This window comes from Mirounga angustirostris, unplaced genomic scaffold (genome assembly GCF_029215605.1).
Source record: "Mirounga angustirostris isolate CCGP_5_RB_7025 unplaced genomic scaffold, mMirAng1.0.hap1 SCAF_10, whole genome shotgun sequence".
NCBI lineage: Eukaryota > Metazoa > Chordata > Mammalia > Carnivora > Phocidae > Mirounga > Mirounga angustirostris.
In genome coordinates this window covers 137,206,863-137,345,441 of record NW_026991718.1, presented here as the reverse complement: position 1 = coordinate 137,345,441, position 138,579 = coordinate 137,206,863, and the positions used below count along the sequence as shown (strand labels likewise).

Below are 138,579 nucleotides of genomic sequence, written 5' to 3'. Positions count from 1 at the left end.
GAGGGGAGTGGAGTGGGCTGGTGAGCTGTCGTCGCTCCATATCCGTCCCAGAGAAATCAAGAGAAGGTGTGAGGCTGGGCTTCAGCTGGTGGAGAATGGGCCCAGGAAAGACAGCTGGTAAACCAGGGAAGAGCCTTCCCCCTCTCCAGTGCAGGGAGACCCTACGGCACCGTTCAGTCACCTGGGGGGCAGCTGTGATGACCGGCAGATGGCCTGAACCAGGAGCAGGGGGCTGGGGTAGGTGCCGTCCCCAAGTCCAGGACTGGCCAGGCCCCCGTGGAAGGGGAATGGGCACCAGGGGGTGCGGTCCCTTCTCAACCACCAGCCCTGGAGAAGGGGGGACAGAGGATCCCCTCCAAGGAGGCTCAGGCTGGGGGTGGCTGGCCCCCCAGTTTCTCTTGGTGCGTACTTGCTGGGAGTGGTGTTGCCGGGTCCTAAGGAAGGATCTTGGCTTTGGCCGCCTGCACCTGGCCTGCTGATTCCCCAGTGAAACTGGCCTTGCTTCCCCTCTGAGGACTGGGAGTGGGACCCCTGCACGGCCCTGGGGACACTTGGCCTCCGATCTCGCTGCAGCCAACCCTGTGAGTGTTGGGCGTGGGCTCTGGCGGCTGTTCCCCCGCGTCCCCCTGAGGGACGGGCTGGGCACCGACCCTGCCCCACACCGCCTGCCCTCGGGACGAGCGCAGTTTCTTTGAGGGCCGCTCGCTCTGGCTGAACTGGGGTTCTGCATCTTGTTAGGGGGTCGGGCCGAGCAGGGCTAGCGCCTGAGTGCTGGTTACACACGCGACTCTACCTGGCCGTTAAACGTCATGAGGGGCACAGAACAAACTGTCCTTACAGGGTGCTGAAGGGAGCGAGCGGAGCTGAGTGGAAAACATACAAAAATTGCAGCCACGGGGGGTCTGGCAGTAAAGACGCTCAGCCTTCGTGGGGCAGCCCGTTGCCCCACACGCGAGGCTCTGGCCGCCTGCACATCCGATTCCCTGCGCCGTCCCCAGCCGTCCCGCCGCGGGCAGCAGGTGCCTGGACTAGCTTGTCCCCGGCCCTGGGGCTGGTGAGGGAGGTGGGCTGGGGGCAGAGTTTTCCCTGGAGCCCCAGGTCCTGGCAGGAAGGACCCTCCCTCTCCTGCACTATGAAAAAGCAGATCCCGGCCATAAAGGACCACCGTCCGCCGGCCGCTGGGGGCGGCTCGGAGTAGCCCTCCTGGGCTGAAATTCTCGGGTCTGCAGCTCAGAGCTGTTCTATAACTGAACAGGTGCCCCTGCCGTCCTCGGGAGCCCCGCACCCAGCTTCCACGGGCGCCGCTGGTCATCCCCACGCCAGCTGGCGGGTCGCAGCTGCAAACACCTTCACACTCAAATGCTCTTCCTTCTCAGGACACCGGCCGGCAACAAACTGGATTTTGAAACGTCGGAACGTGCAATGCAGCCATAATTAGCCTCTGCACCGGGACCTCGAGCTGGCGGCCGGGAGGGAGCTACGGACAGACCCTCCCCTCGGCTCGGGCGTCTCAGCCGGGGGGCGCTCAGACTCACCGCAGGTGCCATTCCCCACCCTGGTTCTCAGCAAAATTGACTTTCAGGCTTGAAGACTGAAAACAATTCTCTTTGGTTCGGTACTTGAGTCCCACGTCCAGGAAGTGAAGGAGCCGCCCCCAGCGTGGGCGCCGGCGGGCAGGGGCTCGGCTGTGCTCTGCACCTGCCCCTCCCCCGGACCTCCTCTGTCGGGCTCTCAGGTGTGGGGATGCCCTGGGCCTGGCTGGTCGCCTCCCTGGGCCCTGCTCTGACCCGCCCAGGCTTTGGGGCACTCGGCTAGGCTCGGAGAGGGGGCCACCCTCACCTGTGGTGTGCAGACTTCCGTGTTTCTTAATCCCAGACTGTAGGATGCTCTGCTAAGATCCTTGTGTTGAATTTGCTCAGAGAACTAGTTGTGATGGTAATGAGGTCATGCGCTCCAGGATTTCTTACCAGCAACTGATTTGGGGAACTAAGCCTGGGCACAAACCTCCCCGCGGCCACTGTCCCCTGACATGCTGGGGCCCTAGCGTTGTGTGCAGGGGATGGAGGTTCTGCTCCAGCTCAGGGCAGCTCCACCGTGGGTGCTGGAGAAGCTCCTGGACCCCTGGCCAGCGCGGCCCTGGGCCAGCTCAGCCTGCTCTGGGGGCACCCTCAAGAGCGGGCAGCTCTTGGTGGTATCACAGGAAGTGGGAAGCAGGAGAACAGAGCCCTAAATGGGTCCGGGGCCATCCACCCCTCCACCCTTAGCATGACAGCCATTTCCTCTGCATGAGGGAAGCAAAGCAGCGGACAGTGGACGGCACGGGGCCTTCCCCCGAGGCCACCTTTGACCCTGATCCCCCTTCACCTCCCCATGGCGAAGAAAGACAACGGGGACTCATTCCCACCACTAACAGCCCCCGGCCCCAGGAGGCCCGTGAAACACAGCCATTCCTGGGCTCAGGCCCCAGGCTCCCGGAGGGGCAGGTGGGTGCTCAGTGAGGCCAAGGAGCCGGGTTGGTGACCCTCCATGGGAGAGGTCCCCTGTGGAGTGCCTGGTCCCGTGAAGAGGGGTGCTGGGCAGCCAGGAGCCGCCCTGGTCCCGTTTCTCTGAGACCAGAGCAGGCAAGGGATCTTTTCATCCCGATGGTGTGTGAAGACCACAAAGCCAGGTCAGGTCACACACAAAGAGAAAGAGGGGAGCACAGAAGGAGGGGCTGGTGCAGGGCTGTGAGGGCAGCGAGCCGGAGACCGTCCTGCTCCCCCCAGGGTCCCTGCTCCCAGGGTCCTCAGCCACCTCGAGGCACAGAGGGCGCTCGAGCCCAGAGTCCATGCCAGTGTCACCTTAGTGGAATGGTCAGAGGACACAGAGTGAGGAGCTGGAGCCCTGGCCCCCACTGGGGCCAGCCCTCCGCAGCTCCAGCCCCAGAGGGCTCTAGCCACTGCGCCTTAGTCTCTCAGTTTTGGGGCGAGACCTGGCGTGCACTGGGCCACGGGGGAGGTTTAGGAGCTGTGCGCTGGCCACGTGGCCCTGGAGGGGTCACATGGACTCTCCTAGCCTGGGGTCAAGATCCAGGATGCGTGGGACCCCCAAGGACCTTCAGGACACAGGGACACAGGCGAGAGGCGCACACCACCCCCCATAAGGTCCTTACAGAGGCAGATCTCTGATGGTTTTCCCGAAGTCGGGGTTGCTGGCCGCCTTGTGACCACCGTCCTTCAGCTGGTGTGTTTCAGACACTCTCATGACCACGTAGCGCTGGGAGCCTGGAAGGCCGCAGATGTCAGCGGGAGCCAGGGACCGGGGGCTCTGCCTGAGGCCCCTCCCTGTTCCCAGGTCTGGGGAGGTGCCCTGGATGGAGGGCACGGGGACAGGTGGGGTATGGGGCTGCAGCATGGTGACCACTGGCCGATGACAGAGAGGAGGGGGGTGGAGAGCCCGCGGCAGGACGCACGTGGGACCAGGAGAAACGGAAGGAGGCAGAAGGGGCACGTGCTCCGGCTGCCACAAGCCCGTCCTGCGTGCCTCAGACGGGGAGAAGCCACAGGGGTGGACGGTGCCCGTGGTCAGCAGGACGGGGGCCCCGCCCAGCCCAAGTGAGGAGAGAGTGACGCACCCACCTGGCAGCTGCCGGGGGTACCCGAGGATGGGGATGGCGATGAGGAAGGCAGCAGCCCCCGCGCCCAGGAAGCCCACCCACCAGGCGCCGACCCATAGCGGGCTCTCGGTGGTCAGCTCCGTCCTGTGGGGAGAGGCGTGGGGGGTCAGCGTCCTGTCCACGTGCATTCAGGGCACCCACGCCGGGCATCCATCTGCACGCTGGTCCATGAAAACCTTAGCCGGGGGGTTGGAGAGCCTCCAGGCGGGGGTGGGGGTGACTCGCTGCACAGCACGGAAGCCCGCACCCCCTCCCACACCTGCCCTCCGCGTGTCTTCCAGCTGGTGGCTCCGGGCTCATAATCTGCTTAATAAACTGGTAATCTGGTGAGTGAGGTGCCTTCCCGAGTTCTGTGAGCCGTTCTAGCGGCTTATCACGCCCAAGGACGAGGTCGCGGAACCACCGATTTGTAGCCGGGCTGGACGGAAGCTGGGGGTACCCAGCATCTGAGGCTGGCATCTGACACGGGGGGGGGTCTCCTGGGGCTGAGCCTTAGCCTGCGGGGTCTGCACCGACTCCGGGAAGTCTGTCAGAACTGGGTTGAATTAAGGACACCTGGCTGGAAAACCCCACACAGATGAATCGCAACGGCAGCTTGAAAATCTGCCGTCTGTTCCGCAAAGGGCATCAGAGAAACGGTGACCTGCTGCCGCCTGGTCCGGGAAGCTGCCGACCCGCCAGGCTGTCCCCGCCCCCAGGCCTGCACTCAGGGATACCACCCCCCCACCGGCCCCGGCCCCGCCAGAGCAGGCCCAGCCCCGGGCTGCCTCCCGCTTGAGGCCGGGGAGACCCCCCCCCCCGGCCTCACTGTGGGGTGCTGTCCCCCAGGGGCAGGGGGAGCCCAGGGCACTCACCGGCGGCCGATTTCTGTGTAAACGTTCAGCAGGGCGCCTCCGATCAGGTAGCCAGCGGCGGGGCCGAGGATGGCTGCCGTGTAGAAGGTCGCTGCGGAGAGAGGCAGAGCTGTGGAGGGGCCACCTGACAGGAGCCCCCCAGTCCGCACCTCTGCGCCCTCTGCCCCCACGGCACTGACCCTTCAGACCAGGGTTTGCATCCGTGCAGCCTCCACTGTGTCCGAGATCTAGCTGCACTTTTTATTTTTACTTATTTATTTTATTTTGTTTTTTTAAGCAGGCTCCACCCCCAGTGGGGAGCCCAACGCAGGGCTTGAACTCACAACCTGAGATCAAGACCCGAGCCGAGATCAAGAGCCGGACGCCCAACCACCGAGCCACCCAGGTGCCCCTGCTGCTAACTTTTAAAAGGGCTTCTACAGTTTCTCTGTCAAAGCCAAACGCACGCGGCATCTGGACTCCCTCTCCCTTGAGAGAGCAAAGAACCCGAGGGCCTCGTTTTGCGGGATGAGGGTGCCTCCGCTCAGCACCACAGGCCCACCAGCGCCTCACTGGAGTGACGGGGCCCCAGCGTCCCTGGGTCGGCAGCGCTCAGCGACTCAGAGCGACAGAGCCCAAGGTGCAAACGAGCAGGCCGGAGTCAGCAGACAGGGTGTGGCCAGGCCCCGGGGATGCCTGGCCTGGCAGGAGGGACTCGGGGAAGCGGGCGGCCCGAGGTTGAAACCCAGGGATCTCACTCTAAGGAAACGTGGGGATCTCAGCGGGAGCGTGAGGCTCGAGCGCGGCCCCTGCGGGCCGTGGGTGGCTGGCTGACCCCAGCACCCGAGGGAGGCCCGCGCTCCCCCGCGGCCTCCCCCGGGACCTCCCCCGGGACCACCGGTGCGGCCAACGAGGAAAGGCACGTCAGCGGCGTGGACGCGCCCGCCCCCTGGCCTCGGCGGCCCACTCACCGATGTAGACAGGAGAGTAGCTGGACTTGACGTTCTCGTCCAGGTAGGTGACGCCCAGCGTGTAGAGCGGTGTGGCGCCCACGCCGTGCAGGAACTGGCTCAGCATGAAGACCAGCCGGTAGCCGGCCAGGCCCGAGGCGCTGTCCCCGCACGCCACGCTGCGGTTGGCCCGGCACGTCCCGACGCCCTCGGCCGCCTCTGCCTCGTAGGCGCCCGCGGTGAAGTGGGGCAGTGCGAACAGCAGCGAGCCGGCGCCCATGACCAGCACGCCCCAGCCCAGCCAGCGGGGCTTGTGCCCGTTGCCCCCGAAGTAGCTGACGAAGGTGAGGCACAGGCAGGCGGCCGCGTCGTAGGAGCTGGCGATGAGGCCGCTCTGGTAGCTGGGCAGGTCGTAGCGGCGCTCGATGGACGTGATGACCGTGCTGACGAGGCCGTTCACCGTCATGCCCTGCAGGAAGGCCGCCACACACAGGAAGAGCAGGAAGCCCCTGGGCGTGTTGAAGGCCTGCAGGCACTTGGGCGCGAAGGCCCACCAGCCGCACGCCACGCTCTGTGGCCCGGCGGCCATGTAGCGCATCTCGGGGGGCGCCCGGCAGCCGTGCTTCTCGGCCAGCGGCGGGCACAGCGGCTGGCTGCAGGAGTCCGGGGGGCTGTGCGCGGCGGGACAGGGGGTGCCGTGGCCCGGGGGCGAGCCGAGGGACGCCCGCCTGCTGGGGGGGCTGTGGCCGCACTCGCTGTCCGTGGCCGAGGGCGGGCTTGGGAAGACCAGCTGCGGCACGGAGACCAAGGGCTTGTCCCCCATCAAGTGCTGAGGCATCTCTGTCCAGGGGGCACTGGGGGCAGCTGTGGGAGGCGCCGAACGGTATTCCGGTGTTTGGTTTGTTCTGTGAGAAGAGCTTCTGGTTACAAAGCTTACACAGACCCTTGAACACACGGACATCTCGGCGGGAACACCCCCGCCCCCCGGCCCGCTCCCTTGGGCGCCGATGGCTCTGCTGCCTGCTCCCCAGTCTGATGGCGCTGACCTTCCCCGACCAGCCCCTCCTGCATCCAGGGCCACACCTCCTGGACCCACACACCTGAACAGGCCACAGTCGATGCCCGTGTGGGCCCCTGGACCACCCTGACCCACCCTGTCCCCCGCGGCCTCTGCTCGGCCGGCGTGAGCCGTGCTCTCTGCCCCGTGTGGACACAGTCCCCACACTGTCCAGCCTCACACCCTTCCAGCGTTCATTTTAGTCCAGCGTCTGGAGGGCAACGAGGGAGGGGGTAGAAGCAGGGTCTCGCCCCGCAGGAGGGTCACTGGGCTCGCTGCCCACGGCAGGTTTTCAAGACGTCACAAGACACGTGTGCAGCCACGTGGACAAGTTAGGAAGAAAGGGCACCAACACTCCCTCTGTCTGCGGCTCCCAGCCCGGCCCTGTGCCCGGAGCCCCACCTGGGCCCTCGCTTCCCCCGACCCAAAGGAACTGGGCTGGGGTCAGGTAATCCTGCCTCCCGAGGCTCCCAGGGCCCCCTGCACACCCCCAACCCCCAGCCACCTCAGCTGTGAGGGTGTTGGGACACGGTGCCCTTAGAGAGCTGACTAAGGTCGTCAGCGAGGGCCCCAGTTGGCTGTGACTGGGGTCGTAGAGAAAGGGGGGACCTGGACACGGGTGGACAGCACATGAGAACACGGTCCACCTGCAAGGAAGGAGGCCTGGAGCAGGTCGCGGCCACACCTCCCTCTCAGGCATCGCTCCCAGAACTAGGACAGTCAAGGCCTGGTGTTTCAGCCGAGGGTCTGTGGTCCTTCGTGTGGCAGCCCCAGGACACTGACACACCCTTCACCCTTTGGGTTGGGCCACTTCATAGTCAGAGGTTCCCGGCGGGTCTGAAGCCTGGCTGTTTCCGGGAGCCGGGAGCCTCAGGCCGTGGGGGGCACAGAAACACCCCCGGCTCGTGCTCTGAGGCTTGGGGAGCTGCCTGCTGGCCTCGCCCAGGGCTGGGGCCCCGTTAGTGGTGACTCGGGACCCCCAAGTGTCCTCAGATCCAGGTTCACCAGGCCACGGGGACTACCTGCCCCCCACCATGCACAGCGCCCATGGTGTCGGGTGGACGCTGGGAGAGGCTCCTGCCATCCGATTCTGTCGGCAGCCGCCGAGTATGGAGTACGGCTTTGTTGGGCCCAGCACGGGGGGCCTGGAGGGGGTTGAATGGGGGTCTCCCCAAAAAGACGGGTACACCCAGACACTGAGTGTGACCGTATTCGGAAGAAGTGTCTTTGCTGATGTGATTAATGGTTTGAGATGAGGTCATCTGTTGAGGTGGGTCCTAATCCAGTGACAAGTGTCCTTAGAAGACAAGACACAGGGAAGTTATGTGAAGCCACCAGGAAGCGCGGGCGGGGGTTGGGGGGCAAGGAGCTGGAAGAGGTGGGAAGGGCCCTCACTGGAGCCTCCAGAGGGAGCACAGACCCGCGGACACCTGATTTCAGACTCTGGCCTGCAGAGCTGGGAGAGAATAAAGTTCTGTGGCTTTAAGCCCCCGGTTTACGGAGCTTTGTTAAGGTAGCCGTGGGAAAGTCACCAGCCCCTGGGGATGCCAAGAGCTGTCACGTGCGGCCTGGTTTTCAGGGGGCCACAGGCCTGAGGGGAGGTGGCCACCGAGCTTAATAGACACCTCGGAGCCCGCGTGTGCGTCACGGCTGTCCTCACCAACACCGTAGTGAAAGAACCGTGACTGGTCACGTGGCATTCATGTCCGGAGCTGGCTGCTCACCGTGGGCACGGGTGCCCCCAGGCTCTCTGCGGCCGAGCGCCAAGGCTGTGCATGTCTGGCAAAATTCCACGGCAGTCAGCCCCGTGTGGCCGTGGCGCGTTATTTCTAGAGCCGCAAGGCCCGGCTCGCATACGAGCAGAGCTGGGAGGGCCAGCTCCTGCAAGAAGCCCTAGCGGACAGGCAGCTCCTCACGCACGCGGCCCAGCGCTGGAGCTGGCAGTCACCGAGGCCGCCTCCTGCACACGCCGACGCCCGCGCCCGGTGGAGCCTCGCAGAACACAGCCACCAGCGCGAGCCCTGGCACCTCCCAGCCCCACAGCTCAGACGGGCTGCCGAAAGAGCACACCGAGAAACACCACAAAGCCTCGACATCCCCCCACATTCCAAGGTCCAGAGGCTACCCCGTGCTGACTGGCGTCACGGCGTGTTTTCCTCTAGACGCGTGCACACATGTACACACACGTGTGCGTGCAGATCAACATGCGCACACATAGCTATCTGCATCTTTGCATACATAGACACCTGCTCACACATAAACCACACACACGATGCAGGACCATTGGCTGGGACAGGCCCTAAAGCACAGGACCCTCAACCGGGCCAGGGGCCACAGGGGTCACGGGGGCCACGGGGAGCTCAGGGAGGCCCCCAGCAGCCTGCGGGGCACGGAAGGTCAGTACCGGGCCCTCGGGAATGCTTCCTGGGTCAGTATCCCCCGTAAGTGATCTCGACACCAGCCGCCATCAGACACCTGCTCCCTCCGCTCTGGGCTTGCCTCGCACGCTGGGCTGTGACCCTTGGCCCCACCTCTGCAGGAGAGATGCAGGGGCAGGTGACGGAGGGTGGGGCCCACGGCAGGGCTCGGGAGGTGGCCGGATAGCTAGCATTTGTGATTAGGGACGGCCACGAGGGAAGAGCTCTCCCTTTTGAAACCGAAAGCCACAGGAGAACACCAACGTGCAGCTCCAGGTCAGTGGCGAAGTTTTCCCTGAACCGACAGCTACGGATCTTGGACATGAATATATAAAGCTCAAGCCAAGTCATACGCATCACATTATTTAAATTAGCAAATTGAAAATCCAATCTGGGGTATTATTAGCCAGATGACCCACTGGTGGCCGCTGCCTGCACATAAGAATCGAATGGCAGCACTCAGAGCCGTGGGGCCGCGAGCCTCCTCCAGGGAGGCCTCCTCCAGGGAGGCCTCCTCCAGCGGCTCCCGTCAGGAGCCTGACTGCTCCCGCCCCCAGGCAGGTCAGCACGCTCTGACAGAGCCTCTGCAAACTTTTCTTACGCCTGGAGTTCTGCCCCAGTTTTCCTGCACTGTCTGGAAGGCTCTCACCCTCACCAAGGCTCTTGATCAGACATGGGGAGGCTGGCCCTCCCGGGGCTACCCTGTAGGGAAGCAGGGTGCTGTGCCTGGAATCGTCCCCTCCGTCCGCAGGCCGGCGGCTGGGGCCTGAGTGAGTCTAGGGACCTGTGACACCTGGAGTCTCCCAGCCACCAGGATGGTCCTGAGTATCGTGGGACTTCCAGAGGACATTTCCGAGTTTGCACCAGGATCTGGGCAGATCTGGGCACCAGTATGTGCGTGGAGTGCCAGAGACGGCTCTGGACGTGGATGCGCAGATGGTTGTGCCGAGCTGGGTCTGAAGTGAAAGGACGCTGTGTGTGCCCGAGGATCGCCACCTCACCATAGAGGCCTGCGGTGGGACCCGCCTGTGGGGGAACCAGCAACAATGCAGGGGAGCATTGTGACCGGCCTGGCCGAGCCCAGCAGAGCAGGTTGGATGGGCACAGAGCTGCCCTGTCTCAGTCTCCTGCTCATCAGCTTCCTTGTGGGCAAGGGATCCCTGCTGGGATATGGGGGTGTGACCCAGGTCACTGACGGACAGTTTCTTTCCAGGATCTGCTCCCAAGATGGGCAGAGCTGACACCCAGTGTGGTCAGTGTGGTCAGCCGGGAGGAGGTGACTTCCCGGCTGCCCTTCCTGCCGGCCGCCCAGGCAGCATTGGCTGACCCACATTAAGGCCAGGCCACCGGCTCTGTGGCCACTGCCTTTAGTTTGTATCTTAGGCCCCCACGGGCAAGCCGGGGAGAAGGTGGCAGGGGCTGGAGGACCCAGTGGCGCACCATGTGGAGGGGAACTAGCCCCCCCGAGGAGGACCGGGCACCATGGTCCTTCCTCCTGGAGCCCTGTGAGCATGTCCACCAGGAACTGGTCTGAACAAAATGTGTCTGCTTTCTACCTGCTGAGGAGGCCGGACTGCAGAGCGGAGGCACGGGCACTTTCCGTGGGGGCCGACATCCCGTTCAGCTGATGCTGAGGTGCTGAGCGGTGCTGGAGCAGGGGGGCCGGCAACACAGCCAGACAGCAGAGGACAGGAGCTCCTGGGAGGCGGGAGGCGGGCCAATGGGGAGCCGAGGAGCAGAGAGAGCGCTTGGCAGGAGGGACAGGCCGAGAGGCCGCCCCCACCCCTTGGGGGCTCCAGGTGCCATCCACAGGTATCCTCACCCAAGAGACCCCCAGGGCCTCTCACTCCTGGCGGCCCCTCCCCCTCCTCCACCCAGAGCTACGGTCTGATGCAGCATGATGGCGGACTCCCCCTGTCAGTCTGGTGGGCCAGGAGGTGCCCCATCGGCCAAGCATTCCATGTGCGTCTGCAAGGGTGTTTCTAGAGAAGATTAGTATTTGGATTCGTGGACTCGATGCAGGTGGGCCTCATCCGATCAGTTGAATGCCTGAATAGAGCAAAAGGGCTAACCCTTCGCTGAATTTCTCTGCCTGGCTACCTTTGAACTAGGACGTCATTCTTCCCAGTTCTTGAGCCCCACCCTGCCAGTGGAACCACACCCTTACCTCTCCTCTCCCAGGTTTCCAGCTCGACGACTGCAGACTTGGGAACTTGCCAAGCTCCATAATTGCATGGGCTGAGTTCCTAATAATAAATCTTTATCTTATATATAATATATAATATATAAATATGCATATTTATATATAACATATAAGTAATATATATAAAGATACACATAAAGATATAAAATATGTATAAAGCTATTAATATATATATTTCCTCTTGACTGTTTCTCTGGAGAACCCTGAGTCATGCAGCAGGTAATTCCACACAACACCTGCCGTCTGCAAGGCCCGTGACCGGGCACTGGGGTTTGGGGACCTCCAGGACACGGTCCTATCCGGGAGGAGCGCCCAGCCCCCTGTGCCTGGGGAGGTCACGTTAGCATCAGCTGCAAACGGCCCCAGCTCCAAATGAGAACTGCAGAGGTGAGAGGCGTGCAGCTTGGAACTGGCCTGCAGGGGCCCCAGGAGGGCTTCGGGGCCGGGGCACCTGGCAGGCGCCTGCCACCATCACCGTTCGTAAGCATTCTGTGGGCCTGGTCGTGGCTGAGCCCTCAGCCATGCACACGTGTCAGGGGCCGGGGCCTCCCACCACGGAGCCAGGGGTGCGGGAGTGCCAGCAGCAGGAACGAGCCCCCTCCCCCGTGATTAGAGTGGACTGGGGGCTCTGCCTGGGGTGCCCGCTCACACGCTGGGCGGCCCCTCCCTGCTGCTTTGTGGCCTTCGCCCTCGTGGGGGAACAATGAGGCTGTGAGCTCCTCTGCGGAGGGCCTGGATGGCTTCCCAGGCCCGAGGGACGCAGACCGCACATCCTCCTGCCCAGGGAGCCCGCTGTTGCGGGGACCTTGTCCCACCCTCCAGGCCTGTTCCCGGTCCTTGGGAGTCTCCCCACCACGGCCAGGAGTCCTCCGTCTGTTCCCGCGGGGAGAGGAGCCCTTCAGGATTAGCGGGGAGGTTAATATGTACCCTGGAGTCTCCAGCCAGACGCTCTGCACCTGGGGCTGTGGTGGGAGGGGCAAGGGCGTGCGTGTGCACGTGTGTGTGTGGTGTGTGTGTGTGTGTGCATGTGTGGGCTCACTCAGGAGGAGACCACAGGTCTACTGGCCTGGCCGTCAGCCGCGCTTCTCGGAGTCTGAGCCACTAGGCTGCAAGAAATCCAGGGCCCACTTCCTCCTCCCCCACCCCACCAGAGGCCCCCAACAGCTGCGGCGTGAGAAGCCAGCGGCCCCCGTGAGTGGCTCACCATAGCCCCGTCCCCGAGAGCTGGGCCCTAGTCTCAGTCCAGGGCTGCCCACCTCTGTACCCCTTAGGTGCTCGCGCAGGGCTGTCTGCAGACCGAGTGGGGGGGGGGCACGGGGTCACCCAGCACCACGACGTCTGGTCCTCCTCTGCCTGGCTCCCGGGACACTCTGGCTCTGGCCCAGCAAACGCCCCCGGGGGGCCCGAGGGTGACTAGTGCCCTTCCACGTTAGGGCCGGGGTGCTCCCAGGCTCCATCCTGAACCTCGCTCGCTGGGGATGTGGCAGCTGGGGGCACATACAGGTTTCGTTTCTGCTTCCTCTCTATGCTCCAGCCGGTAGGTTCCCCTCTTCCTGCACCTGGTTGCTCTGAGGTTGACAGCCAAGCCCATGTCACCATGATGTGCCAGACACCACATGGCAGCCCTGCCTGAGCTCCCGCTCCATGGGTCCCCACCCTGTCCTCTGCCCTTCTCCCGCCCTTGCCCCCTCACACCCTGGATGCTTCCTCTACCCCGCCTGTGACCCTGGGTCCTTCCCCAACCCCTCCCCGTGACCCCAGGTCCTCCTCCCGCCCCGTGACCCTGGGTCCTTCCCTCCGTGACCCATGGAGGTCTTTCAGACAGCCCTCTTCTCTTGCCTCCTAGGTCCATGGTGGTGTCTCTTCCTCTGACTGAGGGAGTGGAGGGAGCTTTCACTTGTTGAAGATGGGGCTCAAAGCTATTTATAGAGCAGACACCGGGTGGCAGGATCTGGGGTGGCCGCAGCAGTGCCTGCCCCCCACCGAATTTGCATACCTGGTGACCGTGCACAAAGTGGGCAGGAAGCTGGCCACTTTGCATGGAGGCCAACAATGCACTGTCTGATAGAGAGCCGGAGGACCCGTCCCTTGGGGGGTACTCTGCTGGGACTCTCTGCTCCCCATCCGGCTCCACCAGCAGGCAGACATGTGGGGAGGGCAGGATGGACACAGAGAGGCGAGTACAAGTTTCCTTGTCTTCCCAACCCGTAACATTTGATCCATGGAGGGGACAGAGAGAGGCTCTTGCAGCCAGGCGCTGTTCCCACCTCGGGCAGGTGGTGGGCCTCTCTGCATTTCTCCCCTCCAACAAAAGTGTGCCATCATGGGGCGGAGAGAGTGAGCCCCTCTCCTCCTAGTGGGTTCATGAAAAATGAAGACCTGCAGCAGGGCCCTCACAGGGTTTGGAGGTGCTGGGGCATTGGCTCTGTCCCATAATGGGCCTGTCTGGGCACAGGTGGGGTCAGCCAGGTCCAGGTGGCCTCGTAGGCCCGTGGGTTCAAGCACCAGCCCCAGGGCATCTGCTGAGAGGCAGACCACCATGACGAAATGCACGGACCGCACATAAGCTTGGGGTGGGAATGGGGTGCCACTCAGCCCAGCTGATCCCAAGCCCTAAAAGGCACTGGGCCAAGGAGCAACACCTTGGGTACCCCCAAGGCTTCCTGGAGAAGAAGGTGGCCCCCTTGGTGGAGAGGATGTGTGAGATATTCCCCGGCCCAGGAGCCTGTGATTCTCCGGACCCTGTGCTTGGTCCTCAGTGGGCCTCGCCTGGTTGCGCTGTGAGCAGCTGTTGCAAAAGGCACGTGGTTTGTGAAAAGTGTCCACCCGCCCCCAGAAACGTGGTTCGAGAGGCTAATTCTGTGTCATCCTGGTGGGAGGGGGCTGCATCATGGCCACCAAGGGGCAATGAGGGGTGTCTGAGGACAGCAGGCTAAGGGCTGCAGCAGGAAGAGTCCCCATGACCAGCCAAGGAGGGGAGGTGGCCCAGGGCCCAGCAGGCCAGTTTCTTCCCCTGCTAACAGGACCCAGGGTCCACCCACAACACAAGAGCCCTGGTCCCCAGAGACGGAGCTGGTGCCTCCTTCCCACTTACAGGGGTGGGGTCCTGATGGGCCTGTTGATTACCTGCCATGGTGGAGACTGGGTCCTGCCCTAAAGTGGGCTCCCACATGCCACCCTCATGCTGAAGCCAGACAAGCAGCTCAATGTCCCAGAACAAAAGCAGCTGGGAGGTTCTGAGGATTATTGTATATCCCCTTCCAAAAGCAGACAATGGGCTCTTTGCCACGCCTGAAAAGAGGAGGCCACGTGGCTCAGGAGGGAATATTTCTGTGGTCTCTGTCCACGACGGAGAAAGCAGAAGTATGGCCGGGCGAGCCCTCTGGGTACCTGCTGGGCTAGCCGCCCCACTCCCTTCTGACCATGAGCACCAGGCCGGGCTCCACGACCTGCCCATGACCCACGGGGAGGCCTCGGGGACCAAAACTGCCACAGTCAGCGTGAGTGCACAAAGCTATGAATTGATACTTGTTCAGCAATGCTGACCTGGGAACTGGATTAACACTCTCGGAGACTTCTAGATCATTTGGAAGCGAGACCGAGACCCGGAGGTCAGGCTGCAGAGGCGGCTTGTCAAGGCAAGGGTCCATTGGAGACCAGGGAGAGCCAGACTCTGAGCGGAGTTACTCAGAATTGGGTGCTCTGACAAGGACAGAACATCAGCCCCAAGACCTCCATTCACTGGGCCATCATCAAGCCCAACCCCCAGGCTCCCAGCTCCCTCACCACGGAGGTGGGAGGGACTTGGTTGGGACTTGCTCAGGGACTGGCTTGAGGGGCCACACCCAGGGCAGACTAGGCCATGGCCACCCAGGAGGGAAGCAGCCCCATAAAAAATGTCCGGGTAGTGTCCACTAGCCCTGCCCAGCAGGAAGCAGGACTGAGGCGGGGCAGCCATAGGGGTCTGACCCAGAGGACCTTCTGTGCTCTCCCTGCGCAACCTGGGAAAGCGGGCTCGCTCTGTGAGAGGCCCCCTCCCCGCATCCCGTGGGCATTGGCTCCCCCCGCCAACTGCCCCAGTCCCCTTAGCCGTGGGCCCATCTGTTGCGACACTGCTCTGTGTCAGGCCTGGCTCACCTGGGTTGTCTTCTCCCCACCAGGAACAGAGCTGCAAAATGTCTGCAGTCACCCAAAGCTCCACCACATACTAGCTGTGTGCCCACAGGCAAGTCACCAAACCGCCTAGTGCCTTGGTTTACTCCCCTGTAACTTGGGAGACACAGCAGCGACCTCACACGTTGTTGCCAGGCTTGTCTGAGATAATGCTCAAAGCACTTAGCTTGGGGCGGGGGCGTTCTACCTGCTCCGTGAGCAGTTCCTCCTCTGCTCCTACTATTGGTACCCTCGGGGTCCCACACTGACCCGCTAACACCAGAGGCTTCCTCTCCTCTGAACCCTGCGAGGCCCCATTCTGCACTGAAAGAAATCTCACGGCAGGACCTGTTCTGGGTTCACTGAGTAGGGCCAGTTTCTGATTAGGCAGAGGGCACTCAGGCCCCAAATATCACAGGGAGACACAGTGACTGGGAAGCTGGTTCCTTCAGGTGGAAAACTACTGAGGCTCCCCCACGCCTCCGCCTCCGGAGAGGAACAGGCCCCGCCACCAAGTCCCCCTGCGCACGAGGGAGCGCGTGCGCTCTGCCTGTCTCTGCCCTCGTGGCGCTGACCCCCGCAGGGCCCCAGCGGGCCTCTCTCCACTCCGGTCGCGCTGCCGGCTTCCGTGTCAAAGGTGGAAGCCCGGCGTCTGCCTCCGGTGTCCAGGTCTGGGGCCAAGCGTGCCCACCGGGCGCTGAAAGCGGGTCCGCATCCTCGTTTCCATCCTCCCCGGCCCTCTGCCCTCACCAGGGCGCTGGGGTCCCCCAGTCCCGCTCCGCACCGGCTGCCTGCGGTGGCGCTGGGAGAGGGGCCAGCCGGCGTGGGTCCGGCCGGGGACCAGCCCCACGCGCCCGCCCCAAAGCCCCGCGAGCGGGGAAGTCTCCGCCCGGACCCTGCCCCCAGGTGTCCGAAGCACAGGGGCGTGAACAAAGCCCGGCTGCCCGCGAGAAACTTCTGTGCTTGACTATTTCCTCCTGGCCTCCGCCGCAGCCGGATCCGCCACAGGTGGAGGGCCGGCCGCCACTCCGCACCCCGGGGGGGCGCGTCTGTCCCTGCCCTGACCAGCGGGGCCTGCGCCGGCGTGCGCGCCTAGCCACCTGCCCTGGACACCAGCCCCGCCGCTCCGTCCCTGCCCTCCCCTCCCGGTCGCCCGCCTCCTCCTGGGCAGCTGGCAGCGACGGGCGCGTCTGCCTCGGATTTCCCAGAGGCAGCCGGGCCGTGGGGCGCACCGCCCGTGCCCGGCGTCCGCCCTGCCGGCGCCACCCGGAGCCCGCCGGCCGCAGCCCGGCGTCCCTGGGCACCTGCCGCGCTCCTGACGTCAGCAGCCCGGGGCCGGCGCCCCACGATGGCGCCCCGAGCTCCGCGCCCGCGCCCCCCGAGCACTCACCTTCCCGACACCCGACCGTCGCGCTGCGCCCCGCGCTCTAGCGGCTGCTCGCGGCCGGCCCCAGCTCCATTCATCCCCTCCCGGGCCCGCCCGGCCCCAGAGCGACCGCCGGCCCCACCTACCCCGGCCAATGGCTGCGCCGCGCTGGCTGCGCCCGCCCCGCGCCCCGGGCCCGCCCCCTGAAGTGACAGCCGCGGGAGCGCGCGGCGGGGGCGGGGGGAGCGGGGAGCGCGGGGCCTCTGCCGCCCCGGGTCGCCGGGGCCCCCCAGCCCAGCGCGCCTGCCCCTGACGGATCCCTCCCCAGCCCCGAGAGACTCGGCATCCCAGAGCTGCAGGCCAGAAACCATCCCAGAGCTGCAGGCCAGAAACCGGAGCGGGGCGGTGAAGTCCCCAGGCCCTGTGGCGGCTGGTCTCTGACTCAGAAGGCCGCTGGCGTGTGGGACGGGGGCTGTGGCAGAGGCCCTGAGAGGAAGTGAAGTCTCCTGCCCAACCCTTCGGAAAGGCCACCCGTGGCTGGTGGGAGCCGGGCCGGGGCGCTGGTAGGCTGGCGTTGGCCTGGGCTGCGGGCGGGTGTGGGCCTCCTTGGTGCCTCCTGGGGCCCCGGGGGAATTGGGGAGGATGCCGGTTAGGGGCTCACCCTGGCTCATGGCGAGGCCAGCACCCTCACCTGGGGAATCCAGCCTTCTCTCTAGAATGATTCTCTTTCTGCCGCGGGCACGGTCAGGAAGGAGGGAGGGGCTCTTCTGCCATATGGCCACCAAACGGAGGGCCTGTTGGCATTCCACCACTGTTCTCCCCTGTGTGACCCCGAACACATTGCTTAATCTCTCTGAGTCTAGTTACATCATCTGTAAAACGGGGCTGATGACAACACTTCCTCAGAGGTCCCTGAACGCCGTAGGGATGAGGCAGGGGATGGGGATGAGACCGAAGGGTTGCCAAGTTAGTACAGTAACAGCAGATCACACTGACACCCCACAGTTTTTCCTTTTTAGTTTTCACAAAATGAATTCATTTTAAAAGAATGGGGCACCATTAAAAAAGGGGGTGCCTGGGGGGCTCCGTCGGTTAAGCAACCAGTTCTTGATTTCGGCTCAAGGTCATGATCTCAGGGTCATGAGATCAAGCCCTGCATTGGGCTCCTCACTGAGCATGGAGCCTGCTTGGGATTCTCTTTCCCTCTCTCTCTGCCCCTCCACCCTGCTCGTGCAAGTGCGTGCGCTCTCTCTCTCAAAATAAAGAAAGAAAAGGAAAGGAAAGAAAAGAAGTCTACAAATGTCAACCATGTGTGTTTAAGTCCTGACGTCCGTTGGGTAAGGGAGAAATGACCAAAGCATGACCTGGGACTGGTGGGGGAGCACACACAGAGCCTTAGGCCCACACAGCCACCGAGGAGGCGTGGGACTGACCTCTTCCTGTGGGGGCTGGGGAGGGGCGGTGCTGGGGCTCATGGACGAACCCACATTTGCACAGTTATTTACGAAATGCTCTGCCTTCAGAGGGCCGGCTTCTGCCCACTCGTGCCAGGCCCCGGGGGTCCCTGGTCTTGTCCTTGCCTCCATGCAAACATCCACACCTGGAAGCTGGGGCGAGGTCTGGCCACTCCTGGAATATCAGCCTCCACTCCTGGCCCCACCGCGTAAGAGGAGAAACTACCAACAGTGTTCCCAGGAGGAGAAGTTCTCTCTGAGGATGAGGAACTAGCGGGAGGACCTCACTGGTCTGCCTGGGAAAGGAGGCTGCTGGAGGGAGAGCATGCTCTTCTGAAGAGAGGCTGGTGAGCTGCTCTGCAGACCTGGCCTCGGGGTGGAGCCCGCTGGGAGCAGCATTTCTCAGTGGACCTGACTGGAGATGCCTTTGGAAGGTAGTGAGCTCCCCGTCATGGGAAGTGTGTGAACAGAGTTGGCTGATCTGATAGTGATGGCATGAGAGCATTTCAAGTGTCAGAAGCAGCATTGGACTTACTGTTTCCAAACTTCATTTTGGATTTTATTCCTGGAGACTGTTATTTACACAATGTTTTTCCTTCGGACAATTCATGTATTTTACTAAAACAGTACATTTCTTTTTAAAAAGGTAAATCCGTGTCTTTATCCTAGAGAGGCTAGCATCAACATGGAAAAAGGAAAACGGAAAGCGGTGTTCACTTCTAGCCAAAGACTACTGCCTGCAGAGAGCTCTGGGCCTCGGACCTGCTCCCTCTTTGTTTGCCAAAGGGCTGCCGTCAGTCGCTAAGGGGCAGGAGACCATCTCCGGACCCGACCGGCAGGTGGGAGGAGGAGGGAGGAAAGGCCTGGCTCCCGCCGTGATTCCCTGCTGTTTGCCATTTTGCCTGGGCCCTGTCTCCATCCATGGCCCACTCGACGGAGCCTTCGTCCACCTCTGGGAGGCGCTGGCCCCCAGCGAGCCTGGGCTCACGGCCCTTCCCTGTCCGTACCACCAGACTGAGGGCTCTCCACCGGGGATCCTCTCGAGGCTCTTGTCCACAGGCACAATTTAAAAGGTAAATCAGGAGCAAACATTTCAGGCATATTAATGCAAGATGCAGGCCTTGGTTCTCAAAAGCTAACCAGTGTCTAGGCACCTCCAGAGGCCCCTGGGAGCACCTGTGTGCCCGAGACCCCACCCCGTGCAGCTTGCCCATAGGGACGGGGTGGTGCCTTGGGGTGGCTGCTGGCCCAGACTCCAGGCCCCTAGCGCTGTGGGCGCGGCTGTCACCCGGGTAGCCACCCCACCCTTTGTCCTGCGGTGGAGGGATTCGGAGAGGTAGTGGGGAGGCTGGCAAGAGGTCACCCACAGAGCCCAGCAGCCTATGAGAACAAGGGCAACCTGATAAAGTGCCCTGGAACATTCTGAACTCAATAACGTCTATCCTGGCAGGGTTTTGTCTGGGGCAGAAATAATTAAAAGGAAAAGAAAGAAAGAGCTCAAGTTCCGCCGGCTCCCCTGCGGTCCTGCGGGGGATGCCCAGCTGCATGTCAGGGCACCTCCAGAAGACTCTGAACGGGCCAGGTGCATGTTTATGGCCAATCATTCTCCTCTGATATCATCTCTGGAGGCACCCCAAAGCACTGAAATGTGCAGGCTTTTGCTGTCACACCGTCTCTCTGTGGACGTCTGCTGGCTTTCTGCACATCTCACGTCCAGGAGAGACGTCTCCTCCTGAGATCAGAAGCAAAGAGAGAGAAACTCTCTCCAGGTCTTGGGACAAGTTAATGGCCAAACTGGAAGTACCCCCGACACTCCACAGGTGGACAGATGAGGCGCCATGTTCTTTCTAGAGGCCACCAACAAACCGGTCACTGCTTAGAGATACTGGTGATAGAGACGAGGGTCTGGGTGGAGAAAGATGGACCACACAGCCCTGAGCTCTGAGGACCTCATCTGAGGACACGTGGGGCACCCTAAGTTCCAGGAAAGGCAGGCCCAACAGAGTGGGGGGCCCCCTCTGTGCCGGCGGCTCTGTAGCTCAGGAGCTTCAGAAGCTGCAGGGAGACAGGGGCCGGCCCCCAGTGCCCACGGAGCCCAGCCCTCGTCCAGACCCAGGGCCCGGCTGCCCAGCAGCTCCCTAGAAGGATCATTTGACTTTCATCAGGATCCACTTTCTGCACTCGCTTCTATAAGGAGACAACTATGTTTGCCAGCTGGAGGGCACCCAGAACTGCCCGGGCCTGCCCAGCTGCCCCGCTGGGCTGGGGTGGAGGTGGGGTCAGAAGGTCCATTTGGCAGAGCCCTCCCGTTCCGGAATGGGAATTGCTGGGAGCTTCACAGGTATGCACGCAGGGCCGTCCGACGTGGCCCGAGAGGGTCAGGCCTTCCAGCTTGCTCTTACCCCGACCCACGGAAGACCCGTCACTCCTGAATCCTGTCCCTGCCTTGACTAGCAAGACTAGTTTGCATCGAAGGGGTTTTGTGTCACACACATTAAAAGCAAACATTCAAATTATCAGCAATTATTTGTAGGCCTGCTTGGGCGTTCCTTCGTGTTTTGTTTTGTTGGGAACTGCCGCAAACCGAGCGGGCTGGAGGTTTCCCCGCCACCGAGGCCCTGCCCTCGGCATCCTTGTCCCACTAAGCCAAGGCTGCTCCTCAGGACAATCAACAAAAAGGAGCAAAAGACCCTAGGAAGGGAAAAACACACAACGCAGGGCGGCAGGGGCCTCCGAGTCTGCCGTGGAGCTGGGGGGGTCTGTCCGCATCCCTCCGGAGACCCCCATGCCCTCTCGGCTCAGCTCCCCCCTTGCCCAGTGTCCTTGTCCTGTGTCTCCCACTGGCCTGGGGCTGGAGCTCAGAGCTCATACCTCCTGCCTGGCGCCCGGCTCCCTGCCCTCCCGCCTGATCTGGTTGCCCTCTCCCAGCCAGTGGGACCTGCCTGCCCCACAGGCACCCTGCAGTACACACTGTACTGTCCTTTTTCCCGAAAACTTCCTTCTTTGCCGACTATGGACATCTCCATCCCACCTCCTCCAGGAAATCCTCAAGGACCTCGTCTCTCTCTCCGCCCCTGGAAGCTGGCTCTCTGAGCTCTGTAGGTCTTTGTCTGTGGGCATAGACCTCGCCCAGGTGCTGCCAGGTTGCATGCTCCCTGGAGAACCTTCCAGCAATCTGGCCATCCAGCGTTTGACACCCCAGCTGTGAGCAAGGCACTGGGGGTGAAAAAGAGGGGACGCACGCACGTTCATGAGACATGATTGCAAGGGGCTGCCTCAGTTTCCCCAGCCCCGGGAGACATCCTGGACATCCACAGCCTGTTGCCAGCCCAGGGTCCCCTCTGCTGGCAATGGCCTCGTCATGGTCCTGGAACTGCTTCCGGCCAGGTGGTTCTGTTCACTGAGTCACCAGCACACTGGTCTGCCTGAGCCCTTGGGCTACCTTCCTCCCCCCACCCAGGACCTTTTCGACCTTCATGCTGGACGACACGGCTCCATCCCAGAGAGGAGCTGCAGGGGCCCGAGAGGCCCCTTCCCCGGAGTAAGCCGTGAGGTCACCGGCAAACTCCCAACGGAGAAGCCGACCTCCAGGGCCTCTAACTTAGCGATGGAGCGGCGACCAGGTGGCTGCCAGCTACCCACAGAGGTTCTCACACATGCCTCAGGGTGGGTCGGAGGGGGATGCTGTGTCAGGGAGGCCGGCTGCCCCGCTCTGGAATGGCTCTGGGGTAGTTAGGGAGGGCAAAGTGGGCAGGGGCAGGTGGGAGAGCCAGGCTGACCTCAGGCGGCCAACTGCACGCAGCTGTCCATGGGAACCGGGTGGTCCTGGTGGAGGAAGGGCAGAGGGTCCGTGGTCACACAGAGGAGGGACCGAGCTTTGCAGGGAGACAGGACTGCGGAGTCTGGAGCTGGCTGGGGTGAGTCTGGGAGAGCAAGTGCCGCAGGCAGAGACAAGACCCCGAGGCGCGTCCTCCAGTCCAGAGAGACCCTCAGCCCTCGGCCCTCATGGGACGAGCTGACTGTGGGACTTCGCCTGAGGGGGCATGTGTCCCTGGAGAGCCTGGCTTGGGGGCAGATGGACCAGTGGCCCTCTCTCAGCACCCTGGCTATGAGCAGAGAGCTGCTCACGGAGGCCCCTGGAAGGACCCCTGGGGGAGGGGGGAGGGAGATTCCTCCCTCAGCGCCCTGGCGGCCACCAGGACCCGGACAGCTCGTGTCTTCTTGCCCCGACCCGGGACAGGCCGGACCAGCGGGCTGGGGGGGCTCAGGTGGGTTCTCAGGGAAGGTGAGCGACAAAACCTGAGCCCACTTAGTGGTGAGGCGATCCTTCCCAAAGTCTCCGGGATTCGAGACTCGGTGGCCGGTGGCCAGCGCCTGGCAGAGCCGCTGAGCATTTTCCCCATCCCAGGGTACAAACGCGAGTCCCTGGCTCGCCAAGAGGCCTGGATGTTCTCTTAAACCCCAGGAACACAGAGACCCCAAGGGGATTTGAAGAGCTGCCTTGATATCTGGATCCCAGATGGCCTGTCCCATCACAGGAAGTGGGTGGCTTGAGGCTCTGCAGGGCCCGCAGGGGCGCCTTGCCTCCCTCACCATCCCCGCCCCTCCCCTGGTGGCTCCTCCTTCCTCCCAGCACCCCCCCCAGGCCAGGCCTGCAGGACCCCTCTCTGCAGGCACACCGGCTGCCTCCCCCCAAGATGCTTCCCACAAACCCTCCCACGGTCTCCAGGCTGGGCCAGCGGACCCACTGAGGTCACCTCTGAACCTGGGCCCCACATCCTCCTGTGCAGCCCCCACCCCTCATGCTCCTCCCCAACCGCGAGCTGACTCCTGCCCCTCCTGGGAACACGGACCCCCTGCCCTCCGAGACCTGACACGTCTGATGTCCTTCTCCACTCCCTCCATCCCCTCAGCCTGTGGCCTTGGCTCCAAAGCTGGGTCTGCACCGGGCGTCCCCCAAGCTCTGCCTTCCAAGACCCACGATTGACCTCCCCATGTTCTCCCGGGAGGCATCCATGTGGGTCTTTCCGGCTGAACCCCAACCACAGCCATGGCCCAGGGCCTCCTCCTTGGACCCCAACGTGCTCCCTCCCGGTGTCCCCGTCTTATGCAGTGACCCATGGGTCCACCTGTTCATGTCCCCCAGTCTCCTGTCACCCCTGCCTGCTGCTGTCCCCGCTGGTCCCCTGGTGGACCTTTGTGTATTTGCGAAATGCCCACCTCCCCGATGTCGGTCCAGAGGCCGAGCTGGGCACCAGTGCAGACAGCCCCCTGTGCACCTCAGCACGTCAGGAAGCGTGATCAAAACTGCTCTCTGCACCCTGTCCCCACCTTGTGCACGGTCGTGTCTGTGTCCCCTCCCCGTGTCCCACCTCCACGGCTCCCTGGAGACCCCAGACCCCTTGGCCAGGATGTCCCACAGACTCCTTAGGGTCAGCCCTCTTTGTCCCCTTCCAGGTCCCACCACCCTTGCTCCCTGCCAAGCTTTCTTCTCCCCTTCCTCTGTGACTCCCTCTCTGTCTCCGTCTCTCTGTCTCTCCTGTTTCTGACTTTCTGTCTCTGTCTCTCTCACTGTTTCATTTCTCTCTCTCTCTCTGCCTCCTCCTTTTGTCTCAGGAATTTTATTTATTGCAAAAGCAACATTACAACAACATGACAGGAAATGTTTAATGGAGAAAAGTTTGCTCCCGGCCCCACAACCCGAGCCCAGTGGCTGCCTTCCCTGTTTTTCTTGTTTTCTCCTGGCCTTGGCCAGCAACGTCACGGGGACACACAGCTCCCGAGGGGGCCTCTCAACACTGTGCCCACGTCTTCCATGCTGACCACTCCTCGTCAGCAGTGCCATCACCATCCTCCCGAGGACGGCCACACGCCGTTGTCCCAGGCTGGTCGATGCAGACACCGCACATCTGTCCCTGAAGGAGCCGGCACGGGGGCCACGGCCGTGGGGGGAGCAGCTCAGTGGAGCTCACTTCCTGAGGCCTGGACGGATGCAGCACAGAGGAGCGTAGGGAGAGCACCGGAGAGCTGCTTGCAGCCGTCACAGGGGAGCCAGGTCTTTGTCACCCGAGTGTCCGTGAGAGAGCACGGTGCGTGGCAGCCACGTCCCTCCGACGTGGCACCTGCTTCAGCGAGAGGTGGGGAGGGCGCCTGCTACCAGCACTGGGGGCTACAGGTGGAGGGGAGCGGGGAAAGTGATGACTTTTCCTGGACACTCCTGCCTTGGCCCACGGAGCACGTATTCCTGTGCCTTAAGAAATGCGCTGGGGGCCCAGGCACCCCAGAAGCCCACTGCCCCCAATCTGGCGCACTGGAAGCAGCCAGGAGAAGGAACCTGGTGAACAGCCGAGCTCAGGAGGGCGCCCAGCCCGGGCCCATGACACTGCGCTTCTGAGGATGGGCTCCGTCCTCCACCTTGGCGCCCGCTCCCTGGGTGGCCCCTTGCACCCAGCAATTACCACCTCAGTCCCTCCCACACACATCCGTCCTGAGCCAGGCCAGCCACCGTCCTCAGTCAACACACCACCCACAAGGAAGGGGGTCTGGCTTCCTCCTTCTAGGCCCCTCCTCAAACTGGCTCCTCCTCCCTCCTGCCTTCTCTTTCCCTCCTCCTCCCTCCTCCCTCCTCCTCCCTCCCTCCTCCACCTTTCTTCTTCTCTCCATCCTCTCTCCTCCCTTTTTTCTCTCCTCCTTCCTCTTCTCTCCCTCCTCCCTTCTCTTTCCCTCCTCCTCCCTCCTCCTCTTCCCTCCTCCTCCTCCCTCCCTCTCTCCCTCCTGCACCTTTCCTCTTCTCTCCATCCTCCCTCCTCCTTCCTCTTTCCTCTTCCTCCCTCCTCCACCCTTCCTCTTCTCTCCCTCCTCCCCCCTCCCTCCTCTCTCTCTCTACCGGGTTCCTCACCCTGATCACTTGAGCTCTGCCCCAGGTATGCTGGCGCCCCGCCCCCACCCCCACCTTATCTCCCAGCTCAGGTCTCCTGATCTCCTGTGATGACAGCCTCCAACATGTTCCTGCCATCTCAACACCAACACAGGCTGCACTATGTCCCCCTTTGCATCCACAGGAGGATGCTCCCTCCTCCCTGAATCCCAGGCCAAGAACCCCCAAGGAAAGTGCCCACTTTACCCCATCCCCTATGGGAGGCCCCGGCAGCTTCTGGATGGGTAAAGGTGTAACTCCCAGGAGAGGGGCTGCCCCAGGTGGGCAGTCAGGCTCAACTCACACAGAGCATGGTTGCAGGTAGGAAGCCAGCTGCCGGGCTGGGAGCCACAGTGTTGAGAGTGCAGAGAGGCTGGTGTCTGCCAACCAGGCGTCCTGGGCTCGGCTCTTCGTGGACAAGCCCCCTTCTCCTGGCTGCTCCCAGTGTGCTAGGAGTCAGCCCCTTCACCTGGAAGCCCCTCCCCTGGTTTATTCTTTGCCTCTTGCTCTTATGGGGTGTTCTCTCCATAATAGCAGGTGCCATGGGGCCTGGTTCCTGCAGCAGCCAGAGCCGCTTGGGGGGCTGTCTTTGCTCGGACTTGGTTTTTCAGGCCACATGTCAGCATTTCTCAGGAGCACAGCCACCCACCTCTGACCTCCAGGGGCTTCTGAAAAATACACCAGCAAGCACTGTTAGTAAGACTGTAAAATCGCACAGCTGCTATAGAAAACAGTACGGCGGCTGCTCAGAAAACTAGAAATGGAATTACCATATGACCTTGCAATTCCATCTGTGGGCGTGTCCCCCAAAGAACTGAAAGCGGGGACTCCGAGAGACGTTTGCACACCCACGTTCACAGCAGCACCGTTCACAACAGCCAACAGGTGCAATCAGCCCCAGGGTCCATCCACAGACGGATGGATGAACAAGATGTGTATGTCCATGTGGTGGGATATTCAGGCTTGGGAGCTGGTTATGGGGCAGTTGCACTGGGTGCGGTTCCACAGGGTAGGCTGCATGCTTGGCTGAGCGAGGTTGGGGTTGGCCCAGCCTACTTAACCTAACTCCTAGTGGTGAGTGACTCACAGCTGGTTGCCTCAGATCAGGGAAATGGAAAAACCCCAAGAGTGTTAATAAATATTTTCCTTATACACTTCATTGTGTCTCTACATGGCCTGGAGGATGTTAATTTCCTTCTGTCCAGGTCTCACTCACAGTGACAGAAACACTGTCTGGGGATGTCTCTTCTTCTTGGGTCCCACTTGTAGGGAGATGCTCCCTTGTTTTATAGACAAACTATGATGATAAGAGTGGTGGTGGTGATGGTGATGATGGTGGTGGTGATGAAGGTGATGATGGTGGTGATGGTGATGATGATGATGGTGATGGTGATGGTGAAGATTGTGATGGTGATGATGGTGGTGATGATGATGGTGATGATGGTGGTGATGGTGATGATGGTGATGGTGATGATGAAGATTGTGATTGTGATGATGATGGTGATGATGGTGGTGATGGTGATGATGATGGTGATGGCGATGGTGAAGATAGTGATGGTGATGATAATGGTGATGATGGTGGTGATGGTGATGATGATGATGGTGATGATGGTGGTGATGGTGGTGGTGATGATGGTGATGATGAAGGTGATGAGAATGGTGGTGGTGGTGATGGTGGTGATGATGGTGATGATGGTGATGAAGATGATGGTGATGGCAATGATGTTGGTGGTGGTAGTGATGGTGATGATGGTGGTGATGGTGGTGGTGATGATGGTGATGGTGATGATGATGATGATGATGGTGGTGATGATGATGATGGTGATGGTGATGATGGTGGTGATGGTGATGATGATGGTGGTGATGGTGATGATGAAGATTGTGATGGTGATGATGATGGTGATGATGGTGGTGATGGTGATGATGGTGATGGTGGTGATGGTGATGATGGTGATGATGGTGATGATGGTGATGGTGATGGTGATGGTGGTGGTGGTGATGGTGATGGTGGTGGTGATGATGATGGTGATGGTGGTGGTGGTGATGGTGATGATGGTGGTGATGAAGGTGATGATGGTGGGGATGATGATGATGATGGTAGGTCAGAAGCTGGACATACAGCTCTGGGTTTGGGGGATAGTCAGGCTTGGAGGTGAAAAATGGTATTTTATCTGTGACAATTAGGTGGCATTTATCTGAGACAGGGGCTGGGGGGCCACTGTGTGGGGTTGGCAGGGAGGAGACTGGGAAAGATGGGATGTCTGGCAAATGGTCTTTCTAGTCTCTTGTGACATCCCACTCGTGATCCTGTGTCTCAAGCCTGGATTGTCCTTGGCCGCATGCATGCCTGGTCACAGCAGGGTGGCCGGCCTCCTCCTTTCCTTCCTTGGCACTGCTTTCCCGCACCAACCACACCCTTGGCAGGACCAGACCCCACAAAGAAATGCATTCCAGTAGCTGTTGTCCTGGGCACGGCAGCTGCATGGGTAGGAAGGTGGCCCGCCCAGGACGGGCTTTTCACTGTTGTGTTTTGTTCTGTCTTGGTTTAGGGCAACATTAAGCTCTAAATCAAAGGATGAGAACAGTGGAATTCCATTGTGCATGGTGAAGCAGAAAATGCTCACTGGCCCCAGTCACTGCCCCTCAGTGACTGGTTTGATCTCCCTCACTGGTCCCAGACAATGGCCTGGCTCTGCTCCATACGCAGACTAGGGCACACACCACAAATGCGCTTTCTGTATTTCCGCTCTGGATCACGGGCAGTTACCTGGAAATGGGAAAACTGAGCTCATACAATGGGATTTGCATTAAATGTTCTTTGACCTCATTTCTGGGGAGGAAGTAAAGGCTGAGGCCTCTCCATGCGTGGTTCCAAAGGCATGTGCCTGGCACGGCTGACCCGTGTGGACCCCGCAGAATTCTACGCAGACCGACTGGTAACTTTCAGCGGTTGGCAGGACGCAGTCTGCGCTGTCCTCACGTGTTTCGGCGGCAGAGCCATCCCGTCCATCTCTGGGAGGCAGGAGGACAGGCTCTTCCCATATCTGGGGTGAGGGCTTGCTGTGCCCTTCCCCGCCCCAGTCCTGGCACCATCTGCTCTTTCTGGTCAAACCATAAACAGTGTGGTTTGGATGGGCATTTCCCTTTTTTGATAGTGACATATTCAGATAATAATAAAGAACTTCCCTTAAAAATATCCAAATGCAAAAAAAATACATATCCAAAAGCAGAATTGCCTGGAGGTTTCATAGAAGAGGAAGCTCGCTTCGGGGTGGGGCGCTCGGCACAGGCACGAACGCCCAGGTGCGAGGGCCCCGGCTTTGTCCCGGGCAGCCCCCGTGGGTGCCCTGCGGAGGCTGAGCTTGTCGGCTGCCAGGCCAGCGGAAGAGGAGACAATGAGGTACACGCCGAGTCCTGAGGTCTGCCCCCTGACAGTCACTTCCTGTCCCTCTCCCCGTGGGCCCTCCCAACCCAGGCAGGAGGAGACCGCCTGCCGTGAACCTGAAGGTAGCGAAGGATGACCTCACTTAGCACCGCATCTTTGTTCTGGTCTGGTTCAGGGAAGTGGGGCAGAGCTCGGCCACAAGGCCGCCGCCGCGGTGCACAGTAGGTTGGAGCCCTGAGACCTTCGGGCTGAAAGGAGCCTGCATCCTCCAACACTTGTCTCCCCTGGATCTTCCCACCAGATGGGAACTGGGAACGAGTACGTCTAGCTGTCCTCACACCTTCGACCAGGGTCCTAAGTCCTTGGCAGCTTGGGCCTCCTCCCTGGAATGTTCCGTCCCCGGTCAGTGACGCTCACGTGTGGCCTGGGATGCACGTGGTCTGAAGGTGGGGGACGGCCAGGCCGCCCAGCACCCCGCCCACCACAGCTCTGGACGCATCCTGGGCCGGCGGCCCTCCCAGCAGCCGGTGCCCCCACCTTGCATCAAGAGCTGCCCCGCCCCTGCTCTGCCGGCTTCCCTTAGGCTGCTGAGTCATGTCCCGGATCCCGCTCTGGGCAGCTGTGACTTCTGGTTGGGCAGAAATGTTTCTGGTTGAGCTGTCCGTGGCTGAACGTCCTTCCTGCCCCTTGATAGGAAAGTTTCAGCTTTGGAAAATTACCAGGCCAGGAAACAAGGGAAGTTTCTGCCCTGGGCAGTCTGAACGAGAAGTTTCCTGGGCTGGTCTCAGCCTGTGAGGAGAAGGATTGACTCCTGGTAGCCTTTATTAGAACCAATTTCCTAAAAAAAAAGAAAGAAAGAAAGAAAGAGAAAGAAAGAAAGAAAAGAAAGAAAGAAAGAAAGAAAGAAAGAAAGAAAGAAAGAAAGAAAGAAAGAAAAAGAAAGAAAGAAAGAAAGAAAAAGAAAGAAAAAAAAAAGAATTTCCTGATTCTCTGGCAGCCATGAAATCTGTGTCCCAGACCGTCTTCACGGGCACCACCAGTTTGTTCAGGAGAAACTCCGTCCTTTGTGAGAGGTGGAGACTCAGCGTGTATTCAGAGCTACGTGGACTTCTTCCAGAAAGCTCGGGAAACCCCAGTGATTGCCTGAAATGACTAAAACACGCACCGAGCCCCAGCCCTGCCCCAGCCCTTCCTAGGTAAACTTCTCTTTGGAAGCACCTGACAGCCCGGTACACACCGGTGACAGGTGAGATAGGAGGTAAATCATTCCAACAGAAGTCCCGGTCGCCGGGCAGCCCGGGTCAGGCTGGTTCCGGGAGGGGCAGGCCCAGAACCGCCCCAGGGCGCCGCCCTCCGCGTCTCTAGGGACCTCTGATCTGGATGCGCGGCCCCGCAGCCAGCTCCCGCTGTCGCCGGTTGCGGTGTCGCCGACCCGACCCGCGGTGCCAGGGAGGGCTCCAGACGCCACCGAGGAGTCACGCTCCGCTCTGACGGAGCACGTGGCCTCGAGCGGAGCGCGCGCACCCCGACCTACCCGCCGGCCCAGGTCGATCCTGGACGAGACCGCCTGCCGACGGAGGCCCGCGGGTGGTTGCGCGGCGCCGCGCCACGACCCGCCCCCGGCCCGGGGGTCTCGGTCCGCCCGGCTGTGAGATGGGGCCCGCCGCGCGCAGGAGAGCGGTGCCACCGCCACGTGCTGGGGCCACCGTCCCAGCGCGGGCTCACAGTGAGGGGGCGCCAATCAGACTGTCATCCCCTCCTGCTTCAAACCCTCCGCAGCCCGGCGACCTCACCGCGCCCAGCACCCGCACTCCGTCCCGCCGAGGCCGTGCCAGCTTCCCGTCACTGCTGTGACGGATCACCGCGGGCCCAGGGCTGAAAATGACCACACTCCGCATCTGAGTCCCAGGCCGACGTCCAGTCCGGGCGCACTGGCTGCAGGCGTCCACAGGATGGGGCTCCTTCTGGAGGCTCCGGGGACAATCCAGGTCCTTGTCTGTCATGGCTCCGGGGGTCTGCTTTCCTTGCCTGGGGGCAGAGGCCTGGGGTGGGGGGCATGCAGCCTGCACAGAGCAGAGGAGATGAACAAAGAAGGGCAGAATCTGGGCTCCCGGGCCAGGTGGGGCTTGGAACTGCCACGCCCCTCACTGCGGGAGGGAGTTCTCGGGTCCTTTGGCACCCCACCGAGTGGGTCTCCTAGGGCGGCTGGCCCCGCCTGGTTCCCCAGCCCGGATGGCCTTGGGGTCCTTGCTTGTCCCTCAGAACACCAGTAGTGCCTCCCTCATGGCTGTTAACCCAGGTGGGCTGCCTGTAGGCGGGGGTTGGCAACATGGCCTTTGACACCAGGTCCCATTCAGCAGCCACAGGGGCTTTAATTCGACCTTAATTAAATTAGATTTAAAAATTTTTAATGACACTCCGTTCAGTTACTGAAAACTTCTAAGCATCTTTGGAACAAGGGATCTCGTTTTTGGACTCTTAAGTTTTATGAAGTTTAAGTACAATCAGTGATTTCTGATAAAATTTCAGCGGGTCGGTTGAGGCGTGCTGCGCGTGTAACCCGCGGGGGTTTGAAGACAGTAGAGAAAAGGAAAGGATCTCATCAGTGATTCCTCGTATCAACCTGTGGAAGGGATACATTTTGGCTACATTGGATGAAATAGAACATACTGTTGAGATTAATTTCGCCTATTTCATTTAAAATTACGCGCGTGCCTCCATTTTATTTTTATTGGCTTGGGCTGCTCCAGACGCACAAAGTGTGGGAACCAAGCTGGACCCTGGAGGCGTTCCCGCGCCACCTGGTGGAAGCCTTCGCCCTCGCGGGCCGGTCTCGCGGGCCAGTCTGCGCGTCTGCGTGGGAGTGCGGCTGGCCTCGGGTTCCGCGGGGGCTGCAGGACTTTCCTTGAAACCCCGACGAGAATTCCAGGTAAACAGCAAGGCTGGTACGACCAGGACCAGCCGGCGTGCAGGGGACTCCTGCCAACCCCTCCTTTGTGGCCCCTGGTGGCCCCCAGCCTGCGGAGTGCAGGGAGGCAGGAGGGCCAGTGTGCGTGGGGGGCCACCCCTGCGGGGCCAGCAGCGCCCCCCCCATGTGGGGCACTTCTGGGGGGGTGTCCATGCCACGCGGGCCCTCAGGGAAGGGGCTGGGCTTGGCCCCGTCACCCTCACATCAAGGCCACTTCCGGGGGCACCGTGACCCCAGCATGATTCAGAGTCCATGCCTCCGTGCTCAGGAAACAGCAGGTCATGTGGGGTCACTGTGGTTTCTCCGTGACTGTCACCGGGAGGTGGAGTGGAAACATTTGATAAGCCATAAATCTTTCCCTGGGAAACTCCCCAGTCTTTGCGGGGCTGCCATGCAGCCAGACCTCTGGCCTCTGCCCCATTTGCCTGTGGCCAGGCGGGGGCAGATGGGGAGACTGAGGCACGGACAGGCTGCAAGAGGACCGGGGGTGAGGACTGAGCCACGTACAGAGAGCAGCCGGGACGTGCTGGTGCAGGACGTGGTGCTGGTGTCCCCGGTCCACTGAGGCGCCCCGGCCCTCCCGTGTCCCCCTGGAGGCCAGCCGGCCCGCGGAAGCCCCAGGGAGGCACCGGCAGCCTTTCCCACAGCCCCGACGCCGGGTAAATGAGAGAGAAGGCGGCTCTCACTCACCTTTCCCGGCCCCTCCATCTGGAACGCGCGTGGGAACCCCGGTGGGCAGAGGCCCGCCTTGTTCACAAGCTCGCCCATGGGGCTGCTCGCTGGGGTGGTTTCTGTCACCGCTGCTCCGCAACCTGTGCTTCCCTTTCCATGTCCTGCACTGGCTCAGACCACGAGATCGAGATGCGCAGACTAGCGACGTGCAGTTGTGAGCAAGGCTGGGGCGAGCGTGTCTGGAATCCCTCCCGCCTTCCGCAGGCCCAGCCTGACCCGGCCTCCCGTCCTGCTCGCCTCCTGCTCGCCTCCGCGCCTGCCCTGCTCTCGGGAAAATGTGAACATGCACAAACATAGAGGGAAGAGCACGATGTGCCTGGCGTGCCCGTGACCGGCTTTGGCTGCTGCCAACGCTGACCCCACCCGCCCAGGTGCAGGCCCCCCCGGCCCCACAGCCCATACAGGAGCCTCATTCTTTTTTTTAAAATTTTTTATTGTTATGTTAATCCCCATACATTACATCATTAGTTTTTGATGTGGGGTTCCATGATTCACTGTTTGTGCATAACACCCAGTGCTCCATGCAGAATGTGCCCTTTACTACCCATCACCAGGCTAACCCATCCCCCCCAAGCCCCCATCCCCCTCCCCTCTAGAACCCTCAGTTTGTTTCTCAAAGTCCATCGTCTCTCCTGGTTCGTCTCCCCCTCTGATTTCCCCCCCTTCATTCTTCTCCTCCTGCGGGTCTCCAGGCAGGGGACGGGGGTTGACCGTGGTGGCCCTCACCCTCACTGCGGCTCACTTCCCGCCCTTCCGTGGGCTCCTGACCCAGACCAGCCGAGGTGCCCCCGCCCCCCCCGGGTGACATAGCGCTCCTGGCTCAGGGAGGCACGGCATGGGGGTCTTGCCTGGGTGCCCACGTCCGCTCCCTCCCTGGCTCAAGCCCCTCTCTGCTGGGCTCATCACAGGGATGCTTGCAACTCCCGCATTCGGTGTGAGTATTCTTCTCTACATAAAAGCACTATCTTTCTGACGGGCTAAGAAAGAGTCAGAGGAAAGGCAGATGGTCAGCTGGTCCTGGCCGGTGTCACGGGCTCTTTCCAGGGCCGCTCACGTGATGCACATCCCGGCTGCAGGGGGCAGGGGCCGGGAGGAGCAAGAGGGACCTGCTGCCCCATGCAGATCACCACTGTGGTCCAAGCAGGGTGGGGAGGCCCCTGGACCGCTGGCCACGGAGCCAGCTGAGGAATGGCCCCAGGAGCATGGCGGCCGCCTCGCCACTGTGGAGGGAAGGTCCTGTGCAGGCCTGGCCCCATGGCCGGTGTCTCGGCAACTGGGTCTGATTGGGATCCACTGAAACAGAGCATTTCTCTTAGAGCACAGTCCCGGTTCCTGGAAGGGAGCCCGTCGCCCGGTGGGTCGCTCGGCTGCAGCTGAGAAGCTGGCGTCTCGAGAGCGGGAAGCACCGGATTCTACCGGGCGCTCTACCCGGCGAATCGGGCCAGACCAGGCCCGGCCCGCGCACCAGATGCTGTCCACGTGGATGGCTGCGCTGCCCCATTTGACCCAGAGCTGTGTGGACGTCCTGGTCAAGCTGAGGTCTGGCCCTAGCTCCTTAGTGATGCCGTGAGACTGACGGTCCGGGTGGGGTTGGTGTGCATGCTGCTCAGCAGGTCAGGAGCGAGTGGAGGCTCTGGGGGCGGTATCGACGGGTGACCGCTGCAGACCCACGTGTCTCCCTCTACCTGCCACCTGCCATGGTCACACTGTCACTGGGCCTGGGACCCTGGCAGTGTGCACGTCCTGGAGGCTTCCATGGTGGAGACCCCCAGGGCTGTGGCCGGTCATGTCCCGGGCAGTGACGCCCAGCGCAGTCCTGACCCTTGGCCGCTGACCCATGTCCACAGTGCCCTTGGGCCCTGAGCCAACACCTCGTTTTCTCTCCTGGCTCCGCCTGTCCTGAGCCAGCATCAGAACCTTCCACCAGCCCTGGAGGGAGGCGCCTTGCTCTTCCCAGCCTTGGTTTCCCTATGTTGAAAACGAGGCAGTTGGACGCTGACGTCCCATTGTCTTTTTTTTTTTTTTTTTTAAGATTTTATTTATTTATTTGACAGAGAGACACAGCGAGAGAGGGAACACAAGCAGGGGGAGTGGGAGAGGGAGAAGCAGGCATCCCCCAGAGCAGGGAGCCCGATGCAGGGCTCGATCCCAGGACACTGGGATCAGGACCTGAGCCAAAGGCAGACACTTAACGACTGAGCCACCCAGGCGCCCCCGTCCCATTGTCTTTTTAAAGTTTGCTGTTCTGTCATAACAACACAGGGTCCCGGTGGCACAGAGAACCCAACAGAGCCACCCTGAGCGCGGGCTAGGAGCCTGCCCGGGACTCCCCTGGCAGCCAGCATCTCTCGGGAGGGGGAGCAGGAGGTCTTGGATTCGCTGTGGCCCCCACAGCCCTGGACGCACCCCTGGTGGACACATGGGCACAGGGACCTGCCGCCTCCAGGCGGGCTCTCCTTCTCTCTCAGCACAGGCCAGCGGGGCCCCTGAGATGCCGCATCCCTGTGCGGCTGACGAGGAGCAGGTACCTGTAGATGACACGGCTGAGGTCTGAGAAAACAGATGAGATAGGAAGGTGAGGAAAGCGGCTGGCCGCCCACGGTGGGGCCACCCAAAGCAGCCAAGGACATGGGGCAGGCTGCGCAGCGTCGAGCGCGGGACCACTCCTCTCCCTCTGTCACCACCTTCTCCTTCCTTCCTTCCTGTCCCAGACGATGTTCCAGGGAGGTGTGGCCGAGAAGGCAGCTGCCCCGGTGAAGGGGCTCGTGTACATGGGGTGCAGGACCCAGCTTCCCTGTGCTCTTGGCTCAAGGGCACACTGGCGACCCTGGGCCTCGGGGCTCGTTGAGAAAGGCTGCCCAGCCCGGGGTCCTGCCCGGGACCCCTCTGGCTCCGGCAGCCACAGGATACTGGTGTAATTTGCTGGTGTCTGTGGGCGTACCGTGGGGGGCAGGTCAGCAAGGGGAGGGCAGGGCCTCTGGTCAGGGCCCTGGGACCCAGAGCGCAGGCCCCGAGCAGAAGCCCAGAGGTGTCTGGCTGGCCGCTGGTCTGCACTCTGCCGAGCTCAGGAACCTCAGCTTCACCCGAGTGCTGTGGACGGAGGGTGACCTTGCTCTGTAACCTTGGGAGCACTGGAATCATACATTTGTCCTTTTGTGTTTGGCTAACTCCAAAACTTACGAGAATGTCTTCAAGCTCCATCCATGTTGCAGCATGTCATTCGTTTTAAGGGGAAATTATATTCCGTTGTGTGGACAGACCACATTGGATCTATTCCTGTGTCGAGGGGCATCTGGGCTGCCTCCACCCCTTGGGTCCTGTGAATGGCACTGCTGTACACTCGGGGTGCAGCCCTTCCAGACCCGCTTCCATCCTGCTGGGGGTGTTTCATCAGTCAGACAGCTGGATCAGACGGTAATTCTGCAGTTGACCCTATGAGGAACTGCCGCCCTGTTTCCCAGCTTCGCCTGTCTGGACTTGTTCGGTGTTCGCGCTGCATGTCTGGCTTCTTGCGGTAACACTATGTTCTGAAGGTTCATGTGGGTCGTTGCACACAACTGAGGCCTGTTTATTTGCTTTGCTGTATTGTATGTCCTTGTACAAACACACAACCATTTACTCGTGCAGTTGTTCACGGGCAGGTGCTTCGGTGAGCCCACGTGTGCACGTCCGATGGGTACAAGGTGCAGGCTCCAGGATATGCACACGCCTGAGCTGTATAATCCACGCCAAGCAAGATTCCCTGGGAAAGAGGTTGTGTTGTTCTTGAACGAACGCAACAACAATACCAAGGTTAAGCGTAGTGCAGGTCTTTACCGAGTGCTTCCAAAGCGGACCCTCACGCTGGGAAGTGCATCCACGAAGCAGACATGATTATTTCTCCGATGTTACAGGTCAGGATAAAACAAGGAAGTTAGGTGGCTTGCCCTGAGTCCACGTGGTGGGTACGGAGCCCGGGGCCCAACCCGGGGAGTGGGGTGGGGATAGTGCCACGGTGTGCAGTCTTCATCCATTTTAAAAATCAGTTTTAATGGCAAGGGAAATATTGTGACTGTCGTCCCGCCCCAGCTCCCCGGCTCATTCCTCCTGTGTTACGACAATAACTGGCTTGCTAGGAGGATGGTGCCCGTCTTCCCCATCCATGTTTGCGACCTCGTGTTTGTTCAAATGCATGCCTCTTTGCATCATGATCCCAAATAACTCAACTCAAAGTGATTTATAGAACAAAATCAATGGGAACAGAAAAGAGTAATCAGCGGGAGAGCGAGGACACTGACCAGCTTGTCTTGTCATTTCTTTGGATTTGCAGTAAGTTTATGAGGCCCCTTGGTCACCTGAGAGCACTTGCAGGGATAACCAGTGTCCACGTGCCCTTGACCATCTGCTTATCTCACTCTCCACTCCTCTCTTCTTCAACAGCGTCTGCATCTGTCCACTGTTTCCATAACTCTCGGCAGCGCTCATGGTCACATTCCCTGTCAATAAATGTTCTTCCACAGCATTTTCAGTGGCTGCACAAGGTTCTCCCATGATCTGATCACGTATGTAGACTGTTTCCAGCTTTACCTGCTACGTGTCATGACTATTCTTGCATGCAAATCCTCACACAGGAACGTATGTTTTTAGGACATATTTCTATGAATTTCATTGGGCTCTTGGTTCATTGTCTCCAAATACACCGCATTGCCCGTCTTCCCACCCTCCAGAAAAGGCATGCCAGTTTATACTTCTACCAGCGGGCATGAGGGGTCTTTTCTCTGTTCTTTGGCCAGAATTGGTTTTACGATTTAAAACATTATTTGCCAGTTTGACAGAAGATAAATTGGGTGCCATTGATGCTTTGGTAGTGTTTCTTTGGTTCCAGTGAAGCGAAGCGTTGCTCATCCGCTCGCTGGCTGACAGGGCAGTTTGTAAAATGCCTGTGCAGGTCTTTTGCCCATTTTTCTGTGGGCGTGCTTGTCCTTTAAAATGTATTGCTTTACGAGATCATTATTAACCACTTGTAATACATATGGAAACACTTTCTCCTGGTTTGCCATTTGCTTTTAATTTTGGTTCATGGTGTCTTTAACCATCAGCTGTTTTAAATTGTTCTGTGGTCAGATATACCAATCTTTCCTTCTGTGCTGCTTGGGAAGGACTCACCATCCCAGAGCAATAATGCAATTCATCTATATTCCCCTATTTTCTCTGTCTGGTGGATTTGGGTATACAGTGGCGTGACACTTCCAAGCTTTGGCTCAAATTGCTTATTTAAATAATTAGCTGAGGGTCTGGCACTAGCGACCAGAGAGTGCAGATGGAATATAATTACATGGTTGAAAATGGATAGGGGCTTATGTTTTCTACAGATCTTCATCAACCGCCCAGAATAAACTTGTTTGTCCTCAGTCCGTGGGGTTGGAGGGAGGTGATCTCTCACCTACTGGACAGTGACCCCTGGGGCTGGGGTCCCTCTTGGGGCCACTGCCGATCCCCACGTGCACACGGAAGGTCTCTGACGAAAGCAAAGAGCCTGAAGCAGCATCCCCTTACACCCGCCAGGTGTGGTATGGCCGGGGCTGCGTGGCTGTGTCTGGAGGTCAGCCCCCGGCAGGCAGGGGTGGGCGGGTGCCCGGGAGGGTCTTGGGCCGGACAGAGGGCCGCCTTGCACCAGGCACACCTGCCTGCGAGGACACCCCTGCTCACAATGCTGGGCGGCGTGGAAAAGACCTGACTCGGGGGATTTCGTAAATCAAGACCATTTTCGTTTCAAGGGTTGAAAATTGATTAACGTCTGAGCTGTCACGTGTCGTATGGATCCCTGAGGCCGGTCTCCCTCAAGCTCTCCTTGCCGGAGTCCCGAGTATCAGCAGTTTGCCTGGAAAGCAGTCTCTTTATGTTTAGTGTTGGTGCTGATTCCTGTGAGGCTGGCGGTGGTGGGCCTGGCAGGCAGGGGACGGCACAGGGCACTCCGTGACTGGAGTTTGCGCTGCTCCCGGGCTCTGCTCCGCTCCTAAAAATCTTGGCTGATGGGGAATCTGGGTCCTTTTATGACCCCTTGGGCAGACGCTGAGGCCTCTCGGCTGGAGGTCTCATGGCCGCCCTGTTTTCCACGTGAACAGCCCCCGGACGGCTGGGGACTCCCACCACCAGCAGCTCCCGGCGCCCAGGTTTGTGCTGGCCTTTGACATACTGACAGGCAGGAGGCCTCTTAGCTGATTTTCCTAATGAACATTTCCACCACAGAATGGTTCCACCTTTGTGAAACGCTTCCTTTCGCCTCAGAACGGTTCCACCTTTGTGAAACGCTTCCTTTCGCCTATGATGAAAGTACCGCGGCATCCTAACCCGCACCCTAGAGTGGGGGCCTGGAGGTGGGAGGCGTTTCCTTCCTCGTCCACTAGCCCGTGGGATTTTGGTGAACATGACCCAAGCCAAGGCCTGATTTGTGTGTAGGTGTCGGGCTCGAGTTCTTGTGTGTTTGCCGTCACCCCGACAAGGACTGGCAGGGGCACCTGCTGGTCACAGAAGAATAGGCACCGCGGTGGTAGAGCTGAGCCCCACCCACAGCCCAGAGCCAGCGGGTCTGCCCTGCCCCGCTGACCTCAGACTCCAACGAGAAGGAGATGCTCCTTGCCACCTGCCGGGGGCGGGGGGGTGCCTGTTCTGCAGAAGTGACTGGTGCAGGGACAGCTGGGAGGTCTCTGGTGCTCATCTTACTGATTTAGCTCCTAAACGTTTGGGTGTCTGTTCACCTCTCGTCCCCCCCTTCCTCCCGCCACCGCGCAAGCTGGGTGACAGCCACGCCCCCTCCAGTGCAGAGCGCACTGACGGCTGTCTTTTGCTCTTAGAAGCAGACCCCCACAGCGGCCTGGCCGGTGCCCCTCGGGCGGGACCACACTGCCTCGGGCGCTGAGCTCGCCCCTCCCGCCCCGCATCTGCCCCGTCTTCCGTCCCCAGCCCTCGTGTCCCCGGAGGAGCCACTCAGGCCCCTGGGCCGTCGGTGAGCCTGCCTGCAGGTCCTGGTACAGCAGCCGGGGCTGGGCGCCCACCGGTTGGGGCCACAGCGGGCGGGGCTGCTGGCCTTTGCCTGAGCCCCTCCTCCCGACGGGGACTTCACAGCACCTCCTCCTGTGTTTCTGCCTACGCTGCCATCTTCCCAGGTGTCCTGAGCCATGAGGGGCAGTGGCTCTGGTCCCCACAGGCCCGGGGCACCCGGTCCTGCCCGCATGGCCCGGCCCCACGGCAGCTCAGGGGAGCACCGAGCTGGGAGGGGCATGTGGGCCCAGCTCTTGTTTGCCTGGTGGGGCTGCCAGATGCCATCCGGCCCAGGCAGCAAGGGGTGCCCTTCTCAGCAGGATGCTCCCACCCCACCCCGGCGGCTCCAGTCCAACCCACTGGAGGGTCCCTGACCTCACCCACCTCCTCCTCCCCAGCTGTTCTCTGCACAACAGCCAGGAACTGAAACTCATCTTCCTCATGGCCAACGGCTCTCAACCCCTGCCGAAAACGTCTGCCTAAAACCCAGCGTGCGCCCACCCACCCCACCGGCCCCGGGCATCTGTATGTTTCCTGCTGCGGGATTTTGTGGTTTCGTGGACCACTCGCACCCACAACAAAGCGCCAGACCCACGTGTGTCCCTTCTTCTAGAGCTGAGGTAGAAACGCTACACTGATGCTCCGTGGTCTCTGCAAAACCGGCTTTTCTTCAGTGAACGTTCAAATTGTGATTCATTTTTCTCCTTCCTTTTCCAAATACACATTGAGATTTCAGAGGAGTTTTAGATTTACAGAAAGGTTGCAAAGAGAGTGGGGGGGTCCCCACATGCTGCCCAGCGCCCCCATCTCACACTGTGGTGGTCCACTTGTCACGAGGAAGGAGCATGGGATGGGAACCCAGCTTCACTACTATCCTCATGTCCTCTTTCCACCCCAGGACCCATGTGACACTGGGTCAGCATGTCTCCTTGGGCTCCTCTCAGCTGGGACAGTCTCTCTCAGACTTTCCTTGTTTTGGTGACCCAGCAGTTGTGAGGACGACTGGTCCAGTGTTTTGTACAATACCCCACAATTTGGATTTGTCTGAGGCTTTTCTCATGATGGGCTCATCGCATCTTCTCTGCTGCCGGATGCAGGTCAAGTGAGACCAGAGCCAGACCACTCCTTCAGCCTGAACACGGGCCCCGGCCTCCTTCAGTTGCAGGTGACAGAAGACACAACCTGGAATGTCAGGGCATTCTTGTTTCAGGTATGGCTTGATCAAGGGTTTAAAAGGTGTTGCTAAGATGAGATTTCTCTACTCTGTGTCCCATCCACATTGGCTCTGTCCTCATGAGTCCACCTCACCAACATGGAAGCAGCCCCAAAATCCCAGCTCCTGGAACTGACTCATGCTGATCTTCCCAGGGTCGCGTGCCCAAGCCTGGACTGCAGCCGGCCACCATGCCTGGAATGCATGGGCTGGAACAGAGCAGTGGTGGATGCCCAAGGCCAAACCAGTCCACCGCCGTAGGAAGCGGGGAGAGGGGCCCCCCACAAATGTCTTCTGCAACAGGGAAGGGATTCCCAGCAGACACGGGCCCTGCCAGTCCTGGAGCCCCGAGGAGGCAGGATTAGGGTTAGGAGGCATGTCCTCAGCCCCAGCTCGAATCATCACACAGTGTGAGAGGTAGTGACCGTGACCCCATGATAATTTTCCAGGTGAGTGACAATGGAGCAATGAGGGCATCATTGCCTTGGTTTGAAGCAGGCCCAGCATTTGGGGCCAAGTGACACAGGGCCCATGAAGAGTCGAATCTGCGGTATGAGCAAGGAGCGTGCTGCAGACGAGGCCCGTTTCAGCCATCAGGAGCTCGTCTGGGGAGGCGAGTTTGCTAGTTTCCTTGAATGGTATTTAAGGAGTAAATTCACTTTTACAACGACCCAAATGAGCATGGCCCATGATGGACACACAGCGGCCCCGGCCTTCCTTAGAGGGGGATGAGCGGGGACTCGGGCTGGCGCACTGCTTAGAGGGTCTGCTCCAGTGGTGACGTGAACAGGAGAGTCCCAGGGCCGAAGCCTGCAGAGCAGCTTTGCTGGGGTGTCGGTCACCTGTGGTAGGGGACACGCAACGGACACGTGGGGGTTTTTGACATTTGCGGCAAATGCCATGTAGCCACCCTTGGACCCCACCCCTGTCCAGGGCTCCAAACTCTCAGAAAGTGGGAGCTGTGGCCAGCTTCTGCGTGGTGCCCTTCCGTGGGCAGGCCCGGGGTGTGGCATCCCCCAGGAAGGCCCCCTGAGCACAGAGAGGAAGATGCGGCGTGGGGCCCCCTTCCCACCCCGAGTCCTGCATCCCTGCGGCCGGGAGGCAGCCGGCAGCTGAGCTGGGGCTCTGCCAGCCAGCTGAGTAACACTGCTAAGGAGTAACACAGTTACAAATGGGCCTGCTTGCAACTCCGAGAGTGCTTTGCTGGCGTCCCGCCCAGCGCTTCCCAGCTCAGGGTCCACGTGAGGGTCCTCGGGGAACAGAGAGAGCCAGGGAGAGCCAGGCCTCGCCCACCGCCCCCCGCCCCTTGCTCTGCCTGCAGTACGGTCCTTTTCGCTGCGCTCTTGCTGGCTGTGTCCATTTGTGCGCTCCAGCCGGGCGCTCTCCTCGATGGCGGGAGCTTCCCCAGCTCAGTGTCTCTCTCTCTGGCTCTCTCCGGCTCTCTCCGGCTCTCTCCGACCCAGCCGTGTCTTCCGCTCCCCGCGGGACGTGAGGTCATGTCTTCCATTGGTGTGAAAGCAAAGGGTTCGTCATCCCACCGAAGAACGGGCGTCACCTGTGAGTGCTCTGATCCCCGCTAAGGAAACCATGGTGACCAGGCATGAGCCTCCACGTGCATCTTACAGAGCTGCTCATACAGGGGTGAGGAAGAACCTTTGGGAGGATGGTGCTTTCACTGCAATTCTCCAAAGTGGCAAAGCTGAAATTTCCCTGGGATGCCGGGCCCAATTATTAATCAAGCCACGGTGCACCTCAGAGAAGAGTTTATAATAAACACAGGTCATGTCATTCCTAATGGCCACTGTGGGCTCCGCCAGCGGCTCATTCATATTCACGACCACTCACACCTGCAGGCCTGCCGCTTATGAAGCTGGGAGCTGCCCTGCGCCCCCGAGGACAAGGACCGGGCTGCAGGGCACCTTCCTGCCCCTGCCCCAGACAGGCACATGCCAACTCCAGCAGCGAAGGACAGGCCGCCTCCCCGAGACGCTGAGGTGCAGAGGAACCTGGGGGGGCATGGTACCCCAAAGGGGTCCCAGGTGGGGGCCTGACGGGAGCTGTCGGATGTCTGGAGCCGAAGGGTCCTGGCAGCCCCATCTTCCCTCTCAGGACCCGCCCGCTCCGCCTCTGCTGGTCCCACCTCGCCACTCCCCTGCCGGCCCCCCCACCACAGCTCAGCAGCCCCAGGCCCCTCCCGAAACTCTTACCTTCTCCAAACACGGTTGTGATGCAGTGCCTGGAGCTGGCTGCACGGTTCACGCAGGTGCCGTGGCTCTGGAGACAGGACAGGTGTGTGCACTGAGCATAAAGCCTGCTGAAGGGTGAGGAGCCAGGGGCTCCCGCGGCCAGCTGGGCACAGGGGGCGTGGCCAGGGGGGGTGCAGCTCCCTGGAGGCCCCGCCCCTTGCCTGTCCTAAACCATGTCAGGGCCGGGGTCCCCAGGGGCCAAGGCAGCAGGCTTTCCCCGTGCCCTCCCCGCCCCCCCCGGCCAGCCGCTCCCCCTGCTTTCGGCTGCCCTGTGGGGAGGGACTGGTATCCCTGGAGAGGCCCTGCCCTCAGAGCCCAGCCTGGGCCAAGACCCTGCCCTGCATGCACCTGCCGCATCTCTGGGCCAGGACCGGAGGGAGGTCAGTGGCCTGCCGTGACCTGCCAGTCTGCCTGGGCGGGTGGGGCAGGGCCTCCTCCCTGGGAGAGCCGCCTGGGGGGCAGCAGGAGCAGGGGGCTGGAACAGCAGCTGAGTCTGAGGCCAGCAGTGTGCATGCTTCCCGCCTCCGGGTTCTGAGCAGGGAGTCCCTGCTCCCAATCTCGTCCTGGGCAAACCTCAGAGGTGGGGGGTGCATGTTCCCCAGGGGCCCCAGCTGGGAAATGGAGCAGAGAGCCCCCCCAGCTGGTGGGACTGTGGCAGAACTTTGGGTTTTAGTGGCCCGACGCCCACCCCACCGAGGAAGGAGGTCCCTGTGTGGCTTGTCTGAGTCCTGGCCCACAGCCTCCGAGAGCAACACACGGGGTCATCTTATGACCTGAGTCTGAGTGCTCGTGATGTAGCAGTAACTGGAACAACGTTTGAGGTCCAGGGGCAGGACGTTTGGGGGCTGATCCCAGGGGGCCACCGCTGGAGGCCCTGAGGGTTTACTGTGGCACTTGCTAGACAAGCATCTCCTGCAGCAGCTCAGCTGATGCCCTTGGGTTGAAGCAAACGTTAGCTTCTCAGGCTCACCTCCCTCACACACGCTCTCGGTGCCTGGGGCTTCTCCTGCCACAGGGCCTTTGCACATGTGGGTCTGGCCGCGGGGAAAGCTCCCCTGACCCCGAATGACATGTCTGTGCCTACTGTTTCCTGCTAGGGACATTATCTGGCACATAGTAGGAGCTTGATCTGTATTTATAAAGAAACAGTGAATGCAGGAGTGAAGGGCATGCAGCCTGAGTGTCCAGTCCCTCCCCATCTGTGGCTGAATGATGTGCCTGGCGCCTGCAGGCCCCACCCTCCCACTTGTGCCCGGGGCCTCACACCCCCTCACCACACTATGAGCCCCTCAATCAACTGGGGACCTCTTGAAATCCCAAGTCCTTAACCTGCTGGCAAGTCTCCTGACACTGCCTTCTCGCCTAAAACAGTTAACCACTGGGACAAGAACTTCCTGCTAGATCCCAAAGAAGAGCTGGGTTTATAGGCTTCTCTTAAGTAAGAAATTACTGTTCACGTTGAAAGCACACTCTGGGAAGCTCACCTTTAGGGCACACTTCGCGCTCTACTGTTCAAACTTTCAAGTCTGCACACGTGGGCTGTGGGTCCCCCAGACCCTGAAGGGAATTGGTTTGTCAGAACAGGGGCCGCCTCAGACATGCACACGGATGTGCCTGGGACCCTGTGGGAGGCGGTGGGGGGGGGGTGTCCCCACGGCAACGACCTGATCACCAGTCACTGCAAATATAAGAACAGAACCACCCGCAAGCAGACCCACACCACGCAGCAGACCTGGCCCAGAGTCCCTGCAGAGGGGCCGTGAGGGCTAAGGCAGAGGACTCTCGGGGAGCTGCAGGGGGAAGCTGGGGGTGGCAGGGGGAGGGGGACTCAGACGCACTTGAGGGGCCTGGGCAGTCCGTGACCTCATCTGAGCAGCCCCAGAGGGCTCCAACCAGAGCTGGGGCGGTGTGATGGGTGTCCGTGAGAAGAGGCGGCCCCCACTGCCATGAGGAGAGGGAAGGGGGGCAGGGGGCCTGGGGGTGCCTTTGCCTGCAGGAGATCCAGGCGGGCAGATATCTCAGAGACAGGAGGGGGCCCCAAGAGGGAGCCCAGGAGCCCCGGGTCTGGCTGAGGGAGGGGAGCCGGCTGGGGCACAGGTTTAGGGGTGCCCCTGCTGTCGCTAGCGGGCAGGTCGGTGGGAGCTGGATGCTCAGGTGTGGAGTTCAGAGGCAGGAGCGACGGGGAGAACCGGTGGGCAGATGGAGCTGACGGGGCCACGGCTGCAGAGAAGGGCCTACCCTGTCTCCAAGTGAGCTCTCGCTGCCCAGGGCAGCTGGCCTGGGGCTCTGGTCTTATTCTAGGCTCTTTGGGGGACATGCCCAGGTCCCTCTAACCTCACCATTCTTCCCAAACAAGGGACACCTGATCTGGAAGGACCCAGGTGTGTGCGCCGGGCTGCAGCACCTGGGTGGCAAGTGTGTGGTCTGGGGCCCTGGGGCCCTGGCTGCCCCCCACCTCCCAGCTCCTGTGGGCGGGCCCTGGGAGGCTCCCCCAGGGCAGGTGGGCGTCCCAGGGAACAGGCAGGGAGGGGCCCGGGTTCATCCCCACCTGGGTGTGGCCGGGGGTACGCAGGCCTGCACATGCCCTCCTTCCCGCCCACTGTCCTTCTGAGCTGGGGGGCCTGCTGCACCAGGTGCCCCCGGAACGTGTGAGACGCGCCCCTCCCAGCCCGGCCGGCTGGTGACAGCCCCTGTCCTGGGCCTCAGCCCGGAGCCCCGCCCCGCGCCTGCACACTCAGCAGACGTTCTGGCCAAAGGCCGTTGAGCTGCCGTGGTGCTTACGCCTTGTGTCCCCGTTCCTGCCCCGTGCTGAAGGGCGCCAGGGGTGCGTGAGACGCCTCTGCTCCCTGTCCCCTCCCTTCTACTGAGTCACGGCTGTCCAGCCAGACTGCCCCCTGCCCCCAGGCTCTGAGCTCATCAGCTCTGCCATCAGTGGTCTGTCCCCGGAGCTGTGGAGTGGGGCCAAGGAAACTTGGGTCCCGCGAGGGCTCTGCTGCCCCAAGCGGCAGGAGTAACTCAGAGGAGGCCGGGGCAGGGCCTCCGTGGGATGGGGGAACGTGGTCCCGAGGCCCCGGCTCTCCCGCTCTGTCCCCAAGGCTGCGGGTGTGTAGACAGGCCGGCTGCTCCAGCTGTTACCCGGGTCTGAGCAGGTTGGTCCGACTTTGACGCAGGAAAGGAAGATGTTGTGTCCACACGATATTGCCATCCCCCCATCGCCTGACCTGGCTCTGGCCACAGCCGCCCCTGCCAGAAACAGGACAGTTCCGGCCAGGGCCCCAGAAAAGAGCCCCCCGCAGAGTCCTCACCACCTGCCTGAGCTACGGGCTCCGCCCAGGTGCCCGGCACACAGCGGGGGCCCACACTCACCCCCAAGGCGCATGACCGTCTCTCCGCCAAGCTTTGCTGTCAGGAAAACCTTGAGGGAGCACGGAGGGGTCGTCTCAAACACAGCCCAGGTACTGACTGGCTGGCCCACCCCTCCACTAATTGTGACTAAAATCTGGACGAAATGTGAACAAGAACTGCTGCTGAGGACTCGTCGAAGTGAGCGGAACGCAGAGAAACAACCTGAGCGGAGTTTCTGGGTTTTCCCTGTGGCTCTGTCCAGAAGGCAAGCCTGTCTCGAATCAGCACAGCCACACAAGAGACTCCGACTCTGATAGAAACCCCATCTTCCCAGTGAGAGAAACCGGGAAAGGGGGCCCCGCAGGCAAGGGAGTGGGGGGACTCCTGGAAGGGAGAGAGCCAGACAAGAGGGTCTACTCTTGTGCGCACAGCCCTGCACACACCTCAGAACGACCCTGGAGGGCTCGTATGTGAAGCCCTCCCACAGAAGGTGAGACGGACCTGTGTGCTGCACTGGTCAGCATCTCCAGAGGATGAAAACAGGACCTAGAGTTGGTACCACACAGCATTCCACTGCTCAGGATGTAAAACAAAATCATTCAACAGAAACCAGGAAAATGACCATCCCCTGGATGACTAGGTGCTTACAGTGGACATCCCGACTAGGTTTTGTAAGGACTCCCTCCCCGCCACAAACACAGAATATGATATGAAATGAATGATAAGAAGTCTCAGCAGAGAAGTAGGAAATAAATAAACAAATGAGTATTTCCAAATCCCAAAATACAGAATCTGAGATTAAAAATTGACTGATGGACTCATAGCAGAACAGAGATGAAGGAGAAAGTCAGTGAACTTGAAGGTAAATAGAAAATATCCAATCTACGGAAGAGAGATAGGAAGAGAAAGCGGAGGCTCAGGGACCGGGGGGGACGACATCAGAGAGTCCGGTACACATTTGGAGTTCCAGGAAGAGAGGAGAAAGATGGGGAAGGTATTTGAAGGAAAAATGATGGAAACACCCTAAATTTGGTGAGAGAAATAAATGAACACATTCAAGAAGCTCAGAGAATCCCAAAGAGGATAAACTTAAAGAAAACCACACTGAGAAACATAATAACCAAATTCCTGAAAACCAAAGAAAACATCTTGGAAGCAGCTAGAGAAAAACAACACATTACACCCACGAAACGATGATTCAGAGGCTTGACGTTTGCTGTCGGAAACCTTGAGGACCAGACGCTGCGGAGCAGCGTCTCTAAGTACTGAGAGAAAAGCACTGTCAGCCCAGAGCTCCATTTCCCGTGACTATTTCTTTCTGGAATGAAGGAAAACGAAGATAATCGCAGGTGAAGGAAAACTAAGAGGGTATACCACCTGCAGACCTTCCCACCAGAAATGGTGCAGGAGCGCCAGGCTGATGGGAGGTGGCACCAGGAGAAGGCAGAGTGTGATTCCCGGAGTAAATATCCAGGTTTGCTTTTCTTCCCCTTTAAAACGAAAAATGGTAATGCTGTGGGGGGATTTTCAACACATGGAGGTGTCATAATATGAGTGGCAAAGGCCAGTGAGGCTGGGGAAATGGACCTAAATTTGCAAGCTTGCTTTATTTTATGGGAAGGGGGAAAATACGAACTCTAAGGGGACTGTAAAATAAAGGATCCTGACATCCCTAGGGCAACCACTAAAAAAAGTATATAAGAAGAGACAGCCAAAAGCCAGTGTATACATTAAAATGGAATAGTAAAAAATAATATATTCATTAGAACAAACAAACTCAGAGGAGACAAACAGAAAACAAAAAATAAAATGACAGACCTAAATCCAACCATATGGATAATTTCATCAAATGTTAACGGTTTAAACATTTTAATTAAAAGGCAGAGATTGAGAGGGCACCTGGGTGGCTTAGTTGGTTAAGCATCCGGCTCTTGATCTCAGCTCAGGTCTTGATCTCAGGGTCTTGGGCTCTGCATTGGGCACGGAGCCTACTTAAAAAAAAAAAAGGGCAGAGATTGACATAGTGAATATAAAGAAGCCAGATCCCACTATATACTGGCTACAGGAGACACACTTTATATACAGACACAGGTAGATAAAGTCATCTGAAGGGACAACATATTCAACTATTCCCCCCCACCGATGCTCTCTCTCAAATAAATAAAATCTTAAAAAAAAAAAAACACTAGGCCATTTATTACTGGGTTTTGAGAACTCTATATATTCTGAATTCAAGTTCTCTATCAGGTAAGAGGACGGGCAAATGTTTCCTCCCAGTCTGTAGCTCCTCTGTTCATTCATTCTCTTAACTGCCATAGAAAGAGCTGAAGTTCTTAATTTTTATTAAATTCAATTTACAAATTCATTTTTTTGTGGATCAATGCTTGTATGTGTCAGATCTAAGGTCTTTGACTAACCCAAGGTCACAAGAATTTCTTTTTCTATCTTCTAGAAGTTTTATGGTTGCAGATTTTCTATTTAGGTCTATGAGCCATTTTGAATTAATTTTTGTATATGCTACAATGCATGGGTCAAGATTCTTTTCTTTTTCTCTCTCTCTCTCTCTCTTTTGTGGCGGGGGGGGGGGGGGGCACATGAATATCCAATTGTTCCAGCGCCATTTGTTAAAAAGACTGTCTTTCCCCCATTTATTATCTTTGAACCTTCACTGAAATCAATTGACTATATATGTGGCCCTAATTCTAGAGTCTATTTTGTTCTATGTGTCTATCAGATCGTAAATACCACACTCTCTTAATCTCTGTAGCTTTATAGTAAGACTTGAAATCAGTTAGTGTGAATCTGCCAGCTTTGTTCTTTTTCAAACACTTCTTTTGGTGATTCTAGCTCCTTTTCTTTTTCCCGTGTAAGTTTTAAAAACAGGTTTTCCAACCTCTACAAAAACATTCCCCTGTTTTTGCTTTTGTTTGTTTGGGTTTTTTTCTTTTGTTTGGATTTGCATTGGATCTATAGGCCAGTTTGGGGGAAATGAACATGCTAACAATCCATGAACATGGTTCATCTCTCCATTTATGTGCATCTTAGCTGGCTTCTGTAATCAGTGTTTTGTGGTCCTCAGCTTACAAAATTTACACTCATTTCATTAGATTTATATCTAAGTATTTCGTATGTGTTTGGTGCCATTGTAAATGGTACTGTTTTTAAATCTCAGTTTGCAATTGTTCATTGCTAGTAAATAAACATCGGACTGATTTTTGTATAGTGACTTTGTATCTGAGGAACTTGCAAAGCTCACTTATTACTTCTTGCAGTTTTTTGTCAATTCTTTGAGACTGTCATATAGACTCCTGGTATGTGTGGATAGAGACAGCTCTGTTGATCTCCCAAGCCAGTAGGCACACCAACTTGTTCATTGTCTTATTACACTGTTTAGGGCTTTCCCCATCAAAAATGATGTTAGGTATGGGTTTCTTGTTTATCATTATTATCATTATTTTTTTATAGATGCCTTTAATCAGGTTGAGGAGGTCTCTTCATGATGAGGGTTTTCATCATGAATAGAAGTTAAGTATTTTCAAATATTTTTACAGCATCTATTGAGATGTCCACATGGTTTCTGTTCTTTAAACTGTCGATACGGTGACTCGAATATTGAATATCGAACCAGCCATGCATCGTAGGGATAACTCCACTTGGTCATGAGATAATTTATTTTTATTTTTGCTGGATTCAATTTCCCAGTATTTGTTGAGGAATTTTGTATCTGTTATGGACTGAATGTTTTTGTCCCCCACCCCAAATTCCCTCAAAATTCAGATGTTGAAACCCTAACTCCAATGTGACAGTATTTGGAGGTGGGGCTTTTAGGAAGTCGTTAGGGGTAGGTGAGGTTGTGAAGATGGGGCTCTCCTGGGGGGATTCCATGCCCTATAGGATGGGTCACTCTATCCACATGCATGCCATGGAGGAGCCATCTGAGGACACAGTGACAGGATGCAGTCTGCAAGCCAGAAGAGGCCCTCACCCAGAACCAGGTGGCCCTGGCACCCTGATCTCAGACTTCCAGCCTCCGGAACCATGAGAGGAGGGGTTTCTGTTGTCAAAGCCAGCCAGTCTACGGTACGGCTATGGCCACCTGACCTGGCCAAGACAGCAGTGATGCTCATGTCCCTTCAGCCTGCTGGGGAAGCCCAACACTGTTTGTTCAGGGCCCACACCTGGCCAGAACGAGGTGGACACGGCCAGAGCCCCCAGTGGCTGTCTGGGCATGTTGACGTGCGCCCATGAGGGGCTGGCGGGGAGGGATGCTCCCAGCCCGATGACGTAGCCAGCCTCTGCCCCAGGTAGCCACCAGCCCCATCTCCCCTCCTGGCTGTCAAAGGGTCAAGGTCATTGCCCCCTGCTGAGTGCTGGGAGTGGGCAGGGGCAGAGCTCATGGCCCACCGCATGCTGTCCTCATGCCTCCCCCTGGCCAGGGCCCTCCGGCCTATGGGGGCTTCTGTCTCCTCACCTGAACAAGGGGCCTGCCCTGTGGTTGCCATGAGGATGGCACAGGGTAGATGCCCCAGGGAGGCCCTCCTCAGCCCCACCACCAGCACTGGCAAGGACCCGGCACATGCCATCCCCATGGGGCCTCTCCGTAGGTGCGCTGGTGCCGGGATGGCAGTGGGCAGGTGACAGCAAGGAGTACGGGGCCGGGTGTACTCGTCCACGTTCTTGTCTCTCTGCAGCCCACCAGCTGCCCCACACCTTTGCCATCTGTCTTGGTGCCTCCATAGGGTGAGGAAGAGAGACCGAGCCCCGCCTCCCTCATGCCTGCCCCAGCCCAGCCTAAGAAGGCCTGGCTCCACACAGGGCTCCGCTGGGAGGCTGGGACTGGCTCCCGGGCACACTGAGAGATGGCGTAGGAAAGGCTGGTTCGGTGCAAGACCATATTGTGCCCGTCACCGGCGCTTTGGTCCTTTGCCAAACCTCTGCCTCGCCTGGCACCAACAGATCCCTTTGTGTCCAAGGCCCAGGGTGCCGGTTGGTTTCAAACACTCGCTGTCTGCTGGACGTCAGGGTGATGGATGGGTTGAGTCATTGTCCTAGGATGAGCGGAGCCTGGAGGGACTGCTGGACATGTTGACTCAGGACCTGAGCCTCCTGCCCAAGGAGGCTCCAGGAGCTGCCTCGGACACAGATGTCCCCAGCCTCCCCTCTCCTCTCCTCCTGCTGGGTTTTTAATTGATCATTAATATTGGGGCTGGGGGAGGCGGGCATGGTCATCCCAGTGCAGGCAATACTATCTTCAGAGGATTTGGACACTAATAAACCCAAATAGAAGCCAGAGAGGTGACTCTAAGGAAAGGGATGAGGAGCCACCTGCTTTGGCCCAGTGCCCTCCCCGAGCCTCCTCGCCTGCACACAGGCAGCTGGGTGATTCTCCAGGCGAGCAGCATGCTGGAGGCGTTTCTGTGCATCTCTCCGCGTGCGCGATACTGTCCGGCCATGTATTTCCTCGCTGGGTCTCAGAGTTTGTCCCACAGATCCCCCGATGATCCTGTCCACAGCCCCAGCCTCAGGTCCTCCTGGGGGGCTCTGGGTGGCAGGCCCAGACACCTGTTTGCACCAAGCCCCCTTGCTGGGTCCTCCGTTCAGATGACCTAGGGAGCGCTGACCAGTTCCTCCTTCTGAGCTCCTCACCAGCCCCCATGCTGGACCCACCGGAGAACAGAACTTTCAAAGATTTTCTCACTACCCCAGTCCCCTTGCCCCCTTCCTTCCCCAAACTCTGACACAGTGGCCAGACTCAGTTTTTAAAGCTTAGCAGGTGATTTAATATGCAGGCTGGGTAGGCACTCCCGAGTCAGTGGTTCTCCAAGCGGGGTCCCAGACCAGCAGCATCATGGATTCTCAGTGCCCCGGACCTGCTGAGCTCTGGGCTTTGACAAGTCCTCCAGACGCACCTCAGGAGAGTGAGAACCACTGCCCTGTCCTCCACCCCCTCCCTCTCCAGGCCAGTGAGGCTGCAAAGCCCAGCCAGGCCCTCCGCAGGCTCAGGGTCCTGGGGGTCCCTGGCTGTGCTCATCTATATGGTCAGCTTCCTGCGGGCGGGAGGTCGCCCTGCGGTCCAGCTGCCCTTATTCACTCGAACCCCGGTCAGGGCCGTTGTGGTGTTGAAGGTGCTGCCTTGGAAGAGAGCCGTGTGGAGCAGACTGGCTGGGAGGGCAGGGGTGCGCGGGGGGGCTTCGGGCATCAGCTCGCCGTTGCTGCACGCAGACCAGCAGGGCACTCCCCACCTTCTCATGACAAGGTCCTCTCTGTCAGTTTGAGTTCCCCTTGTGGCAAGTGGAGTTTGGAAACCTCAGGAATCCAAGCTTCTCATGCGTGGACGAAGACACAAGACTCCAGACCCCCGCCCACCGCCAGGTTAGCACGCTGGGTCACCCCCCAGGCCTCACGAGGGAGAGCACCGGCCGTGGACAAAGGTCCGCTTGGATGCTGGTGCAGTCCTGTCAAATCCCACGGTGGTTAACCTGAGCCTCAGTTTCCCTTTGCAGACGATAGCACACTGCCATGGAGATGGTGCAGGAATAAATGGGGGGGCACCACGAGTGACCCTGGGATAAGCTTGCTACCAATTTGGACCAGGGCAGCTGAGTACCATTGTCACCTGACCTGGGACCTTTGCGCCAAGTAATGATGTCTTATGGACTTCACGTTTATCCCCCTCCCACACCCACCCTGCCCGCCCTTCCTCTCTCAGGTCAGAGGCCATAGGGCTCAGCCCCTTCTCCCTGCTGACACCTCTAAGATCACCCATGCACTCATGACCCCAAATTCATACCAAGGTTCCAGAGCTTTCCCTGAGCTTGTCTGAGCCCTCGGTCACCTGCTCAGCACCAGGAAGGCCCAGTGGGTGGCCCAGGCTCCGTGAGGCCAGACAGCACTGTCCACCAGCTCCCCCCAGGCTCAGGTCGCCCCGAGCTCTGCCATCAATGCCTGAGTCTGGGCGTCCCCCAACTGAGACTCCTCACCTCACACCCATCCATTCTGCAGCTCGTGGCTTCACCTTCAGGATAAATCTGAAATTCCCCTTCTTGTCCCACCACATCACCGAGAGCTCCTCTTGAAGCCTGGCCTCCTCACTGCCCTCAGGCTCCATACCTTCACTTCCCTCCCCAGAGCAGCCAAAGGGATGTGATGAGCACGGGGATCAGGTCCTGCCTCCGCGCTCCCCCCTGCACTCAGAATAAGGCTCCGCTCCGGATCGGGACCCACGAGGCCCCTGAGACTTATCGCTGGCCCCCTCAGCCTGGGCCGCAGCCAGGAGGGCCTCCCTTTGGGGCGGGGACCACCCCCCTCAGGGCCTTTGCACCTGCCGCTCCTGCCTCTGCATGCTCTCCCTCCGCGAGGCTGTGGAGCTGCTCCTCCCCTTGGCTCAGGCACCATTTCAGATCTTTCTTCCTGGGAGCGGTCTTCCTTGACCCGTCCGGTCAGTCCCCTCTGCTCCCCTAGACACCTGACTGTACCTCAGCTGCTCATTTACACGAGCGGCCCCCTGCCCCCTCCACTAGGCTGTGACCGTGGAGGCAGCGACCTCCTCTGTCTGGCGTGTTCATTGAATCCTGTTGTGCACTGTGGTAGAGACTACGGAGACTGCCGGCGCTCGCAGCAGTGAGAGATGGCGCAGCTTGCGAACCCGGCCCTGGGGAGGCCGTGGCCCCGTCCTGTCTCTGGCACAAGAGGGGCTGAGTCCCCGCTGCCTGTGGGCGTGCTCGCCTGAGGCCTCTCCGCCACGCTCCCTCCGCAACACAGAGGGGTCCGTGGTCTTGGCAGGGGAGGCTGCGGCCGCGGGGTCCACGCCTGGCCTGTGAAGGCTCTGGGCAGCTGCTGGGTCTGACAAGGCTCCTGCGGGCTGGGCGGGGCGGGGCGGGGCGGGGCGGAGCTGGGCAGGATGGGGCGGAGCTGGGCAGGGCGGGGCTGGGTGGGGCGGAGCTGGGCAGGGCAGGGCAGGGCGGGGCAGGGCAGGGCGGGGCGGAGCAGGGTGGGGCTGGGCGGGGCAGAGCAGGGCAGGGCGGGGCGGGGCGGGCCAGGGTGGGGCGGGGTGGGGCAGAGCTGGGCGGGATGGGGCGGAGCTGGGCAGGGCAGGGCAGGGCGGGGCGGAGCAGGGCGGGGCTGGGTGGAGCAGAGCTGGGCAGGGTGGGGCTGGGCAGGGCGGGACAGAGCTGGGCAGGGTGGGGCTGGGCAGGGCGGGGCAGAGCTGGGCAGGGCGGGGCGGAGCAGGGTGGGGCTGGGCGGGGCGGAGCAGGGCGGGGCGGAGCTGGGCAGGGTGGGACAGAGCTGGGCAGGGTGGGGCTGGGCGGGGCGGGGCGGGGCTGGGTGGGGCGGGGCAGGGCGGGGCAGGGCAGGGCGAGGCGGAGCAGGGTGGGACAGAGCTGGGCAGGGTGGGGCTGGGCAGGGTGGGGCGGAGCAGGGTGGGGCTGGGCGGGGCGGAGCAGGGCGGGGCTGGGTGGGGCGGAGCTGGGCAGGGTGGGGCTGGGTAGGGCGGGGCGGAGCAGGGTGGGGCTGGGCGGGGCGGAGCAGGGTGGGGCTGGGTGGGGCGGAGCTGGGCAGGGTGGGGCTGGGCAGGGCGGGGTGGAGCAGGGTGGGGCTGGGCGGGGCGGAGCTGGGCAGGGTGGGGCTGGGTAGGGTGGGGCGGAGCAGGGTGGGGCTGGGTGGGGCGGAGCTGGGCAGGGTGGGGCTGGGTAGGGTGGGGCGGAGCAGGGTGGGGCTGGGTGGGGCGGAGCTGGGCAGGGTGGGACAGAGCTGGGCAGGGTGGGGCTGGGCAGGGCGGGGCGGAGTAGGGTGGGGCTGGGCGGGGCGGAGCAGGGCGGGGCTGGGGGGCGGAGCTGGGCAGGGTGGGGCTGGGCAGGGCGGGGCGGAGCAGGGTGGGGCTGGGCGGGGCGGAGCAGGGCGGGGCTGGGTGGGGCGGAGCTGGGCAGGGTGGGGCTGGGCAGGGCGGGGCGGAGCAGGGTGGGGCTGGGCGGGGCTGAGCAGGGCGGGGCTGGGTGGGGCGGAGCAGGGTGGGGCTGGGCGGGGCTGAGCAGGGCGGGGCTGGGTGGGGCGGAGCTGGGCAGGGCGGGACAAAGCTGGGCAGGGCGGGGCAGGGCAGGGCAGGGCGGGGCTGAGCAGGGCGGGGCTGGGTGGGGCGGAGCTGGGCAGGGCAGGGCAGGGCGGGGCTGAGCAGGGCGGGGCAGGGCGGGGCTGAGCAGGGCGGGGCTGGGTGGGGCGGAGCTGGGCAGGGCGGGGCAGGGCAGGGCAGGGCGGGGCGGAGCAGGGTGGGGCTGGGCGGGGCAGAGCAGGGCAGGGCAGGGCGGGGCGGGGCAGGGTGGGGCGGAGTGGGGCGGAGCTGGGCGGGATGGGGCGGAGCTGGGCAGGCAGGGCAGGGCGGGGCTGAGCAGGGCGGGCCTGGGCGGGGCGGAGCTTGGCAGGGTGGGACAGAGCTGGGCAGGGTGGGGCTGGGCAGGGCGGGGTGGAGCTGGGTGGGGCTGGGCGGGGCGGAGCAGGGCGGGGCTGGGTGGGGCGGAGCTGGGCAGGGTGGGGCGGAGCAGGGTGGGGCTGGGCGGGGCGGAGCAGGGTGGGGCTGGGTGGGGCGGAGCTGGGCAGGGTGGGGCTGGGCGGGGCGGGGTGGAGCAGGGTGGGGCTGGGCGGGGCGGAGCAGGGCGGGGCTGGGTGGGACGGAGCTGGGCAGGGTGGGGCTGGGCAGGGCGGGGCGGAGTAGGGTGGGGCTGGGCGGGGCGGAGCAGGGCGGGGCTGGGGGGGCGGAGCTGGGCAGGGTGGGGCTGGGCAGGGCGGGGCGGAGCAGGGTGGGGCTGGGCGGGGCGGAGCAGGGCGGGGCTGGGTGGGGCGGGGCTGGGCAGGGTGGGGCTGGGCAGGGCGGGGCGGAGCAGGGTGGGGCTGGGCGGGGCGGAGCAGGGTGGGGCTGGGTGGGGCGGAGCTGGGCAGGGTGGGGCTGGGTAGGGTGGGGCGGAGCAGGGTGGGGCTGGGCGGGGCGGAGCTGGGCAGGGTTGGACAGAGCTGGGCAGGGTGGGGCAGGGCGGGGCGGAGTAGGGTGGGGCTGGGTGGGGCGGAGCTGGGCAGGGTGGGACAGAGCTGGGCAGGGTGGGGCTGGGCGGGGCAGGGTGGGGCGGGGCGAGGCGGAGCTGGGTGGGGCGGACCTGGGCAGGATGGGGCGGAGCTGGGCAGGGCGGGGCAGGGCAGGGCAGGGTGGGGCAGAGCTGGGCAGGGCTGGGCAGGGTGGGGGCAGAGCTGGGCAGGGCAGGGCTGGGCGGGGCAGGGTGGGGCGGGGCGGGGCGGACCTGGGTGGGGCGGACCTGGGCAGGATGGGGCGGGGCTGAGCAGGGCGGGGCTGGGCTGGGCGGGGCAGGGCTGGGCAGGGTGGGACAGAGCTGGGCAGGGTGGGGCTGGGTGGGGCGGGACGGGGTGGGGCAGGGCCCCCCTAGGAAAGGGGCTGGAGCAGGGGTCAGTGCCTGGCCCACCGGCAGAGCTGCTGGCCTGGTGACCACCCGTGCTTGGGGGTGTGGCAGCTCCCCGAAGGGCGGGGCTCAGCTCGGGACCAGTCTGGGGGCTGTGGCCTGGGGAGGAAGGAGGCAGCAGCGGTTACCGAAATGAGGGAGCTCTGTAACGCCCCTCGTTGTGGGCTGGCCCGACAGCTCTGCTCCCTAAGGTGCATTCCGAGCCCTGGACCCGGGGCCACGGTAGCTGCTGCCCCATCGGCAGAGGCTTAGCCCGGGAGCTATGCAGGGGCCCTCTAGGCCTCCATTTCCCCGGCTGGGGGGGGGCGGGGGTGACAGTAACCCCGGAGCAGGTGCGCCCCTCCCCTCCGCGTCCTGCCTGCCCTTCGCGGGCCGCCCGGAGCCCGCCCTGCCCTCTGCCTGTCTGGGTCAGCCTGCTGAATTATCCACTGGGCGTGGGGCAGGCCCTGGCAGGACGGGCAGGGGGAGCGTTCTGGACCGCGTCCCATCCCTCCGATGCTCTCTGACTCATCTCTGGCTCCAGCTTGCAGCTTCCGAGCTGTTAATGGAACTACAGTCCAGGCCGGCCCCTCCCCTCCCGCGGCCGCTCCTCCTACCCGGCCCCTCCCCCGCTGCTTGCTGGGGGGCGGGGCAGGGGCCACATTGACTCGTTCAGGACGACAGACGCGGCGTTTGCAAACACAGGCTCCAGCCCGTCATTGCGCTGACCCCCAAACTCCACCGTCCACCAGGCAAGGACCCCCCATGAAAACGGGCTGCAAGACGCCCAGGGCTGGGGATGCTGACAGCCTCACCTTGTTTTCTCAAAAAGTATTTCCCAGGGGCATGGAGAGGGCTATCGTAGGCTTGCTTTGAGGTGTGCGTGCGTGTGCATGTGCGTGCGTGTGCATGCAACACTTTGCACACAACATGGCTTCCGTTGCCCGCTGACTCCCCTGTGTGTGCGCGTGTGTGTGCATGTGTTTGCGCGTGTTTGCACGTGTGTGTGCGCGCAGGCATGCCCACACGCACGTGTGTGCGAAAGCCCTGACCGAGCAGGAGCTGGAGTTCAGGTCCCATGTGCTGCAGGCCCGGTCAGCCTTGGTACTCCCGGATTTGGTTTACGGCTTATCCTCACTTGTCATTTCCTGCAGACCAGCATATCTGGGTCCTGTAAACCTGTGGCACCAGGTCTGCCGAGAGAAGGGCTCCCATGAATCCTCAGGCCCCTGCCAGCCCGGTCCCGCCCCCTTCAGCAAGGAGAGGGTCTGTCTGCCAAGAGGGCCACGAGTTCCTGGCTTGAGGCCCTCAGTAAAGGGCTTGTCCCGCACCCAGGGATGGACAGCATTCCTGGGGGTGCGGGGAAGGACGGCCTCCCCCCCGTTGTGCCTCAGGCTGCCAGGGGGGCCAGGTGAAAGGACTCTGGGCCGACGTGGAATAGCCCTTGAAGGTCTAGTCCACTGGTCGGGACCACAGCGCCCCCGGAGGGAGAGTCCAGCTTCAGGGTCTGCCATCCCGGGCCCTCCTCACTCCCAGCCCATCCCCAGGGAGAGCACCCAGCTCAGCCTGCTGTCCTGACCACTGATGTTTCACAGAAGGAAACCTCATTTGGATGCCCTCAAGGAGCTGAAAGCTCTGCAGGGAAACCTCCCTCCTGGCCTGTGAGTCAGGGTTCCTGGAACCGAGCAGCTACGAGGGGGACAAAGGTTGGGACGAGGGGCCACCGGCCTCCCCGGGGCCTCAGGCTGCTGCTATGCCTTTCGGGAGAGCAGGAGAGCAGGCTAAAGCAGGATGACAGAGGGCGCAGACGGGGTCCTGGGCGGGGGTCCCAGATGGGGTCCCAGACCCCCCACCACTCCTGCACAGAGAGGGGCAGCTGCTACCCCAGGGTCTGAGTTCTGGCCGTGTCCATGCCCAACCAGCCAGCCCAGGCACTGGATCACTCAGATGGCCCCCAGCTACTGGCCGTTTCCCCCCTGGCTGGCGTACTTGGGGCCCCACCAGCTCTGATCCTGTGGTCTCAGGTGGGCATCCAGAGCTCCCTACTATCCACCCATCTGCACTATGGTCCCTGTTCCCAGCATGGATGGTAGATGTCAACCGTCAAACCCACACAGCCCCCCATGCAGCCAGCCCCCTGGGGCAGACCCCTTTGAGCCCTTGGTGCTGACGGAGGAGGCTGACTTGAACCGCATGAACCCCACCCCTTCACTCGTGGTGTCACTTCCCCTTGGTCTCACTCTCCTCATCTGTGCCATGGGGACGTCAGAGGGAGCCTGTCCAGCCGCACGTGCTGGGATAAAGTGAGGGGCGTGGAGACCTGAGAACAGGGCCAGACAATGCCCAGCAGATGCCTCTACAGGAACCGTGCTCCTCTGGTCCCCTGAGTCCCCCAGATGCTTTCTCCAAGCTCAGTAGACCCAGGGCCCCCACCTGGGGCTCCTGACATCGCAGGTCCACCCTGTGCTGGACCCACAGGCCGGAGTTCAAACCCCAGCTCTGCCTCCCAAGCTGCCCAAACTCTCCAGGCCTTCAGCTCCATCTGCGGTTTGGGGAAGCCAATCCCGCACCGTTGGAGCTACGGTGAGGATGCCGTGAGCTGACCACTGGCACAAGCTAGGTTTGAGGTCACCTCTCCAGCAGCAGAGCCAGAGTCCCAGCAGTCAGTGTGTGGGGAAGCCGATGTGCAAACAGCCAGCCACTGAGAGCCAGGCTGAGCTGCCAGCCAAAACAGCAGCATAAAGAATGGGCTTTTGGAGACCAAGAGACTGCCATTCAGCACAGAGAGCGTCACAGAGAAGGTGACCTTGAGCCTGACCTTGAAAAACAAGTCAATTTTGATAAGCAGAGAAGAGGGTGTTGGGGGCAGGAAGGGCATTGCAGGAGGTAGGGAGACACCCAAAGCACCTCCCCCTTGGTCCTGGACCCTTGATTCCCCAAACACAGGCACCAGGTGGAGCCCAAGCCCCCTGCCCACCTGCATGGCAGAAGCCAGCCTCTGCCCCAGTCCCTCCCCCAAGCACACCACAGTGAGCCCCGGGGACCCACTTCTCTCCTGTTCGTGATGATAAGGACCCCTGCTCCCAGGACACAGAGGCACGCCAGGAAGGGCTAGTGTTTGAGCTTGCCTGGGCTGGGGGAGCAGCCTGGGGGCCGCACGGTGGGCCCCCACATGTGGGAGCATGTCCCGTGGCAGTCGCCCTCCCCCAGCTCCCGTGGGCTCCTCGGGCACTTACTGCCTGTCAGCCCCGCGTGGCTAATGGGAGCTGAGAGTCCCCCATAAAAGGCATCAGCAGATGGATTTGATTTGGTCATTCTTACCGGTAAACCTGACTCAAAAGCCCTGGCAGATTTGTAGGAAACCGGTTATTCATGCCCAAAATGAGAGTAAATCTCGGCCCCACACGAGTCCCCGCCCGCAGAGCGGTTACCCCCCACGGCTGCAGCACTTTCTGCCTGGCCAGCCAGCGGCGTAAAACTCCCTCTTCCGAGTGATTTACAAACCCGAGGGAGCCTGCCCGCCGCCCGCCTGGGCCACGGCTTCGGGCCGGACGCGGCCCCCAGAGCGCGTGGCAGGCGGCTGCTCTGCTAGGTGCCGGAAGCCGGCAGGGGCTGCGGGGCACGGTGGACGGCCCCTCGGCCCACCCCGGACGCCACCTCAAGCCCGGAAGCTTCCGCTGGGGAACAGCCGTGACCGTGAGTGGAAGGTGGCGGGGCAGGCTGAGGGCGCTGGCGATCCACGCCTCCAGGAGACACCCCAACCAAGATGGGGGGAGTTGTGGACAAATACCCAGCGTCCCCACTGGGGGCAGCTCCGAGTGTACCCCCCACTGTCAGAGGGGCCTCGGCAGAACCGCTCATGACAGGCCTGCTTCCTCTCCTCCCCGCGCGCCTCCCCACCACACCTGCGGGCAGCACCTCCGCACAAACTATGGGCCCCAAGCCTCTGACCCAGGCTCTGCTCCAGGGACCCCAGACTGAGACACCAGTGCTCCCCACTTAGGCAACCTTGATGCCCAGACCAGGGCTGGCTTTGAAGAGGGTGTCGTGTCGCGCTGTTTGTGGAGGAAGAGCCCCCTCCTCTGCCCACCGGCCTCCAAGTCCCCACCTGGCTGGAGCTGTCAGCGAGGCCCAGCCCTGGGGTCAAAGTCTGCTGGAATCGGCTCTTTCTGGAGTGTGTCCCCAGGACACTCGGTCCCCCCAGGCACCCCAAGAGCTGTGTGGCCAGAGCCTCGGCACACGCTTCCCAGAGGTGCCCGAGTCGGGGGCTTTTGGGACGTCAGGGCTGCAGGGGTCTGCGGACGCAGCACTACCCCCACCGGCCTGTCCCCACCCGCTTTTCTTAGCAGCTCTGAGCTCACCCAGCCGTGGATCAGACCTGCTCCCCGAAGTGGGTGTCCTTCGTGCCCGTAAATAGTGTGAAGTCACCACCTTGGATTTCCACACTCGGCATCAGGAGCACATAGATCGCACGTCTGTGAGATCCTGGGAGCAGGAGGAAGGTGTCCTCCTTGTTTGTGGGGCCCCCCGCTACCGGACAAGCGCTGGCAGCAAGGACAAACCGCCAGGTCCCTCGACATCACCGGGCCCGGGCAGGGCAGGGTGTGTGGTGCCACCAGGCCCGCCATCTGTCACCCCGGGTCTGGACCTTGGCCCCCTGTTACCCCAGGGCTCGCCGTGGCTGAGCCAGGCTCCCTGCTCTCACACGCCACGCTGGTTCTCTGTCATCCGCATTTCACAGACAGGGAAACCGAGGCCCAGAGAGAGGCAGCCACTTGTCTGGGTCACACAGTACGAGCAACGTGAGTCTGAGTCCCTGGGCCCGCGGCCCCAGACCCCCCTCCTGCCCTGCTGCGGAGCGTGGCCACCTGGGAGACACAGCTCTGGGCAGGGCCACCGGCTGGCCGCCTGGGGCCAAGAACATTCCGGATGCCTGCAGGCTTGGCTGCGTCTACACTGTACTAGACCCATCCACAGCCAGTTCTGAGTGGACAGCCAGCCACCTCGTCGGCGTGGCTGCCTTGTGGGAGTGGGGCGTGTGGAGTGGCGGTGCCTGTGGTGTGTGGGGCCTGCTCAGAGCGTTCCTAATTCCTGCAAGTGCACGAGCCTCTGGTGTCTGTTGCCACGGAGTTTGGAAGGCCACGGTGGCCACGGGGCGCGTGTTGATTTCACGTCGACGGGCCCGGCCTCGGTGCCCACGTGTTCGGCCACCAAACACCAGTCTAGGGGTTGCCCTGGAGGTATTTTCAGACATGATTAACACTTAAGCCGACTGAGTTTGAGTAAACAGGCTGAGCCTTCTGCAAGCCGCTGAGGCCTTCGGAACGAAGACAGAGGTTCAGACACCCTGCCGAGTGTTAAGCCTGTGGGGCTGCCCGGCAGATGGACAGACCTCTCCGTCTTCCCATCCAGAGAGACAACCACATGGACGGCCGGCGGGCCAATGGTGGGTAGATACACAGACCAACCACGTCTGTCTGTCCCCAGGAGCCTAACGGACACAGGGAGACACAAAGGCTGTCTCAGGCTTTCCAAACCTGCCCACCCATCCTTGGAGACACAAGTCCGGAAGCCTGGGGGGCACAGTCTCGTTCACGGTTGGAGCAGCTTAGAACAATGCCCGGTTCCCCAAATTTGCGCCTCCCCCTTCCTCCGAGATCCCAGATCTCCTACAGAGGCCTCAACAGTCTCAGCCTCCCCCTTCTCCGCCCGTACCCTGCCAGGTCCACTCCTGTCGGTGCGTCCATGGGGCAGCTGTCCTTCCAGCGCGGCTGTGGCCCCAGGCGTGGGCGGCGCAGACAGGGGAGCGTGGCTGTCGGGACAGCTTCTCCTGTGTTCGCCCACGTGCCCGGGTGGCGGGACAAATATCTGGCTCTGGGGGTGTGAATCACAGGACTCCTACGTCGTACCTGCACTGCCCGGCAAACCCGGGGCAAAGCACTAAATGCTTTCTTTTTAGCCAGCCCGGCCGTGTGGGGCCATTAAAAGCCAAGTGAGAGGTCTGCAGTGCGCGCGTGAAGTCCTCCCCAGGGAGAGGGCCCCCAGCAGCCGGGGGCAGGGGGCGGGGAGCCCGCAGCCTGATTCCTCCAGACCTGGGATCTGTGCCTCCATCCACACCTGAGTTTTGCTTTCCAAAATGTTCCAGAGCCACTTTTTAAATAAAAGCAACCTTGCAGCAGGTTTAACATTCAGACTTGAGACGAGCACCGATTGCACCTCCCGACCCCCCCGCCCCCCGCCGGCACCGCCATCCGCCTCAGCTGCACTTTCTCCACAGCCTGTGGGTCGGACGGTGTTCAAACCCTGTGGAAGTGTAGACGTTTTAAAGCAAATGGCCCAGGGGTGCCTGGGGGGCTCAGTCGGCGAAGCGTCTGCCTTCGGCTCAGGTCATGATCCCGGGGTCCTGGGATTGAGTCCCGCATCGGGCTCCCTGCTGGGCGGGGAGCCTGCTTCTCCCTCTCCCTCTGCCTGCAGCTCCCCCTGCTTGTGTGCGTGCATGCACACGCGCGCTCTCTGTCTCAAATAAATAAATACAATCTTACAAATAAGATAAAGCAAATGACCTCGAAACCTCCCATGACTGCGGGCCCCCCCCGTGACCCTACATGCGTTCCGGCGATCTGCAGCTGCCCCCGGAGGCCTCAGTGCAGCTGTGCTCTGATGGTCCCCACTGTCCCCACACGGGCTACAGGGCCCGCCCTGCCCAGGAGCTGCCCCCTCCAGGCTGAGGGCATGTGGGCACCCACAGGCCTCTGGCTCCAGGGGCCACTGCAGGCCGGGCCTCCTGCCAGCTCCCCACTCCCCACCCAAAGAGCGAGCACCGTGCTCCCGGGGCCCTCGACGGCCCATGCGGCACATGGCAGGCCCCTGTTGGAGACGAGGACGCTGAAGTTTGGGGCACACTGTCCCTTGCTCAAGGTCACAGCAGGCTCTGGGTCAGGCTGCAGGGGCACCGCTCTCAGCCCCTCACAAGACTCTGCGCCTTTGCTTTTCCTGGAAAGCCCTCTGTCCCCAACCCTGCTCCCCACCTCCGTCCCACAGCAAACCCCACCTGTTCGAGTCCCCACTTCCCTAGCACGCTGGCCAAGCCCCACGGGGAAGTGCTGCCCAGGAGGGACTGTGCCACGAGTCCTGTGGTCCCGAGGGGTCAGCACCGCTCCAGGTGCACGGCAGCCACTGGGGGCACGGGGGGCTGGAAGGGACCCACGCTGCCCGTGCTCCTTCCTAGGACAGCTGTGGGCAGCAGGCCTGCCCGGTGTGGGCTCAGCTGAGTCCTGCCTCTGCCCAATTTCCTGGCTGAGATAAGAGCCAGCCTCCAGGGACAAGTCATCCTTCTCCAAATGAGCCTAAGGCCCACATCCTCGTGCGGAGGGGACACTTTGCTCAGGGGTGAGAAGCCCATTCGGAGATCAGTTGCCAAAAGGGAATAAAAGAAAGTTGCATGACTTTTGCTCATCGTGCCAAGCTCTGGCACTCGTCCTGCTGCCCCTGAAGGTCAAGGACATGGGCACATGTGGACAGGCGCAGGGGCGCGGGCTGCTGAGCACCCCGGGTATACTTGGGGGCAGAGCCTGCAGAAGCTGCAGTAAGGGACAGGCCTCACAGGGACCTTTCCAACAACCCTCCCTGAGCCACCATTTCACAAGGGAGAGACAAAGACGGGGAGGGAAGGAGGGGGAGACACACACAGAGACAGAGGGAGGGAGAGGAGGAGGAGGAGAGGAAGGGAGAGGGGGTTTGGGGCCACAGGAACATGCTCTCTGGTTCTGGAACCTTCTGCCTGGGTTCGAAGCCGGCTGGGATCTCCCATGAGACACTTAACTTGCCAGGGTCTGGCTGATAGCGGAGATCTGGGTGGAAGCGTGGCCGTGGCGGCGGCCGGGGGTCACAGGGTTGGGATGTCACAGGTCACAGGCCCTAGCACCAGCGGGGCCCGCACGGTAGACTCCCATTGTTCCCCTGGCTGTTACCAGGGGTCTGTCCCTCCCAACACCGACCCTCCAGATCTTCACTCCTAAGACAACACTACGCCCACCCCCCCACCTTTCCAGGTCGGGCGGGGGGAGTGATGCCACGGAGTGCGGCAGTTTCCAGAATTTACTGCAGAGCTTTCCAAGGAGAGGGATTAGACAAAAACCCCAGGGGGATAGTAACAGCCACTCCAAGTGTGCCCTCACCACGGGCCACACGCCTGCCAGGTCTGAGCCCTCGGCATGTTGGTGCGGCCGCCGTGCCCATTCTGCAGATGACACCACGGAGCCTCGGAGAGCGGAAAAGCCTGCACCCGGCCTCGTGGTCAGGAGTGAGGCCCTGGGACCGGAACCCAGGCCGGCCGGGGCTCCTGTCCCCTCCCCCCATGCCGTGTCCCTCTCTGCACCCTCCTGCAGGGCGGCGGCCCCTACCCTGTGAGTGGGCCGTGCTCCCCAGCAGCCCTTCCTTATGCTGCCTGCCCCTCGGAGGTGCACCTTCCTCATCCCCGGGCAGGACCTCACAGGGAGGACGCAAGCCAGCAGCCCTCGACTAGTCACGATGGTGGTTATTAGCATGGTTGTTATTAATTATTAATATATCAATACAATTAATACAGCACGGCATGAATAATTCATGTCCGTGCTCCAGTCTGTGGAGGGCATGTTAGAAGCTTGGCAGGCCTGTTTTCAGATCCGGGAGTCCCCAAATATATGGAGTCTGCATTAACACCCTCCTTCCCAGTTGTGCTAGGAACCATTAGCAAGCAAGCGTTTTAATTAACTTGTGCAGACTCAAATTAATGGCCCTCATCTTCCCGCTCAAGGGTCCCTATCTGCCTCTGGCTGGAGGCTCGTTCCTGGGGTCAGGGATGCCGGCAGGGGAGCCGTCCCTGCACTCTGTCCGGCCTGCCAGCAAAACCCGGGGCGCACAGGGGGCTGGCCCGGAGGGGGGCGGCAGGCAGCTATCCTCCATCGGGTCCTGCAAAGGCACCCAGGGCGGCCGCATCGGCACTGCTGGGTCTCATCACGCGCTGTGCTCACGTCCCCCACCTGTCCTTCCTGGGCAGGGTCTGCACGGTGCAGGAGGAAAATCACACACCCAGTGTCCTCGGCGAACTGGCCAGCCCTGAAACCCGTCTCCAGCCTTCCCGTCCCCGAGCAGTCTCCCCACGCCACGAGCGCCTGGTCCGGGGGCGGGAGGAGTCTCCACGCGGGGCTGACAGGACACGTGACCTACAAATGCAGTGCCGTTTTTATGACTGTTATTATCGTGTTATTATTGTTACGGACCAGGTGGATTAGAAACCGTGCCGAACTCAGATCTGGCATGACCTTCACCCAGAGTGGCTGGAAGGTCAGTGTTGTGGACGGGGAGCCCACTCGGGATGGCTGGAGTTACCGGGGAGGGTCTCCCAGAGGGGTCTCTGCTGGCCTGGAAGGAGGACCGCTGTGGGCACGGGGAGCACGGGTGGCCTGCAGGTAGAACACGGTGCACTCAGGGGACCATGGTCACTGTCCCAGGACTGAGAGAACCGTACTCCTCGGGAGCTGCGTCCTGAGGGGAATTTAAATGTGTAAAGTGAGCACGTCTGGCATCCCGAGGGGCCCCCGAATCCTTCTGCCCCCAGATTCCCCACTGATGGCGACGCACGTCAGGCTGCATGAAATGGAGCAGGGACAGGGATGGAGGCGCACTCCACACAGGCTGTGGACTCCGGGCACAGCGCCTTGGGTCCCGTGGCCGTCCCGAGGGAGCCGGGCAGGGCAGTCCCGATTCACAGACGAGAACAGGCTTGGGGACATCTCCCCAGGGTCCCAGACCAGGGCTTCTCCAGAGGCCTTTGCAGGCCCAGGGCAGTGTCAGGACAGGACACAGCCTCCCGCCAGCGCTCTGGCCACGTGGGCTCACGGCCCTGTCCTCGGTTCGACTCGGCACACGCCGCAAGGGGCCGACTCTGCCTTTAGACTCGCAGAAGAGGCCTCTTCAGGCGGTCCCCATGGGCACAGCCCCGGCCCTGCTCTTCCCCGCCACGGCTCGCCTCTCCCCGTGCGGCCGTGGCCTCAGGGACGGGGTCCAGCTGCGGCCACCGAGCTGGACGAGGCAGGCGGCGGGTCGAAGCCCCCTCGCCTCCATGACTTGCTTTGGCTCCCAGGCCCCAGTGAGGAAGAGCGACCCCCACAGTCTGAGGAGCGCGGCAGCATAAACACCCGACACGAGAAACCTGCTCCTCCGAACAATTTGGTCATCCTCGGGTCGAGGAATTAACTCCCCTGCTGCGCGGGCAGCCGCACAAAGGGCCGGCTTGCCCGACAAAAACTGAGCCGCGGCCCCGGCGCCCCCGGCGCCCCTCATCCGACCCTGCGACACAGGTCAGGTATTCCTGGCGCTTGGTTTTGGCCGCAGGCCCGCCCGCCGGCCCCTCCACTGTTGCTGATGGCTTCAGCGCACCGTTGGGTCTTCGGTGTGTCCTGGGAATGGATGTCTGAAGGGGGGTCTTCAGCGGGCCCCTCTTCCCTCTGTGCTGGTCAGAGCCCCTCTACCCACCATGGCGGAAGGAAGCCTCCAACCCCCGAGGGACCCCAGCCCCACCCAGGACGTGTCTCCAAGCGGAGCTTGTCCCTCTGGGTTCTCCTGTCTGCTCAGCCATCCAGGGGACCAGTGTCCCGTGTGCCCCCCGCTCCTCTCTGCCAACCGCTGAGAGATGTCAAGGGGCGGCCCTGGCCGCGGTCCAGAGGCCAGACCAGGGCTGTGGGCCCTCCAGAAAGGTCAGCACAGAGGACAAAATGAGCCAGGCAGCCCGTCTTGGCTGAGCGCTACCCCAACACTGAGCGGTCAGGGTGAGGGGCCCCTGGGTCTGGATGCTGCAGCAGCAACCCAGGGGGCTTTGGAAAGAGCCCCCTGGGGCCCTTGAGAGAGACCCCAGAATAAAGCAGGGCGGGCAGGCAGGTTGAAGAACAAGACCCAACCCAACAAGGAGCCGCTTGTGGAAGATGCAATTCTGCTCCTTTGGGGAGAGCGGCTGGCTATTGGCTTGATATTTTTATGCATGAGGGGGGCGCTTAGCAAAAAGAGGGATTAGCAAATTTACAAACTTCGTCATCGGTGTGTCTGCAGTGACGCCAATCTTAGGTTTAAAAGATGCAAATTATCCCATCAGTCACGTGTCCCCTGGTTGGTGCCAGAAGACATAGATATTCTCCATCTAGAAATTTCTGTAGGACTCAGCCTTGCTCCCCTTCCTGCCACGAGAAATACGGCCCAGGTGTGCATGGGGGAGAGATGCCCTGTGATTCGTCGTTTTGCTCTCAGTCTGATCTGAGTAGGGGGCACACAGGTCCCTGGCCGTCTCCCAGTCAACCTGCTGACAAGGAAGGCCTGACTCACACCTGGGAGCGATGCCTGCGGAGGGCCCCCCCCATGTTCCCACCTCCCTCTCAGAAAGCACCCTGTGTCACCACACAGTGGCCTCACATCTCGTGGGAGAGCTCAGGGCCTCAGACTGTCCAGCGAGGGGACCCTGTCACAGTGCACACACACGGAGCTGGACGGTGTCCTCACATCTACTCAAACGAGTCCCTGGGGCCGCTGGCTCGCCGTCCGCATCCACAAAACGTGTTTCCTGCTCCTAGCACCCACGTATTGGTGTCTCTATTTCTTCTCCGTTTTAAAAATAAAGGACGGTCAAGCCGCACAGTCACGCAGCGAATGCCCACCCACTACCGTGGCAGGATGGCAGAGCTGGGGAGCTGACCCCCGGGGCAGTGGCCGGCCCGCGCGTGCCTGTCACCCATGGCCCAGAAGGGGGGCTCCCTGTGCAGGGCGGCCTTCATCTCTGCCTGACCCGCACCCTTCTTTTGGTCACAGGTCCCCAGGTTCTTTTAGGGGAGCCTGAGGGATTCTGGTGGGTGGCCCCCACCCCCTCGAGCGCTCCCGTGACCCGGGGACCCTCCCGAACTCTTAGAATGAGTTCCTTCCCGCCTCCCTCTCTCTCTCTCTCTCTCTCTCTCTCTCTCTCGGGACCTGCAGCTGCTGTCCTGGTTGGAGGCATGAGCCCGGAGCTGCCGGGGGCCACCTTTGCCCCCACCTGGGGAGATCCTGCCCCGGAAGGAAGCCAGCCCAGAGGAAAGGGGCTATGAGACTTCTGATCACATGAGGTTCTGGGTCCAGCCTGAGTGTCAGACCTCTCGGCCACGAGCCGCTAACGTCCCTTCCCTGGCCAACCCTGGCCAGTCTGGCCCCGAGGCAGCCCTGCAGCCCAGCCTCCGTGCCCACTTCTCCCGGAGACCGCCCTGGCTCCCTCCCGCAGCAGCGTCCACCCATGGGTGAGGGTCTCTGCCCGGCAATGAGGGGAAGCAGAGCGCGCAGACACACCCGTGGAGTGAGTCGCAGGGTAAGCCCGGGGAGGAAGGTGCCGAGCACAGCCGGCCACATGCGGAGGTTTCCCTGAAATTTCTGGAGGACACTGGTCGAATCTATGGTGACAGAAGGTAGATCGGGGGAAGTGGAGACAGGACCCCCAGGCTTCAGGGGCTGCCACGGAGTCCCACAGAGCCTGCAGAGCACGGGGTTGCAGAGCGGCCCTGGGGCCAGGGAAGGGAACGTGGGCTGGGGGCTTCCCTGGAAGAGGGGGGCCGAGTCCTCCTCTCGTGGGGTTACCAGGGAGAGCCCACAAACCCTGGCTTGACCACCTCACTCTCAGCCTCGCCCCCGCTCACCACCCCCCCCAGGTGCCAGGTCCTCCCACGCACGTCCCCCGAGCATCGTCTGTCCTCCCCTCGGCCTCCCCCTGTCCACCCCAGCCCACACTAGGCTGCCTCCCCCGACTGTGATAGCGCATCGGGTCTGTGAGCTGGGGGTGGGGGGCAACGTGCGTGTCTGTGCACGTGCACGCGTGTGCACATTGCATGCGTGCACCCCGGCCTGTATGTGCGTGTCCCTGTGCGTGCACTTATTGGTGGGGGGCCGGGCCGAACCAGGCCAGCAGCGGGCAAGCAGAAGCACGCGGGGCCCCAGCCGCACGGACTGTGAGTGCTGCTGCCATGCTCTCATCTCTCACGGCAGGGGCGCCTCCCAGGAGGTGCGGGGCAGGGCGTGAGGACGACGGACCCGGCTGCACCCCGAACACACGCACCGCCTTCACCAGGCGGCCACACGAGCTCTTCAGAGGCTGTGGAAATGGCAGGGGGAGCTTCCCCACCTCGCAGCCCGGCCTCCCCCACCCACACACGCCAACAGCGTCCCCAGGGCCGAGGACAAGCCACCTTGCTCACCGTCACTCACTGTCCGCGCACTGGGAGACCATCTGAATACTGTCCAAGAAAGTATTTCTTTCAAAGGAATATTTTCTTTTCTTTACTAAAATGTAATGGGCGTCTCAGGGCACCTTAGAGGAAAGAACTGTCCAGGGCAAGAGCCGGGACTGGGATTCCCATCCAAAAGCTCCAGGCCCTCGACCACTGAGCCAAGACACTTCCCGCAGCTCAGACGGCCGCCAGAACCCCTGGAAGCCGATGTGGAGGAAGCGGGGGCTCGGGGCGGCCGCGGGGCAGGACGCGGTCTCTTTCTGTCTGAGCTCCAGAGCCACGATTAAAAAGGACCCTGGGGGGCGCCTGGGTGGCTCAGTTGGTTAAGCGACTGCCTTCGGCTCAGGTCATGATCCTGGAGTCCCGGGATCGAGTCCCGCATCGGGCTCCCTGCTCGGCAGGGAGTCTGCTTCTCCCTCTGACCCTCCCCTCTCTCCTGTGCTCTCTCTCATTCTCTCTCTCAAATAAATAAATAAAATCTTTAAGAAAAAAAAAAAAAAGGACCCTGGGTTGAGGTTGTAGGGTGCACGACCTTCTCAGGGTGGGTGTCACTGCTGGGGGCCCAGCCTCTGACGCAGGTCATTTTCCCTTCTTCAAGAGCTTTCTGGGCTCACAGGTTCTACTCAGAAGGCTGAGTTCCCGATTGGCCCCATCCCTGACACAGACCCCGGGACCATGATGAGCAAACAGAGTAAGGCTGGAAGTTTGGCCCCTAGGACGAACCCATGTCCCCCCGCCCTGCCCCACTTCCTAGGCCCCGGGGGTGGCCTTTGCCTGGGGCCTGGTTCCTAGTGGATACCTGCTCCAGAAATTGGCCCCAGCTTGTGGGCACATCCAGCCTAAAGCCATGCAGGTTGCCTCGGGGCAGGGGTGATGAGACAGCCCCCCTGTGGACCTCTGGACCCAGACCCCAGCCAGGGCTCAGGACAGAGGCTCTCTACACCACGGAGAACAGGGGGCGCACCCCTGGCTGCTTGGGCTCAGGCCCAGGCTCTGCCCTTCCACCGGCCACTGGGCGCCCTCTTATCTGCTCATCTGCCGGGGGACAGGGCCTCTTTGTGTCCCCCTCACCCGCTCTGTGAAAGCTGGAGCTGGGCCTCGGTGGGTGAGGGGCTTCCCCGGGGGCCTCCCGCTGTGGTTGGGCGCGGCCGCCGGCTGAGCACCTGGACGTCAGGGAGGCCGAGGGGAGCGCCTGTGGTCACACGGCTGTCCCAGCTGGCTGGGCTTGGGGTGGGCATGTGGGGCTGTGGGTCCTGGGCCAGCCTCTTCCACATGGGGGTCCTTGTCCGGGCTGAGCTTGGGCCACCAGGGCAGTCACCACCTGGGGTCCTGCCCACGGTCTCCAGCTGTGCTGAGCATTCAGCTTCGTGGGAGCCTGTCTTGCCTTGGGAGAGGCTTTAAGGCTTTTGTTCATTCACCAGGTGTCTACTAACAGCAAGGACCAGGAGCAGAACAGGGGCCTCTCAGGCTTTCTAGTCCTTTCCGCGTACACTATGCCGAGCAGGTGTCTTTGCTGATCCTTTCTACATGCAGCGCAGCCGGGGGAGGGTGCCGAGCCGGGGCCCCAGGGCCAGATCCCACATGGTTGCATTTATACTAGGAGCTGGGAATGGCTTTTTATCTTTTAATGATCGAGGGGGAGAAAACCCAAAGGAAGAATCTTATTTCATGATGACTAAAAATTATATGGGACTCAGGTTCTGGGGTTCACAGCCTCCGGAGCCCCCCGAAGCCCACTTGTTCATGTCCCGCCGGTGGCGGCTCCCTGGGGCCGCCCGGCCCTCTGCCGGCCCCTGTAAGGGTCACCTGCTGCCCGCCCGGCGCCGTCAGGCCCGGCCTGGGGTCCTGTCATCTGCCCTGCGGCGTCTGTGTGGTCAGTGGGGGGTGGGGGCAGGAACCAGCAGCACTCCCGCTCCAGGGGGTCCGCAGCTGATGGCCATGGTGGTCCACGTGCAGGTGGACATGGGGGCCAGTCTCATGTTGGGTCACCCTTTCAATGGGGGGGAGAGCCGAGGCCAGGACCTGGGGGCACCAACACCTCCAGCAGCTGTGGGACATGGATGTGAACGCAGCTCATCAATCGAAAAGCTGCTTGATCAGCTTCTCGGGCGGCAGGCTGTGGTGAGGACCTGCGTTTTCCTCTCCTGAGGACGAGGGGTGTGCCAAGTCCCCAGCGAGGTGCAGCATTTCACACTGGCCCGGGAGCTGCCTCAGGCAGGGATGAGGCAGGAGGGTGGGTGAGGGACGGGCAGCGGCAGGAGGCAGGCCTCCCCCGGGGCCTCAGCGTGGGCAGGATTCCCACAGGGGGCTCTCTGGGCAGGTGCCCAGGAGAGAGGCCCGGGCTCTGCCTCTCCTTCTGTCCTGGGCCCCACGGGCAGGGCCACCAGCTGGGGGTCCCGGGGCCTGAGGTGGCTGAAGCGACTTCTGGGTGTGCAGGTGCAGGGACTTGGCAGGCCATGTGCTGGGCGCCCGCAGGGGCCACCAGACCCACTGCTTAGGTCATCAGCATAGCATGGACGCCTGGCACTGGGAAGGGCCTTCTGGGGCCAAGGTCGCCTTCAAGGAGAAAGTGGAACAAAGCCTGGGGAGCGGGTCTGCCTTGTTGGGAGCAGGCAGGATGCAGGCTGCAGCCCCGACCCCGGCTCGCACGGGCTCCAGGATGCACTTCCCAGCCACACTCTGGCGTGGAAGCGAATGTGTGTTTTCACAGTCCACTGCGAGGGCTGGGGGGCGCGGGCTGCCAGAGCTCTGCGGCCCCAGGGAGGGCACCTCGGAGGAGCCCACACTCGGAGGAGGGCAGGCGGGCCTCTGGGTCCCGGCCTCAGGTGGGGTCAGCCGGTCAGGGGCCCGGGTGGGGCAGGGGCTTCGCTTACTTGGAGCTGACCAGACCGCGCTGGGCCTCCATGTGGCCGCCGCCGTGGCCTCCGCGTGGCCGCCGTGGCCTCCAGCCTGGCTGACGGCGCGATCAATGCACAGCTACAGCTGGTTGAAGGGGACCAAATCCATTGAACAGTTGATTTGGTTCCATTTTACCAGCTTTAGCAAAGCATTTGGCTCCAGGATCCATGGAAGCAGCGGCGTGGATGTGATGTCCGGACGCGGTGGGGTGCCCCGGCTCTGCCCCCACCTCCCCTGCAGGGCCCGCCATGGCTGAGGGACCCTCATGCCCTGCAGGGACTGAACATGAGAGGGAAGGGCCAGGGGTGGGGTGGGGGCCCCACAGCAGACACACGGGCTCACACACACGCACGCACACACGCACACTCGGGGAGGCCCTGGGTGCCCCTGCCTCTCATGGTTTCTCAGGCACTGTGGCACCTGCCACTGGTCTCAGTCCTGGGGCACAGCCGAGGCCACCAGAGCCCTGCCCTCAGGGGGCTAACAGCCCACGGACAGAGACCCCTGCCCCTGCCCGGATCACACTCTCAGCTGCAGCTGAGGCAGGACAGGCCTGGAGTTAACCATGAGCCTGGCCCAGGAGGGGTGGGTGGGCTGGGACGCTGCGAGGGCTCTGCAGGGCGGCTGGAATTCTCCAGGGCAGTCCCCCTCGTGCGGCTGTGGCAGGTGAAGAGGGACAGGGAGGCCCACACAGCTGACCCCAACCGTGCGGCCTGTCGGGGCTGCAGGGATCATCCCCTCGGCTCCCGGGAGCAGGCCTGCAGTCCACGTAAGGACAGCGCCGGAAAGCCAAGCCCGCATAGGCCTCATCACCCTCAGTGACTCTGACAGAGCAAGTTCCTTTTTAGAAAATTGGTTTTCCTGCCAGCACCCGATTCATCAGCATCAATGACGAGGGGGGACAGCAGCTTCGGCAGTGCCAGGGACACGGCGTCCTGGGTGTGTGGACTTCCCTCTGAGCACAGGCCGGCCTGACAGCGAGGGGTGACTGCCTCCTCCAGGCCCTGCTCTCTCTGCCCTGCCCTCCTGATGCTGCAGGGCAGATGCTCAGCTGGCCGGGCTGGACTGCAGGGGCGAACCCACCCCCCACGACCACTCCGGGTGCATCAGAGCCCAAAGACCCCAAGACCTCGGCCCCCACCACCCCTGCCACCACACCCTTCCTCCAAGACATGAACGAGTCAGTGCCACGGGGTCCTTCCTCTGCGAACAGCCCTGGCCTTTCACCTCCAGACCAGCCCCCAAAGTTCACCAGGAGCCCAGGGGGGCCCCGACCCTTCCAGCCTCTCATCCCATGACCCACGGATGGCCCTGGCCCCTGATGGCCCTGGAGGACGGGGAGCTGGCCAGATCCCAGCTCTGCAAACACACTTTCCTTTTGGCTCCAGAGCATGGGGAGGGGGCACCCCAAGGATTCCCAGAGCCCGCCCTTCCCCTGCCCTCCAGAGAAGACGGTGCAGATGGAGCGACTGGGCTGGCACTCAGCCCCACTGTGGACAACCTTGATGAAGCGGCCGCTGCCACGGGCGGACACCGTCACTCTGGGATCTGTCATTCCCAAGTCCAAGCACACGCCCAACCCAGTGGGCAGCCCAGCCCTCCCGACCGTGCCGCCTCTCCCCTTTGACCCCCTCACGGCTCTTGGAAGTCTGCCCCTGGTCTCCAAGTCTGGAGGAATTGCCCTAAAATAACAGACCTGGGCTTCCACATGGACATCCCTACTGCCCTGCGGGGGGCCGTCCCAGCACAGCCCCCAGCCGTCAGTCCACCCCCAGCTCGGCCCAGAATGCCCAGCGGGGGCTCGAGGTGGAGCTTTCCCTTCTTGTCTGTGAGCAGCTGGGAGCTTCGGCCCCAGCCCCAGGGCAGGGCCGTGGCCACAGAAGCCAGCAGCGTGGCCGGGCGGCCTTGGCCAGCTTGTCCTGGCGTGCGCGAATCGAAGCCCCACACGCCAGGTGCTGCCATCCCATCGTCCCGGTGCGGAGGGCACAGGGCTCGGGACGCCTCCCCGTGGCCGTCCTCCCGGGAGTGTGGAGGTCCGGCCGCCCACTCCCGCGCCCCCACGTGGCCTTGTCTGGGGAATGTTCAGGCAATTCTTTGTTGAGCGAGTGACTAGCACACATGACTACAGGTCTGAGGGGCTTTCGGGGTCTGTGTCTGCAGCACGGTCCCAGCGTGAGCAGTCCCTGTGTCTCTGACTCAGTTGCCTGGTGACTGTTTTAACTCAATTTGGCAGATTTTCTGCATTCCCCCACCCTGGGCATCCTGGGGTCTCAGCCTCCATTGGAGGCTCCCGGCTTCCCCACGAGCCCCAAAGCCTCCTGAGCAGCTAGCCCATGGCTCAGCCTAGGTGCCTCTCAAACCCGCCCGCCCAGGAGCCCCTAGCCTGGCTCAGCCCCTGCCACTCACCTCCACCCAGCGGTCTCCGGAACCCCAGCAACCCCTCTCACCGCCCCTGCCTTGGGGGCCTCTGACCCCGGCCAGAAGGGAGTGCCAAGGGGCTGGACCCAGAGGACAGCGGAGAAGCGGCCAAGGCCGGGGCCAAGCCTTCACCATGACTTGCAAACGCGTCACCAGGTCTGCATTTACGCGCCCGATGCCTCCCGCCAGAAGGTGAGCTTGCCCAGGGCAGGGACTGCGTCGCAGGCTGCAGGGCCTGGCAGAGAGACGGGCCCTGAGTCCCTGGTGAATTTACTGTTGGCCGGCCCGGCAGGCAGTGGCTTCCTCAGGACCCTCTCCCCGGGCCCCGGGCCTGTCTTTCCACGAGGGTGAGACAGAGCCAGGCCACAGCTAACACAGTTTGTGCATTTTATGAACCACGCAATTAAATAGGTTTTAAAACATCTGCTGATGGCATCGTCCCGTACAGGGAAGTACACTCAGCATTTTGAAGCTGCGACGGATGCTAGATGTGGGCAAACACTGCGGAAGACTCCAGCAGCCCTGTTACAATCGGTACAAAATTAGACGCGATGAGCGAATATGTCCAGTTAGTTCTAATTGGAGCAAACCACGACGTAGGCGAAGGCTCGGTGCGTTCGCCCACACTCGCGGCCAGCCTTGCCCAGAGAGGGCCCCAGTGGGGCAGTGCTGCCAGCGACACCAGGGCCAGAGGCCTGCCCCCAAATGCTCCCCGGGCCCGAGCAGCAGCCGGCACTTCTTCCAGGAAGCCTCCCTGCGTTTGATACAGGCCCTAGACTCAGAGAGAGGGCAGAGTGAGCCGCTGAAGCTCTCTAGGCGACCTGGGCCTTACCAGGCTGCCCCTGCACCCTAAGCCGTCCCTAGGTCTGAGCCACCATTTGGGGGCACTTAGGGGGCTTCCTCAGTCTCTCTGAGCCTCAGTTTCCCCACGTGGGAGTGCCAGCCACACACAGTCCATAGTTGTTGCCATCCTGTGCCCCTTCACCTCTGCCACGACTGTCCCAGCTCAGATGGGCCCAGCACCCCAGGACACGGCACTCACTGAGGGCAAAGCCCACCGGACTCCCCCAGAAGAAGGGTGATGGCCTGCACCCTGGGCGAGGTGGCACCAACCTCCAGCCTCTGTTCAAGGACAACCACCAGCAGAGACACACGTGCAGCTGCAGATGCTGCCCCCGGAGGCCAGGAGCAGGGCGGACAGGAAGCTGCTCCCCACCAGTCATCACGGAGACGGGGCGCCCAGGACCGCGGCAGCGGCATCCCACCCAGGGGGGCAGCTCGCAGCCAAGACAGAGCCCTGCACTCCCACCCGCCCCAGAGGGTATCAACGACTCCTATCTGGATGCCTCTTGTGTTTTTTACTATGAAGCTTTTAAAATTTAAGAATCAGTAACCTAATATTTCTCCGGCAGCAACATTACCTATTAGCACTCAGATTTGCCACTAAATTAATTTTTAATTCCAGATTTTGGTTAATTATTAAAATAACTAGCAAAGAACTACAGTTAGCCCCAGGAGCGTGAGCAGCCCCAGCCAGGACCGTGCCGAAGGAGCCTTCCCACGGCTTCCGTTCGGGCTGCTGGGTCCCCACAGAGGAGTCTCCAGAGAGACCCACAGCTAAGAGACACAAAAGGAAACCCCACCCCCAAACATTTCTCATTCTTACCGACTGACCCAGCCGGATGCCAACCAAGACCTGCTCAGCCCAGTTCCATAACTTTTCTGTCTACTCAAAAAAATATGTATTATTTCTCAACACTGATAAAAGTTTAATACGGAGTTGCCCGGGTTTTTAATAAACTTGTCAGCAAAAGAGCAGGGCAAATTGATGGGGCCCCTCCTAGAGATAAATTTCTCCTCAAATAGACCCGAAGAGCAGGGGGACAGGGCAAGGGGGGAGGCAGGGCAAGAGGGGGACGCACGATTATTTTGCTGTTCTTTGCAGAAATGGTGAGATGGATTTCTGTGTCTTATTATCTCACAGATAGGGCCGGGGTAAACGCTGGTATAATTTCAGGAAAGCAAGCTTCCTGGCTAAGAACCAGATCAGAGAGCTCTGAGGTCAGGGAAGGGTGCAGCTCGGGAGCGAATTCACGGCCAGTGCGCTCCGAGATAAGTGCGAGCCACTCGGCACCACGGCCCCTCCGTGGAGCCCTGTGGCACCCCCTCCACCTGCAGAGATGGATCCCTGCAACCGCCAGAGCACAGAGCGCAGGGAAGACAGGCACGGCCTGGGGCCGGTAAGTGAGCAAGAGGACGACACTCCCACAGACTGTGCCTATCTGTCCCTAAATTCTGCCAGCTTGGCGAGGTCTTCCAGCACGCGGAGACGTGGGACGCATAGCCACCTGCGTCCAGGCCGGGAGGGGCACCCCGTGCTTTGAGGGGTATTGGGCAGGTGTTTTTATTCCCTCGCTCAAGGTCATCTGCTCCACTGGCTGCAGAGCGGTTTGAAACTCCACCCTTAGAGACCCGCTTCTTGGGTTAAAGATGGAGGGAAGGCAAGATCCCCTGGGAAGCTGCTGGCCTACAAGCTCCGGGCCTTGGGGCATGCAGCTGTGTGTGTGCGGCGCAGGAGGTGACAGCCAGGGACAGACAAGGAGGTTAGGAGGGAGCCCCAGCGACCACGTCCATCCTGCAGGGCCGAGCCCACGGAAGCCAGGCCAGGCAGAGCCCTGCCCTCCCACACACAGCCCCCAGCCCGGGGTCGGGGTCCTGGCCCTCCTCACCCTTTCGGTGGGCGAACGAAGGTCCTCCGTGCCCTTGGAAATGGACCACAGGAGGTCTCCGGGTCCCGCCTGGCCTTGGCGCCCATGAAGGGGGTGGGTGAGGAGGGGACAGGGCTCCAAGCCCCGCCCAGCCTGTGCCCGCTGCCCCTGCGGCCGCTCCTGGGCACCGGGGTGGTGGCCGGGGTGCGGGGAGGCCACCCCGGGCCTCCCCCGGCCCCAAGTCATCTGAGTTCAGCCTCTCCAGCAGGACAGCTGAGAATGTGCACTATTTATACCAGCCAAGGCGGGCGGGCAGCCGCAGAGACACACAGCCCGGGCGCCATATGTGGGCATGACGGACGGCAGGCAGGCCTGCCAGGGGGACAAGGACCCAAAACAGGGCGTCTGTCCTGGGTGTCCTTCAACCTCCAACCATCCCCACCGAGTCCGTCCTCCCCCGTCCCCCGTGACAGGTTCCCGGACAGCTGCCTTCCCCCCTGCTGTTAAAAATACTCTAGTCCCAGAACCTCCTGTCCTGCGCTGTCCTCTATGCCCCGAGCTGGACGTGTGATCCCAGGGGAGCGACCCCAGACTCTCCACCAGCAGACCCTTCGGGGGTCCGCTCCCCTGGATGGGGAAAAGCCAATGACCTTGCCAGCCAGCACTGGGGCAGTGGGGCCTTCTTTCCTGGGCTGGACCCCGGGGGCCGGGGAGGGGCCTCTGTGCCAGGTGGCCCTGGCTCGTCACATATGCCCCATCGGACCCCCCGCCCCAGCACAGGAAGCAGACCTGGGCCTCTGAAAACCGAGGTGGATGGCATGCGCCAGGGAGCAGGCACCCACGCCCTGCCCTTGTGCAGGACCCATCACCCCAGGTTTCTGCATTTAAGGAGCAGCCGCTAGGCTGTCACAGATGGCCCTCCCGGCCCTGCCCTTGAGATGCACAGCCTGCCCCACTCAGCCACCACCTCGGCTGCGGCAGCCCCCCGCCACAGGGCGGGCAGGCCTTCCTGGGTCAGAGCCAGCAGTGCAGGCCGTCCCCACGCGGGACCCAGGAGTGCAGCCCAGGAGTGGCCCCAAGCTCCGGCCAGCCAGGTGCTGGGCCTTGCAGGGCCTGTTGAGAGAGTCCCGCAGCCGGATGCAGGCAGGAGCAGACCGTGGGAGCTCCTGGGGGCCACTCACACTGTGCCTGGGACCCCTTCTCTTCCCGAGAGTCACACCACCCTCTTCCCATCCCAGGCGGGCTGCTGGTGGGCCAAGGGCAGCGGGTGAGGCCAGAGTGCCCCAGAAAGCCCCGCGCTCTCGTCCGCGAGCCCCCTGTCCCAGCAGCACTGACCCCAGGCCTGGACACCCTAAAGAGCAGTGGGCGTCAAAGGCAGGGAGTGAAGCCGTGAGCGGAGGCCCTCTGCAATGGGACGTGCGGCCAGCCAGCGAGGCTGAGTCAGCACAAGCTGCTCTGACGGACGCCCAGCCGTTACCCTTTATGCTAAGGTGGCACAATTAATGCAATCGCGCTGGCCCCGCCCCCTCTGGCCCCGCCCCTCCCGCTGGCCCCGCCCCCAACCCGTCCACCTTCTGTCCTGCAAACCCCTCCAGGCTCCATCTTTCTGGGCTATGCCTGGCCCTAAGGATTGCTCAGGTCCTCCCCGTGCTCATTTAGGCCGGGGCAGGGGGGGATGGGGATGGGGATCTGCAAGTCAAGCACTGTTCAGTTTGATTGACAGGCTGCGGCAGCTAAAACATCATCCTGCTGGTCAGCCTGATCATGCAGTTGCTCCTCGGTCCAGCCTTTCCCACATGAGCTAGGGTTTTCCGAGACATTCCTAATGCCCCCCACAGATGCTTTCAGCAGGGCCGCCCCCCCCCTTTGAAAACCTTGTGCAGGAAAATGCTTTCTTGCCTGTGGTGAGTGCACCATCCAACCAGAGAAACAAGCACACCCTCTTTGGAAGCAGATGCCACCTGGCTGCAGACACTGAAGAGAGTTTGTGGCCGACGCAGACACACGCACCTGGCACGACGGGGCCGCCCCCGCCCTCCCGACCCCCTGGCGCGCAGTGTGCCTGGATTTTGTGAGCCGTCGCCTGCAGGAGTCGAGCCACTTTGACGCGCTGAAATTATGAGCGCCACGGTCCTCGGAGCTACCATTTCCACCTGCGGAACCTGGGCCTGCCGTCGGACTGCAAAGGTTTTCCAAGTGCTCCGGGAAACCCGGGGGCGTCCCTGCTCCAAGAGCTCAGAGAAAGGGGCACCGGCCTCCCCTCCCAGCCTCAAAGTCTCCCCACAGCCTCACAAAACCACCTGGGTCCCCAAGTTGGCGAGCAAGCCCTACGAGGGTGGGGCTTTGACCCCCCCAGGCACACCCCAGACCCCGCTTCCTCTGAAAGAGTCCCGGAGCCCCCATGGCAGGCTCTCTGGGTGGCAGGCCCTCCAGGGAAGGCCCTCTGGGAGAGCACACACACGGTCCTGCCGGTCTCTCCTTTCCCCACAGAAAGACCCAACGACCCAACGCAGAAGCCACGCCTGCTCTGGGTTCCCTCTCCGGCTCCCCCCGGAGCCAAGAGCAGTAGCTTCATGGACAGAAAATTCCAGCCGCCCCCGGGGCTCCCACGGGGAGGCGTCCAAGTGCTGCCCGTTCTTATTTTGGCCAATCAAGAGACGGGTGGCAATTTACAGCTCTCTCCCTGCGAACTCCCTAGCTTTACTGCTCAGTCAAACCTAATTCCCAAACACTAATGCTTTTATTTAAACACCACATCCTGCAGTAAAGCCATAATGCACATTGGGATGCATCTGGGGGAAGAGCCGCATGTCTGCGGCCAGCCCTGGTGGCCATGCGCTCTGCTACTTCCCCCGCTGTGGCCGGAGCTGGAAGCATCGGGCAAAGATGACCTTCCTGGGGACGCTGGACACGTTCCCCTCTGGGCCCGGTGGCCGGAAGGAAGGCAGTGCCCAAGGACAATCCTACCTCCCAGCTATGGGTGCCGATTCAGCGGCCCTCAACTACAGTCAACCCCCTGGGAGCTGGGAGCCACGGGCGAGCTTGGAACTGCCTGTGTCTGCCTATCCCCAGGCTCCTGGGCGGGACCTCAGTGGCTCAGGGATCCCGTCTGCCCCCAGACCCAGTGCTTCCAGCAGCTGGAGGAGGCGGCCTGCTTGCCTGCCCATCCCTGTCCCACCCCCGACACGAGAGCCGCCTTCCTGCCAAAGGTCAGGGTGTGGGAGGGGCTGGGGCACCTGCCATGGCCCAGGCCAGCAATGCCAAGGACGCCCAGAAAAGCAGAGATGACACATGCATTGGAAAAATAGCCCTGAGCCTGAGGCGGACGTGCCCTGGGCAGACACGCTGGCCTCACCCCACACCGAGGGCCAGAAACCGGCCCAGGTGCCCTCCCACAGCAGCCCAGCCCTTCCGCCCTCTGCCTCACTGGAGAAGGACCAGCACAGTGGAGACCAGATAGAGCATCTGTCTTCATCTCCTGGCCATCACGGTCCCGCCGTGGGGCCCACGGGACCCCAGCCCTGCCTCTGCTCCCAGCCAGGACCTGGACGGGGGCAGAGCAGGCAGCAGGGCTCCGGGCTCCTACCCGCGGCTGTCGCACTAAGCAGGCCAGGGAGACCTCGCCAGCCTTCACAGCAAACACGGCAAAGAGCAACGTGGGGCTCGGGCTGGTGTGGGGGTGGGGGGCAGGACCAGGTGGGGAGGCGGACTCAGGGCCGGCCACACTCAGCCCCCATGGTCTCTGTCAGGGTGCCCTCGGGGTCCGGGGCTCGGGTGTCTCAGAGGCAGGAGTGGGGGCCTGGGGCTGCAGGTGTCTCTGACCCCACTGCTGCCCTGGGCCTGACCCTAAGAGGCTGAACCGCATGGCACCCTCACCTCTGCCTCACAGTGCAGCCCCTGGGAGCCAGGGAGGTGTGTTTCCCCCAAGGGGCATCCCTACGTAGCTGCAGGAGCCCCTTCCCTCTTTCCTTTCCTTTCCTGGCCTGGCTCCCTGACCCTTTGGGGACACGCAGGTTTCCTTGTGCCTGGGAGCAGCTTTCTGCCCCTGCTGCACAAACAGCCCTTTCTACTGGCGAATGACCCCTTTGAGGGTGTCTGGAAGTGAGGCCCCCGAGCCACGGGCACCCTACGTTCCCAAGCCCAGGCCCCCCGCCCCGGCCCCCCCAGCCCCTGCACTGGACCCCACGCCTGCCACGGGGCCACCTTCCCTCTGCCGCAGTCAGCACGTTGAATATTTAATGTCTGACGAACGCCTCCACCTGCTGACACAGGCAAAGTGACAGAACAATGCCGGTAGGGGACAGGGCCGTCCACTGATGCCCCGGCAGCCTGCCACAGAGGCCCTCGCCCCAGCCACAGCCGCCTGCCCGGCTGGCTGACTGTCTGTCTGTCTGCTGGGCGACCCTGCGGGTGAGAGTTCCCCACCTGAAATACATACTTCTTTACATTCCATAGCTCCGCAGGTCCATATGGGCATATAAAGAAGTATGTTCCCCAAGCGGGTAGTTCGGTCTGGATGGCTACGCAGGCTTGGGGAAGGGGACCCACCAAGGCCGTGGGGCTTCTGCCTGGATGCACACCCTGGAGCCCTCTGTGTGCGTGGGGCCGGCACACCATGCCCTCCAGCTCTGCCCAGCGAGCCTGGCCTCTGTGCCCACTCCATCCCGCTCTCTGTGCTCCCAAGCGCACGCACACACCGTTAGGAAGGGCAGAAGCAGACAGCCCGCTCCACCGTCTCAAGAATCCCTTCACTCGCCCCACAGTTATCTGGTTTTGCGTCAGTGGAACAAGAAAAGCAAGGACCCAGGCTGCCACCTCCCACCCTCACCCCGGAGAAAGATGTGCCGTTTCCTCTCAGAGACGTGCCGAGCCTCAGCCAGCACCCTCCCTCTCCATCTGGGCACCTTGTCCCAGCCAAGTGCACAGGGAGGCCGGAGCGAAGGCACCGCAGCTCAGAAGGAGCCCACCATGAGTGATGGAGGGCAGGGTGGCCAGAGCCCACGGGGAGCCCAGCACCACACGCCATAAGCCCAGATGGGTGCGCCAGGAGACCCAAGCAGCGGACAGGCCTTACCTGGGCAGCTGGCAGCTTCCTGGGCAGGTCCCTGGTGGTTCTGCCTCCCAGGAACCAGAGCCCTCGCGGGCAGGGCTCAGTCATGCCTCTGTCTTTGAAGACACGCGTGACAGGTGGACGCTGCATCTCCAGAGGGTGGCTGGGAGCGGCTGGGAGGTGGTCCTTGCCTCCACCAGCCCCTTCTGCTCTTGGGCCTGGCTGGGCGGGGGACTAGAGCCGGCTCCTTCTTCCCCTCTACGGCCACCTCCTCCCCCTCCGGCTCTCTCCCTCCCTGCTTCGCCCTCTCCCTCCCCTCTGCACTCCTGACATGTTGCCACCTCTGCCGTGGCCACCTGAAGAGATGCTCGCACCAGCGGGCGGCTCCACCAAGCACTGCCACCCGGCCAGCGGCCAGCGACGCGGCCCAGGCACACCTGGCTCCCTGTGGCCCACGCCCGGCCTCCACCCGGCCTCCACCCAGACTGATCAATACCAATTTACAGGCAAACGCAGGGGCCGCCTTCCTGTTGATGAATTTCCCGGTGCTCACCGGCTTCTAATGAACCCGTTAAAGAGGGTTAAGTAAACTTAGCAAGTGGCAAGCTAAGCGCTTTGGAACACTTAATTATAGCGATACTGTTTTTCACTGCATTTCAGAATTTGCCTGTGATGGAGAAGAAGCCCCTCTTCCCCACCAACTTCTCCGGCCACCCCGAATCCGGGAGTCGGAACCACGGAGAGTCTGACAGGGAGCAGTGTGGCCTCCGGGACAGGTGCCCGCCATCGGAGGGCCGACCACCCCCAGCCTGGGCCCAGGGGCATCAGGAGCGCACGGGCAGAGGTCTCGCCATGGCCAGGGTGAGGCCCGCGGCTGAGCGGTGGGATGCTGAAGAAGGGCCTCATGCGTTGCTGGGTGCCTGCAGAGGGAGACAGCAGGGGACACGCTTGCTGGGGTCAGCAGCCGGGCTGGGCACAGACACAGAGAACCCGGGCCCAGGGTCCTGCTATGGCTGCACAAGGCCCTGGGCCTGAGCACACTTCCAGTTCCATCAGAAGACAAGGCCTGGGGCGACCCTGCGCGCCCCTCCCACCGGGCAGCCCACCTGTCCTGCACAGACCGGCCCGGAGGGGTGTCGGATGCTGCCACCCCAGGGCAGGGCCATGTCTCTGCAGAGCCTAGAGCGTGCAATTTCTCAAATCCCTGGGCTGGGGCTACAGCACCCAGCGCGGCCGGGCTAGAGTTTTCTGTGGGGATGTGTGATCTGGGCTCTAAGAAGCACCCCACCAAAAGGAATGAGCCACTCTGCAGAGGGATCCTGAAGAGCGATGTCCCATTTTCGTGTGGCTGCCGTTATTTATCATCTTCAGGTAGCCGGAATGAAAAGGGCAACCAGGATGCCCCCCATGTCCCCCTGCGCCCCTGGAATGTGCCCGCTAGAGACCCTCACGTGAGAACAGGAGTCTGGCACCTAAATCTCCCTGCCCCCTTCTGACAACTGAGGCCTCAGAGGCCCTGCTCAGGCCTGGGACCCTCCCCGCTCCCCCACCCCAGCCTTCACACAGGCCGTGTCTGGAGCTCAGGGGAAGGTCGGGGGCTGCAAAGGGCAGGAGGGGCAGCCCAGGTCCAGCCGGAGCCCTGGGAGCCTCTGCCCCACACAAGCAGGAACGCCGGCTACTTTTCAAACAGTTTTCCGTCCTGGCAGGTCAAGAGCAGCCACCTCCAAGGGACCCCACGGGGGTGGGGGGTGGCAGCAAGCTGGCACTGTGCCCCCACTCGCTGAGCGCTCTCCACTTATGACCCCCCCCGCCCCCGGCTGTGTGGAGGTCATGCTCCCTCCAAGAGACGCCCGGCTGCTCCCCACCCCCCACCCCATCCCCCACCGAGCCCCCCCAGTCCCCGCCCAGCCCCGCGGTGCGCACCGAGCACAGGGACCCTCCCGACCCCGGCGGGGGACCTCGAGAACTACAAAAGTCCAGAGTCCGGACCTGGGACAGACCTGGGGCAGCCACACAGTGCCGGCTTGGGACCCCCTGCCCCAGCATCGCCATGGTTAATGCTGCAAGTTCCAAGGTAAGTTTAACCACACTCCCAGCGCAGCGCTTTGTGCCCTGGGGCAGGTTAACGGCGCCCTCCCCCAGCCCCCACGGCCCCCACCCCAGCCCCAGGACCCCCCCACCCACCCCGGGCATCTGGAGGCAGCCGCTTCCTTGCAAAATGCCCGCATGTCAAAGTTCGTGCATCCCGGTTGGACGCGCCCTCCGGCCTGCTGGCTGCTGGCTCTGCAGTTTTCCAAATGCGGACGGAGCCACGCGCCGCGAGAAAACTCCAAAGCACCCCCGCTGGAACCACGCGGCCCGGCGCCACGGCTCCCACCCACCAGCAGGCACACCCCCGCCGCTGCGGCCGGCAAGTTTGTGGGGCCGTCCGGGCAGGCTGAGCAGGACTCACCGCGGAGCCCCTCCGGCCGGGCTGGAGGCAGCGGCAGCGGCGGCGGCGGGCGCAGGGTCGCGGCTCCCGGTACGATGCGCCCGCGTGGCTCCCAGGGAGATGCTGTAGCCGCACCAGCACCATCCACCTTCTCCCGGAGCCAATCGCGAATGCAGGGGTGGGGGAGGCCAGAGCTCCCGATGCGTCCGCACTTGGGGGTGGGGGGCAGGCGAAGAGAAAGAAGACACCGCGCACCCCCCTCCGCACCTGCCCTTCCCCCAGCCCTCCCGCAGCAGTGCAGACTTAGCAGGAAGGGAGATCTTGAGAGGAGAGAGGGAGGGAGAGGGGGAGGGAGGGAGGGACCAGAGGCGATGCAGAGTTACCGAGGAACCACCTCGAGCCGTGCACCTTGAGCCCCTCCCTGCTCTGGGCTGTGTCTGCAGACGCTCCCGCACCCCGGCCGGGTCAGTGCAAGGTAGAGGTCAGGGCGGAACAAAAGGGGACGGTCCTGCGGGGGTGCGGGCTCACACATGCACACAGCCCATCGCCGAGACACGCGCGGGCGGGGGAGGGGAGGGGAAGGGGGGGGAGGGCTGACCCGAGGGGCCGGAGCGGGCGTGGGGGCCCCCCTCGGGTCAGGAGCCGGCCTCACCTTTGCAGTCCTTATATACCCGGCCAAGCATCCCAAACACGCGGCCCCGGCCAAGTGGCCCCCTCGGGCTGTGCTCCCTGACCATATTTAGTCAAGCAGGGGAAAAAATAGCGTGTCAGCTGGGCCTCGGCTGGCCGGCCACCGGGAACAGGGTGGGAGCGCCAGCGCCATTGACGGCCGGTCCTGGGCCTGAGCGGCTCCCCGCGGCCCCCTCCGGCCCCTCCCCATGGGCCTCCCACCGGCTGTCCCTGCCCTGCCATCCCCCCTGCTATTTTTAGCACAGCCCAGTACAGAGGCGCCTCGGCAGCCCTCCCAGGACACACAGCCTGTTCCTAGGGGTGCCCTGGGGAGACCCAGGCAGCGCCCAGGGCTCGGGCTGGGCGGGGAGGCCTGCCACCTCCTCCCTGCTCTTGGCCTCCAGGGACTGGGCCCCACCCAGGCCACCTAGGACCCCACCCGGTGCCCTTCTGCCCAGAATGGGGGCCCAGACGAGGTGACGACAGAGCCCCCTGGGTTTCCGGAGGCTCCCAAGCCAGCTCTGAGAAATGAGGACCACAGGTCACCTTGGACAGCAAGCCAGGCCACCAGGCTTGCCACAGTCTCCCCCAGGCCTGCAACCAGGGGGCATGCGTGAGCGGGAGACCCTGGTCCTCACACTGGCTACGCTCCGAGCGCCCCCAGCCTGGGGTCACGCTGCAATGATGTCATGGATATGTGCTGGGCACGGCCTGCAGGGGCCTGTCCTCACGGGGCCTGGACGCGGAGGCCGACGTCCCCCACCACTGTGTGAGCCACGTGGGAGCCCCCAGGACGCAGGACGGGGCACCTCAATGGTAGGGGTGCAGGCCCCACACGGGGAGGCAGGGGCACCGCCGGCCTCACTGTCCGTGGAGTCCCAGCCACTAGAGTGTAAGCAGCAAGATGCCCTATTGTTCCAGAAAGCCATTTCATGAACCTCCCCTCCTCCTGTGCCTCGAAGGCCCGGCCCAGCTGCAGGTGTGGGGAAGGGCTGTCTATGCCCCTCAGAGTAGGCTCCCATGTGCCCGATCCCCTCATGAGGATCCAGAGCTGCAGGATCCCGGGATACGGGGTGCCGTGGGGATCCCCACGTAGGGCGCAGGGGAGGGGAGGGATGGGATGACTGGCCAGCGGTGGCCGTGCGGCCTGGGAGCTTGGGCCGCAGTGTGTGGGGCCAGCACTCCTGGGAAGGTCTGAGGGTCTGGGAGGCCAAAGTGGGAGACAGTTGGACCCTGCTCGCAGGCCCACTGGCCCAGCTGAAGGGTCCTGGGTTCACCCCAGGGAGGTGGGGACCCTGTGAGGTTTCAAGCTGGGCGGTCCAGGTGCTTTCCCGAAAGCAGACAGACACTTGGCCCCTGACCGCGAGGGAGGGTCTGCACTGCCCTGTCCACTCTGTGGGCAGGTGGTGGGCAGGGGAGGGCACCCAGAGCTTGGGCAAGGAGGTCAGGTCAAGGCTGGGCCTGCAGGTGGGCGTAGTCAGGCGGTGGGCGTGTGGCCTGTGCCCCCGGAAGGCTCCTGTTGTGATACTCCAAGGTGGTGGTGGGGGGGGGAGAGTGTGGAGCAGACCCTGTCATAAGTCACCTCGGTAATCACCCTCATGATGGCAGCCCGGCACTCACAGACAAGGGTGGGGGCCCAGGGCCGCCTCTTCCCGGGGGAAGGGCTGGTTGGGGGGCCAGTCCTCAGGGGTCCCCGAGGCCTCAAGGACAAAGCCAGAGGACAGAGCACTCTGTTCATTTATCCGCAACACCAGCATTTCCGGGTATTCCAGGAGCTTCTGTGCGGATGTTGTGTTGATCTTTAAAGCATCACTAAGAGGTGGGCCTCCTATACCATCCCCGCTCCGTGAGGAGGAGCAGCTCGGAGGGAGCAGACTCGCCTGAGGCCGCAGGGCGGGGGCAGTGCCGGGCAGTGGCCGCCTGTGTGGCCGCTGCCCAGGCCCCTGCCGTCCTCCAGAGCCCCTTGCCAGGGCAGTCAAGACAGATCCAGTGTCCCCGGCCTTGGATGCTGACGGAACCCCGCCCCAGGGAGACCGCCAAATGTCGTAGAGACTGGGAAGGCGGCCAAGCCCCCACCCGGGCCCTCGTCCCAGGCGTCCTCAGAAAGGTGGCAGGTGATGTGATGCCTCTTCGCGTGCGTGGCCGAATCGGCCCTGAATGCCTGCCTCCCTCGTCCATTCACCAGCAGGGGCGCGGGAGGAGTCCCACACCCGCCGGGGCGCGGAGTCAGGCCAGGCACCAGCTGGGGGAAGGCTCCTGCACGTGCAAATGCGCTGCCCCCCCCAACTGGGCCGCCTGGCCCGTGTGGCAGCTGAGGTCTCGAAACGGGGCTCATGAGACTGCAGACCCGAACCTTGGACTGGATTTGATCATTTCGGTGTCGGTAGCCTCGTCCGAGCCGCTGCTGCCACGTGGGGCGCAGGGAGGAGGGCTGCAGAATCAGGGGAGCTGCGCTCACACCCCTGCGTGGGGAAGAGCTCCAGAAGGAGAAGTCGGGGAAGGGAGGGGTGGGGCCTGGCTGGCGGTGTAGGTCAGAGGTCAGGGGAGGCTTCTGTGGGGCCCAGAGGAGCCCCCAGGCCTGGCAGGGCCAGGGACAGCGAGGCGGCCCCAGCACGACAGCAGGCCAGCCGATGGTGGGGCCCCCGTGGTGGGGTGCCGCCGGCTGGGGGCCGCGGTGCGGGGGCGAGAGGCACTGGGACTCTGGCCCAGCAGCTCTGCCGATGGAGCGGAGGCGGCTGCAGAGAGGGTGGAAGTCAGGGCAGTGGACCCCCAGAGGATAGGGTGCTTCTCCTGGGAGCGAGAAGGGGGTGTTGCAGGGGAGAGGCTGGGGGGCTCCGCCCTAATGGGAGGGCCTAGCAGATGCCCTTGCTGGAGCCGGAGGCCGGTGCGGGGGGGGGGGGGGGGGGGGCGTGAGGAAGGACTTCCCTGCTCAGAGGCTGTTGCAGATCCCAGAGGGGGTCCCCAGGAGACAGCCTGGGGGTGGGGAGCAGGCCTTGCTGAGGGGCCTCTTGCCCCTTGAGCTGAGTGGAGGGCCGAGTGGTCACTGGAGCTCGGCGGTTTCCTGGAAGCTCGAGGACAGTAATGGAGCCAAGAGTGCCCCCGGGAGCAGTACTTCTGACTGAGAGCTTTTCCTGGAGCGCCATCCCTGGGGGGCGCCGGCCAGGCCAGGGCCGGGTGGGGGGCAGCCCTCACGTGCCTCCCACCTCATCTTCCAGCCTGAAGAGAGGGGGGTGCAGCCCCCAGGAAGGCCCCGCCAAGTGACCCCTTGGGGTGGAGGAGGGTGCCACAGGGCTGGGAGAGGCAGCTCTCCAACTCTCAGAGCCTCAGCTTCCCCATCTGTCAAGTGGGGCCGTGGCCCGTGGGCGCTGGTGGAGGCCTCTGCGGGGGGCGGGAGGGTGGGGGCTGATGCTGTGGGGTTACTTCAGGAAAGACCCCCACACAGGACTATTCTATCCCCCACCTTCCCATCTTCACCATGCAGAGGATCTACTGAAGGAATGAATGAGTGAGTCAATCATTCAATCAATCAACCGATCAATCGTTGGATCGACCACAAGACAGCTGGGGCAGTGGATGGGTCTTGTTTGGAGGGGGCAGGGGCAAGGCAGGGTCAGGGCCCTCGGAGGGTCAGGCCACAGTCAGAGGTGGGGGCTGCCCTCACCCCTGCCTCGGTGCCCCTCTCCCCAGCGCTGCGCTGACAGCAAAATCTGGCTCCTGGTCACTTCACTCTTCCACAAATCTTTAAATGAAACAAAATCTAGGTTTTATTTTGAAATTTGGTTGTACTTTCAGACCGTAGCCGACACAGTCTCTGTTCAGACAAGCCCGGCTCACCCGCCGTGACGATGGGCAGGGGACTGCACTGATGTCCCCCCGGGAAGACCCGCAGACAGCCAACGACCCCACGAGACGTCGGCAGGGAAGGGCAGTCCAAGCCCGCGGCGAGAAGCCCTCTCACACCCGCCGGGCCGGCTGTTAAAACCAGAAAATAACAAGTGTTGGCGAAGATGTGGCGAAATCGGAACCTCGGGCGCGAGCCTCGGCCACAGCGGCTGTGGAAAGTGGTCTGCAGGTCCTCCCCCAGCGACACCCACAAACCCAGCACCCCACGCCAGGCAGGAGCGCGAAGAAACCCAACAAGGACTCGCACACTCACGGCGCCCCTGCGCATGGGGGCTGCAGACGGACAAGCCCGCCCACAGACAGGAACCGGACCCCTGACGCGGGCTGCAGCGTGGAAGCAGCAAGAAGACGCGAGAAGCCGGCCCAAGGCGCCCGGCGCGGCGATGCCTTCCCACGAGGCGTCCGGAACACACCGCGCAGGGAGGGCTTCTCAGGTGCGGGAGGGGATGCAGACTGGCCCCTTCACGGAGGCCGGCCTCCTCGGGGGTGGGGAGGGGTTAGAAAGTTCCGGAATGAGAGAGGTGGTCACAGGCCAACGCCGCATGAGCTGAACGCCACTGAGTTGTTCACTTTAAAGGGGCTGGTTTTGGGTCAGGTGACTTTCCCGTCAACAAAAACACAACAAAGATACGTGGGTCCCAGGGTCAGCCGCACCCCATCTCCCCAGTGACCCCACACCCTGGGCAGGGCGAGGGCTGAGTTCCTGCTCCCCTGGGTCCCCGAATGAGGTGGAGAGCATAGCCACTGGCGTGACCCCAACTTCTCCTCTCCCAGCACCCCTCCCGTGAAAGAATAAACGTGTGTTGTTTTAACCACTAAACGTGTGGCCATGTGTTCTCACGGCCGCAGGAAGCCCACCCCCCTGTATCCTTCCGTCCAGGCCTGGACGAGGATGGAGCCAGCGCCGAGGACGAGCAAGCTGGGGGCAATCGTGGGGTGCCTTTCCCCAAGAGACGCCCACGCAGTGCTCCAGGAGGCCAGGGCCAGCTGCTGCGGGTCAGGAGGACCGCCAGGCTGGGGAGGGGGGCTGGTCAGCACTGGTCAGAAGCAGGGGCCGCCTGGGAAGGGCTCAGCCAGCCCTGGAGGGAGGTGAGGCGCCCAGAGGACAGCCTGCCCAGCTTCCAGGAGCCCCCTCAGTGGACTGGCCCCTCCACGCTGGCCAGGCCCGTGTCAGAGACCACAGGGGCCCTGCGCTGGGCCAGGCCTCAGCGCTCCAGCAGGCCCACACGCATGTGCACACAGGTAGGCACGCACACGCATGTGCACACATGGCAAAACAAATGTGCGTACATTCCCGTAATGGCCGCGGGAAAACCTCCCTGACAGCTCGTAAAGAAAGTTATATTTCATTGCCATGATGTCAGCCGAGAGCAGTTTGTTTCCAGAGACGGCCCATCCAGAATGGTGACGGTTTTCCCGTCCAAGCGACGTGGTCCGCTGCGGGGGGGCCTGGCCCACGTGGCTCCCCGGGGGCCTCCCCGGAGGGTTCGTGCAGGGTGGCCTTGGACCTGCCCCGTGAGGAGCCCCCACTGACACAGAGCTCCAGGGCGGGAGGGGTGCCGGGGGTCCAGGCCGGTCCCCTCCTCCGGGGCTCTGAGGCCACCATCCGGTGGGGTCTATACTCCGATGTCTTCCTCACCCGTCCCCGCTCTTCTCTGCCCCTGCAGTGTGTGTGTTGGGGTGACAAGGGCTGGGCCACATCCTGAAGCCTCCCTGCTGTGGAGGACCTGCATGGACTCCTCTCGGAGGCAAAGGAACCCCAGTGGGAGCCAGGGTCTCTCTGCGCCTGCCCCCTGTAGCCTTGCCCTCCCCGCGGACGCACCCAGACGGCCCCGTGGAAGTAGCTTCTGGATCGAGACACAGATTCCAGTTTCCAGGGAGCACAAAGCTCCTGACCACAAACACTGGAGCCCGGGCAGGAGAGTGGAGGCTCGGGGCCATTTCTGGCTGCATTTAAAGAAATTTTGCCTGAAATGTGAAAACGTACCCACAGCAGAAAGCTCTCCTGGCTCCTGCAAGGGGTGCAGCCATCAGAACAAGCTTAAACCGACAGTCACAACTCTCCACAGGCCTTGTCTCCCAACAGAGCTGGGGGACTGCCCCCCCCGCCGTGGGGGACCCCACCCCCCTGTAGACACCTGTCCCCTGCTGTGGGCCCTGCCCCATCGTGGTCATTACTTGGTGGTCCCAGACACTCTTCAGACACCCCTGCAGGCGTGGGAGAACTGGCAGGGGCCTGGCTGCTCTCCCAGGAGTTTGGGGACAGCCAGAGTAGGATGGACGTGGCCTCAGTGGCCAGGGGCTAAGGGAAGTGGGGGCCGGCCATGTGCGGGAGGTCCTGATGGAGGGCCCCTCGGGCCGGGAAGAAGCCTAGATGACCAGGTGCATTGTCACCCGCCCACAACAGCAAGCAGGGGACTCGATTGGTGTCCAAGCTCCATGGGAGCTCCGTGGGCTGGCTGCACTCTGCCGGGCGCCTAGGAAGACGGCCCAGCTCTGAGGGGATGCACAGAGAAGAATCAGCAGGAAGCCCTTGGTCTGGCCCTTCTCATCATGCATCCTTCATCCTTTCCTTTTCTTCTGAGCCATGCAGAGCTCCCCACTCTGCACAACAGGAGAGCTGGCTTTGCGGTCCTCGAGTTGCAGAGAACGGACAGAACCACAGACCTAAAGGTTGAAATGTCAAAAGACCACTTAGCTTCAGACCAGTATTGTTGGAAAGGGGACGTAATCTCCGTCCAAGGGAGCAAGCCTCACTGTCCCAGGCGGGGGTTCCAGGGACGCTGTGTGGAATGTGCATTTTGCAAAGTGGGCTCCTCGTGTCTGATGCCTGGATGCTCCCTGCCCACCCATCCTTCCCACCCACTCCGGCAAATGCAGGGGGTGGTGCTGTGGGTCACCTGTTCCTGCTCCTCTCCCCTCGCTGGGGCTCATCCCAGGTGTCCCAGGCTGCACAGTTCAAGCCGCGCCTGATCAGTGCCCCCTGACTCATGGCCATTGCCCTGTGCGGGCAGGTCCCTCAGCTCCCAGGGCAGGCTGCAGGAGAGGACACAAAGGGCCTTTCCTAAGAGCATCCCAGAGCCCCTGATGGCCCTTGACCAGCAGCAGCAGACTGCCATCTGCTTGGTGAGGCCTCTCTCCCGATCTCCTCCGTGCTCGGCCCTGGGAGCCGGGCCAGGAGCCCCCGGGATGAAGGACGCAGCTTTCTCTCGCACGCACGCTGGCCTCCGGGAGCCGAGGGGTGTTGATCCAATAGGATCTCAGCCACAATTAGCCGGTTCCGTCATTCTAGCCCTATAAATATTCATTCTGAGATTGTTATAAAGGTGCTTTTTTTTAAAAAAAAAAATGCCAAACTCATTTGGAGTAAGGAACTGGACAGCTGCCAAAGCTCAGGCTGCTGAGCGGAATCCCACCGTGGAGTGGATGAAAGCGTCACCACCAGGACGGCTCCTCTCAGGGACCCACGCAGGTGCTCGCGGGGGTCTTGTTTAATTTGGCATGGGTTTTCTGGTTCCCTGCATGTAACATTTATAAATGTCAGAGCATGGTGGGGAAACGCCGTGCCGAAGGGGCCAGGGTCCTCTAAGAGGGTGGCCGGGCCCCCATAGCCATGGGGAAGGTGTGCCAGCCACCCATGGGGATGCCACACACAGTTCCTGCCCCTACTGGGATGCCGCTCTGCAGCCTGACCTCCCCGCAGCCTTGCTCCCACACCCCCAGGGGGCCTGAGCTCCACGGGCTTTGCCATGTTGTAACAGTGCTGATCTTGAGGGGATCCGCCAGCCCCGATGAGCATAAGGAGGCTCCCCTGGCCATCAATGCTGGAAGGAGGCGCCAGGATTAGATCTGGGACTCGCTGGAGGTCATATGCTCTGGCCTTCTGTGCTGGTAGCTGGATGCTTCCCTTAAATGCTTGTGATGGCCGAGTGCTCACTGCCCCAGAAGCGCCTTCCCCTCCTCAAAGAGAGGTGATGGCAGTGGCCACACAGCAACACAGTGATGGCGATGGCAATGGTGATGATGAAGGTGTTGGTCATGATGATGATGGTGGTGTGATGATGATGGTGGTGATGATGATGGTGGTGATGGTGATGGTGGTGGAGGTGATGGTGGTGATGATGGTGATGGTGGTGATGATGATGATGCTGATGATGATGATGCTGATGATGGTGGTGGTGATGGTGATGATGATGATGGTGGTGGTGATGAGGATGGTGGTGATGGTGATGATGGTGGTGATGGTGATGATGGTGATGGTGATGATGGTGGTGATAATGATGATGGTGATAATGGTGATGATGATGGTGGTGATGATGGTGGTGGTGGTGATGGTGATGGTGGTAGAGGTGATGGTGGTGATGATGGTGATGGTGGTGATGATGATGCTGATGATGATGATGCTGATGATGGTGCTGGTGCTGGTGATGGTGGTAGTGATGGTGACGGTGATGGTGATGATGATGATGGTGGTGATGAGGATGGTGGTGATGATGGTGTTGATGATGATGCTGATGATGGTGGTGATGGTGGTGACGGTGATGATGATGGCGATGATGATGGTGACGATGATGGTGGTGGTGATGATGGTGATGATGATGATGGTAGTGATGGTGATGGTGATGGTAAGTGTGTGCTGGGCCTTTGCTTTCCTGCTGAGAGGCTGCCCCTCACCTACCCCCTCCAGGCCCAGCTCCCACCTCTGCTTCTTCTTAACTTTGGAGAGGGCAGTGGGCACCTCCTGGCCCCACGGGCAGGTCTTGTTGGGAGGTGAGGACCCCGCTGTTCCTTCACAATCTAACCCTCCATGCCTCTGGGGGCAGGTGGCCCAGAGCCCAGCCTAGGGTAACCCCTCATACCTTCCATGGTCAGGGCTCCCCTGCCAGGTCCTCCAGGAGAGGACCTGGCAAATGTGGATATGTTGACCACACCATGGGCCCAGCCATGTCTGGCCCAGGCTTCCATCAGTGGAATCCTCCCTCCCTTCCCCTAGGGTCCCCCCAACTTGCCTCTGTCCTGAGTTTCTAAGTAGCCAGCAACAGAAGCCCCAAGCCTGGGGGTGGCCACACTCTGGAATCCCTGGAGGACGTTTGCCTTCCTGACAACACAGATTTTCCTGAGAGGGGGTTTGTGGACATTGAGAACTAGCCTGCCCTGAAGGGAGCTGTCCCATTTAACAAATGGATCTCTGCTCAGTCCTGATGGATGGCTTTGCCTGATCATAAAACTCCAGAGGAAGTCAAATTCGGGTTCTCAAAACCTTGGAGATATTCCTTGAATTTATTATGTGACCTGATAAATTATTGAATCTGAGTGTTCAAGTATCTTTAAGAGGCAGAGCAGGCCTGAGACATTGTATGCCCCCAGATCCAGGGGGCTTGCCAGCCCTGGGCTAAGGTTCCTGCCGGAAAGTTCCTCCGCTAACTTGGGCTGACAATCCAGCATCCCAGGGAACCTCTTCTGGAGTCAGAGGGCAGCAAAGCCGGAGAGGTCCCCTAGGGTGGCCTCTGGGGACCTTCCATACCCACCACTGCAGGGTCCTGGGCATTTCCCTGGCCAGCCCTCCCTCCTGGGGAACGCAGGGCTCAGAGTCCTCTACTTCCTTTGCACCAAACTTGTGGGAAGCAGATCCCCTGCCCCCTCAAGTACACACTCTATCATCCCCTCTCCTTGAACAAAATAGGGCTAGCAAAGGTGCTGGGAAATCACTCCTACATCAGGGCACTGATCAATCAACAGCAAGTTAATCAATAGGAGTAATCTGCTGGGTGGGCCTGGCCTCATCAGGTGAGACCTTTAAAAGGGAAAGCACCAGAAAGATGTCATCAGCTGGTCTCGAAGAAGGAAGCCAACAACCAGGTGGTGACCTACCTTTGAGGGCCACACAGCAAGGACCTACAGGTGGCCCCTGGCCCACAGCCAGACACCTGGGACCTCAGTCCTACAACCACAAGTAACTGAATCCTGCCGACAACGAGAACAAGCCTCAGAAGGAACCCAGCCCCAGCCACACTTGATTCCAGCCCAGGGACCCTGAGCAGAGGAGTCAGCCACACTGTGCGGACTTCTGAGCCACAGAACCTGCAGTGATCCGTGAGTGGGCTCTCCAGCCAGGGAATGTGGAGTGGTTTGTTACGCAGCACGGAAAACTGATACCCAACCTGGGGCATCAGGGCCCCACCCCCACCCCCGCCATCTCCCTGTGGCTGCCGGGCTCCTGCAGGTGGAGAAGGATTCTGAGCTCACGCCTGCTCCAGTGATCACAGGGCCCCTGAGCTCGGAACCCCTGTGAGTCCCGTGATCCTGGCTTTTTCATTGAGATCCTGGGTGATGCACGTGCTGTTTCTTGCTGCTTGCTCTGGGAAGCAGTGAGATCCTGCCCCCGTGCGGCAAATCCAGGGATCACAGCTGCTGGTGCTTCTCTCCAAGGGCGGGCACGAGGACCCCGGTCCCCCACTCCAGTGCCCCTGTCCTTGAAGCCTGTGCAGCTTGCCTGGTCCCACCGCCTCTTCACCCAACAAAAACCCTGGCCCTCATGACACCCTTTCCCCCTTCCCCCTCTAAGCTAACCTCCCCTGGATTTGAGGAGGTGAGATTGCCAACCAGCTGACAGTGCCCAGGTCACTGCCTGATGGGCACCACTGGGGAGGCGGAGAGGGTGGGCAGGGTCAGCCCCCAGCAGCGGGGCGTGTGGGAGTGGCGGGAGGCTCTCCTGCAGCAGGGGGTGGGTCTGCATCGACTCTGTCTGGGACTGACTGCAGCCCCCACACCCCTGGGCCTGCCCATGTTTGGGGCTCAGCCTCTGGGGGCCACCAGCCCCGAGGCAGCCTCTCTGAGCCCCAGGAGTGACCTTCACCAAGGCCGTGAGGCCCGCGGCCAGCTCTGCTGAAGCACATGCATCCGCGGTTGTGAGCTGTTTTATTGCCCGGTCAGTAAAAACCTCCTGATTATGTCACTGCAGAGGCAGCTGAATGCCAAAAACTAGAAATTTCCTTCTGTCCATCATGACCCCTCCGCCTCCATGCTGGCCTCCGTTCTGGTTCCTTCCCTGTGCTTTCATTAACTAGCGAGACACAGCCACTGTGCCAACTGTCCCCGGCCCAAGGGCTCCTTTCTTGGCAGGGGCTGGGGCACAGGGGTGGGGGGGTGCGTCAGGACAGCGTCGACAGACAGGGAAAGGGGCTGAGGACCAGGTGGGTGGGGTGACCAGGCACAGCTCTGGGATGTGTTCTGGCCCCTCAGGACCAAAGTTGTGGGCAAGGGACGGCCCCAGGCTGCAGGCTGTGCCCCTTGGACCCTGCACCCCTCCCTGGGAAGCAGGGATTCCCAGCAGCAGCGCCGGCCCCCTTTGAAGGGGTCCTCTGTGCTCCTGTCATCAGCAGAGGTGGGGTGCTCATTCATTCCCTGACTCAGGAGATATGTGCTGAGCCTGCACTGAGCGCCTGCTCTCCTGGGTGCTGGGACAGGGCACCCAGCCTCTCGGGGGCTTGGGCTCTCCTCTGTGAATTGGGTGGACACCATGCCAGCCCTTGGAGAAGGGGCCTAGCACAAGGCCTGGCATAGAATCTGACCCAAACACCAGCTCAGACACAGCCCAGGCCTCCTCCAGAGAGCCCGGCTTTGAACCAGCAATGACATGGTAGCAGGATGAGGTGGAGACAAGGAAGGCTTCCTGGAGGAGGTGATATCCATCCCCATGTCAGGGTCTCAGGCCCTCTCTAGTGCTGGGTGAGGCCCGAGCATCAGGATGCAGGCTGCCAGTTGCAGCCTGGAGCCCTCCCCACAGAGCCAGGCCAGGACGGAGCTGGCCCTCAGCAGGCCCGGGGGGCACCTGTCCAGCCAGGGGTGGAGGCAGCCTCGGCACCAGACCAGGACACTTTGGGAAGCTGATATCAGCGCAGACTCGAGCTCCACACTCAGCACCTGTTGAGCAGACCCAAGAATAGCCTTTTCCAAGAAGCCAACTTGAGTCGGATGCTGGGAGGGCTCCGGGGGGTGGGGGAGGGGGCTGTTGGGGTCGCTTGCCCCTTTAGGCTGAGGGGGGCAGGGGCCGCCATTTGTGCCCGACCCTACCACCACTCCTCCCCTGGTCTCGACCTCCCCTGGAAGCAGAGAAGGGTCCCCACCCACCCTTCCTGTGTCCTGAGGGCGGCGACCTCGCCATGAGGGTCTAGCGCATAGTAGGACAGCCCTTGGAAAGGCACGCAGCTTGTGACGCCCTCAGCCGCCTGGATGGCAGTGGTCCTAGCCGCCAGGGGCCCACCCCCCACGGCCCTCAGCACCCCGGTCACGTGGGTACGTGCCTGACCGCCCAGGGGTGAGCACCGACACACCCAGGACAAACTCCCCCCAACAATACACCTTCACAGGCCCACGGTGGGGGGGGGCCTCAGACTCCAGCTCCCCGGGACCAGGGAGTTTTCCCTGCCCCCCCACCTTCTCTCCCAGACCTCCCGGCCCAGAGCCTGACCCCACAAGCCCCTCAAGGCAGGGGCTGGAGGCCCACAGAGTCCTCGCTCAGAGCGAGAGCCTGGCTGGGCGTGGGGGGCCTCGCGCTCCCCCCACCAGAAGCCCCACTTCTCCAGCAGTTTCCCATCACAGGCTGGGATTTCTGGAGGTGTGATTAAGTATACCAACGATGCCCCTGCCAAGACCAGGTCGGGCTTTTTAATTAGCTCCAGCAGTAAATGTGTCAGAAGGGCCCCTTGAAAATGTATCTGTCTCCCAAGACCAAGCTCAGTCACAAAACAAGCAGGGGCTTAAAACCCACCCTCACCTCAAACTTTACCGCCAAGTGGCATTAGCTAAAAACAGAGAGGGCCACTGCCTGGCCTCAGTCCAAGAGGCCCCCGTTCTGGCCAGGCAGCCAGTGCTTGCTTCCCGTTGTCTCCGCAGCCTCTGTCTCATGTGTTAGGGGAGCATCCTGGTGTCCTGGGGGGTCCTCTCTCCCGCGGTGGGGGCCCCGCCCATTCAGACTGTCTGGATGGAAGTGGGCAGGGGTCAACAGGGTCCTCCTGGGGTAATTTCAAGAACCCTCTCCACCACCTGAGAGGGTCCAGAACCCCGTACCTGTTCTCCCCAGACCACACCTGGTGCCAAGCCCATGTCTAGTGGACACCCCCTCACCCTCTGTTAGGGTGGCCCCTTCCCAGAGGCAGCCACTCGAAGCCCAGTCCCCAACCAGCAGGGTCGCCGAGGGGCTCAGCCTGGCCACAGGGGCCGCCCTGGGCACCCTCAGCTCCCCTCAGCTCCTTGTGGGTGTCTCCTGGACCAGGAGGAGAAAAAGGTGGAGGCCAAATCCACTGAGCAGAGCCGAAGGGACAGTCAGGTGGCCAGAAAGCCCCCTCCGCAGCCCAGCTCGGCTCTGGGGAAGGCGGGCCGCAGAGCCACCGAGGCACCCGGAATCTGGGCAGAGGCGGGCAGATTACAGGCAGGAGGGGAGGAAGGTTCTCACCACAGGCACAGTCATCACCCATTGGGCACCTGCTGTATACCGGCATTTGCACTCAGCAGTGGGCAGCATCTATAAGCCCGTGGCCTGGTTCTGGTTTTAGGCCCAGAGACGGGGGCACAGGGGGTGCAGACCAGGGGCCGTCCGCTGACTTCTGTGAGGACTGGGAGCTCCCCACCAGGGCTCTCTGGGCTCCTCGCAGCCCCTCGCCAACATCCCCCAGACATGCCCCTGCCCCCCTCCCAGCCCCCAAGTGGGACCTCAGAGTTCCGGAGCCCCACAGAGCCAGGTATCGACCGCCTGCAGATGCGGCATTGATTGGGTGAAAGGCGAAAGCTCAAGTAGTTTCTGTTGCAGGTAAACAGGGTTTTTACTTGTTTAGCAGCTAATCTCCGGTCACCTCCCAAGCCGTGGGGGTGGGGGTAGGGGGTGGTGCAAGGGACTTCAATCCATCCACAGCCCCAGGCCCGGCCGGGTGGGCGACCCCAAATCAGGAAGCAGTGTCTTTCCCCCCAGAAGCCCAGGCCCGGGCGCCCGAGGTCAGGGCGGCCGCAGCAGGACGTGTCCCCAGCTCGGAGTCCCAGGGTCTGCCCTCGGCTCTGCCTTTTCCTCACTGGGGGTCCCTGGGCAGGCCACTTGGGCCCTCTGTGCCTCAGTTTTCTCATCCGTCAAGTAAAACCCTGACGGTCGATGACACACGGCCTGGCGGGGCCAAAGCGGGCGCCATCTGGCGGAGCTGCGGGCTGGCGGTGTGCGGTTCAGGGAAGGGCGCCCAGAACTCTGCGTTCCTAACGACACCAGCCTCCCTGGGCTGGTTCCGCGGCAGGGTCGCAGAGCTGGTGTACGGGATCGTGGCACGAGAGTCCCTCACAGTCTGAGCTCCTAGCGGACTGGAGTTTACGTCTGCGGCGCAATTGGATGCGCCCAAGCGCCCTGAGTGCCTGGCGGGGGTGAGGGCCCGGCTTGGGCACAGCCCGGGGCTCTGGAGACACACAAACAGCAGGCCGGGCAAGAAGCACTGGAAGAGCCAAGGATGGGGGTGGCCGGGGGCGGGGGGCACGTGGGGTCCGGCCAGGTGAAGAAGTCTGACTTTGTTCTTAGGGTACAGGACCCCCCATCCCAGAGATTTTGGGAGGAGACAGTGGGCATCTGGGAGCAGAGCCCACTCGGACACACAGCAGGGCCTTCACTGCACTGGGAAGGGGGGTGGGCAGAGGGGGGTGGCTGGGCTGCACTTCTGGGCCTGTGGCCCCTCAGAGTGGTGACCTCCCCTGCCCCCATCCTCCCCTCCTCTCCAGGGCCACCTGGAGCAGGAACGTCAAGCCCCCAGGCAGCCCCACAGAGGCGCCAGGACTGAAGCCCCCGTTCCCAGCACTCGTGCCCCCTGCCCAACCCCGCCGTGTGCCCAGCCAGGGAGCAGGTCTGTCTGCACGGCTCACTCACTGGGCGCTGGCCTTCCTCCCAGCAGTAATTATCTGTGACATCACAAAGGGCATTTCCTGCGGCCAAGGTCATTTCAGGCTGGCCATGGCCTCTGTGCGCCATGGTCCCTCCTCAGCCTGCAGCTTTGACGAATGGGGTTTCAGAGACCTGGCTGCACAACTGCAGGAAGAAAGACGGAGCTGAAGCTGCTTTTCTTACAGAAACAACCACTGGTGCCTCGTCAGCTGCACACTGTGCCGGGCGGCGGCAGGGCTGCAGGGCTGCAGGGCTGCGGGGCTGGGGGCTGCAGGGCTGCGGGGCTGAGGGGCTGGGGGGCTGCGAGCTTGCAAGCCTGCCAGGCTGGGGGCTACAGGGCTGCAGGGCTGTGGGGCTGGGGGCTGCAGGGCTGCAGGGCTGCGGGGCTGGGGGCTGCAGGGCTGCGGGGCTGAGGGGCTGGGGGCTGCAGGGCTGCGGGGCTGAGGGGCTGCAGGGCTGCAGGGCTATGGGGCTGGGGGCTGCAGGGCTGCAGGGCTGCAGGGCTGGGGGCTGCAGGGCTGCGGGCTGAGGGGCTGGGGGGCTGCGAGCTTGCAAGCCTGCCAGGCTGGGGGCTGCAGGGCTGAGGGGCTGGGGGGCTGCGAGCTTGCAAGCCTGCCAGGCTGGGGGCTGCAGGGCTGCAGGGCTGCGGGGCTGGGGGCTGCAGGGCTGCAGGGCTGCGGGGCTGGGGGCTGCAGGGCTGCGGGCTGAGGGGCTGGGGGGCTGCGAGCTTGCAAGCCTGCCGGGCTGGGGGCTGCAGAGCTGCAGGGCTGCGGGGCTGGGGGCTGCAGGGCTGCAGGGCTGCGGGGCTGGGGGCTGCAGGGCTGTGGGGCTGAGGGGCTGGGGAGCTGCGAGCTTGCAAGCCTGCCAGGCTGGGGGCTGCAGGGCTGCAGGGCTGCGGGGCTGGGGGTTTGCAAGGCTGGGGAGCCATAAGGCTGGGGGCTGCAGGGCGGCAGGGCTGGGGGCAAGAGTGCCCAACTGCCTCAACTCCAAACCTCTAGGAGACACGGGGTCTGCTCAGGGGGCTCCTGACTCACTGGTGGGTGACTGTCACGGGCTAATGTCAACCTCCTGCTCTTTGAGCACAAGCTTCTCCAGGTCCCCAGGGGCTGCAGTGTGGGTGCCGGGAGCCAGCGGTGAGTGGGGTGACCAGAGAAGCCGTGGGCTGGGACTGCCTGCCCCAGGGGGTTGCTGGGCCCGGGTCCTCGTGTGCAGCGACCTCGCGGGCTGCCAGGGCTGCAGGAGATGGAGTGTGCTCGCCAGTGTGTGTGCCCACGGCTGCCATAACCGGCCCCACAGACGGGGGCTTCACCAGCACAAGTGATCATCTCCAGGTCCCGGAGACTGGAAGTCCAAAGTGAAGCTGTCGGCAGGGCTGGCTCCTTCTGAAGGGCCGGTCCCAGGCCTTTCCAGCTTCTGCTGGCTGCAGGCCTCTCTGGCCGGCAGCAGGACCCCACGCTCTCTGTCTCCATCGTAACCCGGCCCCCTCCCTGTGTGCACGTCGGCGTCCCAGTGTCCTCTTCTTTCTTTTTTTTTTTTTTAAGATTTTTTATTTATTTATTTGAGACAGAGAGAATGAGAGACGGAGAGCATGAGAGGGAGGAGGGTCAGAGGGAGAAGCAGACTCCCCGCCGAGCAGGGAGCCCAATGCGGGACTCGATCCCGGGACTCCAGATTCATGACCTGAGCCGAAGGCAGACGCTTAACCGACTGAGCCACCCAGGCGCCCCCAATGTCCTCTTCTTATAAGGACACTGGCCATGTTTGGTTAGGGGCCACCCTAACGACCTCGCCTTAAAGAATTCCCATCCGCAACAATCCTATTTCCAAATAAGGTCTCCTTCTGAGGTCCTGGGGGTTAGGTTTTCGACATACAGAGTTTCGGGGACACAAGTCACCCCAGAGCCCTGGGACTGAGAGTGCTGTGCGGTTAAGGGAAAGCCCCCGCCCCACAAAGACCTGCACGCGGGTGTGTTAGCAGCCTTGGCCATAACTGATGGAATCTGTACTTCTGCAGGTGACGGGTAAACACACTGTGGTCCATGGGGACAACGGAATATCCTGCAGGCCAGAAAGACACGGGCTCTCAGGCCACGGAGACAGGGAGGAACCCTCAGTGCGGAACCGAGTGAGTGAAGCCGGTGTCACGGTCCCCACGGTATGGCGTTCCGGGAAAGGCACGACTGTGGAGACAGTGCAGAGACCAGAGTTTGCCCGGGGTGGGGGGGAGGGACGGATGGCGGGCAGAGCCCGGAGGATTTTAGGGCGGTGACCATGCCGTGGGACACCGTAGCGGTGGATGCGCATCACTCCCCGTCTGTCTAGAGCCAAGAAGGCAGCGCGCCGAGGGACCTGAGGCAAACACAGATTTGGGGCGCCACTGGCGTGTCGTGGAGGTTCACCCCTCTGGCGGGTGTTGCAGTGGGCGGCCCTGCGTGGGGCGGGACACGCGGGAAATCCCGGCGCTCAGGGCACATTCTGCCCTACAAGTGGAACGGCAATCTATTCGTTTTTCTTCAAGTTCACGGGAGGGAGGCTAGAACTAGGACCACATCTGCTGGTAACTGTGCCCCCCCACCGGGGATGGGCAGTCGGGACGACCATGCCCTCCCTGTGCCCTCCGGGTGTGCTCCGCAGGCCTGGCCGAGGTCTGCCAGCCGGGCTGTGCTTGGCGCTCAGGCCCACCCTGGGCGAGCACGGCACTGGACGCAGGCTTGCTCAGCACTTGTCCCGAGAAGAGGAAGGTAGGCCGACGCCAGGTGCCAGGAGCTCTGGGAGGGGAGCAGGCGGGAGGTGTAGGCTCGGGGGCCCTGCCCAGGGTGGACATGAGTGGGAACCAGGCCTCAGGCATCAGCCCTGCGGCCCTCCCCACCAGCACCTTCTCCCCTGCAGCGCGGGCGCAGGGGGAGGGAGGCGAGCGCACAGACGTGGCCCGGTTCCCTGGCAGGCCCCGCGCCCACCTCCCGCCGGCCCCTCCCAGTCTGGTTCACGCAGCCACACTTCCTTCAGGTCCGCAATCAGCCCCGAGATCACCTTTGGCCCACGCAGGGGGATCTGATTAGAAGACCTTTGGGGGGGACGCGGCTGCCACACAGGGTCCTAAGGGGTGGCCACGGAGACTCGCAGAGATTGGGAAACCAGCGTGAGGGCCTGGAGTCCCAGCGAGGAGGGGCCAGGGCTCCAGAGGGAGGACGCCCACCTCCTGGTGGAACTGCCTGCCTGTCATAGGCCACAGCGTGCCCACGTGGGAGGCAAAATCATGGCCCCAAAGACGCCCACGTCCTGAGCTCCAGAACCTGGGACTGGCACCTCACGTGGCAGAAGTGTCTTTGTAGACGTGGTTCAGTTAAGGACCCTGCCGTGGGGCATTATCCTGGATTATCCAGCGACCCCAAGACAGGACCACAAAGGTCCTTAAAACGGCCGGAGGAGGAGAGGTGATGAGCGGCACAGAGATGCTGGCAGGAGCTGCGGGCTCTGAAGGCCAAGGAGGGGCCAGGAGCTCGGGCGCCTCCAGAAACTGGAAGAGACAAGGAAGGGGCAGGGGAGCTCTCTGGGGTGCCCTTGATTGGGGCACTAATCCCATGCCTGGGGGGCCCCACCCTCACGACCCAATCACCTCCCAAGGGCTCTACCTCCTAACACCGTCACACTGGGGTTAGGGTTCCGACATAGGGATTTGGGAGGGGCCCACATTCCGTCCCTGGGCAGACTGGAAATGGAGGAAGGGACCCCTCTGTCCAGCATGAGCAGCCCCTCAGGCTGCTCCAGGGAAGCCTGGACTCCCATCTGGCCCCCGGCCCCGTCCCACACCAGCCTGGGCTGCATTCCCTCGGCCTTCATCAGACTGGGTCTTATCAAGCTCCAGGTCCTCGGGACCCTGTTTGCATTCCCGCAGTGCCCCGAGCGAGCAACGTTAGGCAAAGAACGTCCTGTCGCTGAAGGAGCTTTCTCTCTCGTGTCCCAGCACAGTTCTGGTTGGAAGTTGCCAGACGGAAACGTCCTTTTTACTCAATGTCTGCTGCCCGGTTTAGCGTGTCATCGGCCCGCTCTCCCCCTTGGTGATGGAGCAGGTGCACCGCGGCTTACACAAAAAATACACCTCAGTAAACCCAGGAGCAGAAAGGCTGTGAACCGTTCAGCCCTTCCGTCTCTTAAAGAAAAACCGTCTCCCCAAGAAGGGACTTGGTTTTGGCCACGACTTGTTACACACGGCACCAAACACAGGTCCGTGAAAGACGAAACCAAAGAACCCGCCTGCACTGAAATTTGAACTTCTGCTCTGCCAAAGACGCTTCCACGAGAGCAGTGGACAAGTCTCGGGTGGGAGAAGATCTTTGCCTGATCAAGGACTGTGGTCCAAAATACACAAAGAACTCTACTCAACGGTAAGAAAACAACCCAATTAAAACATGGGCCCAAGACCCGAACGGGCCCCTCGCCACAGAAGACACGCAGACGAGCATCCGAACACACGCTCCTCGTCCCGTGTCATCAGCGAAATGCCCATGACAACGGCAGTGAGACGTCTGCATGCCCATCAGAAGGACCCAAACCTACAACGCCGACGACACCGAACACGGGCCAGGACGTGGGGCAGCAGGGTTCTCGTGCGTTGCCGGCGGGAAGGCAACATGGCGCAGCCTCTTCGGAAGGCAGTTTGGAAGGCAATGTTTGCAAAACTAAACACACTCTCACCCTACGATCCAGCAATCATGCGCCGTGGTATTTATCTAGAAGAGTTGAAAGCTCACGTCCACACAAAACCTGCACACGGGTGTTTAAAGCAGCTTTATTCACAGTTGATAAAACCTGGAAGCGACCAAGGCGTCCTTCAGCAGGCGATGGACAAATACACCGTGGTCCATCCAGACGGTGGGAGAGGATCCAGGGCGGACAAGACATGAGCTCTCAAGCCCTGAGAAGACAGGGAGGAAACCAGACGCGTGTCACTCGGTGAAGGAAGCCCATCTGAGAGGGCCACACGCCGTGGGAATCCAACCCTGTGACCTTCCGGAAAAGGCACCAGGACGGAGACGTAAAGAGACCAGTGGTCGTTGGGGTGGCGGGAGGTGGGGTGAGGGCAGTGGGGAGATGAACACCTGGCACCCCTTCCCACCCCCCACTGGCCCCGACCTCCCCGAACGGAGCTGTGGTTCCACTGCACCTGCCTGCCTGTCCGTGAACCCAGAGCCAGCGCTGCCCGGGGCCTGTGTCAGGGGAGCCTGGGGTCCAAGGAGCGGGACTGGGAGAGCCCCACACAGTGTGGGGTCAGCGGCTCCTGAGAGGCCAAGCGAGGGGCCACGTGCCCCTCCCCACTCTCGATAAACCCCCCTTCAAGCCCCAGGTAAATGACTCCTCCCCGGGAAGCCTCCATCACCCCACACTCGGCTGCCTCCCCCATCTGTGGGTCCGTGAGCAGCACCCCGTCCTTCTTTTGAGTGTTCCTGGGGCCTCGTCCTGCTACACTGATCTGTGTGGTCATGTGTCCTACGCCGGCCTCCTTCCCTGGGCCCTGCCCCAGAAGGGACACAGTCAGGCTTTGCCCACCACTGTCTGCCCAGCACTGAGGAGGGCCAGCACATAGTAGGTGGTCACTAAGCACTGTCAAGTGAACACACAGATGAATGAAGCCAAGGCCGGCCATCCAGGGGGACCCGGAGTCAGGGGTCATTCTAGGCCAGACGTCCAGATGCCCTGGCCCTCCCAGGCAAAGTCAGCCACCCGATGCCGAGGGCAGGCGCCCCGCGCCCCCGCCGGCGGTTCATGGGGTCACGTGTGCAGCCACTGCCACGCCCGCGAGGAGCTCAGGAGCCTCCTGGTGCTGCTGATGGCGCGCCCGCCAGGGCCTCGATCCCGGCAGCATGGTCAAGAATAAAACTTCATCAAAACGGAATCGGACCTGCGGGGGCACAAGCTGTGGGAATGTTGTCAGTATTTTCACTATGCAGATATTCGCCGATGCAGCAATAAAGGGGGGGAGCGACATACCGTTTTCATTGCTATACCAAGTACGTGGCGGGGTAGAGACATGACAAAGGCATATTTGGCACTGAATTCCTGAAAGCCACCTTAATAAGAGCCTTGTGGGGTTATCTATCCGCGGAGGGGCCTGTAATGCCCACTCTGGCCACTAGGGGCACTCCAGCAGCCCCGCGCCGCCTCCCGCATCCCCGAAACCCGCGAGGGGCCCGCGGCTGAAAATCTCGCTCCTTGGAAGCTCCAGCCTTAAAACAAAGTGCTGCAAGGCACGTCCATACGTCATGAAGAAAAGGAGCATCCTGTCGGCCGGATGCCGCGTGTCACCGCCCGCCAGGGAGAAGCCGCGGTCTCGAGGCCGGTCGGTGCTCTTCCCAGGATTAGGAGGGACCCCAGACTCTGCACGTTGCCGTCTCTGGAGCAGTCCTTGCGATCACCGCTGGTTCAGCGTGGGCTCTCTCAAATCCAGGGATCGAAGAGAACTCAGACTCCCGTGCTCGCGTCCACAGAGCCTGGCTGGCAGGGGCACCGCTCCTGCCGACCTCTCTCAGCTGTGAAGTGCTTGCAAGAAGTCTCGCCGTGTTCCACGCAGAAGGCCTCGCCCTCCCCTGCAAAATACTGACCATGAAGCACCGCCAGTTCCTGGAGTCTTCTTGCACTCGGGTAATTTGAGAAGCAGGTTGGCCACGGGTTTGAGTAGCCATGGCAGGTGGGCCCACGGCGCTGCAGCCTCAGGACGGGGCCAGAGGGGCACCTTTGATCCGCAGCGTGGCCTGTCCTGGAGCAGGCACCTGACTCGCCCAAGCGGCTCTGGGATCAGACCACCAGCCTCAAGTGAGTGCCCCAGCATCTCATTCCAAATGAGGGGTGCGCGTTCGACCCAGGGGGTCCGCCGGGCCACGTGGCACCACTCCTGTCCCTCCTCCAGTGCTCAGTCTCAGCCCCAGCTAGGATCTCGGGGTCCTCGGAGGGTGTCAGAGTCATCAGACAGAAGCACCGTCCAGGGACAGCCCCAGCGACCCTGTGGCTCAGGCCCTGTCTCCCCAGGTCCTCCGACCGCACCCTGAGAGCCCTCCTGGCAAAGCGTCCATGCGTCCATGCGCTCTGCAATCTTTCAGAATGCCTGATCTTTGCTCGAACCACCAGGAACAAAGGGACCCACCCTAACCCAGGGCAGTAAAACCCTAAGACTACAGCGCAGGCCGGAGTGTCCGAGGTTCCTGGGGTGAGGTCACAAGGGGGCTGGGGGCTGGGGCGCCAGTCGGGGCTGGGGGGTTGGGGTCCACGAGGGTGTGGCGAGGGGGCAGTTCGTCCTCGTGTCCGTTCAGGAGGGAAACCAACCGTGACAGTCCCCCAAGTGTCCACAGTGTGCACAATCTCCCCCTTGGATGCTGGTTTTAGTCTTGAAGAGGAGAGCGTATTGGTTGAGTCTGGGTGCTCACGTCGAGTCGGTCCCCACCTCGTGGGGTCTTGTGAGGTTGGAACAGGATTCCGCATCTTGGGGGGCAGCTGCAGCCTGGCACCAGGCTCTGGTCACCGTGGGTCACTATCAGGTGGAAACTAAAACATGGCTGAGCAGCTAGAACTGACCAGAGGTGAGGCAGGAGAGCCAGCCTTGCCCGCGGGCTGGGCACGGTGGGGGGGAGCAGGGCACTGCCCCTAGCCCAGCCCCCAGGAGCCCCACTTCAGGCCTAGACCACCTCCTGGTCCAGAGTCAGAGCCAGCAACACCCACACTCCCAGGCCCCTAGGAACGTCCGCACAATGTGAGGAGCAGGGTGAATGGGTGGGGTGTGGGGTGCAGCAGGGTGAGTGGGTGTGTGGGGTGGGGTGCAGCGGGGTGAGTGGGTGTGTAGGGTGGGATATGGGGTGCAGTGGGGTGAATGGGTGGGGTGCAGGGTATAGCGGGGTGAGTGGGTGTGTGGGGTGAGGTGAGTGGGCGTGTGGGGCAGAGGACTGGGTGGGGTGCGGGGTGCAGCGGGATGGCCTGGTGTCCTTGGAGGATTGAGCACAGCTGCTGGGGTCCCAGCTGGGAGGGGTGGATTGCCTTCCTGAGCTCCTCGGACCTGCAGGTCCTGGATCCCCGTGTCCTCCTCCCAGCCCGTCCTCTTGCCCCGACAGCTGGGCCAACAGCTGCCCCAGGCGTTCGTGTGCCATGCTGGGGGGAGCCCCATGGGACACTCACGTCCCATGGCTCTGAGAAGACCTCCCTCGCGGGCCCAGGGCTGAGCCTCCTTGGAACCTGCTCCTCCCCCCAGGGCAGCGGGAGGGCTGTGTGGGGAACACAAAGGGCCCCTTTCATTCAGCAAACGTCTCTGCACCAGCCCTGCCGTGCCATGGGAGACTGCATCTGGGAAGTTGGGGCAGACAGGGACCCGGCCATGGGAGCCTGAGGGGGGCTGCACCCCACACCGGGGGGGCACACGACAGGCAGGGCTGTCCTCGGAGCTGGTCCAGGCTTAAGTGTTATTCTAAGGGCTGGTGAGGAGGAGGGGATGGGCAGAAGGGGAGCAGTTAGAGGGGAGGCGGGGAGCCCATAGTGGGCACAAGTGGGGGATGGCTCGTGAGGGTCAGGGGAGCGGCCCGGGCATTCCTGTGGCTCCCAGGCTCAGAAGGTTTGCTCCTAGAGCCCTGGCCGATGCAGACCACTTGGAAGGTGGGAGAGAGGAACCCTGTTGTGCTTTCCCCTTCTCCTGGGACCCCCACCCCTCAGCCCCTGCACACGCAGTCACACCCTCCCACCACCCGGGACCCTGGCACGCCCCCTCAACCCAGCAGCTGCCAGGCCCAGCTGGGGCTCTCAGAGCTAGTGGCGGGTGCAGGCGGACCAGAGAGGGCTGGCTTCCTGGCCCTCCGCATGAGCCCTGCTGTGGCCGCCCCATCACCCATCCCCTCGTCCATCCATCCACCCCACCCAGCCTCCCACTTCACCCATGGCTCAGTCAGTCACTCAACAAACGTGGTTACGTCCCTGCCTCCTGCTGGGCCTCACCGGGCGGCCTGCTCCTGTCAGCAAGCAGCTTCCAGTCCCACAGGCTCCCAAACTAGAGGCTTGTGGCCGAAGCTAGTCACAGACATGCGAGCGTCAGCGGCCCCGAGCTCCCAGGACATCCCTCCTGACAGGCACTGCTGCCCAGGAATCGAGAGCGCAGTCCCAGTGGGCGGAAGCTCCCGGTCCGCAGGCCCGTCCTGTCCCTGCTGCCCCGCGCTGCCCACTCGTTTGCGCCATCCACGCACGGCCGGCCCGGACACCCTTGCTGGGGACACAGCCTCTCTCAGCGCAGCATCCGCACCTCCCCTCTGCCCAGGGCCAGGTGGCTGCCAGGGTATTCACAAGCCCATGCTGGGAAGGCACTGGCGTCCCGGCCCGAGGGTCCAGAGGCGCCCGACCCTTTTGGGATAAAGAGGCACCGATTAGCTCTGCACGCGGAGCTCTGAAGGACTTGCCAGTTTATGGCACAATTCTATCCTCGACTCCATCATTGCCCGCTAAGAACTTTATGCCCACATGCAACACTGGTGAAGCAGCTTCGGAGTAAACGGCTGCACCCACAGCGTAAGAAATCCTGTCTTTTATGGGGTTTACTGTTTAATAAGTCACCCCAAGCTGCTTCTCCTCTTCTCTTGTGGAGGCAGCCCCCCGGCACCCCAGGTGCCAGGAGCCCCAGGGACCCCCAGGGTGGGCACGTCGGGCTCTGGGTGGCACCTGCTTGTTTGACTCACCTGGCGACGGGTGGTGAGTGGCTCAACCCCGCCTGCCCACCCGCCCGGGCTGCCTCTCGGGCTTGTAGAAAGTGCCTGCTGTTGGGAGCCCAGAGGATTTTGCTCATTTCCGTCCAGCTCAGGCTGAACTTCTCCCGCCCCAACTGACAGGACCCCCTGGAATCCCACCTAGGGGCCGTGACCAGGGGGCGAGGAGGGGACCCCTCTGAACAAATGCCTCCCCTGGGGACGCAGTCCCAGGACAGCGGCTAATAACACTGTCAGCCTTGTCATTTCTGAGGGGGTGACTGTGGGCACACGCCCCTCCGAGGAAGGGGCACCCAGCCGCGAGGTCATTCTAGCGTGCGCTCGGCCGGCCTCGCCCCCACTGCCGAAGCTTGCCAGCTGGCCTCCCCCGGTCGGGGTGCATGTCTGCATCCCCCCCACCCCAGGCAGGCAGGACCCCGGGCAGGGGTGGTGCCCGGCCCACCCTGCTCCCCGGGGGGAGGCTCCACGCCGCACAGCCCACAGCGCCCGGCGGAGGGAGAGCCCGACTGTCCAGATGGGAGGAGCCCGGGGACAGCGGGGCCGCCCGAGAGGCCGGGAGGGGCTGGCTCTGGTGGGAGCCCTGTTACTAACGCCCTCCTTGTTCTCATTAGGTGTTTATTCTTCAAAGACAATATGCACGTGTGTTTTTTTAATACGGAAGTGCCAAAGGCTATACCGCAAGCCGTGAGCCTCCTGCTCCCCCACCGAGGCCCTGGGGGGGCCCCTCCCCAGCGGCCCGCCATGCCCAGAGCCTCCCAGAGCCCATGGGGTGTGTCCCCCTGCCCAGCACCACAACAACAGCTCCCATCTGTGCCCGCCGCCAGCCCCGGCCCCGGGTACTTCGAGGTCTGTTAAACAAGTGAAATGGAGTCTCTCCTGCAGGAGATCGGAGGCCATCCGCCCTCCTGGCAAAGGGAGTCGAGCCTCCCTCCACGCTGGACAATGATGACACCAAAGAAGCGGCCGCACCAGGTCAGCGAGTGTCACGGGCACAGCAGAAGTAGTTTGCCCGCAGGACCCAGCCTCCTCCGGGATGCTCAGGGAGGACCACCCGGGGACCCGGCCGGGAGGGACTAGGGCCTGAGCTCCCTCCCCAGGGAGGTGGGGGTGCAAGGTCCTCCGCCTCCAGGGAGCCCCATCCCCGCTCCCCAGTCCCCCCACCCAGGGTCTCGATATTCTAAACGAGGTGTTCTGGGAGGACCTCAGGGGAGCCCGGTGGCCATGTGCCGTGGGGCTGACCCTCTGACGGGGCCTCTAACCTCAAGAGTCCCTGCGGAGGGCCTGCTGGAAGCTTCGCACTCTCTCCCCCCCATCACCTGGGTGCTCAGACAGCCTGAGGGGACCCGGGCCCCGCAACGAGCCCGGCCCCGGCCTGGCACCCCCTCCCTCATCCCCGTGGGGCTGGCGACCCGGTCACAGCCTCGCCCCACTCCGGCCCCCGGCTGCCAGGCGTGGTTTCAGAGTTATATTAAGTTGGGGATGGGCATCGGTAACCAGATAGGGCCAGTGGGATGCAGTTGTCCGAGGAGCCGGATTTATCCTGCCCTGGTCAGCTGATGGGTTCCAGTTATAGCCCTCGGCGGCCGGCCGGCGCGTGCGCTCGCTGTCCACACTGGGCAGCTGCGGGGATTGATCAGGAGAGTGGTTTTCCTGTATAAACACACTTACCGCACTCAGGTTAAAAATAGCCCCGAGCCAGAGCACCAAGATGCCTGGCCAGAGCGCGGTGCTCAGCGGCTCTGCTCCTGCTCGGGGAGAACCTGGGAGAGTGTTCCTACCTGCCCGGGCGCAGCCGGGCCCGCACACTAGCGCTCACACTCTGATCAGACCAGGGCCAGGAGTGACTCCGGGCCACGTCCTGCCCGGGGCTCGGCGGCCACACCACCGCCGGCCCCTGCACGGAAGGGGTGCGAACGGCCACGTCCTCAAGGAAAGGATGACGCGAGCTGGGAGGGGCAGGGGAGGGGCCGCCCTCCGCTGCGGGAGCTGCTGCCCTGAGCCCTGCCCTTCTGTCCTTCTCAAGGTCACAACGAGTTCTGAGCCAGTGTGGCCTGCAACCCAGGCACCCTGGCTGTCCAGCCACCAGAACGTCCTTTGGTTTTCTTGCTGTGCCGCATGGCTGGTCAGCCTGCTTATGGGCAGTGGGAAAGCCTGGCTCAGGGGGGACACGCATGCCGTGCGTGCCCGACCTGGCAGGGGAGGGAGGAGCAGGGCACCAGCTCTGGCCATGGCTATTTAAAGTCCAGGAATGGACAGATGCAGGGACGAGAGGGGGCATCTGAGAGGGATGCAGGGGAGGGATTGGTGTTCGTGACTCCCTGGCCTGGGGCAGAAGGCAGCCCCAAGGTTCCTGGACGTCCCTACACGTCCCACAGTGGGGGCTGAGCACAGTGGCAGGAAAGGGAGAACTTCGGGGCCTCCCTGTGAGAAGGCTCCAGACTGGGTCAGGGATGGGCAGGGGCGTGGCCGCCAGGACAGCCCGTCCCCTCCCCAGCCATGCCCACACTGGAAGCTGAGTCAGGCCTGCAGCCTGAGTGGGCCCAGGACAGCCTAGTGCCCAGAGGCCTCTTACAGGACCTCTGACAAGGCTGGAAAATATAGGAACCAAGCCTGCCATGTTATTCCTGGGTGGACTCATCACGAAATGCCATCATCATCATCGTGATGCTCAGAGGCTGAATCAGACCCTCCCAGGTCAGGTCATGGCCCCAGCACACTTGAAGGAAGACTCCACACAAGTTCACTTATCTGAGCCTCAGTCTTCTCATCCTTAAAATGAGGGGCAGGGGCACCTGGGTGGCTCAGTCGTTAAGTGTCTGCCTTCGGCTCAGGTCATGATCTCAGGGTCCTGGGATCGAGCCCCACATGGGGCTCCCTGCTCATTGGGAAGCCTGCTTCTCCCTCTCCCACTCCCCCTGCTTGTGTTCCGTCTCTCGCTGTGTCTCTCCCTGTCAAATAAATAAGTAAAATCTTTAAAAAAAAAAATGAGGGGCAGTTGACACCCCCTGCCCACCTCAGGAAGGCGGGCAGCATCCAGCACACAGCCTAGGGCCCGTACCCAACAGGCACACGGTGAATAGTGGCCACTGCAGGGCCCCTGGAAAGACAGAGCAGGCTGGCTAAGTCGTACTAAAGTGTAAATAACTGCTAGCATCTCCCAGTCTCCAGAACAAGCTGCTGGGGAGGGAGCAAAAGACTGGGAGGGGGACAGGGAGGCTAGAGGAGACAACTTTCTCCAAACACTGTGGGCCTCACCCCAGCCTCCAGCACTAACTCCATCGGGCTCCCCAGACCCACTCTAGCCCCCGACACTGGCCCAGTCAGACCGGGCGGAGGAAGAAGCTGAGAGCCTCGCTCCAGAAAGCCCCAGCCCAGGGTGCTCGGTGCCGGGGCTCCGTGTCGGGGCTCCACCAGGGTTTGCTAACGAGGCTCTCATCCTGCTGTGGAGCAGTGGCTCAGGTCTGTGCCTGACCAGTGAGGGCAGGCTCGCTGGCCACGTCCTGGGACCACACAGGCTTGTTTATGGTTGCCCACTCTGCGAGACGAAGACATCTGTGCTGCTGACCCCAGGCCACATTTCTGAGCTGGCTGAATGCAGGAACCTCGGGCCCACAGGGCCCATCCGGCTCCCACAGGTGGGATTTTGGTGTCCACGTGGTAGGAAGGTAGGAAGGTAGGAGGGAAGGGAGGGAGGGAGGGAAGAAAGAAGGAAGGGAGGGAGGGAGGGAAGAGGGAGGGAGGAGGAAGGGAGGGAAGGAAGGAGAGAGGGAGGAAGGAAGGAAGGAAGGAAGGGAGGAAGGTAGGAGGGAAGGGAGGGAGGGAAGAAAGAAGGAAGGAAGGGAGGGAGGGAGGGAGGAGGGAGGGAGGAGGAAGGGAGGGAAGGAAGGAGGGAGGGAGGAAAGGAAGAAAGGGAGGAAGGAGGGAGGGAGGAGGGAAGGAAGGGAGGGAGGGAGGGAGGGAGGGACGGAGGAGGGACGGAGGAGGGAGGGAGGAAGGAGGGAGGGAGGGAAAGAAGGAAGGAGGGAGGGAAGGAAGAAGAAAGGGAGGAAGGAGGGAAGGAGGGAGGGAGGGAAGGAGACTCAGTGCCGAGGCGGCTGGGGTGCGTGTGGAGAGGGCGGGGGACAGGCGCAGCTGTACCCCCAGCCTGTGTACACGGGTAATGAGAGCACTGGGTCCTCCCTGACAGGCACTGCAAGCTGGACTCAGGGGGTCGCACCCCAGCATCACCAGGGCACATGGCCGTGCACCCACACGTGACCCCCAAGAATGGAGCCTGGGGTGACCACAGGCTGGGCCCCTGCAGAGTAGGGGCAGCTGGGGTAGGCAGGGGTGCCCCCACATTTCACGGTGGCACAGCCCGGCCAGGGAGGGGAAAGATGTGCCCAAGGTCAACAGGCAGATGGATAACGGGTCCTGGGACACCCCACCTGAGGCCCCGTCCCCCGACTAGCCCCATAGCTGGGGAAGGAGAATGGGGTGGGAGGCTGGGCACAGGCCAGTTCTTTGCCCCCTCTCGCCAAGCCCCTCAGCTGGCTGCCACCACAGCCCCAGGGAGGGCCCAAGACCCAGCGTGGCCCTCGCCCGCTGGGGGCAGAGCCCGTGGTCACCGTTGTCCAGCAGAGCAGGCAAGGCTACACGTGTGCGCCCCTGTCCCCCCGCCTCTCCTCAGACAGCAATCCGGGGCCATGTGCACACAAGGACGCACCCCCTGCCGTGTGATCTGAGGCAGGGGACGGCCTACCAGGAGTGGCCACAGGAGCACCACTTTCTAGGGCAGGTGGAACCTTCTGGTGTGGCGCTATGCTGGGCTGACCGGACTGGGACTGGGCAGTGGCAGGGGCTGAGTGCCAAGGCACCTAGAGAGGGGGGCCGGGATCTAGGCTGGGGTGGAGCTGGAGACAAGTCACATGTCCAGTGTCCTTGTCACCAACCACCTGGCCGTCCTAAGAGGTCATCCTGTGCTCATAGCCCCAAACCTTGGGAGAAAGGGACTACACCCCACAAGTGCTCTGGGGAAACTGAGGAAATAGTCCAGGTTCTCTGGGTGGGGGCTCAGCAGGGTAAGGGGAGAGGGCAGGGATCCGGCCGTGAGCGCAGGGGGACCCGGCTAAGGCAGGAAATCTAGTCAGTGGTTTGCAGAGAAACATGTGGCTGGTGGGACCCCCCCCGACCCCTGCTCCCCCGGGCCTCACGACCTGCCCGAGGCCCTCAGATTAGCGCACAGCCCAGTGAGTCAGAGACGAGCCTGGGCACCTTTCCAGAAAGAGAAAATGGAAACACCAGCAGGGATGGAAATCCCGCTGGACTCCTTGGAAGAAGAAACTGAGGCATTTCCCAAAAGGCTGGTCCAGTAGAGGCTGGAAATTAGGAAAGAGGAGAGAGCCCAAGCCTCCCGAGGCACCAGCTGGGACCTGGGCCCCTGGGAGGGGCTGATTTATAGGCCCGGGGTCCCTGGAGTCAGAGGTCCAAGCTCCGCGGGGCCAGGAGAGGCCACAGCCTGACTCGCCCTGTGGCCAGCTCTGCTCTCGGCCCGGCCTCCCCGTTCTTCCCAGGCCCCCTCATAGCCTCCTTGCCAGGCCAGGACGAGGGAGGTACTTCCACCCTGGAGCACCTCACTGTCCCGACATGGCTCAGGGGACGCACGTGGGGTGACCTCCCCTGTGGCTTGCTGTCCGACCGCGAGCAGGACTCGGGCTGCCTCTGAGGTCAGCGCTGGAGAGCAGGGACGGATGCGCGATGTCCGACGGGGGCCACGGGAGACCAGGGGGCCCCGGCGTTTGCCACCTCTGCCCTGGCAGGCGCTTCATCCCTGGACTGCTGTCCAGCTTGCAGCCGAGCAGGTGTCTGAGCACAGAGGACAGAGGCCCCCTCCCCAGACAGACAGCACCCTTGGCCTTCACTCCACGTGGGGACGCACGCTCCCGCTGGACTGTCTCCCGGCTTCTCCACGGAGAACCGGTCCCCCAGCTCAGCCCTCCCCACGCCATCCCTCTCCTACTGCCAGGACTCCGCCATTCCCAGGAGACCAGACGGCCCTGAAGGGCATGCCGTCCCGGCTGGAGCCAACACAGCGACCTGCTCGCACCCCAGCCCTGGGGCTCACCCTTGGCCGCCCACCCCCAGGGCTGGACATTTCTTCTATGGCCCAGGAGCCTTCTTCGGGGCCATAGAAACAAGCTCACAGACAAAAACCAATACAGTGAACCGTGAGCAGTGAAGGAGGGGACGACGGACCCCGGCCACGCGGTCTTAGCACCCTCATCTTCCCCGGGGCTCAGGGTGGCCCCAGAGCCGCTATGGGAAACCCCTTCCGAGGCCACCTGCCCCCACGGGGACGCCGTGCAGAGCAGCTTCAGTCCCCGAGTGCAGCGCGGCTCTCAGGGGACGGTTCCGCAATGCAGAAGCCTGACAGCGGCCACCCCAGCCAGGGGTCACGGTCAGCATCCACGGCGATACGCTGTGCGGACAGCAGGGACCAGCATGGTGGGCTGAGAAGGGCGGCTCTCTTCTGTGGCCTCCCCCAAAGACCCATTACCCAGTCTGACGACAGGAGGGTCCTTCTCCCAAACGCCTGGCCAGTCCTCACAACCAGAGACAAAGACAGGCGGAGGCACTGTCCCAGCCACCGGATCCCAAGGAGAACCTGACGCTAGATGTCATGTGGGGTCCTGGATGGGGTCCTGGGACAGACACAGGCATGAGGAAGAACCGAGGAACCCGAATCAACTCTGGGCTTTTTCTGTAATAAGGTATCTATAGTGCTTCTTTTACTGCAACAAATGTTCGCACTAAGCACTAAGGTAAGATGTTAATTTAGAACCACCTGCTGAATCCCCTCTTCACATGCTCTGTTTAATGGACCTGGTATTCTAAAATTATTTTAATTAGTTGCCAATTTAAAAAATTAGGAGGTTGAGCCTGAAGACCTGAATTTCTGGCCTCTCCTGAAAGCCCAGGGGACTGTCAAGGATGAGGGCCAGCCACCTCTCAGCGGCTGCATTCCCAGGGTGTACTTCCCAAGCCACATGGCCCCTACCCCGTGGTTACGCTCCCGGTCAGTCACCCAGCTGCGGTCTGCCTGAGAGAGGGCAGGCTGGTGACAGAGCCAGGGTGGGAGCAAAGCGGCTGGGGGGTACACATCACACTCAGCACCAGCTCACCTCCCAGGGAACGCAACACCTGCTCATTCCAGAAGCCCCCCACTCAGAAGCAAGGATGCTCCCTCCTCTGCCCACTTTTAAAAATCACCACTCACAAATTTTCAGGTAGACTGCATTTCTTTAACAAAAAACATAATGTAGAGGGAGAAAAAAAAAAAAAAGATGTACCGTGTAATTTCTCCTGATTTATTCCTCCTGTCCTGTGATCAGTGGGATCCTGTCTCCCAGTCTAAATCCAGGCTTGGCCTCTCCCGGCCGCTCCTCAGCCCCATAGGCACCCCCCCAGGCAATTGTCCCCCTGGCCGGCTGGCCCACAGGTCTCCTCGGGGGCAGAACAAGGGCCAGCAGGCCGCTGGGGCCCCAGAGACAGGACTCACACCCAGGCTCGGCCCCCATCGCTCCGGTCCCAGAGGCAGCTGCAGACCTGACCTCGGGTGGGCAGGCAGAGGATGCCGGCCCGCAGACCCCACACTGAGACCCACGCGGCTCCAGCAGCTGGGAGTCCATGTGCTTGGGCCACCCGGGGCCACCCTGGACCCCCGTGAGTGCAGTTTAGGGAGCCTCTGAGATAGTGTCCCCAGTGAGTCTCACCTGAAGCCAAATCCGCACAAACTGGGCAAACTGGAGGAAACCCCAGGGGTCCTGACCCACCAGACCAGGTCAGGTAAGGGGACAGGCAGAAGCCAGCACTGCCCACCCCCAGCCTCACATTAGCAGCAGGTCCTCTTGCCCTACGTCTGCCCCTGGGGTGCGTCCAGCTCTCATCGCCATGCCTGTCGACACACTGACCACTGCACAGATTGTCCCCTTAAAGCCCACTTCTTGCAGAGCCTGGGCAGTCCAGCCCCGGCTTGCAGGCATGTCTAATAGCCCGGGGGCCGGCGGAAGGGACGCGCACTGCAGAGTTTGCTGAGGACCAGAGTTGTGCCCCGTGTGCGTGGGGCCACGGACATGGACGTGGGCTCGGCCTGGGGACGGCTGTCAAGAAGTTCTGGTGCGGCCTGGCGGGGCCGTGCCCAGAGCTGCTGCCAGCATGCTCTGCAGCCAGGCGTCCCCTCAAGATATAGTGGGGGACATGTGCTGGCCCAGTGCTCTGAGCGTCACCCGCTCCTTGGGGAGGCACGGGTGCTCAGGCCAAGCCCCCAGCATCGGAGGACCGGGAACCAGCTGCCGAGAGCAGCTGCTCAGCCTTTACTGGACTGCAGGCTTCACTGTCCCCCCGACCCCGGGGGCTGCCCAGCGCTGCTCTCGGGGTCACTCCGAGTGGTCTGCGACATCCACCCCACGAGCATGCTCTGGAGGTTGGAGAGCACGGGGCCCACCCCAAGCCCCCAGGCACTTGCCCACGTACCTCAGGCCCTGGAGCCAGGAGCATGAGCCTTAGCCGGTGACGGCACACACGTGCTGGTTAGAGCAGGGGGCCTGCCACACCCCACCCAAGACAGGGCAGGCCCAAGCCTAGCACCGACATGCCCTGAGGAGCGTGAGGGTAGAGGGCGCAGCCCCAGCAGGCACGGAGGAACAGGAAATGGCAGCCACCACCTGGCAGGAAAGACAGGGGCCCCAGCCCACACAGCTGCTGTCCAGCCAGCAGGCAGGAAGGAATTACATGAGGGTGCCGCAGGGGGTCCAAACAGCAGGCAGGGGCAGGCAGGGAGGTTTCAGACAGAAACAGAAATCAAAGGGTAAAGAAGAGGATTTCATTCTTCATGGAGTTAACACTCAGGCTGTTATTTCTGACCTTTTGCTGTTGAGAAGACCAAGGGCCAGAGCCAGTGCAGGACAGAGAGGAGGCCAAGGCACTTTCTCCCTGAAGGGTACTAAGATGAAGATGGTGAGGGTGGTGATGGTGATGATGGTGGTGGTGATGGTGGTGGTGATGATGATGGTGATGATGGTGATGATTATGATAGTGATGATGATGATGGAGATGACGATGGTACTGGTTATGGTGGTGATGATGGTGGTGACAGTGGTGAGAGTGATGATGATGATGGTGATAAAGATGGTGAGAGTGGTGATGATGGTGAGGGTGGTGATGGTGATGGTGGTGGTGATGATGGTGGAGATGATGGTGATGATGGTGGAGATGATGGTGGTGGAGATGATGGTGATGGTGATGATGGTGATGGTGGTGATGATGGTGATGATGATGGTGATGATGGTGGAGATGATGGTGGTGGTGATGGTGGTGACGGTGGTGATGATGACGGTGGTGACGGTGATGGTGGTGATGATGATGGTGGTGGTGATGGTGATGGTGGTGATGATGGTGGTGGTGGTGATGGTGGTGGAGATGATGGTGATGGTGATGATGGTGATGGTGGTGATGATGGTGGTGATGGTGGTGATGGTGGTGATGGTGATAATGGTGATGATGATGGTGGTGGTGATGATGGTGATGATCATGGTGGTGGTGATGATGGTGATGATGGTGGTGATGATGGTGATGATCATGGTGGTGGTGATGATGGTGATGATGGTGGTGATGATGGTGATGATGATGATGGTGATGATGGTGGAGATGATGGTGGTGGTGATGGTGGTGATGGTGGTGATGGTGATGATGGTAGTGATGGTGGTGATGGTGGTGATGATGACGGTGGTGACGGTGATGGTGCTGGACATGGTGTGGCACAGCAGCACTGTCTCATGGCTTCTCTCTCTGGTGGATTCTGAGTTTTACTCAGTCATGTACTGAGGCTTCACAACCATGCTTTCCATGGGGCACAATTGTGCCTCTATTTTACAGAAGACAAATGAGGCAACTGTCTCAGGCCTCACACTCAGGGAGTAGGCTTTGAAATCAGGGCCTGAAGACAAAGGGGGTCATCACCACACTGCCACTCAGTTGGGAAGGATACGTGTCTGATGAGGGAGCCATGACCCCACCTCTCTGCCCGAGACACAGCCCCCCTCTCTGGGTCTCAGGTACTGTCCCAGGAAGCTTAGTCTAACAGGGGGCCCACGGGGTCCCCTGACATTGCCTGTAACACCATCCTTAGACCTGATCATTACCTTTGGTGGATGGAGTGGACAGAGGTGATACCCAGCCACACATTAGAAAGAGGCCTTGAGGGGACAAGGCAGACCCCTTCTCTCCAGTCTGTATTGCGTTTGATACATAGGGACCTGGACTGGACCACTTTGGAGTCCCCCCAGTGCAGGGCCTTAAGACCAACCTGGATACCCCTAGGACAGAGAACATTCTCGGGCCATGGATGGGCAGGAGACCAGTCCTCCTGAAGGACAGGAGTGAAACGACTGACTCAGAGGAGAGCAGGTGTCTCTTCTCCCCTTGGCACAAGGCCGTCAGCGAGTCTCAGAGGCAGGGGTGGGCGGCGGGGGGTAGGGAAGCGTCTCTCCAGCCCTGTGACACAAACCTGACGGGGAAGGAGGAACCTCTTTCCCAGACGTTCAGGGAGCTATGGCTCCCTGTAGCCACGCCCATGTTGGTACTGCCAGGACCCAGCTGGCATCTAGGAGTGTGCTGTGAGCCCGCATAGGTGGGCACAAGCTCAGTTCACCTGGAAGGGAGGGAGGGGACCACAGCCCCTTTCCTACAGGGTTGCCCACCTCCCCTGAGAGGACACTCAGCCCGTCAGGCTGCCTGGTGACTCCTCGTCTGTGTCTCCTTCCTGACACCTTTGTTATCAGGGGGTCAGAGGCCGATGGCCCCAAGGGCCCTGCTGATGAGGCCATGCTGCCCCACAGCTTTCTGAGGTCACAGCCCTATCCAGACCTTGGGAGGTCTCTGATAAGCTGACATGGAGGAGAAGAACCAGGCTGTGGTGGGGGGGGGGGGGGGGGCGGGGGTTGAGCTTTCCAGGCAGAGGGAACAGCAGGTGCAAAGGCCTTAGAGCAGGAACATGCTTGTCTTGTGGGGGCTTTCCAAAGGATGGTGCCAAGGATGTGGTTCTCCCACGTCTGGTGAAGAGGGGTCACCCAGCAAGACTAGGGGGCCCTTTGGACTGTCAGAAGCTGGGGCAGGCAGCCAGAGCACCCCATCTACCCCAGCCAGGCAGCCTACAAAAGTCAGCTTCCCAGGAGGTGAATATGTGTCTCACTCCCACAGCCCAGAGAGCCTCATAAGTTTGAATATTTTTAGCTTGAAAATATTCCCATCAGAAGGTCCTCTAAGAGACATGCATCAGTGACAGATAGCCTTGTGCATCTCACCCACCCAGGGACTGTCCTGGGATCTGCCGATGGCTCCAGGGACACCCAGGGGGCATGCAGGGGGGATGGGCAGCTGCTGAGGCTGGGAAGGGTGGGCTAACCTCCGCTGGGATCAGAGGTAGGGACCTCAGAGATTCCTCCCCAAGCTATGGTCACCCCCACTTCACACACCGAAGTCTGGAAGCAATGGCCAGTGGCATGCAGGTGACACCAGGTCCAGCGATGCCCAGGTGATGTCCAGCGGCAGCCTGGTCCTGTGCCTTGGTCCCTAATCATCAGGCCACAAGGCCACAAGGCCTGGAGGGGGCCAACCGAGTGAGCCAGTGGGCCTTGACCCCGGTCATGCAGCCACACAAGAAGACATTTATTGAGCATGCGCCAGACTCTGAGCACACGGTCACCAACAGGAGGCAAGTCTCCACTCTCCTCCTGAGGCTTACATGGGGGCCAGGCCAGTCTCCCCTTGTGTGCCATCTCCAGAGAAGCAGGGGTGAGTACCCACCAAGGGACAGATTCTCTCAACGAGGCCCTTCTCAGCCTGCTGCACCACCACATTCGGACACTTTCCCTCCCCGACCCGTGCTTGACCTGGATGTGGGCTGGCCAGCCATGCACAGCCCACATGGCAACATTACAGATCCTTCCCATCTGCGAGCATCTTCCAAGCAGGAGGGGCAGAAGGGCAGCACAGCGAGTCCGGTACCCACGGCCTGCTGTGGGAGCGGGTAGCGTGCACCAGCAAAGCGCTCTGCAGCCTGGGAGGAGCGGGGGTTCCAGCCACAGCCTGGGGCAGCCCACAGCTGAGCCCCACTGTCCAGGGAGTGTGGGGGCTTCCACCCCAGCAGACCCTGCACTGTCTACCCACGGAGCCCCACAGGCTGACAGCCAGCCCGGGGTCCTGGAGCCCCCAGCCCAGGAGAGCAGATCCCGCTGGGCTGCTAGCCAGGACGCCCCTCCTATGCCCGGTCCAGTGCAATGCTCCCCCCAGCCCACCCTTTGCACCCAAGACATCCCCCAGGCCAGGGGATGGTGGCCCAACCCCCCACGCTCACCAGCCTTGGAGCTCTGACTTGGGGGTGCTTAGCCAGAGCCGGGACCCGGGGTTGCACTGATTGCCTCTCTGAGCCTCTCAGCGTGGACACAGCTGTCCTGAGAGCCCATGGATGCTGCCCCAGGGCCCAGCCCCTGCCACACAGCCCACCTACTGACGGCTCACAGACCCCGGGGGCGCATCCGAATGGTGCTGGGGCCACACAGGGTCCAAGAGAAGATTCCGGGCCTGGGGCCGGCAGCCGACGGGTGGGTGGCTCCCTCCACTGCTGCAGGCCATTCCCACCCAGACTTGGGGGTACCCCTGCTTCCCAGCGGAGGGCACCCAACGCCACGTAACCCACCAGCTGCTCGGCGAGCGGGGTCCCCGGGTTTGCATGGGTGTCGTGACGCTCCCCCACAGCTGTGCACGCACACACTCATACAGACACCCCTGCATACACACGGGCATGTACACACGGGCCCATACGCTCACGCCCGCACGAACAAGGCCTTGGGGCGCCCCCTGGTGGCAAAGCCCTACAGCAGACGCCAGCCCCACAGGGAAAGTTCCCACCACCACAGGGACGCCTTACTCTCCAACAGTAGGTTTGGATGAGGTACTGGGGGGTGGGGGGGCTGAACTGACCTGCATCCAGACATCGTTTGCATGGATAAAACAGTATTTTTCCCCTAAAATACTCTTAAATCGTGTTAATATGTGATTCTGGAATGACTTTATTTTCCCAAGAATGTTTCTGCAGAGTGGGGACGCTTCACAAACCTCAGGGTCTGGGCCTCGATGCAGGAGGTGGGCTGGCGTCCACGCCAGGCCAGGACCATGCTCGTCGGCTGTCACCATGTCCCTGATGACACCCCTTCCTGCCTCCGCCTCCGAGGCCCAGACTGGCTGAGCACTCCTGCATCTCCTGCTTGCTGGGCGTTTTTCTCTAAACCAACGCACATTTTCACTCGGACGAGTGCATTTCTCACTATCAATGTTTGTGTGTTTCGTTTTTCATCTCTCTGCCTTTGGCCCAGGACGCTCACACACAGCACAAGCCCCCAGACACAGCCACCAATCTATCTCTTCCACACCCTTAAATAAATGTATTTTTTTTGTAAGATTTTATTTATTTATTTGACAGAGAGACACAGTAAGAGAGGGAACACAAGCAGGGGGAGGAGGAGAGGGAGAAGCAGGCTCCCCACTGAGCAGGGAGCCCGACGTGGGGCTCGATCCCAGGACCCTGGAATCATGACCTGAGCCTAAGGCAGACATTTAATGACTGAACCACCCAGGCGCCCCAAATAAATGTATTTTTAAAGGAAACTTGATATCACGGCTGCAAGAGATAGACCAGCATTACCTGCCTCCAATACAGGGGGACCCAAAACTAAATCCGTGGAACCCAGCAGGTCAGGGAGCCTTCCCTGAATCTGGCCACCTGGCCCGTGGCCCCAGGGTGGAGCCATAGGGTGGCATGGGGTCCAGCACCAGCAAGGGACGCTAAGCCCCCTGCCCCGCTCCTGCCGCCGTCCCCCAGGGCAGACCTCAAAGCTGAGAGACCCCAGCCTACCTTTGCCAGCCCTGTCTGGGCCTCGCTGGGTTGTCCCAGTAACTTCATCCTCCTGAAGGTCCGGAGGCAGCCACCCCGCTCTGTGCCCCACCTGCAGACAACACCAGGGGCCCCTGCCTGCCAAGCCCACCTGTCTGGGTCTCTGCGGGGGGCTGTGCTCTGGGCCGCATGTACACCAGCAGCTCTGGGGTGCCCAGGCCTGGGCCCTGCTCCCCCCCATGAGCACAGACATTCAGAGCTGCTCCCTGGTTCCCAGAAAACTCCTAGGGACAGTCCAGAGGTCTCTTCCTGGGGTGGGGCACCCGAGGCTCACATCCTCTCCCCTCTGTGTCTGGCTCGGGGGCCTGGAGTCACTGCCCACCAGGAGAGCGATCCTCCCTGCCTGTGTCTCCAAGGGACGGGGGTCACCCTGGCCTGCGGATGGGTCTCCCTGGTTCTTGGGGGCCCCTCAGTGGGAAGATGGGGGCAGAGGACTCATGGCCGGGGTCAAGGTGGCGGTCTCACACGGGGCTGCACCCATACACTCAGAGCTTGAAGGAGCAGATTCCTGCCCCGGCTCTGCCCCAACGACCTGACACTTGGCAGCGGGGACGTCTGCCGCTTCCCGGGTGTCAGCGCTCTGATGGAGGTCCCCGATCGCACTTTGAGAAGACACAAGGTTGGGGGAGACCCACCCAGCTCTGTGTGTCCAGGATCCCCACCCCATCCTAGCAGCCCCCAGGGGCCTTGCTGCTCCCCTCACCCAGGCCCGCACCCCTGCAGAGCCTGCTGCCAGAGCAGTGACCCAGGTGGCAGGGCCTGGGGCTGGGGCAGCTTGCAGATCCTTCCTGGATATCAGGGAGAAGAGGGGGTCAGGACGATGGAGGGGAGGGGAGGGAAGGAGGGAGGGAAGGAAGGGAGGCGAAGGGAGGTGGGGAAAGGCGAGGGAGGGGCTACGGAGACTGTCGCGTTGTCCCAGGAGGCAGCAGAGTTGAGGTTGTCCCCAGTCGGGGGGCAGGGCACCCGCAAGGTCCCGCAAGGTCCACTGTAGCGGCTCCTGAGGACGAGGACCAAGGACACGCCAGAGCCGCACCGCCCCCCCCCCCCCCCCCCCCGTCCCTCCTTCCGGGGCCTCTGCCGGGGCTGGTCCTGGCCGGGACCCTCCTCCTGCAAGCCTGGCACTCAGGCTCTGCAGGCCTTCCCACCGAAATCTGCACTGGGGCCGCACTGGGGCCGTCTGTCTGTCTCCAGCCCACCCCAGCATTGTGACAGCAGGTGTTGGCTGACAGACACCACGTCACCTGCACACAGAGAGGTGGGGGGGATGTTCCAAGACGCCCTCGCTGCCGGCTGCTGGGCCTGAACTACACAGCGGGGTGCGTATGGGCGACAGGGTCCCGGCCCCAGAACTTCCTGCAGAGATGAAGGAAGTTCCAGCCCAGCAACTCCCACTCTGGGGGAGGGACGGCCACAGCACTGAGAACACGCAGCCCCTCTCAGGGGGCCTGGCTCCTCTCCCTCGGCGACCCCCCCAGCCCCGCGGTGTCCCCGGGGCCAGCCCCAGCCCACAGTCACTGATAATCCATAATTGCCGTCTTGCTGCCTTAAACAAAGATAAATGTGCTACAAAGCTAACTTGGGCTTCCAGACAGTGGCCGAGAGGTGAACTGCTCCCCGAAAAACGTCCCATCTCTCCCCCCACATCCTGGTTTAGAGCGTGAGGCCACCGCCTCCCCACTTGCTGGTTATGGCTTTTATTCATCCTTGGGCTGGGCTGAGGCCATCACCCGACAGGATCTGACCCGTGTTGTCCCTTCACTCTCGCCCTGAGCTCAGTCTCGGGGGTCTGCTCGGAGGCCCAGCGCACCCGGTGCAGAGGAGGAGAGCCGCTCAGGATGGCCCGGGGGGACGGTGGGGAGGGGCCCAGCACGGTGACACAGAGCCACACGTGTGACAATGGCGTGTCCGTGTGGTCCCTGGTGGAGATTCTGCACCCCAGCTATGGAGGGAGGCTGGGTGAGAGGGGCCCCGGGACCAGGGACCCTCTGTGTTACCCCCACCTCTTCCTTTGGTCTGCTATCATTTCAAACTAAAAAACTAAACTGTCTATTACATCTTTATGTACACAATTCTGTATAACATTTTGATAATCACATGTATGTGGGGGCCTGGCCATCGCAGGCTCCATGGCCTCCAGGGAGGGGGTCAGCAAGTGCCGGGGCAGGGGAGCGCGGCAGGCCCACGGCAGGGAAGCCAGGACAGTGACACAGAGGAGGTTCCCAGCCTAGGAGCCCAGGAGGAGGCTGGCACACCGGGTGTGCACTCAGCATGGCCTGGCTGCCCACTGTCCTCACACACTCAGGCCCCGGCTGGGGCGGGTGGGGGGCCGGGGGCTTCTCCTCTGCTCTGTTGAGCCCCCTAATTTTTTTTTTAAGATTTTATTTATTTATTTGAGACAGAGAGAATGAGAGAGAGCATGAGAGGGAGGAGGGTCAGAGGGAGAAGCAGACTCCCCGCCGAGCAGGGAGCCCGATGCGGGACTCGATCCCAGGACTCCAGGATCATGACCTGAGCCGAAGGCAGTCGCTTAACCAGCTGAGCCACCCAGGCGCCCGAGCCCCCTAATTTTATACAAAACTGTTTCGATGACCGGGACACTAGCTTGCAGTCTCTAGCAGGCCCAGTCCCCGGTATTAAATCCTACAAGATCTTCCCCCTTGCCCCCCAACACACAGGGGGCAGCAGGCCACTCAGGGCGCTGGCTCGTCCCCAGGGGCCTGACATGGTGGCCACCTCGGGGGTGGTGCGGAGTCCGCGGTGGCCTCGGGGAACCGGGTGCTGAGCTGGTGGGCCCCACAGTGAACCCCGAGTGCTCTTGCACTGGGGTGAGACCCAGGACCCGAGCCCCCACCTGTACCCCCAAGGCAGCAGAAGATGGCAGGACGGGAGAGCCCCAAGGTGGGCGAGGCAGGAGGGGGCAGCCCACTCCCACCCCTGCCACCACAGCAGGCCGCATCCTGTCCCCCCTCCTCTGTGTGAGATAAATGCACGTTTGTGTCTAGGCATGCTGTGGTTTGCCAGGATTTAATTTGGCATCCAGAGATGAGAATCCTGGGCCCCATCCGTTTTCTGAGCACACTTGTAAAAGAAACTGCCTCTTGGCAGGCTCTGGTCCCCGTGCCCAGCTGGGTGAGGAGGTTCTGCCCCGTATCTGCCCACGGAGTCCCATCCAGCCCTGGGACCGGGAGCACCGGGCTGGCCTGAGCGCTAGCCTCCCCATTGACTCCCGGGGATGCCCTGCCCTGTGCGGCCACCAGGGGGTGCCCACCGCCCGCCCGCCTGCCCACCGAACCCTCCAGGTGGACACCACCCCAGCTCCGACAGACCTGGGGCCACCATCGGAATGGGGACACTGGCAGGATCTGTGGGATCAGGGGTGGAGTCTCCTTGGCTCTGAACCTGAGGGGGCTGGAAGGAGTCCACGCAGCCCAGGTCTTCCCCCAGAGACTCCCCTGCCTCCTTCCAGCCTGGCAACGCCGTGGTCATGGTGAGAGCCCAGAGCCCAGGTGTGGCAAGGGACTCGCCCGCCACTCCAGAGGGAGGCCAGCTCCCAGAGGTGGGCACCAACCTGGGGTGGAGGACAGCCCTCCAAATGTGCTGGGTGCCGCCGTGGGCCCCAAGCTGGGTCCACTCAGCTTCTGTGCACAGAAATCATCCAGGCTGACCCAAGTCATGCTCACAGCACAAGGGCTGGGCCTTTGGAGACACCTGTCACCAAGCCCTCCCACAGGGGGCAGGGATGAGGAGAGGAGGGGCAGCACCGGGACCCAGGCAGCCCACCCTCCCTGGACCAGGAGACGTGGGAGCTGCCTCGCCCGCCTGGGAGAGAGGACTGGGTAGGATAAATGACCTTCCTGGGCCCGGTGGTAAGCATTTCCCCACAGGGCCTCGCTGGTGCGCTGTCAGTGGCCCCCACACCGGCCCCCCTCCTCCAGAGGCACCTGTCTGTCTGTCCTCCATCAGGTAGTTGGCACAGCACCTCTCCAGGGCAGGCAACAAGGGGGACAGAATGGGGCGGTTCATGGTCTGTTCCAGAAATGGGAAAGGCCCTTCAGCAGAGAGAGCGGTCAGGGCCGGCCAGGGGGCTGTCGGGGCCAACGCACACAAGGGGGACTCCGTGGCGGACGCAACCCCTGCAGACGGCCCCACCAGCACAAAGCGGCCCTGGCACGCCTCCCTGCACTCGCAGCAGGGGCCTCGGAAGACCCTGGAGGACGGGGGTCCTTCCACCCAGCCCACCCTCAGCCACGGTCTGGCCACCCCAGGGGCTGAAGACATGCTCGCCAGCATCTGTCCGCTCACATGCCCACCAGGGACCTGGCTGCGCACCCCACAAGCCCCCGGGCTTGTCTCGGAGCCCTCGGCGGCCGGCAAGTGACCCTCCGGCCCTCCCCGCGGGCCGTGCGGGGTGGGCTCAGCTTTCTAGGCAGACACTGCACATTACTTATTGGACACTTGGAATAATGAGTTCCGGGAAGTTCCACAGCTATATTTAGCCCTGTGGTTTTCTTGCCAGCCTCATCTCCCTGAACCTGCTCTGAAGGAGAAGAACCGGGCCCACCCTGACTCCCTATCCACACTGGGAGGCCGGAATCAGGGCCCCAGGGCAGGGCCCTCCCACGGGAGACCTGGTGTGTCCTCGGTCTTCCTGTCTGTGAAGGGGACGCAGGCAGCTGCAGCCCACCAGCTCCCACCCACCAGCTCCCAATTTATTTGCACCAGGTGGCTGGTGCCGGAGTCCCTGCAGCCTCCTCATTACCAGGTCGAGGGGTGCTGTGTGTTTGGGGGAACCCCAGTGGCATCTCCAGGGGCATCCTGCCATCTGAACTGTGCCCCAGGGGCCCTCAGGAAGCTCCCGCTGCCTGCCTGTAAGCCTGGTCCTAACACCGAAGTCTAGGGAGGGGTTGCGGGTAGCGTAGGCTGGGGTGACCCATCTCACACACTGAGGGCGCTGGGGGCGTGGGCCTAGACTCCCACCCACACGGATGCTCGCCCACAGACCCTGCCGGCAAAGGCACGGGGAACCCAGAACCAGGGGGGTGTGCGAGCAAGTGGCTGCCAGAAGCGAGCGGGTGTTGGTGGCTGGGGTCTCCGGGTCCACGGAGCCTGGCAAGGGGCTGGCCCTCTAGTCCCCCCTCCAGGCCCCAGGGGCAGTGGCTTCAGGAGTCACATCAGGCCGGTGCCTCAGACTCTCTACTGGGCCCCCGGCCCCAGGCCACAGCACCCCAGCATTGTTCAGGCCTCCACACCCGGCAAGCTCTGTCTCTGTTCTATAGCCTCGAGATCTCACCAGTTCCCCTCAGGAAGCTGTGCTGTGGCCTGGTGGGCCCACTCACCCCTGTAATCAGTGGCTCCTGGAGGAGCCCCAGCCTCCAGCACCTGCTATAAATCAGCTAGACCTCAGCTCCTCCAGCAGATGGAGCTGGGTGGGCACTGCGGGGTGGCGGGAGGGACTCAGATCTGTCGGCCCCCCGCAGCTCCAGGATGAAGCTGAGCCTTCAAAGGTGCCAGGGAGGAGCTCCTACGGTGGGCAGGCATCTCAGGGGAAGGCAGCCAGAAGCTCCTCACTCCTGCTGGGGTCTGTAGAGCCATGCGGGGTCCCACCCTGCCCTCCTGCACCGCCCCCCCAGTGTCTTCTCCGCACATGGCCTTTGCCTCCTTGGTCTCTTTCTCTTCTTTAGCTCTTTCCCACCCCAGGGCCTTTGCACGTGCTGTTCCTGCTGCCTAAAAGACGCCCCAGGCCTTCCCATTGCCAGCCCTTCTTGTCCTGGTTCTCAGCACCAAGGTCCCCTCCTCAGAGAGGCCCCCTGCAAAGAGAAAAGGAGGAGACAAGCCTGAGGTCACCTAGCAAAGATTAGGGGTGACACACAAGGGAGGGGGTAGGGAGGAAAAGAAAGAGGGAGAGAGAGCGGGGTGGCCTCACCCCAAATTGCCCCTCGGGAAGCCGAGCAGAGCCGGAGTTGGTGCCGGAGTTGGAAGTGGCCGGCGGGGGGCGCTGCCTGCCGCGGTGGGGGCGGGCCTGGCAGGCAGGGGGGCAGGTGGGCGCTTCCATGGCTCCTGAGAGGCCAGGCCCACCTGGGAACCTATAGGGCATCCAGCCCTCAGCCCAGTGCTTGGTGGCCAGACCCTGGGGAGGGCTCTGTGGGGCGGGCAGCTCACACCGCCCTCTCGGCCCAGCCTGGGACTGGGTCCCAAAGGGCATTGCCATCTTCGGGAGACAGTCAGGGACCAGATAACTAACGATCCGATCACTCACCCACCCATCCCCCAACAGCCCAGTGAGGGGGGCACTACCACAAACCTCTCTTTGCGGATGGGGAAACCGAGGCATGGAGAGGCTCAGCGCATGGCCCGAGCCCAGCAGGAAGGAAGGACAGTTAAAGCAGTCTCTTGCTCCCAAGTCCATGTTCCTAGATCTGTCCCTTCAGCCCCCCAGGAGCTCAGGGGCTCTGGGGTGGGACCCCGGGTCCCGGTAGGAGCAGAGAGAGACTGCGGACTCCAGAAGCACCTGACAGGCTGGATGTCTGTGGCCCTGAGCTTGGCACCCCACACTGGGCTCCCTTCCTCCCCGCCCCCCACGCTGTAAAGTGGGGCACAAATGACCAAAGAACCAAGGGACCCTGCAACCCTGTCAGTCCCCATGCTACACTGCTCCCCACCCTGGGACTCGGTTTCCCCAGTGGTAACAAACAGGAATGGGTGGGTCTGTGTGATGGCAGAGTGTGCCCGGGCCGCCCTGTGGGGAAGCACTTCTGCTCAGCTTGGGCTGCAGGGAGCAGGGGGGTGCGGCTGGGGCAAGGACTCCAGGGAGCACAGCTGGGCCGCTAAGCCCGTCACCCCAACTTTATGGCTGGGTGAGCCAAAAGTCACCATGGTCACAGGTCATGCCATGGACACTTCCTGGGCACCCCAGCTGCCAAGGCGAGCCCTCCACCCACCCACCCCCGTCGCAGTTAGGGTGCTGCCAAAGGTCAGGGCGGTCTCTGCTGGAAACGCCCTCTCCCAGGCGCCGTGGGCTCAAAGTCCAGAGCTGCCTTCTCACGGGGCCAGGACATCTGCCATGGAGGCGCCGGCAGGGGCAGCGCCCAGGCCTCGGCCACTTCATGACATTGAGGGCTAGGGTTACGGTTAGGGAGAGCAGGTCCCAGGTGCTCATCTTAACCCATCCGATGGCCGCAGTTCCCACTGAAAGCTCGGGTGGAAGAGGCAGGCCTTCTGGAGCAGGGTCTGGAGGCATCCATGCTGATAACACCGCTCAGAGCTGTGGTTAGCCGGGTGGGGGGGCAGTGGGGGGGCGGTGAGGGGGTGGTTTATCAACATTCCCAGTTCTCACAGCCCGGTTGATGTGGTCGAGAGAAACACACCACCCAAGCCTCCGTCTTCAGTGACCGGCCGAACCCGGCGTCGCGCACCCCACCGCAAAATACCGTGCAGCTGTTAAAAATCAGTGCTCAAGGGGCACCTGGCGGCTCAGCCAGTCGAGCCTCTGACTCTCGGTTTCGGCTCAGGTCGTGATCTCAGGGTCGTGAGATCGAGCCCTGCGTCGCGCTCTTCGCTCAGCAGGGAATCTGCCTGAGATGCTGTCTCTCCTTCGGGTCCTCCCCCATCCCCACAGGTGTGTGCCCTCTCTCACTCTCACTCTAAAATAAATTTAAAAATCTTTTTAAAAATATATGTGCTCGCGTGGAAGGACAGCCACGTATTGTTCAGGGAGAGAACTAACACTAATGGTGTGGGGGTCAGATTTGCTCCAACCAACAGTGCGCCCTTTCCGCAGAGGACGTGACTATTTGTACAAAGGGGCAGGTGCGTCGGGAGCAAGAGATCCCTGGGGTTTCTGGGAGCCTGTGGGGAGGAGGAAGGTACAAGACCATCAGTTTTCTTTCAGAAACGCAGTATTGTCTCAACTGTTAATGTGAACACGGGTTCCTTTAGTAATTCAAAGAAAGGCCAAAAGGAGATCCTGTGGACAGCTGTGCTTTGACCAGAAAAAAAAAATAAATCAATAACAACTGATTCTTCCCACCTCGGCTCCCGGCATCTTTCAGATGGAATTCCAGCTTCTCTGCCTGGTTTCTCCCCAACCACATGCACGAAGCAGGCACCGGCAGACCACCCCATCTCCTCCCTCTGCCCTGAAAGCCCTTTCTGCCTACCTCGTTCAGCAAACTTCTACTCATATCTCAAAGCCCTGCCCAGGATGTGAGGGCGCTCTGGCTGCGACATCTGAAACCCCGCTGATCACTGGGGTTGATCAGGCTGATCTGCTGGCCGGGCGGGCGTCCCCTTCCTCCCTCACCGCTCCATGTGCGTCCCTCCTGAAGCTGCGCGCTCAGTTGAAGAGGACGACCTTCCCCGATAGAGGACAACCGTTCTTCGGTCAAGGGTATACGAGTAGCTGCACTCCCCTGCTGGAACCTCCAAACGAGCTCTCAAAGCCCTGCCCAGATGCCCTTTCCTCTGCGAGGCCAACAGATACACTTCTGGAGTGGGTGAGCCCTTCCCTGAGGGTCTGACTGCCCAGGGGGCTCTTGGCTCTTCCTTGCTGAGCCCTGTACTGGCCTCCAGCTGTAAAATGGGGCAATAGGGCCTCTGGCAGAGGGGTTTCCAGGATTGATGGAGAGAGCTGTCCCCATCGGGCTCTCCGTGTTTGACGATGATGATGAGTGTAAGAAGCAGGAGCTAGGGCATGCTGAGCTCGTTCTAATCCCAGCCTCCCTGGGAGCTTGGGCTCATCACCCCCACTCCTTAGATGAGGAAGCCAAGGCTCACAGGGTGCCCTGACTTGCCCTAGACAAACAAAATGAAGGGCGTGCTGGGCTGTGCTCCAGGTGGCCTGTTTTTGAGGCTGGAAACAACACACATATGCTCAAAACCAATGGGCTGAGGTCCCATGCTCACTTCCCAATGACCCCCAAGTCTCGTGGTCAACCAGTCAGTGGCCACAGGGGCAGTGCAGATCAGGGCCACAGCTGGGGTGTGGGCAGTGAAAGGATGTCCCCCTGTCCCACCTGGGGCAGGAGGAAGGTGTGGTGGAGCTGTGCCAGGTGGCCAAAGGTTGTGTTTTGCTTCTTCCAAGTCTGCAACTTTGACCTGAAATGCTCAGTTCTAGGAAGGGAGGGCCAGGCTGGCACCGACCCTGGGATGCCCCCTGGCAAGGCCTCAGTTGTGTGGAGGACAGAGTTTGGAGCTGGGGTCAGGAGGCTGGAGACGGTTATACTTCCATGTGTGAACTTAGGCTAGTTCATCTCCTCTCTGGGCTAGGTTCCCTACCTGTAACACAAGTGGCTGTGTCAGCTTATCTTTCTGTGGATCCAGGTAGACTGATGTCTTCCCAGAGTCAAAATAGTTCCAGGTCCAAGTCTGGAGCCTGAGGACACTGGAGATGAGGTTCCTCAACCAGAGGGGTATCCCCAGCAGTGAGATTGTAGTGTGTGGGCATCCGGGAGCTAGAAGACCACCACAGACAGGACCTTAGCCCCCAGGTGAGATGTTCCTGTCCAGAGGGGCCTCCTCACTGCCCCCCCATCGTGGCCCCAAGTCCGGGGTAAGAAAGTGACAGAAGGACGAGGGGAATTTACCCCCAACCCCTCCATCTCCATCCCCACGTTCCTACAGGGGCCAGGCTGCGGGCAAGAAAGAGGTATGGGTGTTCTCTGGCCAAGCCAGAGGATTAAACGTCCAGATAAGCCCCCAAAAAGGCTCTGGCTGGAGCAGCCACGTTTATCAGGCAAAACCAACAGAGGAAAATGCCACCGCATTTTCAGCTGCCCTCCACTCTGTGCAATCCCAGTCCTCTGCATCACCCCTGCTGCTCTGTGTCCCAGCAGGGAACCAGCCTGGCTTATCTCCATGAGAAACACTCACTTCCCCGAATCAATGGAGTGTCAGCTGCTGCATGACCTACCAACCCCATAAGTGGGGAAAGTATGAACAGCCTTAGTGGAGAAACCAGAAGGAACTCAAGGGAGGCTGCTCTGTGGACAGACTCGAGAGGCCCAGCACATCCTTCTACTTGCAGCCCATGGATGGGACCTGCCCTGCCCAGAAAGGGCACCAGGGGTGGGCACACCACTCCTTCCACCCTCCTGCTGAGACACAACCTCCTTGGCCAGGAAAGTTCCTGTGGGGCTGCTCCTTACTCCATAAGCTGTAAATGTGTACCCCTTACCTGCCAGGCCCATGGAGAAAACAAGATACGGCCCTCCTCACAGCGGGGAGTGGGGCACAGGGGGTGACAGACACGCACGTGATGGATGCATAACCGAAGTGTTGTGCATGTCATAGTGCTTAGTCCAGCATCGCTCAGAGTGTTCGGGGAACGTCTGTTCCATGGAACACTCCTCCAAAGAGGATTCCCTGGTCAGGCTCTGGAAAGTGTGTCTTCTCCCTGCCACAGTGCTCATTAGCATGTGAAACGTTAGGTGGAAAGTCCTCCCAAATGTCATCTTTTTATTTCACTGTGTTTCACCCTTGCTCCTTTCACCCCAGAGCCCCTTCCAAGGAATGCCTATGAAGTCCCATGATCTTGCTTTGAGAGACCTGCTCCATGCCTTCCATTCACCCAAACCTCTTACAACTCATAGAGGGGACCCTCAGGTCTGTCCCCACAAAGGAACTAGAGACAGCACTCATGTCTGAGGGCTCTCTGGGTCATCCCTAAACCTGCCAGCCTGAATACTGCCTTGATGTCAAAGCTATCAAGAAGCCCCCCACCACCACCAAGAGGTGGGCTAACTTTCAGCAGGTGCTTGTGGGACTCACAGGCAGCAGGTGCTGGCTCTGCTCGCCCCCCTCCAGTTATGAGCCATCCCTTTAAAACAGGCATTACCCCTTTCACGGACGAAGACAGCTCGGGAGATAGAGGGCCTTGCTCAGATCGATCAGCCAGTCAGTGATGAGTGCCCAGGTTCCTAGGCCCAGGTGGAGTGACCTTCCCAGAAACAATATCTGAACCAGGAGTCAGACACAAAGGGACTGTGCAGGGAAGTAACGAGACAGTAGAGAGAGGTGGAGTCTGTGGCAACAGGCAGTGCCCCTGCCTGTTCAAGGGTAAATGTGCCTTGTGGGGTTTTTTTCCCTAAGACAAAATAAATCTGGATTTTTACATAGATTTTTCCCATTTTTAAAACATAGTGGGGCAAGCCCACACAGTTGCCTGTTTGCAGCCCCTAGTCTCAATGCTCAGACAGGAAGGACTCGTGTGTGGTGCACACAGCTGGGCCCGGACCTGCCAGCCTCCTTCAGAACTCCCTGGACCTCTCTGCGTGGCTAATCCCGGTGTGAGCTCGGGCTTACGGGGGCGGGCCATGCCTGCTTGCTCACCCCTGTGTCCCCGGGGCCTGGTGCGTCACCAACTTGGCGAGGGAGTCAGGAGAGAACACATTTGCTCCTCTCGGCCAGGTCTGGCTCCAGCAGACAGACCAGGAAATGGTGGCCCCCCAGGAATGGGTGCGGCTATGTGCCAGGCACCCTTCCGAGCACTTCACCCCTGGGCTGACTGAAGTGGGTCTCCCGGTATAGATGTGGTCTTTGAGCTGGCGGGGGGCGGGGGTCTTCTTGCTGCAGCCCCAGAGGGCAAAGCAGGGGAGGGGGTTGCCCCTGGGGTCTGCAGCCGCCTCTGGCGCCTCCCTGTCAGTGTGCTAGGCGGGTTCTCCACTCCACAAGACGCCAGCAGCCCCTTATCTGTTCTCCAAAGGAAGTCAAGCCAGGGCAGGGGGGTTCTGGGGCCCGGGACGCCAGCCCACGTCTGCATCATCAGGAGACGGGAGACGCTGGTTTTCTTCGGAATGATCCATCTGCAGAAACGTTCCAGCTGCAGCAGTGGCCGCTACACGGGAAATTCTTTGCACATGAGGAATGGGGCTGGCGAACCCGGGGCGGTGCCGCGGAGGCAGGCGCAGCCTGGGACGGGTTAGAGTCAGGGCTGGAGCAAGGCGGCCGCCCTGGGGTCAGGCTGGAGGGGTGTCCACCACCCTGCCCACCTGCTCTCCCAACGGAGGGGTCATCGGCTGAGGCCGGACAGCTCAGTACAACTGGGCACCTCCCTGGTGAGCTTAGGCAGCATCGGACCCATGAACTGGCGGCCACCGGGGCACCACTGACCCATGAGGCTTCACGGCTTTGGTGGCCAGAACAGTGGTAGCAGAGAGAAGTCTTTCCATCCCACCGTCCAGAGCCGGGACTTTTCAGACGGTGGTGCCAGGGCCCCCTGTGGGCATCTGCTCCTTTCCTGACCAAACCCCCACTGCAGGTGAGGGACACAAGGCTCAGAAACCATACAACCTGACAAAGGGGATGCAGCCTTCAAGCGACAGACCAGCCCCCAGGTCCCAGAGCTGGCCCAGGAGATCATCCACTGACCCAGCCTTCAGGAGGGGGCAAGCCTGGGACCCTCACCCTGAGTTGCAACTTCCTCCCTTCCCAGGAACAGGACCCAAGGCACAGAGTCCAAGGGGTGGGACTGGACCTGACGGCCCCTCCAGGTGACACTCAACTCCTAGCTCGGAACTGTGGCCTGCAGCAGCCCCCAAAGGTGGCCACACCCAGGCAAGCCTCCTGGGGCGCCGGCAGGCAGCAGCTCCCCCACAGGCCCCAGCTGCCCTCCCAGAGGGCCTGGGCCCCCAACAGAGCCCCCAGCTGGGAAGACTAGGCTCCCTGCTGCCCACAGCCTCTGGGACACCGGGAGGCTGCTTGAAGCTCCTCGACCAGGGGACATGGTTGAGGTGCCGCACGAGGCCCCTCAACACTGAGGTGCCAGTGGGGCTGGCCCGGCTCCTGGTCACTAGGGAACACAGAGCTTCTGCCTCCCAGGAAGGAGGCTTCCGCTACAGCCAGACTTGCCTACAGCAGTAAGTCCTTTTGTGGGCCCAGGGGTCTCTCCAGGCACCGAGTCAGGGAGCGCAAGGAACCAGGTGGCCCATTTGGAGGTGAGTGTCCCAGCCAGCTGCCCGCGTAGGAGTGACCATGGCTGCCTGAGAAATGCCCAGCCAGACGGGAACAGAGGACTCAGGACCAAGTCAGGGTGAGTGGCCAGCCAGAAAGGAAGAAATCCCCTCACCTTCAAGGCATCTGTGTGCACCGCACACACGGGCAAGTATGTGCGCAGGTGTGCCCCCGGCGTGCGTGACCCAGGCCCTTTGTGCCCTCGATCCAGAGCCTGGGGACTGTGGAAAGAATGGGCTAGGTCCTCAGAAGTGCACCCCACACCTGGGTGCTCAGACAGGAGACCCCGGGACACGTTGGTGCCCCTTCTCCTCCCGGAGGAGGTTCCCTCTCAGCTCCGGTGGAGCAAATTTGCCCTCTTCCTGTGAACTGAGAGGCTAGAGCCATGCCCGGGTCAAGGCCCCCTTCCCTCACTCGCCCTGACAGGGTTCCTGTGACCACTGGAGCATCTTCAGCCAAGCCATACAAATGTTAGCTATTTCCCATTGCATTTAAATGTATTTATCTCCATACTATTTGTTCATTGTGGAAAATATGGAAAGGGCAAAAAAAAAAAAAAAATGTAAAAGAGAAATAAAAGGCACGTGAGGTCCCAGCTCTCCAATCATCCTCTTGCTTCCTTTACCACCCCTGGATTCTCACCGGGTCCTCTGCCACCCACCACAGGGCTGATGATGGCGTTTGACCCCCCCCCCCCCAAAATCTGTACATTGCGCAGACACAGTTGGAACTCGACAAACTTCTGCTCTTATTCAGGAAACCCAGCGTCCTGCCCACAGAGGCCGGGGCGGGGGGGTGCCCCTGGGCTGTGCCCCCACTGCCGCAGACCTTGGTGGGACAGTCCAGAAGCTCCCAGGAGACCCCCAGCCCAGTTGACATGTGATGGGGCTAGGGAGCCCCTCACTGGGAGCCCCCTCAGGAAGTCGGGGCAGAAAAGAGAGTGGGGTGTACTGCGTGAGGCTCAGCAGCAGAAATGAAGGAGGGAGGGAGGAGGGGAGGGCGGACTGGGAAGAAGGGAAGAAAAGGAAGGAAATTCTTTTGAAGATGAAAGCAAGAGAGCATTAAAGAAAGACCAAGGCTCTGCCTGCAGTTTGGTTGGGGTGGGGGAGCTGCACCAGCAGGATGAGCGCCCCCCACCCACTGCCCAGCTGCCTCCAGACTGAGCCTGCCCCAGATCCTGAGGACGCGCCCTGGGTGCCTCCCTCCGGAGCACGGGTCGGATCATGCCAGGCCAGGCCAGGCGACCCCCCCAGCCCCCAGCCCCCGCCGTTGATAGTGAGAAGTAATTCCTGACTCCCTAAGAAATCAGCA

General features: G+C 61.8%; 1 protein-coding gene and 3 long non-coding RNA genes across 17 annotated transcripts in view; 2 read left to right on the top strand and 2 right to left on the bottom strand.

Moving 5' to 3' along the window:
• SLCO4A1 (solute carrier organic anion transporter family member 4A1) overlaps positions 1–17,463 on the bottom strand; it is a 24,206-nt gene extending 6,743 nt beyond the window's left edge. For 5 of the 9 annotated variants that reach the window (XR_010405946.1, XR_010405947.1, XR_010405948.1 and 2 more), the window contains exons 1-5: positions 16,658–17,004; positions 5,460–6,343; positions 4,510–4,600; positions 3,618–3,739; positions 3,152–3,263 (exon numbers count right to left, since the gene is read on the bottom strand). Coding sequence is in view for 6 of the 9 variants with exons in the window: in XM_045886072.3 (XP_045742028.2) it covers positions 3,152–3,263; positions 3,618–3,739; positions 4,510–4,600; positions 5,460–6,343; positions 16,658–17,004 (1,556 nt within the window). In the remaining 3 variants the exon portion in view is untranslated. Of the gene's footprint in view, positions 1–3,151; positions 3,264–3,617; positions 3,740–4,509; positions 4,601–5,459; positions 6,344–10,468; positions 10,611–11,079; positions 11,159–16,657; positions 17,005–17,294 lie in introns of those variants that run through there. The other 4 variants (XM_064573440.1, XM_064573439.1, XM_064573442.1 and 1 more) reach the window with 4 other exon arrangements.
• LOC123851959 (uncharacterized) lies at positions 17,075–21,730 on the top strand. Its single transcript, XR_010405957.1, has 3 exons — positions 17,075–17,196; positions 18,157–19,160; positions 19,538–21,730. It is a non-coding gene; the product is annotated as an uncharacterized LOC123851959 (long non-coding RNA).
• A 19,993-nt stretch (positions 21,731–41,723) lies between these two features.
• Positions 41,724–85,791, bottom strand: LOC135361820 (uncharacterized). 6 transcript variants are annotated; one of them, XR_010405952.1, is made up of 8 exons: positions 85,152–85,791; positions 82,724–83,619; positions 57,404–57,544; positions 47,812–47,900; positions 45,703–45,810; positions 44,052–44,124; positions 42,529–42,595; positions 41,724–41,897 (listed from the first exon to the last, which is right to left on the bottom strand). It is a non-coding gene; the product is annotated as an uncharacterized LOC135361820 (long non-coding RNA). The 6 variants fall into 6 exon arrangements; XR_010405951.1 differs by lacking the exon at positions 45,703–45,810; XR_010405953.1 differs by lacking the exon at positions 45,703–45,810 and having other exon boundaries at positions 57,490–57,544.
• On the top strand, positions 85,514–90,514 carry LOC135361821 (uncharacterized). The gene is made up of 2 exons (XR_010405958.1): positions 85,514–85,605; positions 89,592–90,514. It is a non-coding gene; the product is annotated as an uncharacterized LOC135361821 (long non-coding RNA).
• The last annotated feature ends 48,065 nt before the right edge of the window (positions 90,515–138,579 follow it).